We start from the raw sequence: 121703 nt of genomic DNA, 5'->3' as shown, positions 1-121703 counted from the left end.
CGATCAATATTTTCTGTGACTGAAGGTGTGATGTCGTTACGGTTAGTGATTTCCGGTTCAAATGAGTGGGATATATATGTATTCTTGGTATCATTTTCGAGGCTGCATGCAAAATTGCGTAGCTCACTGTCGGGCGATGAGTGGATTCCTAAACTAGAAATTGTCCTGCCTGGCTGACCCATCGTGTCGATGAATGATCTCCGGATCAATTGAGTACGGCTGCTATCTGCGTATAATCAAAACTCGGTTGTCTTGAATAATCTTTTATTATCAAGCGAATATTCTGAAGGTTATTGTATTCTTTGCTATAATTTTCTGCGTGTGACAATATAATCTTTCTAGATCTCCATGGTGTGTACCCCGACGATACGGAAAAGTTCCCCTGGCGTGACTCATTGTGTAATGGCGGGCTGATCGATTGATGTGTATATATGATGGCAACTTATGCTATGGTTCAAGCGTACGGTCAAGGTCACACGAATCGATGTGAAGCCCCGCTTGGTTGAATTGTCATCCTTCGATGGGGGTTGGGAACGTTGGACTGTCTTCAAAGGTTACGTCCAAAACTACTTCCGTAACCCACTGTCAGTCGGGCGTAGAGACGAGCGGATAACAAAATCGTGTTCTGAAACCACCATGTTTCCATATAAATTTAAAAACTCAACTGGCGAAGGATTTCTCTTGTATCTCACAATCAATGATTTTTTATTCAAACGGACAAATATAGCTGGACTATCAGACAGTTTAAGTCAGTGGTTCTTAACCTTGCCCCCAGCGCCCCCCAGGGGGCGCTGGCGATTTTTAAGGGGGGCGGAAACGCTCAGGGGGCGATATGGGGGGCGCTGGGCTCAGGGGGGCGGTATGGGGGGCGCTGGAGAAAAATGGCTTCACAGTGGATGATGTGGGGATAGGACATATCCTTAATGAGTATTCAGAGCAAATTAACCCCGAAAACTTCGTTACATATATATAGCCTTCAAAATACATATAGGTTTAATTGTCCATGGGCGCCTAAATGACTGACACCGAATGTTCCTGTCTTGGCAATCTGAACCCCGGAAGACGTATGTCAGTGAAGAAATACCAATCTGAAATCGTGTGCGTCTTTTAGTTTAGTACGATTGGGCGACAGGGATATTCCTGTTGGGCGATATCCCCGTTGAGCGATTCTATATTTTTTGATATTGCAGACAGGGGGTCACGAAATAACATCATGCAACGAAGTCATACCAACGGGTTCGCCCGCCCGAATATGTTTAATTATTAGTAACGGGCCCTACAGTTTCCAAGAAACCTCACAATGTTCGCTTCAAGTTTTGATGAGTCTGCGCACACTCAACAACTCACTGCGCTGACCCCTGGACAACAGCGTATCGACTAAAAAAAGGTAATAACTTCGGATTTGTTGTGCGCAACGTAGATTTTCTGTGCGCAGAGACCGTGTCAGCACTGCGCACGGGCGCAGCTTAGAGGGAACATTGCACCTCACTCAGCTCTACCGATAAATGTGTTTACGTGAGCAGAGAGAGGATAAAAATTAATCTCAATTTACATGCAATTCCCGATGATATTGACCAATTCAATCATTAATTAGTGAAATTTTTCGCGCTTCGCGCGACTAGGCGAGAATAGCTGCCTCAGTAAATGGACACCCAATGTAGATACCTAACAGGCTTTCAGCAAATGGAGGACAGCCTAATGGGGGTCTGGGAGTGAAGTCCCCCGGAAGCTTGGTTTATCACCCGATAGGGGCCCAGGACCAACGTTTTTTGTTTGGGGGGGGGGGGCTGACGAAGTGCTGTTACGGCCCTGGTAACGAATAATTGTACATGCGGGCACGCCCGAATATGTTCAATTATTAATTACGTGCCCATTATCGTCCTATACAACAGCTCACTCAGTTTATCGTGACTTATATATGTAATTACCACCTATTCATTCATGCATTATAGAAAATTTTGGTACTTATAGCGACCAGGCCACACAAACTTTGCTGACCATCGAAATCACGATAGGGGGTTCGTGGGGGCGAAGCCCTCAGAAGTTCGGTTTATCACGCTATGGGTGCGCAAGGCAATCGTTTTTAGGGGGTTGACGAAGTGCTGTTACGGCCCTCCCTCTTACTCATTGTCTTTATTACATTCCTTACATTATGAAGTTGGGGGGGGGGGGGGGCTGGAGCACGATAATTTTTGAAAGGGGGCGCTGGGGGAAAAAAGGTTAAGAACCACTGGTTTAAGTGCACTTCTTGCTCTACAGTCCAAAAGTCATGATAATCAGATTGTTTACGATAGTTATGCTTTGCCGGAGTCTTTCTGAGCGTTCAATACTAGTCACTAGGGATGGTATGAGTATGAGGTTTACGTTCGCGTTCTGTGTGTGAACCTCACAAATTTAGATGTTCACGTTCACAAACGAACCTTGGTAGGTTCTTACCTGTGAACCTTTTTCACATATTTAATTTCCTCGCGTCATTAGAACATCCTTGGTTGAAATTCTTTGCATTTCAACTGCGGACTATATGCATGGCGCTGGCAGCATAAAAAATCCACGCTAAACGAGCATGCACCTTATCAATCTCAAAATCTTTACTTGCGTTGTTACAAAAGTTTGCTCGAAATAATCAGCTTTCCGTGTGTGAATATTTAGTAGCGATGGTGTGAACGTGAGGTTTACGTTCACGCTCTGCGTCTGAACCTTACAAATTTTGATGTTCAGGTTCACAAACGGACCTTGCTAGGCTCTACACCAGTGATTCCCAACCGCGGCCCCCAGCTAGCCTTCTTGCGGCCCCACAAAATATTAAGAAATCGAGCAATGACAAAAAATTAAGTCTATATTTATGAAATACACCTGCTTGGCTTGGAGTCTGCAGTTTTTAATTAGGATTGCAGGAAAGTCGTGAGTAGACTGGTATCGTTACGTCACTGTTGTTTCAATGCAATGTGCCATAACTTTCCAGTTGAATGAGCAGTAGCTATAGATATAGGTAAAGACAGGACAGGACCATAACTGCCACACGCCAAACCCCCAATTTCAGCTCGAACGGGGCCCAAAATTATTTCGTGAATTAGCATAAATTATAGAGTATTTTTTGAAAATTTATGCATCTTTTTCAGTTTTTTCGGTCTCGGCGTGATTTCATGCTGCCAAATATCTTAATTTTTGGGTACTCATCCCCAAGAAAAAAGTGCGCAAGATTTATAGAAATGGGCATTGGGCATATGGGCATTGGCCATTTCCGCGCCACAACACACCAAGACATATTAAGTTTTCGGTCATGTATGCGACTCCAAGAAGTGTGTTTAACGATCGGCAGCGAGAAAACTTTGGCCGAACAGGACTGCCCTTATGCTGACCGAAAACTTTTCTATATATATACAAAATACTGTCTTGTCAATCTGAACCTCACGAGACAAAACCATTCCGCAGGAAAAAAAAATATTCTAGTGAAGAAATACCAATTTGAAATCGTGTGCGTCTTTTAGTTTAGAAGCCTACGTTTGGGCGATTCTATATATTTTTGATATAGCAAACAGGAGGTCACGAAATAAAATGTTACGGAATCATACTAATGGGCCCTACAGTTTCCAAGACACCTCACTCGGCTCTACCGGTAAATCTGATTACGTGACCAGCCAGGACAACAAATTTATAGCAACATATATGCGATTCCCGATCATATTGACCGATTTTATCATGAATTATCGAAAATTTTCGCGCTTCCCGCTGGCTCACTAAGCAGTACAAGTACAATTAGTTTCGTGGCAAAAGCGAACAAGGTGATAGGGAGTAGGTTTATCACCCTATGGGATCCCAAGACAAAAGTTTTTTTTTTTTTGGGGGGGGGGGGGGGGGGGGAGAACTGACGAAGTGCTGTTTTGCTCCTGCCAACGGGTATACGCCCGAAGACGTTTAATTATTATTCAGGGGCCTATCTTTTCAAACACATGCACCTGCATCGGCTCTACCTGTAAAACTGATAACGTGAACAGAGAGAGGCTGAAAAATTGATGGCAATATATATGCAATTCCCGATCATATTGAGCGATTCAATCATGAATTGCAGAAAATTTTCGCGCTTCGCACGTCTATAGGCGTTTAAAGCTAACTTACTAAACCGCCCCGAAAGCAGCATAATTGGTAGTCCTATAGCTCACGACCTAAGCGTCCGAATAATTTGATAGGTCCGGTGTTTATCGAAAGCTATTCCAAAAACTAATTGAAATCTCGCCAGGGCAATAACTATTCCGAAATAGCTACCAAAGGTCGATTGTTCTGAACAATTGGAGCGCAGCAACACATGATCATAACAATGGCCAATGGCGTCAAGCGATTGATCGGAACAATGCCAATTTTCATATTTTGATGACTATTTTGGGTCCGTTTCATTGCCCTGGTATTCGTGCGGCCCCAACTATACTCTGAAATTCTAAATTTGGCCCTGACACCGAAAAAGGTTGGGAACCACTGCTTTACACTGTGAACCTCTTTCATATTTTACAATTCTTCACGTCATAAAGCATCTTTTGTTGAATTTCATTGCATTTCAACTTCGGACCAATCTATGCATGGCGCTGGCAACTTTAAAGAAATCAACACCAAACGAGCATGCACCTTGTTGCAAAAGTCTGCTCGAAATAATCAGCTTTCCGTGTGCGCGTATTTAGTGACTCTCTTATGTAAGCTTACCCGCTATCAGACAACAGGAAGAACGAAATACACCACATGTAGGTAGGTATAGGCGTTTAATTTTAAATCCGAACATTTCATCAAGGCTCTGTGCACCAATGTGCCAATCAAACATTAGTTTACGGCGATTCGGGCTAAACGAATTCCAGCGTATATATTGTCCTGTAAACGTTGGCTTCCGGTAAACCGAAGTGACAAAGCTAATACCCCGTTTTTTCCACTAGAACAGTGGTTCCCAATCTTTTTGTATTCCTTCCCCACTTCAGATTTACTCCGAATCTTCATTCCCCACTACCCAAAACTATCGTCGTATTTCCTGTTAACTTTTGTCATTACGGAGCAGCTATTTACTTGTTTGAGTACACAAGACACACAACACACACCAGTACGCAAGACAATCGCCTAGAATGGCAACATGAAACGTAATGTGAACCGATACCGCTAACCCTTAAAATTTAGCGAAAGCAATATTTCACGTGGTACTGGTCGTGATGGATGCATGCGTTAGTGACTCCATCATTGGTTATCTGCAGTTAAAAATGAGTTTTTGTGAACAACACGCAATATAATTTTCGTTCCATAAATTAGAGAGCAGTTAACTGGTAACGGTAATCGCGCATGTGTAAATATGAAGACTATCCTGTTTAACAAATGCGTCTATTCCCCACCAGAAGCCATTGAATTCCCCACCAGTGGGAAATTTCCTACTATTTGGGAACCACTGCACTAGAACGTTTAAGAATGGTAACGAGTTAGCACGCTCTCTTTCAAATGTGAATTTTAGTGCTCTCTTTCAAATGTGAATTTTAAAGACGAGTGTAGAGAATTCAAGTTATCAAAAAAGCCATCGAACTCCGTCTCATTTTGACAGATAACAAAGGTGTCCTCGACATAGCGACGGTACATGAATGGAGGCTTGGTTTTATCTGCGGCGAAAAGTTTGTCTTCATGGAATCCCACAAATATAATAGCTAAAATCAGGCCAAGAGGGCTACCCATAGCTACACCGTCGGTTTGTATATACATGGTATCGTTAAAACTTAACTCAACAGAGCAAGTAGCCGTATTAAGAAGTTCTAAATGGTGCTAAATCACCACCACCATATAGCGCGTCCGTGCGGTGTTTGCTAACTTGTTCACAGCGCAATACCGGTAGCAAGTTCAGAAACCCGTTTTACACTCTCCTCGATGTAAATTGATGTATCAATAGTCAGATGCTGAATACATTGTGTGGTCGGGCCTAGACCGTTGAGGCGTCAGCTAAATTATATTCCCTTGCAAGTCCTCGTCGAAATTGTTGGCAAAGCGACGGAAAATATAGATTATTTGTGATTATTATAATATAGATATAGCTTTTGCTAGCTCTAGTTAATACGTGTTCTGACGTTTAAAAGTCAGCATGTATTTCAGCATTGTTGCATAATGTGGCATGAGTCGTCGCTAGGTATCTTGTACAATGAAATGTAGGGCTAGGTATTAGCAATATGACGTCACATTTTCACGCTCGCGTTCGCACAAAACCTTTCAAAAACGTTCGGGTTCGCACAAACCTGAACCTTTCAGGTGATCACACCATCGCTAAATTTAGTGTCTCTGTGCTGTGAGTAGTAGCAGTACAGGATCCATCTTGATTTTTTATGTTTATTGTATCATAAAAACCAAATCCGTGCGATTGGGGTGTTGGCTAGTGGCTACTGTATATCTTGTTTATGGGGTACTATCGGTAGCAAGTATAGAAACCCGTTTTACACTCTGCTCAATATCAATGTAGCAAGAGTCAGACGCCGAATACTGTACAATGTCAGGTATGGCCTAAACCGTTACGGTGTTATATTATATTCCCTTGCAAGTCCTCATCGAAATTGTTGGCAAAGCCAGGGAAGATATGAATTTTATGGGATTATTATAGTATTTGATTACACCGGTTGATACATCTAGTGACGTTAAAAAAGTCAGCATGTACGTCAGCATTGTGGCCTGAGTCGTCGCTATATGTATCTTGTATATTACTTCACTGAAATGTGAGGACTGGAATAAGCAATATGACGTCACGTAACGTCATCGGTTCACGTTCACGTTCACATAGAACCTTTCAAAAAGGTTCACGTTCAAACGAACCTGAACCTTTCAGGGGTTCTCACCATCCCTACTAGTCACGTTTACGTTAGTCACCTCTACCTGGTCGTAACGAAGAGGGCAGGCAGATTGGTTATCAATATTGTCCGAGACACTCAACAATCATCAAAGCTGCCAGGAACCATGGTGTTGATATTATGGTGTCGCACATTATTACTAGCCTGCACTTCACTGCAATGCCCATTTTAGAATTCACACTCCTGCCGAACACAAAGCACAAAGCCACAGTAGCCGAGCACCAATAAAATCTCTTACCTATTACCCACCAATCACCCTCCAGGTTCCCACTAAACGATTAGTAGGTAGTTGGCCGCTCTGATAACAAGAGGTAGCCTACTGTCAAACCATGTTAACAATTAGAGCCTGATCTTTCGGTCATATTTTATTGCACATGTACCCGAGTCGGATATTATGGAGTGTTTGCAATTTGGGCTTAAGAAAGTACAGAACTTCAATATTGGAACAAACACTATGTTGATGATGCCCAAAGTATATTTCCGCGCCCAAGGTTGTTAGGTTAGGAAGAGTTAGGTTTAGGAGGGCGCGGGAATATTTTTTTTTTTTATGTTTATTCAACTCAACGAATATACCCATCGCCCTGCTTACTACATTTTAGAGGCTCATACATTTTAGAGGCTCATGAGTTAATTAAACATACCGCAAATAAGTACAAATCAACATCACCAGGTATTTTTATGTTTATGATGAAACTACTTAGCTTATACTGTAAAAGAGTTTCGTTATTGAAAAACACTGTAACATGATAAGTATAATATAATTTATCTTATCAGCGCGGCATAGTACATTTGAGTAAATTCATTCAGTTAGCTTGTGTTTATTATAAAATTACTTGGTTTCCGAATCTTATCTAAAACTGAAACTGTCAAGTATCGGTAAAGTAGTCTTAAGGTACAGAACTTTAATACACGTTTTAATAATATATTCATTGCAAAATATATTAAAACCCGAAGCTTTTCGAGCTGACACTCTTCAAGGGCAATCGTCAGCAAATGGAGAATTTCAAAAACATGCGACTAGCTACATTGCATACAACCAATTATGACGTCATAGAAACAAACAACATGAAATACAAGCAAACCACGAGCGCAGCTCGTGGCCAAATTTTAGATTGACTAAAAATTCCTTCTGCTGACACAAGTGCGGTCGTTGGATTTTGTTATATAAGTCGATTCCAGTGCAGACAGATGGAAATGAGTGCGGCCTCTACCTAATATAGAGAATCTTTCATCGCGGTAGTTTTTAGCGCAAGTTGCATTCTCAGCCAAATGCTTGCCGATGGCAGAGCCATGGCTTGATTACGTTTTAGTAATTGCAGATCAGTTACGGCTGAATCTTCGCGAGAGTCCAATGTGCGCGATCTAATACGCTCGGGACATGTTGTTTGATGCGTTCCTGCAAGCGCTGAGTTCTTCTTCCCACGTACCGAAAATCACAGTGGCACTTGAAATCATAGACTATATTGCTTTGTTGAGAAGCAGGAAGAACATCTTTGCGCGTTGCAGGAAGCAATTATTATTATTATTATTATATTTAAAAGCGATTTTAGTGACGCATATAACAACTATGGTCTTTTGCGTCACGACGTAACGGTTGCTAATCGAATCGATATTGCGATAAGTAAATACAGTCAACTAAACATTTAGTATTGTCTTTTTGTCTTCGCAAGGAATTCCCACAGCAAAGGTAATATATAATCACTTGTTATTACATTTTCCATGGTGAAGAGTACTCTCAGGTCCATTACGGCAGCTCTAAACTGGCATCTTTCATTAACGTACTTTGCACACTCCATAATAACGTGCTCTGCAGTTTCTTCTACATGGCATGTGGTACAATCAGGGGTATCGGAGCATCCAATTTTGTTAAGATAGGAGTTGAGACGACAATGTCCGGTGCGTAATCTGAAAATGGTGGTTTCGGCACGGCGTGGCGTGGTAAAAGTAGGTAGTTTTGTGTATATGTCAGGGCAGAACTGTTTGAAATGTGCTCCAGAGGCGGTTTCAATGAAACGTTGGTTCCAGTCTTGCCTACAGCGACCTAAAATCAATGAGTTGGCCTCGCTAGAAGTAAGATCTACACTTTGGTCAGCTAAGTCATGGGCCGCAGCCTCTTTCGCAAGTCGGTCAGCGACTTCGTTCCCTTCAATACCACAGTGTCCTGGAATCCATACAAAAGAAATATCTCTATGGCTTTCATGTAAGAGATGGTGAGTTAGTTCTAATATTTGATATAATATTTGATTGGTAATATAGTTAGTTATTTTCACCAAGATAGGTTTTCAACGACAGCAATGCACTCAAAGAGTCACTCAGAATAGCAACACGTTCGATGGAATTTTCTGAAATCCATATCAGTGCATCGAATATTGCTTTCAGCTCAATCGAGAAGATTGATAGGAGTTTCGAACATACTTTTGATGTTCTTATATTGCGATCGGGGATGTAGAAGGAGTACCCAGCACCGTTGATGTTTTCAGATCCAACGGTGTAAACTAGCATTCTGTTTGGGTATTGCTCAAAAATATAATCTCTGAATATAGCATCGACAATGTGACTTGGTGGATCGCGTCCGAGGGCTGTTTGTAATGATGTATCAATCATAGCGCATTTCAATAACCAAGGGCATATGGTTAGAGGATGGTCACCTCTGACTTGCAAATCATCCAATATTTGAAGTCGGGATAAGAGATTGAAAGTCACAAATCGGTCGGAGAGTAGATTGTACATTTCCTCCCATGAACCCTCCAATAAACTGCGTGCTGGGTTTGATTGTTGTGTTCTGATCTTGGAACGGTACTTGAGACAAAGATATTGGTGCCTTAGAAAAAGGGGCATGTCGTTACACGAGGCCTCTAATACGCAGATAGGGGTGCTGGACATGGCACCGCAAGAAAGTCTCAGAGCTTGATTTCGGATTGATATTATTTTCGTGAGGTGTGATTTCGGTGCGAAGAAGTACGCTTCGCTTCCATGCCATACTCTATGATGGGTCTTATCAGGCTCCTATACAGGGTTAATAGCGTTCGAGTGGATGCACCCCAAGATGTGCCGGATACCATTTTGAGTAAATTCATGCGCTTTGCGCATTTGGATGCAACGTTAGATGTGTGTATCTTATAGTTGAGTCTTTTGTCAAAAGTGACACCTAAATATTTGAAGGATTCCACATACCTCAGTTGATGACTTCCAAGTTACCTCAGTTGATGACTTCCAAGTTTGAGTACAGGTTGTGCATAATTTCGCTTTTTCGTGAAAACCATTGCTACGGATTTCTCGACCGATACCATAAAACCCCACTTTACACACCATCGATGGATCTGATCAAGGGATGACTGAATGTTTTGAGCAAGTTGGTCAACAGCAAGACCGGCCTCCCAAATGGCACAATCGTCCGCATAGAGCCCCATGTCTGACTCGATAACTGTTGGAAGGTCATTTATCATAATGCTGAATAACAAAGGGCTAAGCACACTCCCCTGCGGAATACCATTTTCGGTGAGGAAAATGTCGGATAACGTTGTCCCGATTCGAACTTGAAAAGTACGGTCGTGTATGAAATTGTTGATCCAAGAAAGACAAGGCCCCGAAATACCCATTTCCCGTAATTTATGGATGACAGCAGCCCTCCACACCATGTCATATGCTCTCTCGATGTCTAAGAAGACAGCTAAGACCGATCTTCCAATATGGATAGCTTTGTAAGTGGCATCGTGTAATCGGAGAACATGATCCAGGGCCCGCCGTCCCCGACGAAAGCCACTTTGAGCTGAGTGGAGTAAGCCGTGCTTTTCTAGATACCAAGATAGTCGCTTCATAATCATCGTCTCCATCACTTTACAGAGGTGGCTGGTTAAGGCTATAGGACGATATGACTGTGGGTCTGATCGGTCCTTGTTTCCTTTGGGAATTGGAATAACAATCGAGTGCTTCCAGCTGCGAGGGGCAGTCCCATTGCACCATGAGTTATTTATCACCGAAAGCATACTGAGTAGGGCATCTGGCGGGAAGTTTTTGAACATGGAGTAGCAAAGAGTGTCATGTCCCGGGGACGTGTCTTTTTTCGACTTCAGTGCTTTCTCAAGCTCTGCAATCGTGAAAGGATTGTTCAGAAGAGTATCGTTCCTATGGTGTTCGACTTCTATGAGGAGTGAAGCTCTCAAGTCCAACCTATGACGGTAATTCAAAGAGCTGCTACAACGTTGGAATGTCTTCGCTAGTATTTGTGCTTTTCCTCTTTCATCAGTAATATAATTGCTCTCAACTTTCAAAGATGCCACCGAACTATTAGAAAGATTGCCCGAAATAGAACGGACGACACTCCACACTTTCTGGAGATTTCCCCTGGTGCCAAGTGTTTCACAAAAGGATCTCCATGATTCACGTTTCGCTGTTAGTATCACTCGTCTGCACTGTGCCCGACTACGTTTAAATTCAGCAATGTATTGCGCATCAAACGTTTGCCTCATTTTCAAAAACGCTGCCTTCTTCTTTTTCACAGCCCTGGCACAATCGTCGTTCCACGATGGTACTGATGAGCGACTGTGACTTCTCTTGATTGGAATGGACCGGCTGGCCGCACATAATACATCACTAGTGAATTTGTCGACCATGGCGTCAATGTTGTTCCCTAAATTTGGCACCTCGGGTAGATCAAGGATCTGGCGAAAGCTCGCCCAATCTGCCTTCGAGAGGGCCCAAGTAAGCGGACGTTTGTTAGAGCGGGGTAGTTTAGCCAATAAAGATGTCAGTATGACAAAATGATCACTGCCTAATAGGGAGTTTGTCACGTTGGTAGAGCACGAGTGTGCGATATCTGCCGACGCCAGTGACAAGTCGATGAGTGAGGCCCTGCTCACTGCGTTGTATGCAGTATTGATGCGAGTTGGACTCGTTGCGTTCAGAGTTACCAATCCATGCCGATTTATCGAATCATACAACAAGTGACCTCTGCGATTCGAGTTTCCAGCACTCCATGACCAGTGATGGGCATTGAAATCACCTAATATCAAAGACCTGTCGGACAGGTCACCCAAGAAGTCTAAGTCACCATCAACAACTCGGTACTCGGGAGAGCAGTATATGTTACAGATCCGCAAACCGTTCACTTCGATGCACAGCGTATCTATACCACCACCGGGTGACTGAATATCGAGTATTCGATAAGACAATTGCTTATTGATTAAAATGGCTAGCCCACCACTGCGAAGTGTTTTATCTTTTCTTTCCATGATGTACCCTTTAATCTTTGGAACATATTTACCAATAAGATGTGTCTCTTGAATTAACATAATATCAGGAGGCGTAGGGAGTTGTTCTATAAAGTTCTTCAGTTCAGGTAAGTTCCTGTATATTCCTCTGCAGTTCCATTGCAGTATAAGAACACCAGCGTTCTTATACATTTTGTGGAACTGCGCTCAAAAGGCTTTTCAGTGATTCAGGGTCGAAAGAAACGCTTAGCCACTTCTGTGCCGCGGAGGTAATCAATGACGGAAGATCGATATCATCGCTTGAACGACAAGTTTTAGCTGTGAGGTTCACAATTTCGCATATGAATGCGAAGAATAGTAACGGATGTGTAGAAGACATGATAGATAGAATTGACGAGTCGTGATCTGATTCGGACGGGGTACTGGCGGCCTCGGTGGCCTCGTTTACATGAGAAGAGGTCTCCAAAAAGGATAAGTTCGCATCATTTGGAAGGGGTTGTCGCGGTGGACTGATTTTCGCCGAAGTTGACTTAGCAGAGGCATTCTGACGTTGGTGTACAGCCTGCCGTCAGTAGTATATAGGATCGGTCGCGAGGTGGCAGGGGCTCTTATGGGCGGGGTGGCGAGCTAACGAGAAACCGGGGGTGGCGAACTAACGTTTTCGTCTTATGGCGGGGGTGGCGAACTAACGTTTCGTCTTATGGCGGGGGTGGCGAACTAACGTTTTCGTCTTATGGGCGGGGTGGCGAGCTAACGAGAAACCGGGGGTGGCGAACTAACGTTTTCGTCTTATGGCGGGGGTGGCGAACTAACGTTTTCGTCTTATGGGTGCGGCGGTGATGTGCCTGAAAACCGGGGGTGGTGACTCGTACTTTCAGACCCCCCCTCTCGGCCGTGAGTCGTAATGGCTTCTTATGGATGCGGTCGTGATTCGTACTTTCAGGTATAGGCTGCGGCGGTGACTCGTATTGAAAACTTGGGGTCGTGATTCGTACTTTTGGGTATAGGCTGCGGCGGTGACTCGTATTGAAAACTCGGGGTCGTGATTCGTACTTTCCCGCGATTCGTAATGGTTCTTATGGACGCGGTCGTGATTCGTACTTTCGGTATAGGCATCTCTCGCACGTCGTACTTTCGCGTATAGGCTGTGGCGGTGATTCGCCTGTCGTGTATTCTTACGGGATCTGTGGTGATTCGCCATGTGTTCTTATGGATGCGGTCGTGATTCGTACTTTCAGGCATCTCTCGCACGGTGTGGAATATGTATCAGGTATATTGATCACGTGTGTCTTATGGCGGAGGTGACCAGAGGCTCTTTTGTCTTATGGCGGCGGTGACATGCGGCTATTTTGTCTTGTGGTCGCACGGTAACCCTTTTCAGCATAGGGATCGGTCGCACGTCGTACTTTCGCGTATAAGCTGTGGCGGTGATTCGTCTGTCATGTATTCTTACGCGATCTCTGGTGATTCGCCATGTGTTCTTATGGGTGCGCTCGCACGTCGTACTTTCAAGTATAGGTATCTCTCGCATATCGTATCGAAAACTCGTGTTGACACATCGTACTTTTAGGTATTGACACGCATGCGGCTATTGTGTCTTATGGGTGCGGCCGTGAATCGCCCTTTCGGTATAGACATCTCTCGCATATCGTACTTTCGGGTATAGGCATCACTAAACAGGAAATTCACTAATCCGCAGTGCATTGGGCGATTTTGAAAACCAGATGTTGGCGGTTGTATTTTGACCTGTGTGACCCACTAAATACGTCCGTTTTGGAAATTCGGAGCGCACACTATCGTATCGATTATTCCACTAATCCAGTCGGTGCTATTACATTCAGCAGTATTCAGTATTCAGCAGCGACACGAAAAGCGAGCAACAAATAACCGCGCTCGTAAATTAACACTTCAAAAAGTGTAAAATAGATTGCAAATCCCGCGATCGCTAACAAGATGTCTCGAACATAACCATTTTTTAGTGACTTGGTGTTAAAGACATACCGATCGCTCACAAGGTAATATTTCCGCAATAAGTTTGTCACAGAGCCGGCGCAGACGGTGATTCCTAAACCAACAATTTGACACTTTCTGGTGGTCGCTATATGTTTTGACACTTCGAACAGTGGCTGACTTTAGTTGCGCGATAAGAATTATGAGAATATTCAATCAATGTATCAATTTGCCAACTCGAAATGAAACTTACTACACAGCTCAAGTTGATTCGTATCTGAATGTGTTAATTCGGTACAATTCTAATTATTTCGAGAAATCTTTTCGTGATCTTTTGATTCGACCATAACCCGAATATTACTGACACCGACTTTCAGCCACATTGAATTATTCACACACCCGCGCTGCTGTTTTCACAACTATAACTCTACAAGAATCAAGAATCACAAGTATGTGCATTACACAGTTATTGTCTTTATTACCTTGAAATCAAACTCTTAACAAAAACACGCATCGTATCACTCGTCAACTCTATCATGAAAATCCTCGAGTCCTTATCATCAAAAATGTTATAGCGCGGCGTCGGAATCCATTCGTGGGATGTACTAAAGGTAAATCCAGATAATCCAAAATGAAATAATTGGACTTTGACATAGTCTGAATTGAAATAGATTGACAAACACGACTAACAACTTTCAACCCAGTCATATTTAGAGATTATACGCACATTGATTCGAAACAAGTAATGAAACATTACAACTCTATTCGCGACCTGTCTTTACGTTTGTCAAAGAGAGTTTCAGAAATATTATCACTATGACATCTCAACATTTTAACATCTTGCCACCAACAAAAGAGTAAAATACAAAAACCTTGTCGAGTCAATCCGTTTGTAACTAACCGAACCAAAGCAAAAAGTGTCCATACGAAAAGTAGACAAGACTACGCAAGTAATCACTACAACCCACAAACAAATCAAGTTCGGTTTTAGACATATACCACCAACTCGTCTTTTTTGTTCAACTGTAAAAGTCGTTACTATGCCGCAAGACCAAGAAATTACTATGCGGTGTATTTTGTAAGACAAAAGTAATTACTTCTCGGTGTCAGCGACTTGAGATTAACATAATATATTCGAGTATTCGACATTTGAAAGTATGACCATCGTAGTTTCTTACAATCGAACGCAGGTGTTATATCGAAAATTATCGTGATGTGAACATAAGGATTGACACATCGATTTAACATAGGAGATTTGTAATGGTCTATCATGACTTGATTATTAAATTATTCGCGTTAATTAGACCCGGCGTTGTGGTAAAGGTTATTAGGACAGCAACAAACTTTTCAGTACCGTTATTATTAACATATTGAGTTGAAAAACTATATGCGTGTCTGAAATGTTCTTGAATGGAAAATTATTCCACCTTGGTACATATCACCCTGCGTATCGCGGATATCAGAAAATATTTTACAAATGTAATTGTCTCCACTAACCAAGACTAAAGATGAAACAACAATTTCCTTTGTTAAACAATAACCGGTACAATACTTTACCATCGTAATCAGCAGTGAGAATTGAAACACTTTCGCACATTATCCGGCGTCAAGATATCACACTAGGTGAATTGACATACCGCCGCTTGATTAATACCTAATCCATTCGCACCATTTCACATACTTTGATCATTACAAAAGTAAATTGGAATATGTTTGCTAGATGCATTCAATTCAGTTACAAATGTCTGGTACACAACAATCGTAATATCAAGGAAGTACTTGCTACGTTGTAATTCACTTAACGTGTTTTGTATTGTTGTTCATTTGTAGTATTGATTGTTTTTGAACCCCCAAATAATAATTCCCGACATGAAACCAAACCGCCGAAAGTCGTTACCATCACAACGAAACAATTTGTACGATGTTTGCCAAATGTATCCTATAGTTAGGTGTACTAGAATTATTTGTCTAACACATACACCGACAATGCAACCGAAAATTTTTCCGTTATCATTCGTTAAAGTAAATGTCATCACAATACTCATCAAGCTGTCATCTGTAAATCAAGATTACATCCAACTTGTAACTGTATCGTTTAACTACCGGGTTGCATCAGTTTGCTATTTTTGTCATTTAGTGACTGCCGAACATACCAAACGATACATATTCACTTACGAAATACTGTGTTGATCGTCATTTCCATCATCGTGATAATCAAAGTACATTTGTTTCGATTTCATAACAACCGACTACTTTTCTATGACATGATAAATTTTTGACAAGTTATGCTTAGAATATTGGTGCATACCGCGAAAAATAATATACCACTCATATTGATAGTGTTACTCCATTCATCGGTATATTTTCCGTTGTCGATTTTCAAACGAGTAAAATTTATTACTTGAGTTGTTCTGCTTACTATATTTAAATGTAAACTCGCCCGTCTTTCAACAAAAAACAATGATAAAAACGTATGCAATCAAACACAACAAGTTTTACTGTAGGACACTAATTATTACCCCACATAACTCATTTCTTACCGAAGACATATGAAATATATTCATGTTACACGAAAATACTCGATATACCCATGCTACGAACATACGCAATGATTGGTGACGCTTTCACACTATTTCGATTTAGTGTAACAAAAACAACAACAATTTCCACTCTCTTGACTCATGAAAACAAGAGACGAACCTTCATTCAATATTTTGTTTTTGTCAACTAGTTACTTTTTCATGAGACCCCCACAACTCTTACAAAAGTACGACACAAAGTAATCAACTTTACTCGATATTCTCACATTACGAAACTAAAGAATGGTTGGTTTGACTCCACAAACTGTTTCGATACCTCAAGAACTTTATTGTCTGAATGGTTGGTCATGTATCTTGATAATCAAGTAGTTCAACACACAACTAGTATTAACAGAAACACCAGAGTTGCTTACACAAAAGTTTGTATGTGTACAGTATGCGAATACCACGTGTAAGTCCAACCCAATTGTGGTATCCATCCGAGTTTAGTTAACACAATTTACGACACCGAGGTCGCCTCATCTTTCGTAAGACAACAAACCAACCAAGGCTTCAGGATATGTCAATGTCATAACAATAAATCAGCTACTCCAACAACAGAGTGCATATGTTTTCTAGTTACGGTGCTTACATCTTACACACAAATCAATCTACTTTGCTAACGAAAAGTGGTGAGTCATCACATGGTTGTCCTCACAACAATACAACTAAACATACTATCATACAAAATGGTTGTTATAGTTTGCACGCCAATGGTACATCGTACAAGTAACAAGTCTCGAGAATCCAGTTATTCAAAAAACGTGAAAGTATTTCTACGCCAAGTCGTTATGTTGACGAAAGTGTATATTGTAATATCATGATTGATTTGCATTCGTTGGTTACAAAATGTCACTACTCTAAATAATTATTTTTCACTCAAAAGCATATTTGTCACCATTCGTTTTCATCAAGCACGAGTTCAAGAAACTTACTTACTGCTACATGAATTGCTGTTTTTATGTTGTGTAAATAGGTAATAATTATTTTTAGTAACACTATATCAACATCATCGAGTTGTGCGAAAAGATTTACATGTGGTCTTGTGGTTTTAATCGAAGTACACAGCACGGTCTAATGTAGAGTCATCTCTATTGTACAGCAACTCGGTAATCGAAATGCATGCATTGACATTTAAACAGCGATCTTGTTTCGTCACGCGAAAAATATGTTCACTATCGCGATACTCTGCACAGGGCGTGCAAATCCTTTTCACACTCGTAATAGTATACCAACAGCTACCAGTCACAACGTTTAACAATACCAACGACACTAAACATACGATACCTACCCAAGTAAAATTACCATTTTCACCTAGAGGTCAGCCGCTACCTGAGTAAAAATACCATTATCCTTTGGAGATTTATCGTTTACCCTGTGTAACAATACATTTTCTCTTGGAGGTCTATCGTTTCCTAGAGTAACAAACCATTTTCACTTGCAAATATATTTTTTCCTGGGTAACAAACCTTTTTCACTTGGAAATATATTTTTTCCCCTGGGTAACAAACCTTGTTCACTTGGAAATATATTTTTTCTCTGGGGTAACAAACCTTTTTCACTTGGAAATATATTTTTTCTCTGGGGTAACAAACCTTTTTCACTTGGAAATATATTTTTTCTCTGGGTAACAAACCTTTTTCACTTGGAAATATATTTTTTCTTTGGGTAACAAACCTTTTTCACTTGGAAATATTTTTTTCTTCTTGGTAACAATCCTTTTTCACTTGGAAATATTTTTTTCTTCTTGGTAACAATCCTTTTTCACTTGGAAATATATTTTTTCTCTGGGTAACAAACCTTTTTCGTTTTGAAAACTGACAACCACTCCGGCCAATTTGATATTTTTGTATATTGTTACAACGGACAGTGACACAATATAAACAACGACTCCGATACATTTGTGTAATCGCATACTCACTTGTTCTGGTGCATCCCATCAAAATCGACGGTTAGCCACACACACACACACACACAATAACAATGCGCTATTTCGATATGACTGCGATGTCCGGGTTCGTGCTTCGAGGTTATATCTCGATACAATTATTGTGGCCAGGCCCCATATTTACCTGTGGATATATCACTCTAATGATATGCGTTGCAAACTGTACCGTTCGCTGTATCGAGAGCACCAATGGTAGTTGAGCGAATAACCAAGATGGACAAATATATCCGTTTGTTTGTCTGAATTTTACATTGGATCTCCAAGCCTTCTGTCGTCTATGCCACCGATTGATTTTATCGACCTCACGATGCAATAACGAAGTCCTGGAGGGTATGATGATGTTGTCTATGGGTCATACCGATGTGTGCATAAACACCCAACATTGATACACTGATACATTGTATGTAATGTCATAAACCACATTTACGTGAATACTTGGTAGGGTTGAACCATCGTAAAATATATATTCGATATGTATTGTCATTTTTCACGAAGAAAAATCAAGGGTTGTGAATCTACATGTTTAATTACATTTGGTCATTGGTTCTGCTTTATCGCTTTGCATTGAATATCCGGATCCGGTTATGAACTGACCTGTATTGGGTTTGTAATTCCATACTGAATGGGGCGATATGTATTGACCAAACCGATTACCGCTACATATCGCTGTACGTATAATCTGTATAGGGTGAGCAAGGAAATTAATCACAAGTACCCTGGAATCGTTAGCACGATGGGTAGTATGCGTTCCTACATTTTACGAAGATTGTTATCCGTGTATCAACCAGTGAACAAAGGCGGGGGGATTACAACTTTAGACGGATTGGTTCTGGAAAATCTAAAGCACGAACCCGGACATCGCAGTCATATCGAAATAGCGCATTGTTATTGTGTGTGTGTGTGTGTGTGGCTAACCGTCGATTTTGATGGGATGCACCAGAACAAGTGAGTATGCGATTACACAAATGTATCGGAGTCGTTGTTTATATTGTGTCACTGTCCGTTGTAACAATATACAAAAATATCAAATTGGCCGGAGTGGTTGTCAGTTTTCAAAACGAAAAAGGTTTGTTACCCAGAGAAAAAATATATTTCCAAGTGAAAAAGGATTGTTACCAAGAAGAAAAAAATATTTCCAAGTGAAAAAGGATTGTTACCAAGAAGAAAAAAATATTTCCAAGTGAAAAAGGTTTGTTACCCAAAGAAAAAATATATTTCCAAGTGAAAAAGGTTTGTTACCCAGAGAAAAAATATATTTCCAAGTGAAAAAGGTTTGTTACCCCAGAGAAAAAATATATTTCCAAGTGAAAAAGGTTTGTTACCCCAGAGAAAAAATATATTTCCAAGTGAACAAGGTTTGTTACCCAGGGGAAAAAATATATTTCCAAGTGAAAAAGGTTTGTTACCCAGGAAAAAATATATTTGCAAGTGAAAATGGTTTGTTACTCTAGGAAACGATAGACCTCCAAGAGAAAATGTATTGTTACACAGGGTAAACGATAAATCTCCAAAGGATAATGGTATTTTTACTCAGGTAGCGGCTGACCTCTAGGTGAAAATGGTAATTTTACTTGGGTAGGTATCGTATGTTTAGTGTCGTTGGTATTGTTAAACGTTGTGACTGGTAGCTGTTGGTATACTATTACGAGTGTGAAAAGGATTTGCACGCCCTGTGCAGAGTATCGCGATAGTGAACATATTTTTCGCGTGACGAAACAAGATCGCTGTTTAAATGTCAATGCATGCATTTCGATTACCGAGTTGCTGTACAATAGAGATGACTCTACATTAGACCGTGCTGTGTACTTCGATTAAAACCACAAGACCACATGTAAATCTTTTCGCACAACTCGATGATGTTGATATAGTGTTACTAAAAATAATTATTACCTATTTACACAACATAAAAACAGCAATTCATGTAGCAGTAAGTAAGTTTCTTGAACTCGTGCTTGATGAAAACGAATGGTGACAAATATGCTTTTGAGTGAAAAATAATTATTTAGAGTAGTGACATTTTGTAACCAACGAATGCAAATCAATCATGATATTACAATATACACTTTCGTCAACATAACGACTTGGCGTAGAAATACTTTCACGTTTTTTGAATAACTGGATTCTCGAGACTTGTTACTTGTACGATGTACCATTGGCGTGCAAACTATAACAACCATTTTGTATGATAGTATGTTTAGTTGTATTGTTGTGAGGACAACCATGTGATGACTCACCACTTTTCGTTAGCAAAGTAGATTGATTTGTGTGTAAGATGTAAGCACCGTAACTAGAAAACATATGCACTCTGTTGTTGGAGTAGCTGATTTATTGTTATGACATTGACATATCCTGAAGCCTTGGTTGGTTTGTTGTCTTACGAAAGATGAGGCGACCTCGGTGTCGTAAATTGTGTTAACTAAACTCGGATGGATACCACAATTGGGTTGGACTTACACGTGGTATTCGCATACTGTACACATACAAACTTTTGTGTAAGCAACTCTGGTGTTTCTGTTAATACTAGTTGTGTGTTGAACTACTTGATTATCAAGATACATGACCAACCATTCAGACAATAAAGTTCTTGAGGTATCGAAACAGTTTGTGGAGTCAAACCAACCATTCTTTAGTTTCGTAATGTGAGAATATCGAGTAAAGTTGATTACTTTGTGTCGTACTTTTGTAAGAGTTGTGGGGGTCTCATGAAAAAGTAACTAGTTGACAAAAACAAAATATTGAATGAAGGTTCGTCTCTTGTTTTCATGAGTCAAGAGAGTGGAAATTGTTGTTGTTTTTGTTACACTAAATCGAAATAGTGTGAAAGCGTCACCAATCATTGCGTATGTTCGTAGCATGGGTATATCGAGTATTTTCGTGTAACATGAATATATTTCATATGTCTTCGGTAAGAAATGAGTTATGTGGGGTAATAATTAGTGTCCTACAGTAAAACTTGTTGTGTTTGATTGCATACGTTTTTATCATTGTTTTTTGTTGAAAGACGGGCGAGTTTACATTTAAATATAGTAAGCAGAACAACTCAAGTAATAAATTTTACTCGTTTGAAAATCGACAACGGAAAATATACCGATGAATGGAGTAACACTATCAATATGAGTGGTATATTATTTTTCGCGGTATGCACCAATATTCTAAGCATAACTTGTCAAAAATTTATCATGTCATAGAAAAGTAGTCGGTTGTTATGAAATCGAAACAAATGTACTTTGATTATCACGATGATGGAAATTACGATCAACACAGTATTTCGTAAGTGAATATGTATCGTTTGGTATGTTCGGCAGTCACTAAATGACAAAAATAGCAAACTGATGCAACCCGGTAGTTAAACGATACAGTTACAAGTTGGATGTAATCTTGATTTACAGATGACAGCTTGATGAGTATTGTGATGACATTTACTTTAACGAATGATAACGGAAAAATTTTCGGTTGCATTGTCGGTGTATGTGTTAGACAAATAATTCTAGTACACCTAACTATAGGATACATTTGGCAAACATCGTACAAATTGTTTCGTTGTGATGGTAACGACTTTCGGCGGTTTGGTTTCATGTCGGGAATTATTATTTGGGGGTTCAAAAACAATCAATACTACAAATGAACAACAATACAAAACACGTTAAGTGAATTACAACGTAGCAAGTACTTCCTTGATATTACGATTGTTGTGTACCAGACATTTGTAACTGAATTGAATGCATCTAGCAAACATATTCCAATTTACTTTTGTAATGATCAAAGTATGTGAAATGGTGCGAATGGATTAGGTATTAATCAAGCGGCGGTATGTCAATTCACCTAGTGTGATATCTTGACGCCGGATAATGTGCGAAAGTGTTTCAATTCTCACTGCTGATTACGATGCTAAAGTATTGTACCGGTTATTGTTTAACAAAGGAAATTGTTGTTTCATCTTTAGTCTTGGTTAGTGGAGACAATTACATTTGTAAAATATTTTCTGATATCCGCGATACGCAGGGTGATATGTACCAAGGTGGAATAATTTTCCATTCAAGAACATTTCAGACACGCATATAGTTTTTCAACTCAATATGTTAATAATAACGGTACTGAAAAGTTTGTTGCTGTCCTAATAACCTTTACCACAACGCCGGGTCTAATTAACGCGAATAATTTAATAATCAAGTCATGATAGACCATTACAAATCTCCTATGTTAAATCGATGTGTCAATCCTTATGTTCACATCACGATAATTTTCGATATAACACCTGCGTTCGATTGTAAGAAACTACGATGGTCATACTTTCAAATGTCGAATACTCGAATATATTATGTTAATCTCAAGTCGCTGACACCGAGAAGTAATTACTTTTGTCTTACAAAATACACCGCATAGTAATTTCTTGGTCTTGCGGCATAGTAACGACTTTTACAGTTGAACAAAAAAGACGAGTTGGTGGTATATGTCTAAAACCGAACTTGATTTGTTTGTGGGTTGTAGTGATTACTTGCGTAGTCTTGTCTACTTTTCGTATGGACACTTTTTGCTTTGGTTCGGTTAGTTACAAACGGATTGACTCGACAAGGTTTTTGTATTTTACTCTTTTGTTGGTGGCAAGATGTTAAAATGTTGAGATGTCATAGTGATAATATTTCTGAAACTCTCTTTGACAAACGTAAAGACAGGTCGCGAATAGAGTTGTAATGTTTCATTACTTGTTTCGAATCAATGTGCGTATAATCTCTAAATATGACTGGGTTGAAAGTTGTTAGTCGTGTTTGTCAATCTATTTCAATTCAGACTATGTCAAAGTCCAATTATTTCATTTTGGATTATCTGGATTTACCTTTAGTACATCCCACGAATGGATTCCGACGCCGCGCTATAACATTTTTGATGATAAGGACTCGAGGATTTTCATGATAGAGTTGACGAGTGATACGATGCGTGTTTTTGTTAAGAGTTTGATTTCAAGGTAATAAAGACAATAACTGTGTAATGCACATACTTGTGATTCTTGATTCTTGTAGAGTTATAGTTGTGAAAACAGCAGCGCGGGTGTGTGAATAATTCAATGTGGCTGAAAGTCGGTGTCAGTAATATTCGGGTTATGGTCGAATCAAAAGATCACGAAAAGATTTCTCGAAATAATTAGAATTGTACCGAATTAACACATTCAGATACGAATCAACTTGAGCTGTGTAGTAAGTTTCATTTCGAGTTGGCAAATTGATACATTGATTGAATATTCTCATAATTCTTATCGCGCAACTAAAGTCAGCCACTGTTCGAAGTGTCAAAACATATAGCGACCACCAGAAAGTGTCAAATTGTTGGTTTAGGAATCACCGTCTGCGCCGGCTCTGTGACAAACTTATTGCGGAAATATTACCTTGTGAGCGATCGGTATGTCTTTAACACCAAGTCACTAAAAAATGGTTATGTTCGAGACATCTTGTTAGCGATCGCGGGATTTGCAATCTATTTTACACTTTTTGAAGTGTTAATTTACGAGCGCGGTTATTTGTTGCTCGCTTTTCGTGTCGCTGCTGAATACTGAATACTGCTGAATGTAATAGCACCGACTGGATTAGTGGAATAATCGATACGATAGTGTGCGCTCCGAATTTCCAAAACGGACGTATTTAGTGGGTCACACAGGTCAAAATACAACCGCCAACATCTGGTTTTCAAAATCGCCCAATGCACTGCGGATTAGTGAATTTCCTGTTTAGTGATGCCTATACCCGAAAGTACGATATGCGAGAGATGTCTATACCGAAAGGGCGATTCACGGCCGCACCCATAAGACACAATAGCCGCATGCGTGTCAATACCTAAAAGTACGATGTGTCAACACGAGTTTTCGATACGATATGCGAGAGATACCTATACTTGAAAGTACGACGTGCGAGCGCACCCATAAGAACACATGGCGAATCACCAGAGATCGCGTAAGAATACATGACAGACGAATCACCGCCACAGCTTATACGCGAAAGTACGACGTGCGACCGATCCCTATGCTGAAAAGGGTTACCGTGCGACCACAAGACAAAATAGCCGCATGTCACCGCCGCCATAAGACAAAAGAGCCTCTGGTCACCTCCGCCATAAGACACACGTGATCAATATACCTGATACATATTCCACACCGTGCGAGAGATGCCTGAAAGTACGAATCACGACCGCATCCATAAGAACACATGGCGAATCACCACAGATCCCGTAAGAATACACGACAGGCGAATCACCGCCACAGCCTATACGCGAAAGTACGACGTGCGAGAGATGCCTATACCGAAAGTACGAATCACGACCGCGTCCATAAGAACCATTACGAATCGCGGGAAAGTACGAATCACGACCCCGAGTTTTCAATACGAGTCACCGCCGCAGCCTATACCCAAAAGTACGAATCACGACCCCAAGTTTTCAATACGAGTCACCGCCGCAGCCTATACCTGAAAGTACGAATCACGACCGCATCCATAAGAAGCCATTACGACTCACGGCCGAGAGGGGGGTCTGAAAGTACGAGTCACCACCCCCGGTTTTCAGGCACATCACCGCCGCACCCATAAGACGAAAACGTTAGTTCGCCACCCCCGCCATAAGACGAAAACGTTAGTTCGCCACCCCCGGTTTCTCGTTAGCTCGCCACCCCGCCCATAAGACGAAAACGTTAGTTCGCCACCCCCGCCATAAGACGAAACGTTAGTTCGCCACCCCCGCCATAAGACGAAAACGTTAGTTCGCCACCCCCGGTTTCTCGTTAGCTCGCCACCCCGCCCATAAGAGCCCCTGCCACCTCGCGACCGATCCTATATACTACTGCCGTCTGTGTACAGCCTGACTATAAGTTTTACCGCTGGGAGTTGGCGACAATTGTGTATGTGAAGATGTTTCTGGTGCTTTTGATTTAGCATCGACATGCGATACTTTGGATTTAGCATCGACATACCATAGACTCTCTCGTTCTCGAATTATTTGTATTTTGGCTTCCCTTTTATACACTGGGCACCCACCGTAAGCTGCGCTATTGGGCATTTTACAATTGACACACCTCTTTTCCTGATCGCACTGATGATGTTCATGCTCATGACTCCCACATTTGGAGCACGTTTTTCTTCCGCCGCAATTAGCCTTCGTGTGACCAAATCGATTGCATCGGTGGCACCTCAATGGGGGAGGATTATAGGGATTGGTCTTGAATCGAAGATATCCAATATACAACTCATCTGGAGGTGTTGGAACATTAAACCCGAGCAGCATTGACAAACTAGCAACATAGCCATCAGTGGACTTGCGTTTTAGACGTTCAGCAAAGCACACGTGTGATTCGCTGAGGAATTCAACAACTTCGTATTCTGACATGTCAGCTGGCACACCTCGGATAATGTCAGCTGGCACACCTCGGATAACGGCCCTAGACGCATGCTGATGCAGTTTACTCTCATCGTAACATCCCGTATTAATTGGAATTGACACTACTCCGTCCGTAAACATATCTAGAGATATGAGCTTATCGGCCTGCATGCGATTGTGACAGGTGACGAGTAAGTCTCCCGACGGGAAGACACGGATCCCTTCATAATTACCAATCACTGCGTGTAAGCACTTGTTCACTGTGGTAGGATGATAGTGTTTCATCTTCCTATCTTTACCCTTAACAACTATTTTCAAATTTTCGGTGCGAGCTGGATCGGCTGAGCGGCCAGAATAGTCTGCATCAGACTTATTATTCATTGCTTTCAATGGCGGACTATCACAATCAGACTCGCTTTGTGAACCTCTTTTACTGCGTTTTGACGTGACAACAGTAAATTCCATGTCATCGTTACCAACATCCGCTGCCATCAGGCGGGATGGTGGCTTATACAGCAATTAACTTCTCACTGCACGTAATCCTATCCGAGTACCGCTATAGTATTACAACAAGTAAGCCTTTACACCAGAAGACCAAAACCTCGCAACAAGCTCTCGACGCTGATTGCAGGATGAGCTGCTCAATCTAGACACGTCCGCACACCTCGGCGGTCAGACGCGAATGCGCAGGAAGCAATTGTTTGGCGGCAAACACAACATTAGTTTTTACGTTATCGTAACAGCGATTTACAGCAGAAATCAATCGCTTTTCAAAACGGGAAGAGATGGGGCCCAGCCACGGTAAATGTATATATACATTCTCCTCAGACCGTGTGTTCGTGTTTTGTGATTTGTTGGGATTGAAATTACTAAGTTTTCCGTCCACAGAACTCTTGATGATGTGTTCGGGGTACCCGTTATCGAATAGAATTTTGCGGATATATTCTAGCTCCGCGTTTAATTTTACATCCGAACATTTCATCAAGGCTCTGTGCACCAATGTGCCAATCAAATTTAGTTTACGGCGATTCGGGCTAAACGAATTCCAGCGTATATATTGTCCTGTAAACGTTGGCTTCCGGTAAACCGAAGTGACAAAGCTAATACCCAGTTTTTTCCACTAGAACATTGGTTCCCAACCTTTTTGTCTTCCTTCCCCACTTCAGATTTACTCCGAGTCTTCATTCCCCGCTACCCAAAACTATCGTCGTATTTCCTGTTAACTTTTGTCATTACGGAGCAGCTATTTACTTGTTTGAGTACACAAGACACACAACACACGTCAGTACGCAAGACAATCGCCTAAAATGGCAACATGAAACGTAATGGGAACCGATACCGCTAACTCTTAAAATTTAGCGAAAGCAATATTTCACGTGGTACTGGTTGTGATGGATGCGTTAGTGACTCCATCCTTGGTTATCTGCAGTTAAAAATGAGTTTTTTGTGAACAACACGCAATATAATTTTCGTTACATAAATTAGAGAGCAGTTAACTGGTAACGGTAATCGCGCATGTGTAAATATGAAGACTATCCTGTTTAACAAATGCGTCTATTCCCCACCAGAAGCCATTGAATTCCCCACCAGTGGGGAATTCCCTACCATTTGGGAACCACTGTTATAGAACGTTTAAAAATGGTAACGAGTTAGCACGCTCTTTTTCAAATGTGAATTTTAAAGACGAGTGTAGAGAATTCAAGTTATCCAAAAAGCCATCGAACTCCGTCTCATTTTGACGGATAACAAAGGTGTCCTCGACATAGCGACGGTACATGAATGGAGGCTTGGTTTTATCTGCGGCGAAAAGTTTGTCTTCATGGAATCCCACAAATATATTAGCTAAAATCGGGCCAAGAGGGCTACCCATAGCTACACCGTCGGTTTGTATATACATATGGTATCGTTAAAACTTAACTCAACAGAGCAAGTAGCCGTATTAGGAAGTTCTAAATGGTGCTAAATCACCACCACCATATAGCGCGTCCGTGCGGTGTTTGCTAACTTGTTTACAGCGTAATACCGGTAGCAAGTTCAGATACCCGTTTTACACTCTCCTCGATGTAAATTGATGTATCAATAGTCAGATGCTGAATACATTGTGTGGTCGGGCCTAGACCGTTAAGGCGTTAGCTAAATTATATTCCCTTGCAAGTCCTCGTCGAAATTGTTGGCAAAGCGACGGAAAATATAGATTATTTGTGATTATTATAATATAGATATAGCTTTTGCTAGCTCTAGTTGATACATTTTCTGACGTTTAAAAGTCAGCATGTATTTCAGCATTGTTGCATAATGTGGCATGAGTCGTCGCTAGGTATCTTGTACAATGAAATGTAGGGCTAGGTATTAGCAATATGACGTCACATTTTCACGTTCGCGTTCGCACAAAACCTTTCAAAAACGTTCGCGTTCGCACAAACCTGAACCTTTCAGGTGATCGCACCATCCTTAAATTTATTGTCTATGTGCTGTGAGTAGTAGCATTACAGGATCCATCTTGATTTCATATGTTTATTGTATCATAAAAACCAAATCCGTGCGATTGGGGTGTTGGCTAGTGGCTATTGTATATCTTGTTTATGGGGTAATATCGGTAGCAAGTATAGAAACCCGTTTTACACTCTGCTCAATATCAATGTAGCAAGAGTCAGACGCCGAATACTGTACAATGTCAGGTATGGCCGAAACCATTACGGTGTTATATTATATTCCCTTGCAAGTCCTCATCGAAATTGTTGGCAAAGCCAGGGAAGATATGAATTTTATGGGATCATTATAGTATTTGATTACTCCGGTTGATACATCTGGTGACGTTAAAAAAGTCAGCATGTACGTCAGCATTGTGGCCTGAGTCGTCGCTATATGTATCTTGTATATTACTTCACTGAAATGTGAGGAGTGGAATAAGCAATATGACGTCACGTAACGTCATCGGTTCACGTTCACGTTCACATAGAACCTTTCAAAAAGGTTCACGTTCAAACGAACCTGAACCTTTCAGGGGTTCTCACCATCCCTACTAGTCACGTTTACGTTAGTCACCTTTACTTGGTCGTAACGAAGAGGGCAGGCAGATTGGTTATCAATATTGTCCGAGACACTCAACAATCATCAAAGCTGCCAGGAACCATGGTGTTGATATTATGGTGTCGGACATTATTACTAGCCTGCACTTCACTGCAATGCCCATTTTAAAATTCGCACTCCTGCCGAACACAAAGCACAAAGCCACAGTAGCCGAGCACCAATAAAATCCCTTACCTATTACCCACCAATCACCCTCCAGGTTCCCACTAAACGATTAGTAGGTAGTAGTAATTCCAGCGTATATAATGCCCTGTAAACGTTGGCTCCGGTAAACCGACGTGACAAAGCTAATACTCCGTTTTTCCGCTAGAACGAGTTAGCACGCTCTTTTTCAAATGTGAATTTTAAAGACGAGTGTAGAGAATTCAAGTTATCAATGAAGTCATCGAACTCCATCTTATTTTGACAGATAACGAAGGTGTCGTGGACATAGCGACGGTACGTGAATGGAGGCTTGGTTTCATCTGCGGCGAAAAGTCTGTTTTCATGGAATCCCACAGATATATTGGCTAAAATCGGGCCAAGAGGGCTACCCATAGCTACACTGTCGGTTTGCATGTAGATGGTATCGTTAAAACTAAACTCAACAGAGCAAGTAGCCGTATTAAGAAGTTCAACGAACACTTTACGCGAGAAGGAAGGTGGTGCTAAATCACCACCACCATTTAGCGCGTCCGCACAAACATCAACGGTCTCCTTCAGCGGCACGTTCGTGAAGAGGCTAACGATCCCTGACTCGGAATGTTCCCTTTCAAGGAAAACGTCCCAAAAAAATAAATCCCAACTCCGTAACGTGATTCAAGCGAGCAATTTTGGATAATTTTAAAAATACGATGACTCACAAGCACATTGTGACGTAACCTATTTTAACATTAGTTCACGACCGCAGCCATAAGAAAAATGATATATTGAAGTCGCAATCACCGTAAACGTTGGGATTAACACGAATCGGTCATATATAATAATCTGGTATACAAACATCATGTAAGGATCAATCACGTGATCAATATTCTTGATACACGTTCGACACCATACGAAGGACGACATGCCAACGCAACCTCTACCTGAAAATACGGCTTGCCACCGCAGCCATAAGACACCACACGAGAGACGCCTATACCCGAAAGTACGACATGCGAGCGATCCCTATACTACCCCACGCACCGGTTCGGCGATAGGAGGTCTAAAAGGGCGCCATCGCGAACACGAGTTTTCAACCATCCACGTCTCCGCGAGAGATCACCTCATCAGAGATCCCTATACTAGCCCACGCACCGCTTCAGCAAAAGGGTGCATGGGGTCACCGGTTGAGCGATCCCTACCGAAAAGGGTTACCGTGCGAGAGATGCCTATACTAGCCAACGCACGGTTGAGCGAGAGGGGGGTTAAAAGGGTCACCGGTCACCGTTGAGCGTGCCCATAAGAACCAATGGCACAACAAGACCGATCATATATACTACTCATGTTGGAATTTGATTCGTCAGTTTTAATTCGCGATTCGGGTTTATGTGGAGGACGGTGATCTTTCGAGTCAAAACTGATACAGAGCTGCGACAACATATATTTTAATCATAATTTTGTGACCATTTTATTATCAATATAGCCAGCATATAGCGGTTTAGCATTCACCTTTTCGCTTCTGAGAAGAACTACTTTTTGGACTTGGGTGCCAATGTCGGTGACTCGGATCCTAATGGTGACTGGAGTGAAAACCTACTACAGCTGTCGGATAGCTATAACGCGGCCTATAAACATAATTCAACATTTGTTCCCTCGTAGGAATATTTAATTGAAATATTTCTTACTAAAAACCTTACCATTCATTAGAACTGTGCTGGATAATACAACTATTTTCCACTATAGTCAGAATCGCTTCGCGGTCCGGATGAAATCGTTTGCCAGCCCGGATGCGGCTCGCGGGCCGTATGTTTGACACCTCTGGCTCATCGTTTTCACTACAATATATATGAATACGACAGCGAATATTGTCATTACGACATTGAATATTCGAATACGCAACGTGAAAATGCCGGTTTCTGGTGTTCCTTAGTGACTGTACTACCGCAACAAACAAACACAGACAACTGGATTGCAGGCGAATGATTGAGCCGATCTATAATGTCGATAGTTGTGTTTTCGGAGTATGCGTACTTTGCTTTCTGCACTGCAGAGTCTGTCGGGCCTTTCAGAGGCCTACGCCACAGAGATATATTTCTCAGTTACCCCGACACCCTTTTGCACGCCCGGGAGAGCATACTTTCTTGTTTGAAACGATGCGCGCTACATGGGTTACAAGCATGATTATGTACGCGTGACCAAGAATGTTGATTCCATTTACAGCAGTGGTTCTTAACCTTTTTTCTTCCAGCGCCCCCTTTCAGAAATTATCGTGCTCCAGCGCCCCCCCCCCCAACTTCATATTGTAAGGAATGTAATAAAGACAATGAGTAAGAGGGAGGGCCGTAACAGCACTTCGGTAACCCCCCTAAAAACGATTGCCTTGCGCACCCATAGCGTGATAAACCGAACTTCTGAGGGCTTCGCCCCCACGAACCCCATATCGTGATTTTGATTTTTGATGGTCAGCAAAGTTTGTGTGGCCTGGTCGCCCTAAGTACCAAAATTTTCCATAATGCATGAATGAATAGGTGGTAACTACACATATAAGTCGCTATATAAACTTTTTATCCTCTCAGCCCACGTAATCAGATTTACCAGTAGCACTGAGTGAGCTGTTGTATAGGAAAATAAAGGGCACGTAATTATTAATTAAACATATTCGGGCGTGCCTGCAAGTACAATTATTCGTTACCAGGGCCGTAACAGCACTTCGTCAGCCCCCCCCCAAACTAAAAACGTTGGTCCTGGGCCCCATCGGGTGATAAACCAAACTTCCGGGAGACTTCACTCCCAGACCCCCATTAGGCTGTCCGCTATTTGCTGATAGCCTATTAGGTATCTACATTGGGTGTCCATTTACTGAGGCAGCTATTCTCGCCTATTCGCGCGAAGTGCGAAAAAATTCACTAATTAATGATTGAATTGTTCAATATCACCGGGAATTGCATGTAAATTGAGATCAATTTTTATCCTCTCTCTGCTCACGTAAACACATTTACCGGTAGAGCTGAGTGAGGTGCAATGTTCCCTCTAAGCTGCGCACGTGCGCAGTACTGACACGGTCTCTGCACACAGAAAATCTACGTTGCGCACAACAAATCCGGAGTTATTACCTTTTTTAAGTCGTTACGCACTGTTGTCCAAGGGTCAGCGCAGTGAGTCGTTGAGTGTGCGCAGACTAATCAAAACTTGAAGCGAACATTGTGAGGTTTCTTGGAAACTGTAGGGCGCGTTACTAATAATTAAACATATTCGGGCGGGCGATCCCGTTGGTATGACTTCGTTGCATAATGTTATTTCCTGACCCCCTGTCTGCAATATCAAAAAATATAGAATCGCTCAACGGGGATATCGCCCAGCAGGAATATCCCTGTCGCCCAATCGTACTAAACTAAAAGACTCACACGATTTCAGGTTGATATTTCTTTACAGACATATAATTTTTCCCTGCCAGATGGAATTCGTCTTCTGGGGTTCTGATTGCCAAGACAGGAACATTCGGTGTCAGTCATTTAGGTGTCCATGGACAATTAAACCTATATGTATTTTGAAGGCTATATGTAACGACGTTTTCGGTGTTAATTTGCTCTGAATACTCATTAAGGATATGTCCTATCACCACATCATCTACTGCGAAGCCATTTTTCTCCAGCGCCCCCCATACCGCCCCCCTGAGCCCAGCGCCCCCCATATCGACCCCTGAGCGTTTCCGCCCCCCTTCAAGATCGCCAGCGCCCCCTGGGGGGCGCTGGTGGCAAGGTTAAGAACCACTGATTTACAGCATGGAGTCAGTCATAATAACGCATATGATATATCCGGCAGATACGAGAGATTTTATGTTGTTGGGTCGGAGAGTTTTCGAATTTATTCAAATACTCTGCCAAGCAATGTTTGTATTCAAGTCGGAGGTTAAGGCATCTAAAGTACATCATCTGAAGGGGAGAATGTTAGGTTCACTAAGCGGTACGCCAACAGTGCAATCCTCATTTCACCAGGTTACAGGTATATTACCATGAATACCGGTTGCAGATGCTGAAAGTAGGGACTGCAATACTGACTATAGTACGTAGCGTACAATGAGCTTGTTGCATTTGATTCGTGTTGAATCATTTGCGTCCATAGTCGTAATTCCATCTACCACTTCAGCGTATATGTTCAATCCGCCCTCTCGAAAATCGATTTAGGATTTTATCCATTGGCTCGCACTTTAAATTTCCCGTCTAAATTATATTCAGTACGAGCAATGAGCAAGCTTGTTAGGGGTGCAGTTCTTTACCTTTCAGACCTTTAAGAATGAAAGCTGTCAATTCTTCACCATCGATGTTTCTATCTCTTCGTTGAAGTAAATTCGCATCACCATTCTACTTTAGGTAGTGGTAACTATACCTCGTGGCCTGCCAGCTCATAGTCAACGCCCTTCGGCTGAATATTTTGGAAATAACATGCGATAATGTTCATTTAAATGCCGAGGGTAATTTCAGTTACACATAGGTGAACACAATTATATTATCTGATGCGCTCATCACAATCCGTATTCATAATATAAACTGGCCTCATAAATGGCCGCTCGATGGTGAACCACATGGATGATTGCAACAAATGACTCTTGACTCGATGTGACAACGACTCATACTCTATAGTCATACGCAAGCACTGACTGCGCCGCCGCTAACAACAACAACAAACGTCAGTAACTTTTCTAATTTGGTGCTTGGGGCTCAATATTATTGAATCTATGTACTGTACATTGCTCTGCGACACCTGTATCCTATATGCTGCGGCCGTTCATTAGGTCATCATCATCATCATCATCATCATTAGGTCTTGTTCGATTAATATAATATCAAAGAAAGGGGAGTTTAGAGACGAAAAGGAAAGGAAAGGACGTAGTTTATTTTTGTCCCTGATGTTTTTGCGGCATATACACCGACTCATGACATACATACACACGATCTGCGCATATGCATATCATGAGTGCATGATGTGCAGATGCCGCAGGACAGGGAAGGTGCAGATATAGCCTATTGCGGCTTTTTAAGTCTTGCAACACCCCTTCATGCTATCCCAGTATTGCATGAGCGCCAAGCAGGGAAGTCATGGATACCAGTGTTACCAATCAGGTCTTTGGTCTGACCCGGCCGGGGATCGAACCCACGACCTACCGATCGAGATGCCGGACGCTTTACCATTACGTTATCTCGTCGTACGCTATCTCGAAACTGTTATTTCAATGAACATAGAAGTACTGTTTGCTTTCCGAATAAATAAGCAAACCAAATGTCTCATCAGCCTTGGAACTATTGGTGTATGAAATAGAGTGCTTATTAGCACTACGCAATGAGATATTACACATCACAAGGAGATTAGAAGTTTCGTCATCGGATTAGCGTGAGTAGGCAACGCAACTTTTCCCGACGCTCGAGTAAGGCATATAATAATGTCAACAAGCCTGCCTTACACTCGGCTTGTCATAGGGACATTTGTAAATGATCTAAACATAATAGACGGAAAATTGAATTCCATATGGGCGGCGAGATAGCGTAGTGGTACCTTCCACAACTGCAACATAAATTGGTTGCGAGTTCAAATCTGACCGAGGTCAACTCCAGGATTCCTACCGAAGTGTTAGCTGTATATCTACCTCCAAGCCACATGATCCGAGTCAGCGGTGTCCGAGAAAAAGCCTGGAACAGTTGTTCGCAAACTTTTTTTGGGCACGCCCCCCTTTATGATAGTGAAAATTTTCGCGCTTATCTCATCGTCATATCACAAAATACAACCACAATGCTGGCAATCCCAACGGATAGTTTGGTGGCATGGAAGGATTTACTGTTGATGAGAGAATTCTCAAAGGACTATACACAGAGCAATACCTATGAAATGGAAGCAAATCGCGCCGCGCGCGAGAAAATTTCAGTCGACAGCAGCTTCGCGCCCTCTTTCAGATGCTCTCATGACTAGAGCCCGACCGATTATCGGCTGGCCGATAATATCGAGTCGATATCACGCTTGGAGAGAAATATCGGTATCGGCCGTTGAAGGTAAAAAAATATCGGCCATTTTCGTGACGTCACAACATGGTGGCAGGGAGTCAGAGAAATCGATAGAAGACGTGAGGACGGTAAGTTATAAAAAATAAATGGCCAAGCTGCACATAGTGCATACTCCATACAGGCAGTAGGCGTGCGTATGTGAAAAATATTAGGGAATACTAACCACCGTTATGCCCCACTGACTTTGTGGGAATCCCCTGCAGTAATCGCTCACCAAAGACAGAGAGCAGCTGGGTGGATAGTTGTCTGCAGAAGATTTCAATCAGTAAGAGAAATGAGAACATCAATCATGCTGGACTGACCCTCGTGATGATAGAGAAAAGCGTCTCGTCGAAACATTTCTCGGAAGATAGTGCTATTGGTTCGGTACCAACAGAGCTACCAGTAATGTATGAAGTCGTCTGACTGAGGCCTTCGCCCTTCGGGGCCACCATGATAGGAAATATGCGAGCATAGAGGGCAAGAAAATCAAGAAAACGTGAAGTAGAGCCAATAATTGATACGAAAATTTTTAATTCCATGATGACATATTCCAATTCTGACAAAGAGCGTAAAATATTGATCAATTGATTGTTTGAATGCTGGTGGTGGTCAAGGCCCAACGGGGATTGGTGGAACAGTTGCAGACGTGGACAATTTCAGTTGTTTTGCACATTCTCTTCAGTTATTTGTTAATGATGTGCTGAAGGCTCCAGGTGCACTGCCAGAAGAATATTGATATCAATATTTGGTGAAACCATTGAAGGAAAGATCCCTGCAAGGAAGCGGTGGAACCGAAATGAAGAAGGATTTCCAATTCTTGCTGTGCCACTAACTATGGTACCAAGTGAAAGACTGCTCACTATGTTTAGTACTATATACATCATTTATGGAAGACCACAGAAGTTCATTCCTTGGAGAAAGAGCCGAGAAATTGTGCTTCGTGAACTGTAATCTGCAACTGCTGGATTGGTGCTTTTGATATATTTTTATAGCCCCTAGATCATTTATTTCATGTTCAAGCATATAAATGGCTGTAAAGCTGTTGAAATAAATGCTCTTGAGTTGTTAAAATTGGGCCTTGAGCTAGATTCCATACCTTTTGAATATCGGCTGAATATATCGGGGTTATCGGTGGAGGTACTGGATATCGGTCTTATCGGTATCGGCTCAAAAATCCAATATCGGTCGGGCTCTACTCATGACCTCCAGTTTGAGAACCACTGGCCTAGAACGAAGGTGTGTCGTTCGTCGGCAGATCAGGTAGAATAATAAAGAATCTCGGCCTATACTGTTAATGGTTGTAGTAGTCGAAACACCGTGAAACCAAAACAACAACAGCATCTCTATATGAATTCCTACAGTCGTTGCTAAGGGTTGCCAAACATTGGGTGTGGTGGCTCATATTACAAATAAAAATCGTGAGCTAATCATACTACCTGTCGCTTTGGGGCACATGTTGGCCAAGAATTCCGAATCATAAACAGTGTGAAGACACGTTGTAGTTCGCAGGACCGAAGAATTGTTATTTTGTTGTTTTGATTTTCATAATGTTACAACTACATAGGCCATTCTACATCAGACCGATATTTTTGATTACATGATAGTGTATATTTCGACACTTTTAGCACGGCTCATTTTTGGACTTAATAAGACACACATAGCGGATAGAGAGGACGAATGAGTCTATACACCAGTGGTCGGGAACCTATGGCTCGCGAGCCGTATATAGCTCTTTTGAGTATAAGATATGGCTCTTTGTCAAATATTTATTTTTGTACTGAATTGATCAATATCTCAGAGACTTGTTGGTAAATTTTCATCACGGCCAAAATAATTATCCTCGTGGCGGTATAAACATGTCTCTGAGAGTTAAAGACAATGCCGTCTTGTCTTCAGGTTTAGGGGCTCGGACCCCCTGTCTTCAAAATCATCGGATTTAATTACTGTCACGCTGTCGGCCAATATCACTCGCGAATTCTATGCGCTAGTATTGTTTGTGTTATGGAACCGAAGCTCGGCTCTTGTTGATTGACAGGCTAATGATTAGTTCGCTGATTGCGCCCTTTATTTAGTTGCCTTATATAACGACTATATACTCGTGTCTCTCTTCTGTAATAAACCTTTATCATGTGACGACATCGTTTCGTGGTGCCACAGGGAGTACAGACTCTGTATCCTGGCGTGGTGGCAGCGATGGGATTCGAACCCACGCCATCGAAATGACTGGTGACTCAAACCTCCTGGCGATGTATGCGAATCGAAATCTTGCATTGCGCGATACGTTGAATCAAAGAGCATAGCAGACATGGCGACGCTCATTTCAAAACGCAGTTTTCAAATACACATGGTCTTCCAGGTCTACGGCGCGAACTGAACTGTTGTGGATGTGACATTCACAATTACTAACTCGCATTACGAACAGCGCCATATCTACGTTCTCTACGTTCTGTATAGCGGCGATAAAATGTATGCGTTTAGCGCAACGTTGTGTTACCGTGGAATACTCTGAGAATTGAGAAGTATTTAGATTTTCAGAATCAGTGTGACAGTCACATTCGATTAATATCAGTTATTATAAATTCTAAGCTACTTACGACCAATTTCGTTATCATTGGTGAGGCTTGGCCCGCCTGCGTCTTATACCTATCGTTTCGAGCTTTATTTTCGAACAATAAATACCAGTTTTTACAGAGAAAATGTTGCGCACACGAGGAATCCCATGTAGTGACTTCGAATTAGTCCTACCACGACGTCACAAATTTACAATTGTGACGTAACAATTGATTGGCATGCATGGCTCTTTGAGAGTTGAGATGGAAAAAATTGGGTCAATATAGCTCTTCGGACAAAAAAGGTTCCCGACCACTGCTAGACCGACCTCTAACAATTCGTTGGGAATGTACAGTCGACCTCGGTCGGATTCGAACTCGCAATCCACACATAGGTGTTTCAGATGAGTAACCTATCATTCCCGCTAATTTGCCACGACACAGACTAGCAGTGTGTTATCTATTGGAAGTCGGTAACATTGAACTACTGTACAGTCAAAGCTCGGTCTTCCAGGTGCATTACGGTGATCTCACTAGCCTCATATCTATGCTGTGCTGAATCTCTGCGTATATTACGAGAAAATTGCTGGAAAGTGTCCTGATGACGTCAGTGGCTGCCTTGCTTTTCTTTGTGGGAATTCATTGCTCCGTTCATGGGCAAGGTAAGAATAACATCATTAATATAAGTATTTTCGACTTTCAATGATGTAGGGTAGGCGTGGAATTTTCAAACTCGCTGACAGGCTTTATAGTAGTTGCGAGATCGACTACGTTATTGAGAATTCGTAACCCAAAATATTCTACATATAGGATTATACATACCGTCCAAACAATGATCCAGTGACTTGAAATGACATGCTTAAAATTACTCTCCTCGACGGGGAGCCAAACCTAGGTCTGCAGCGTGATTGGCGGAGTCGGAGTGCATAGTCCTGAAGTCGTCCGCAAGTGCGTCGTTTTTTTACCGTGGTATCATTGCTCAAATGCTCATCTTCAAGTGCGGCGATAGTTCGACTGGTTGCCAAGATAAGGTGGCATCGAAATGGGCAGATCTGGTGGTCGTAATGCAAGTGCGAGTAATGCATCACTGACACACCATGTTGTATTGGTTCCTTCTCAGAATTATGATATCAATCGGACAATAACGTGATCTTTTGGATCATGTCGAATCAAAAGTTAACCGGAATATGTTGGATATGTCTCATGAGTTTTATTATCAGTTGTGAAAATGATACAATGTGACGCTTATCACCGTATCGGTTTGGTGCTCAACGGTACAAAATTCCTATCACAAGTCACAAGTCATTTACCAATAAATGGCTCAAATTATCGCTCTGATGGCCAGGAAGAATTCAACGACACTTGATAGAAGTTCTGGCAGTAAAAGATGGCTGAGAAAAAACAAACTTTAGAGCTACTTCTTTGAGTAACTTCTTAGCAAGTATCTCTTCCAAATTTAGTTAACTTTTAAGCTAATTTAGTTACTTACTTTCTGCCCGTTTATAGGCCTACTTATATTAATTCGGGCTAGTTACATTAATTCTAGTCGAGCAATGAGAGACGATATTTTCCGATTGTTGAGATCATACACTGTTATGTCACTACGACTTTATTTAGTCAACGATTGTTGCAGTTACGGCGCTTTCTCCTTGCCATGGCGGAACACACTTTAATTTTGTGGAATTGTCTTAGACGCGTAGCATTGCCTTAAAAGGGGCTATTATGAAATAGGTATGGACAAAAATACAAAATTTGCTGCGATGTAGAGTACTCGGTAATAATTTATTTGGGGTCATAAATGTTGCAGTTCACGTCACGATAAAACTGTTGCAGATGAGTCAGTGCTCACAGATCTGATAGAAAGGATTTTTCCGTACTTTCGTCTCGCCGCCCACTTTGATCAACTACCGCCAAAACTGTTTATGGACTTCCAATTAAGTCGAAAACTATGCAATTCTCTTCTTAATTTAAATTGCATTTCGTGCAACCAACAGCGGCTTCATCGTATGATGACATCGGGGATGCTGAAAGTGAATGGATAAATGATCTTCTTGATTGGCGCCAAAACGTAGCGGATTGGAAAGATCAAGTTGAGCGTGGATGGTATGTGATTGTATTCAGAATGTTTAATCGATAACATTCGAATCGTTTTTACGTTCTAAACAACTGTTTGTGTACATTTTCGTGTAAACTAATTCTGACATATGATAGAGCCATGACATCACTTTTGATAAATGGTTTCTCCCGACTGCGGCGCCCTTGTGATCACAAAATTCAACTCGCATATGTTTGACGACGCCACATACCTAGGAGCTGAACGGGCCACAGGTGTCATAGGAAAAGTCTCGAGTTGTGATACTGAGCAGGGCATGTGTGTGCGTCCACCTACGTGTGTCCAATATTCCCTCGACAACCGATTTTTCTGTGTTGGGAGAAAGCCGTAACGACAGTGGTGGCAATGCTCAACTCACTGATCAAGTATAATTCAAAGTCATTGATGAAGCAATGGGTAATTGACTTATATTCGCTGAATATTACGTAGGCAGAATCGTCGCTCTTCTGTACAATATAATCGTTGACGTCACGTAGCGTTGATTTCAGCGCCACATCAAATTTCTTGACTGTAAAATGAACTAATCTGCGTTTCATAGAGCCAGTGGGAACGAGCATATTTTTACTCGTGCAGAATGTACTGAATTAAACAGAACTTGACTTATATTGGCGCATAGCAGTACGGAGAGCCTATTACTGACAATTTCGTACCATTAGACATTAGAGTCAGCGGGTCATGACCGTGAATTGTAATATGACTCCGTGCGATTGAATGGCGGCGTTTACGGCACGGTTGCTGGTATAATGATATCAAACTATAAGATAAATCTGTTTCATAATAAACACGTGATATTTATCTTTTTCCCCATCCTAATTGGTCATCCATTTTTGTGTGAAACGTTTTGGTTTCGACTGTGCAAGAGAGCAGAGTGAGTATCTGCATTTATTGCATGATCTTGATCACGCACGGGGAAGCAAGGAAACATCGCTAGCACATGAATCGTAAATTTTATACAATTTAGTTAAAGTAACATGGGCCTTGCTTGTGGTGATCAACAGATTCATTGTAGGCCCTTGCCAAGGTGTAGAAGTAGGATAATGCAGTTGATTTCCACTCATTTTCGGGTATACAGGGCATTTATCAACTCAAGTATAGAAATAGAGGAAAAACGTGATATTGTACCCAATCAAGTAGATGGGAACGGGACGCCACAGGCAATCACTGACAGTGACAGCATTCAAAATTGCAAATTGCACCATAGTGACTAACATATACAAAAACTTCCTAATGGTGATTTTGATTATTGATAAAAATAAGGGGAAGTTACGAAATGTCGACTCACCAATTCAATTAGAAACCTACATGAATACTTCAAATTACTTCACTACTTCGTTATTGATCGTTTTAACGTATTCATAAGCTTCAAAGTTATCATTTTCATGGTAGCGTATAGCCTACTGCAGGCTCGTATCGCAGAACACGAATATAATTTGTATAGTACTACTATGGCAGCTCTTATATACTCATTCACATTCTACTTGTGTTACAGCTTCGTCAATAAGAGCGATACGAATTGGACGTCGCTTTTTGAATGCTCGGACTTTTCCGGGATTCAATGCGTGAATCAAACCGCCTTGAATTCGACGCAGGACCCTTTCAACTGCACGGTCGAGTTCTGCGAAGATGGCAGTTATAGTAGTAAGCATTGTGTGTTTCGTGATAAAATGCTACCTAAATATCGAATCATGTACAGTATAATAGAAATAAAATAAGAATTAGGTCATCATAATTCAATTGTATCCAAGTCAATCATTAGCATTGTGGTCAATTACCGTGTTTGTGGACCAATCATGAAGGTGACATAGAGAAGGGAGCCCAATAGATCAACCATATTCCCCTTACATGACCTCAAGCAACAGATGATATTGGTAATTCCCCGATAACGCATTCGAAATGCGTAAGCCAATCCTGCTCTTTTGAAAGTTATTCGCCTCAAAAGAAAATGTCTATATTTTCTATTTCACCTAACTGAGGAACTAAAATACGCCAAGAGAGCGCTGTAACGGCCCATTTCAGGAATCATTGCTTCCAATCTTCAAATCACTCGCTGCACGAGAAAAAGATAACTCATCAAAACCAGAGGGCATTGATCGAATTTAGAAATCCATTTGAAATGGCGAGACAATCCGCCGATGATGCGCAGTTGCCCACACTTGTACCCTCGTTAATTTCGAATGAAAATGAGATCATAATCGGCGGATTTAGAATTATGTTGCGAGGCGTAGTTTGCCCAAACAGAAATCAGTATGATATAAACTATGTCGGGGGTTCTCAACTTTTGATGGGCGAGAGAATTTTCGGCCGTACGCGAGGAAAGTTCTTCATTTTCTGGCACTGTGACAATCTTCTGCTGCGGGGAATTTAACGTTTATGTGAGAAGAGATAAAAAACAATGATGCTATCGGCTTGAATCTCACGGCTATCGTTTCATTGCCAGCGTCATCTGGAACATCAATAGTTTACCAATGTCCCCACCCACCGGTATCAGATATAGCACTCTCCATGTCCAACCTTATTGTATTTCTTTACCAGACAACACAGTTCTTCGATTAATCAACCGCGAGCAATCTTACCTATACAAGAAACTGATTACGATTTACAAAGAAGATTTGATTCAATGCAGAGAAAGGTGAGAGTTCAGCATATTATTGTGAAACAATCCTACCATCGTTGAAGACAATGGTTTAGGCAACCATATCAACAAACGTTGCTATATCGTATTATCATGACAAAAAAAATCATTCACCGTGAAAACATTCTCAACTTTCACCTGATTAGGAATACGATTTGCGTTTGGGTAAGCAATATAATAGGTAGGCTTTATGACGAATCGAATGAGACGTCCGTGAGTCCATTACGTTTGTAAAGTTGACTGTCATCATGGGTAGCTGTCTCAGTAAATTCGGCGGGCATATATTAGAGTTGGTAAATTGTGTAGTGTAAATAGATTTATCGACGGTACCGCTTAAGTACGACAAAAGACTGGTCACTGTCGTTTGAATGCAAATTTAAACAAGATCTGTTGGTAAAAATTCTTTGAGAGCTTTGTATATCGGAAAATATTCTAATGACATTTGAGGAAATGATGATGCAATGTTGTCCACTCAGTCAAGAACCAAGTTTTGATGAAGAAATTGCATAATCAGACCAATGGCAACGCATTATCATGAGATATGAACAACCGATTATGAATCTGATGGCACCGTGCGTAAAAGATGAACCGACTGCTATTGTCTGTGGCATTTGTATCTAAAAAAAGACAGACGGTTGCGTTTTGCATCGAATTATAATATTTGTGTTTTCCGGTCGGTCGATTGGAAGGCATATAAGGCCTAACTCGACGGCATAACGATGGCGATGAGAAGGCCTCGCGAGATAACAATTGTCTTTTTAAATGCATCAAACTCAAATATGCTCGTGGGCCAATTTTCTAGTTTTAGATGACGCCGCGGGCCACAAATATGGTATTCAATGTCTTTTCAAGTAGGCCTTATATGACGTGATAAAACACAATAAGATGTTCAAATATTCGAATAAAATTTTTTCTGTACTTGATAGTGAGTAAGCATAATTTGTCAAAATCATGAGATATAGACACATTGCGAGAGCACAAATGCATCATGTCATCACAAAAGCTTTCGCGTTACTATTTTGCAGCTATAGCGGACATTTGAATTTTTAACATAAATTGATATGATATCTAAGCTGTGTATAGCCAAATCCTGGCTCCGCGTATACTGTTGATGTTAAGCTATTTATAATCGCATTGCCCAAGTAAAATTAAAACAGCATTAGACTGACCTTTGAATATTGGAACAAATATTTATCAACATAAATGTAATAATTATGATGGCATAGTATTAAAGATGCGCAATCGCCGAACAACTTATTGGTGTTACAGCGATAAAGCGTGCCACTAGGCTACTCGCTTCAGTTAAGTGACGTTAATAACATGCATAAAGGCCCTAAAATGTAACTAACAATTGGACCATTTAATGCCAATGGTTGCTACAATGACGTACACAGATAGTGGAATACAAAGCTTCGACTTTCTAAACCATTACTATTACGAACGGATAGTTTGTTGCATCCATGGTTGTATTCAAGTCACTGCGTTCCGAGTGATGAATCCTTCTCTGATTTTAACGTTTTGCTCGAGTCAAAGCGAGTCATTTTATTTGGTCACCGAGTACGAGAGATTATACGAAAGGTTACGTCCAAGTCCAAATCACAATTTTCAGTCACGAATCATCGATTTATTTATCATATTTACAGGCAATATGCCGAGAGTAAATGTTCTACCGCATTGGGTATTAGAATACCTGACAGAGTACCTGAATACATTAGATTTTTGATTCTCTCTCAGCCCACGTAATTAGAGTTACCGGTAGAGCTGATGGAGATGGTGCCTTCGAAAACTTGATTATATTATTTTTCACAAACCGTATATACTAACCGTGCCTTTATGATTTACCCGCTATTTATAATTTCAGTGTTTTAGTTTATTCTGGTATTTGATCGTTGTTGATTCATTCTGATTTCCGTTATTATTTCATACGACCTCCACGTATCGTTTACAATATATCACTGACCGTGGTGCAAACGACCGTCAGGCGATAAGCGCCACATCTGTTTGTTTAATAAAGAACAAGAACAACTAACCGTACCACGCCGTCAAGTCTATTCATATACTGTCTTCTCCCGTTAGATTCAAGTTGCTCACTTCTCATACCTACCGATTTGTTATTTCATAAAATCGGCTTCCTCGATTCTTGGGCTGCAGTGTACCACGGGGCTCAAATAGCACGGAAAAGACGACTCAGTGCCGTCATTTTGGCGCCAGACATAACAATACCCAAGATTTTGACCACCGATTTTTATCGCCACGGATCTTTGTGGTAGATCAAATTGTAGTCGCATTGCGACCAGTATTTAGCTTCCTTGGTGGAAATGGTCGACGCTGAATTGCGTCGATGGCTGAATGTCCCTCACACGCAGATTGCGCAAATCGCGAGGAAAATTTCAAGATGGATCAATCTAGCCAAGATAGATATTCCACTTGAGGATGATTAACCCATTCGAGCGTTGAGTTTTCTTTTTAATATAAGTTGCCTGAAGTTACTAATAGTCTGTATTACTTTTCTCGGAAAAATTGGTATGTTTCTGGAGGTGCATCGTGGTCCCTGAAAATTGATCCATGAACCCCAAGAGTGCAGTGGAACCTAGTTTGATAACCCCTGCTCGAAACGAAAAGTAAAGTGGATACTGGATGAATTGCAACGCAGCAATCGTAACAATTACCTGTATGTATTTTCAATCATAAACCTAATCTCCGACCCCAGCAAATGCAGCTTCGGTTCCGAACCAGCATTGTCCCTTCATAAGGTGACTTTACTGACATATTTTGATCGAGGACAGACAGTTGATGATGCCAATAGCCCAGCCTATTTGCTAATAGACGTCTTATTTTCAGGACTTGTCCAGAAGATACGTATACAACTGACCATGCAACCACGCCCGCATCGACCTCTTCTACGCCAACAGCAACACTTTATGAAACCACAACTGTTTCGTCTGCAACCACTACTGCACCCGCAGGTAGATTCAAGACGTTTAAGATGATTCGTGTTTTAAATTACTTTGTTTTAAGAATTTCGTGATATACATCTCACGCAAAGCCTCTACGACATGTTTTTTTCGAAAACGAAATGTGATCGATATGTTGACAATGAATCGAATCGGAGTCCAAGCCCTATATTGAAATCAAATCATCTTGCATTGCCATTAATAGAATGGTTGAGTTGTTCAGCTTTCCAACCGGGTACCGACCTATTAGCCCTGCTCAATTTTTAACGCCTACGTTTCACTCGATATATGACATCTTATCCTGTGTGCAATGCAGGGTTGTAACCAAGTCACATGGTTCCGAGTCACGAGTCAATCATACTTTTGTGGTTTTGACTCGAGTCGAGTCAAGTCATTTTCAATTCATCACCGAGTCAAGTCCGAGTCCAAGTCACCGTTTAAAGGGTCAAGTCCGAGTCATGGTGTTATGACTCGAGTCGAGTCCAAGTCACAGTATTGAAGTCATGTTCAACTCATGTTTTCAATCCTGCTTGGGTAATATCAAATTCCTTGTTTGCGAAACATGCTCATTTTGTCCCTATCAGAGTCTTGGCACGTGTTTATTTAGGCAGATAACGGACAGGTCCTGGCCTCATTTACCGATGCTAAAGATAACTTTACTAATCTTAGAACTTAAAATCAAATATCTCTCTTGTCAGTCTGATACATCACCAATACAAGCATTCAGTTTTTATTATGAACACATCGACGATAGTTCACGAATAGCTGATAGAGAACCAACGAATTCACGTCTACATACTATCTGATAGAGAACCAACAAATTCACGTCTACATACTATCTGATAGATAACCAACAAATTCACGTCAAGATACTAGTTGATAGAGAATCAATAGATGGATGTTTATGTAGGGGTATTTACAACAGGCCAGCATGCTGTAAAAGCGTGCATGCAACTATGTGCATTGTGCAGTGACAACAGAACAGATATCCTTTGATTATACTAAAGGTTTTCCCAATTGCATTACAGACTACATCGCAGATACAGCATTGGAGAAATAATTGTACAATGGGGCTGTTCAAAAACATTTTTTCAAATTTTCCGGCTACTTCTTAAAATTGCTAGATTGCCTAAAAAATCAAATTTGGCTCAATTCCAACCAGTAGAAAGCAATGCTATGAAAGAAAATTTTAGACTAATTACAAATAGAGATTTTCGAATTTTACCGGCTATCTCATGATATTGTTACATTGTGTAAAAATATGATTCCTAGCAAATTTGACTCAATTTCAACTAGAAAAAGTGAAGTTATTAGAGTAGAATGTTTTGGATGTGAAAAAATAGTCGGCTTACTACTATGTTATTATATATTATGAAAGAATTTCTCACTAAAATACTCCATTTATTTTCAAATCCAAAATATTCTCCTCTCACATCATTGATTCCACTTTTTTCAAATTAAGCCAGATTCAGTGTTCCTTTTATGCAACGTCACAATTTTATCAAGTAACCACCCAGTAAAATAAAAAAGAAGTTATTTTAAAACAGCCATATTGTACAAACATCACACAACATTAGCCATTCATTATTACTCACGTGCACAATGCACATACCTAACAAAACGTCAAATGGACGAAGGGCATTGTGTGTTTTCACAAACAGCAGATCAAATCAATGAGTTACACCTCAAAAATACTAATCTAAATATGTTAAAGCGGCATGGCCGTAGAATGAATCCACATTTACTAAATACACGCTCCACTAGTGCACTAGATGCAGGAATTGACAAGCATTTTTGAAACACACTGAGGAGCATTTAATACTCATTCTTTCTAGTCGCCCAAAAATGCAAAGAATCATCGCCTTCAAATCTACACATGAGCTTATCAGTCTCTTCACCATCTAAGTCATTTCATCGGCTCTAATTGAACTTTGATTCAATTGTTTGCTTGTATAATTGAAAAGTCTTGAGTACTTTAATTGCGGGGGATCTATTACCTCTTCATCACTGGACGATTTTGTACAATGCATTGCTACTATGTATCATTGTCTGTTGTTTTTACGGCGGCATATCTGATATCAGACAAGTGCAACGAAAGCAGTGGTGACAAATAGCGATGTCGGCAGAATTCGTCGGATGCGTTGATCTAGCCATTATGATTTGCAAATTTCTTCATCTTCAAGTCATATAAAATAAGCCGAGTCAATGACTTGGGTCGAGTCATGCGTAATGACTCGAGTACAAGTCGAGTCAATCCAAATATTGACTCGAGTCGAGTCGAGTCATTTTCCCATTTCAAGAAAATGACTCGAGTCAAGTCGAGTCATAAAAAAATCGTGACTCGAGTCTGACTCGAGTCGAGTCATGACTCGAGTCATTACAACCCTGGTGCAATGGTCGTAGACTGAGACATTTATTTTGTATAGATACCCATTATCAAAATCCGTACGTCGATATGGGCAACTTCTTAGGTCAGCGGTTCAGATATTGGAAGATTAATTACATGGCGGGCCATATTCCAGAATCGATAAATTGATCGCGTATTTATCCGCTTATGCAAGATAAAAGTCGTACTTAATGTGAACTTCAAGTTTAAACAATAGATATCAAAAACACTTTCAAATGACGATAATAACCTAATGTAAGCTACTTCTTAACTTCAAAAGCTGTGGAAGTCAATCAGATCAAATATGTCAACATGTTCTTCGAACTTTCGCTGAAGGTCGAATGTTAAAACCCTTAGTAAGGACTGCTCGTGAACATCAGTTATATTGAAACGCAGCCTTGTTTTGTTAATGTTCACGGTCGAAAATGTTCGCTCGCCAATATGACCCGAACACAACAAGTAGTTTCGTGACCACCTTTATCAGATTGGCAAACTTGACTCATTCTTTGACGCATAAAATTTGTCAATGCCTTCAGACTTGAATTTCACTTTCAGAGTAGAAACTCTCGGCGGGCCTTTCGAAGTTCCGTCGCGGGCCGTATGTTGCCCGCCCCTGATATATAGTGACATGGTATAACCTGTTCGAAATGAAGATTAAAGACTGAAAAACGCTACCAGAAAAATACTTTTTGCAACGACGTTCGCGTGAATGAATACCTATCAAATAAACTATTATATTTTCCGACCCAGGCGTCATAAGCTGTTGTCGTTGTCTATTCCGAATAGCCGCCGATCCCCCTAACCCCCACCCTTACCGTAACCCTAGCCCTAGGTTGGTGGGATTCTTTCCTCCGAACCATATTTATGTCGAAAATAGAAATATTTGACACACGAGTTGATATTTCGCACACTACATACAAAATTTTGCCGATCACTCCTGTATGAGGATTGAGCATGCAACCGCGATGTCGTGTACGAGTAGAGTATAATGGACCAATGACCCACCGAATTTAACCTATGCTATTTATTCGGTAATTTTCAGACTGGTATGATGGAACGGATAACTATCAGTGGGATCAGACCGCAGGCAGTGGGGCTACTACCGATGGGCATTAGAAGAAAGAGTCGTTATACTACAACTCGAGTTACAGTACGGAAAATGTATTTTTATGTTTCGAAATCTTATCGATTTATTAGCATAGGGGTTACTAAACTTTTCAGGCCGTGACGCAATCTGAGTTTAGTGGCATCTCGCGACCCAAAACCTCTATTAGTATGCTATATGTTTTTACGGAATTGTATGATATAGCGAACGCGCAGAAGACAGTTGTATGCAACGCAGCAATGAGAAACATTTTTTTCGCACACCTTTTCAAATTGAGGTGAATTATACTCCCCTGCGGGCTGCATTTCAACTTCTGTCTACTCATACTTTGAGGACGGACCTGTGCCGAATGCCACCCCTTTCGACGACCGGACATACAAATATTGAAGGCTTTGGTGAGCCAGCTACGGTAATTTTAGCCAAGGTTTTACCACCGCAGATCTTGTTGACACCGCACTTTTGTCATCCGTACGTTGCCGAAAACTTCACGTCGTCATGTGGTCCAGTCCGGAAAGCGGGTTGCTCTCTGAATAGCCTACCTGTGTATCGTAGTCCCGTACCTGATCATTGCACGGCCCTTCACTAAAGCATCTCAACGATCCCCAACGGTGTTTTCTAAAGAATACAATGACTGACAAATCTTTCAATGAATGCAAACCAATTTTTGTAATGCAAAGGTCGACGTATTTCCGCGATCAAGCCATATTGTAATAATGACTTTTCTGCAAATCTCACTTATTGGCTAGTACCTAATACAGCAAAACACCGTTTGCGGAACGGGTGTGTAAAGTGATGAAATTATAGGGTTACCATATTTCTGTGACCCAAATTCCGGACACCCTTTAGCGCCCACTAGTGGATTTCAAAATGAGTTATGACGTCACACTAGCAAAGCTTTGCTCATAGACCAGAGGTGTTCACGATCCGGTTCGGGAGTATGTGGCTGTGTGTTGTGTTACAGGGACCGAAAGCACATGTTTTTAGCCCCTTCCCACCCAAATCAACAATGATTTTGAGCCCACCATAGGGTATTCGATACAACTTCTGGGGAGGGTGGGGGGGCTTGCTATATGAATCTGGTTTCTATATGCATCTTGTTAAATTAATTGAGTGACTTCTGTCAATAGTATTGTTTGTTCGGTTGTTCCATATATAACTATAGATAGTTACTACTCTCCGCCCACATGATCAGAGTTAGCGGTAGAGCTGGTGGAGGATTATGAGTTCGATAATACAGGGAGCGTAATTTTACATCGTTAAGTCATGTTCATGCCCAACCGATAAGATCGTTTATCAGCCTTATGCCGGTGCGCACCACGGAGCTTTATAAACACCCCACATCCAGTGGCTTCCAACTTTTTATGGTCGCGACTCCATCTCCGAAAAGTGTTCCTTAGCCCAGATAAAAATTTGACGAGCTGATTACTAAAAGAAGTCAGCACCTTTGCCCGGACTTACTCACGAGTTATATTGGAGGCTGATTACGTTCAACATATTCACGAACCCCAGAATAAAGGCAAACGACCCCCACGTTGGAACCACTATCTTTGAATAAAGCATTTAAACGGCCTTAACGATCTCTAGGAATATTCCGTTCTCCTATAATTGAGATTACAATTAGGCTTATTCCAGTAAATGAAGGTTCTTTTATCAATATTTTATTGCAGTTTTTGCGAGGGTATGGTAGTCTTCATATTAAAATCAATAAATGTGATGGTAAATCGCGCGCAGCGCAAAGAAAATTATCATGCATCAGCATAAATATTCCCAAAAATAATGTTTTTTGTTGATTTACGAAAAAATTATGAGCCTACGTCGATAAATCTTCAAAATTTCGGACATTTGGCATATTTTAAAAATTCCTCCCGGACGCTAGTTTGAACAGTGAAATTCCGGACATGTCCGGGAAATTCCGGACGTATGGCAACCCTATGAAATTATCCATAGGGGTAAGAGGGATCTGAAGGACTCGTCCTCCAGATATTAGATCGATCCCCCACTGAGGGCCAAGATCAACGTTTTCGGGTGTTGAATGTGGATTTTAACCAGCTGAATGTCATTCATGATATTAGAGTTGCGTTCTCAGAAACGCAACCACACCCAGTCGAGCTGGTTGCAAAACACTTGTGGCATTGACACTATAAAATCAAACGCATCGTTTTGTATTGATTTTAAGGGACCGAAAGTCATTTTAAAAATTGCCAAGGGACAATTCATGATTTTTTTGGAACAGTTTGCGGAATACAGATGTAAGACCTGCGTTTGTCGGAGCTGAGGTTTTGATGAATATTTCTCGAGCAATGCATCGCGCTACATAATGTAGCCGTCATATGTGATGTTCATTCAGCTATTGTCCTAGTCATGCTTTATTTTGTATCAATGTATAATTAGTCGGATCATTTATTAGAATCTTAATCGATGTTATGTATTTTACGGAGTACTAATATGTAATAAACATTGTTTGAAATTATGGCGGTTATCCAAAGGTTACGATGGGGCAGGGATCGCGGTTTTATTCCCCCAAAGACAATCAGATTCGAACTTGGGTATTTCCCACTCGCTTCCTCGCTAACTAGTTTGCATCCCATGCAATGGAATATACGTCATGGCATGACATACCGTGATGTTATCATGCTGAATGTAGCACATTAAATACTATGTGATATAACAACGTTCATCTCAATTATTACATTATTATATTTGTGATGTCACAACTAAGTATTCCTCTTGAGAATTTAATCGTTGGTAATGTTTTTGGCTGTAGAACTGGGTAGAGTTACCTTGTGTTCGGTGTGCTGTTTGACTTCAATGATTGGCGAGGAACCGCTGCGATAGCTCAGTATGTATGGAACCTGCATTCGTTTGCGGTATTCCTTGGTTCGAGATCACGCCTTTCTTCGAATTCATAAATTAGTAACTCCTGCCTGGCAAATAGCGTATTATAAATATATGCTATTTAAATTACGAGTTACAGGTTTTGCGTAATTGTTTCCTTAACATAAATGTTAATGGACATGGAACACACGCAAGAAGTCCATTGCAGAAAGTTAAAATTCTATTGAATCACGCAAGGCCAAGGATGTCGATAAAACTTACTGTGTTTTGAAAGTATCAACAGCAACGTGGAGCAGCAGTTTTTATTACAAGGTTAGGTAATCCTAATTCTCTATTGTGAATCGTGCAGCCGTCACGAATGAAGAGTCTCACTTGGGCTCAGGGCTGCATTTAAAACAAAAATCAATTTAAATCAAACATGTTAAAATAATGGCATTTGTCTAAGACATTCTATTTATGATTTTGATTTTTTGCTTTTTAGACATGATGTCACGAATCTTGAATTATGACGTGAAAGTAAATTGATATTGATGATTGAAAAGATAGGCTTAACATGACTCCTTTAACTAAAAAGGATTCCGCCCTCTGTCATAAATGTACCAAAAATTCTTAAACCAAGACTACATCCTTATGCAGTGGATACAGTTAATATTTGCATAAGACAGATGACGGTTGCACGATAATGAAGCTAATCTTGAATGAAAACTTGAGGGGTCCGTGACGGTCCAAAGTGGTCCGCAAAGACAAAAAGGTTGAGAACCACTGACATGAAATATACAGAGGTGGTCAGTAACGAAGTACTTCTACTTTTTCGAAGTACTCAAGTAGTGTCCCTATACTTCTGGTACTTACTCAAGTAGATCTGATTTTCGCTACTTCTACTTCGTAATATTTTGTGATCTACTTACTTACTTTTCGCTATTTTCAGTTTGTCAAGTAGAAGTAGTTCAATTTTCTAATCAGGAAGATAGCCTGAGGAATTTCGGGGCTGTTTTCACGGAGTATCAACATTTAATCTTCATAAAAGTTCAGTAAAGCCCAGAATTTTCGTCGCGCTTCGCGCGCAGTGGATACGGCGTTACTAGTGCGGAGCGGATCGTCAAATACTCTGGTCCGGCTCCGCCCGTATCAGGGAAAAGTACTGATCCGGCTCCGGCCAAAAATGAATTAGTCCGGCCAAAAATCCGGCCCTACACGGTACGGGGGTTCCGTGAATTGATAAATATGCCTCGTTTATGTTCGCAATGGCTTGGCGGTTACTTGCGAGTGGTTGGTTGGTAGTTGTTTAGTTATAAAAGTCATGCTTATCCATAAAGATTCTGGCCGTATCAAAAAAGTACTGATCCGGCTCCGATTCGGTCCGGCCAAAATTGTCAAAATCCGGCTGGATGTCCAATCCGGCTCCGGTCCATGCTCCGCACTTGGAGTTACCAGTAGGATTTCACGAAAGTATCGATGAATTTAATTTAGGTAGCGGGTTGGCATGGTTCCGTTCAGACAGGGATATCTAGAACTAGATATCTAGATAATCCCGCGTTTACACCACATTGTCGCCCTTCGCCCATATGAAATAATTCATCACAGTATACATGGCTTATCATAACGTTTGAAACTGATGTTTCGCAATCTAGAATGTCCATGGCGCGTTCCAACGTGGAAAAGTGGACTCGGACTTTTTTCAGCTTTACACCTGTTTTAGCATACCACCTTTGAAACTTTCTGGACTAAAGGCATGAAAAACGTGTTCCCCTTTTAGAAGTAGTATTTATGGTTCATTTTCAATCGCCAGTATCACATACTTTGAGTTATAATTAATCTCAGTTGTTTTGTCTGGATAACATACATGTTGAAGTATAAAAGCAAGTGTAGTAATGCCTTCGATTTCCGAAAATAAAGCTACACAATATGGCATTTTTACGGCCCACCATATTTTTTTGTTAACGTTTACTAATCGCGCAAAGTGTTTACACCGTATCCTATACAACTTCTGCGTATTGCTGTTCGACTAAACTACGGACCTTATAATATTGGGGATGGCGCCATACCATGCTTTTTTTCTAAAACATGCAGTTCGAGAAAACAAAGGATAAGCATCGCATTTCCATAACAATCCTATCATTTTCATCCCATGATGTGGACGAATGCTTATGCCATCGACAATTGAATACCTGCTGGTATGCATCAATATGAATCAAGCTCGCCACCTTTCGCATAGCTTAATTTGCACCTTTGTACAATCCATGTGAACGAATTAGGATCGTTTTCACAACTACTTACTTGAGTACTTTTAAAGTCAGGCAATTCTAATTCTACTTCAAGTAGTTTTAGGGTGCTTATGGAAGAAGTACTTCTACTCGTACTTGAGTAGATTTTTTCGTCGCTACTTCTACTTCTACTTGAGTAGCTTTCTTGACTACTTTGACCACCTCTGGAAATGGACCAGAAAGGCTATATCTGTACGCCTGTAACCAGAGGTGGTTAGTAAGGGACTACTTCTAATTTTGATAGTACTCGAATAGATTTGGTAAAGACTTTTTTTATGCTAAGAATTTTATAAAATAAATACTGATTTTATTAAGCCACCGACCACTTTTATACAGAATTTTGTAAAGAAGATAGAAACTACCTTTTCCGATGTAGTAAATACCTTTACACAATGGTTTTTGTAAAATAAATACGTATTATATACTTGAGTATAGGCCCAGTAAATCTGATTTTGCAATACTGACGACCCAATATTTTGTGTGCTCTGTCTGCACGATATCATCTAACAATGTGGCAAGTGATTATCACTGGGATCGCACGCAAAATTAAGCACTGGAATCCGATTGCCGTTCATGTGGGATTGTATCTATAGTAAGCGATTATGCGAACGTTATGGTTTTGCCATCGGAAGATAATATGAGAAGGTATGCCACAACGAAAAGCAGGTAAACACCCTTCTTGGTACTGAGCAGATAATTGCTAAAGAGTCGAAAACCCGCATCCCTGTGAAAGTTATGCGCTACCTAAATTGGACACATGCTTCCAGAGCCGTCTTTAATGGTGGTCCAACTGATCTGTGTGAATATGAAATCGTAATATCATATTATGGAGTGACATTCGCAAAACGTCTTGAGCGCAAAACAGATGATGGATACGTAGAGAGTCTCACCGTACTGCTTGGCTTTAATGTAGAATCTCCACATGTGCTGTCGCAATCGGCTATTTCAAATTCAAGACAAGACCATGGAACCCCCATTATTGAGATGCCACTAGTGTAACCGATTCGGACACATATGAAAGAATTGCGGTTCTAAAGCCACCGGTTCGACATGTGGCGGGTGAGATCACGAATATTCAAATTGCACGTGTGATATGAAATGCGTTAACTGTTCAGGTAATAATAGTTCTGCATTGTGGAGCATACGAAAGTGAACGACAAATACAGAAACTGAAAGAAAGCGAGAAAATTTATCACGAAACAGCGAGAGCAAAAGTGCAAGTCGAGAGTAGACCCACTACTACCCTTGAAATTCCTTCGTACAGTGATATAACTAGAGTGCCAAATAGCCTACAATCCAAGATCCATCTCCAGAACCAAATGCTCGGACACCCAAAACACCCACCTATCCAATTCCATACGTATGAAATTTGACGCAAGCCAAAAAAAGTACTGTTCCGCCTAGCAACGGATCGCAGATCCCAGAAGACTTGATATTATCACTGATGACATCTCTCTACCCGTAATGCTTGCATTCATATCTGAAATAATCAGAGTCACCATCATATCTTGTCAATCCAAAGAAGCGATAGACATTTCCCATGTAATTTCATGTGCGACGCGAAAACGGCTCCGCTTACCAATTGACAGTGAATCGCTGACATCTTTCATGAGCGTTGTGAGCGATGGCTATCAATAAAGGATTGTGTAATGTGTATACTACAATGGAATTGTCGCGGTATTTATCGGAAAATCCAAGAGTTCAAGCGATATCTATCCGAACTTTGAAAGCGATCAGATATTATGCTACTCCCAAGAGACGCATCTAATTCCCGACTACGTACCAAAATTCATTAGCTACCGTGGAATCAGACGAGACAAGACAGTTCGCAGTGGAGGACTTGCAGTGATAATTAGTGACAAACTATCGTACATAGAAATGGGGCTTGATAGTCCAACGGGTGTCTACATTAGGCATACCATACGTCCTCTTTTAAGAGGATTTTTTGACTTTTTTGAAAGTGTTCTCGGAGGACGCCCTTTTGTCCTCTTTTTTGAGATTTTGTCCTCTTTTTTGAAATATTAGGTCAGATTTAAAGGAAATCGCGAGTGATATGCCGTAAATTAGCGCAGAAGTGAAGCTCCGGCGGGTATTTCGGAGGGAAAAGTGGTGATTTAAGCTCTGAGCGAAAAGAAGACCTTTTTTTTTTTAGTCAACCGATCACGAAGTTGGAGAAATTTTCTCCAGTTTTGCATGTCTGAAATCTCTGAAAAAGTGTCCTCTTTTTACATTTCCAAAATATGGTAAGCCTAGTCTACATCATCAGATATCTTCTGTAAATCAGTACTTGAACATATGAAGTTCTGATTACTGTCGAGGGTAAACCATAAACTAGTATGTTTACTAACGTTTATTGATTCAATAAGATTTGATCAGTATACCATCATACAGGTTCCTTTTGGAGCGAGACAAGAATTATGTTCACATTCACTGATTCCGTGCTCTATATCCATGGTAGCCATCGTCATGGACTCAAAAGTAAGGACAACCAAAAACTACATTAGCAGCAGAAATGATTTTCCAGGGTACGGGAGGAAAACGAATTTACACCAGCTCATTCTAACTTAGATTTAGCCTTATGAAATAAATGATGTAATTCAAATATATTTAATAATTATTTATTGTTTAGAGGCCTGTTTTCAGTTCGAGTGTGTTTATTGCACCGTCATAACGTAAACCGAGTTAATCAAAACATAGGCCTTGCCTACTATATTTTCAGCACCCAAAAACATTCGTGCTGCATTTTTGAAGCACACGTCTGAAATCAACAGACCCCGAATTTGAACTAACTCAACATGCGCCCATGTTAAGCCACGAAATTTTCAGACAACTAGCGGTACTTTTGTGATGGTCTGTTGAGTTCGAACTTGTGCCAAATCCTGGCATGAAAAACGTTCCAGATGTGACGGATAACGCCGAGCAATGTTTGCCGAAAATCAGGACAAGAGTCGAAATCAGTACAAATCTGACAAATCAATACGTTATGGTACATCTATGCTCATTGTTCACACAATACCAGGTTCAACTCACCTCATAAAGCCTAATCGCCCTCACATCTTGCTGTGCCCTTATTCTCTTTTCAGTTACTGCTTTTTGTACCTCCATCAGGAGCATAACCTCATCGGCTTCTTCTCCCTACGAAGAAATATAATTATAATAGCCATGTAGAAGATTTGGTTGAGGGACATTCCAGTTATTGCATTCCGGTTGATATGAAGGCAAGAGTTGTGCCACAACAATATTTAAGATATAGGCTACAATATAAAATTGCAACAAAAATAAACAGGACTATCACAACCGATATTCATTCTAGAATAGTTAACTATCACTAACTTCTGCATCTGTCTCTACTCCAAATATTTTTTCATGAGTAGTAAGCATTTCGCAAGACTTATTACTCATCGCTGAATCACTGAATGAAATTACAGCAGTAATACAAAAATGAATATTATAAATTAATGGAAATGGACATACCAGATGTTTGTAGTACATCAGCAATTGATGTTGATGTAGGGCAGGTGCGGGCAACTTCTCCAATCGGCGGGCCGGATATAGGAAAATTAAGTACTTGGCGGGCCGGATTGCTGAATCGATACATTATTGGCCATTTATCCACGTATACACGGAATAAATCGTATTTACTGAATGTATTTTAACCACAGCAATTGCAACGTCAAAGCCATTTCTCGCCGATAATGACGAAGACAATGTGGATTTGAGAACAGCATTGTCATACAGCAGGGGTGGCCACCCTTTTTGCCAGTCACGGCCGCATTTCGACTACTCATGTAGCCTACGGCCGCATTCCAAGGCATAATCGTAATGAACTAGCAGGACGCCAAATGCTCAAGTTAAAGTGTCTATGTCCATTTCCGGTGAACTCCGTACTAATTTATTGAATAATGTAGGCTGCTCATAGTCGCGCCAAGCGCGAAAACTTTTTCAGATTCATTCATGAATTTCGTCATTAAAATTAGTAGTTTTACATATTATTTCTCATCCCATTTGATCAGAGTCACCGGTAGAGTTGATGCAGGGCAGTTTTCAAAAATTAAGGGCAGGTTATGAATGATGATGCATCTTCCGGCAGGCCAATTATTATTAGTCACTTTGTTTCATGCTGTTCTTTGCATGTCTTGACCTCCCGTCAGGATTGTCGGTATAGTGAAGTACACGCGATTCCGAGTTGGTATTTCTATATGAGGCGCATCTGTTCGCAACTGTACTGCAAAGTGCGCAACTATATTAAAATCCAAAAATGAAGTCGCATTGAATCGCGCCCTGCGCGAAGAAAATTTCAAGAATAATTAAAATCTTTCAAGAAATCGGGAGTCAATTCGTAAATTCAAATTCCATGTCGACGGCCTCGAACACCTACTAATTGAATTACGTGTCCACGGCCGCACAAATTTGCTTCTACGGCCGCAGGTTGGGCATTCCTGTCATACAGGTACCACCATGTCTGCTTGTCTCTGATCAATCAACACACGTTGCAATCCTTAATTATGATTTCAAGGCGTTCAATAAGCCCGGTACCCCAGATTTACTAAGATATCAATGCATTAAGGTTTAGTAGGTGACGAGATAGCGTGGTTGTTAAACTGTGTCGCCTGTCTATCTTGATATTGAATTCATGCGAGCCGCGACCTCCAAATTTGAAATTGGCCCGCGACCCGTTTTCAGTTGGCGACACCTGGCATAAGCGGTGTCTTACAAAAGCCTAGCAGTGTGCGCCGCGCTACAAGTCGACGGTTGCGGAATCAAAAATATAAGAAATATCGGGCTGGTGTAAATGACCATTGTCGTCGACAAACACCATGATTACCACAAATTACATTAGCGTTCAGTACCGTGTAAATGCCGATAATGCAAGTCTTCTCGCTTCGACGAACTTACGCGTGAGCTCTACCCTAGCTAGCTGCGCATACACGTATATAATAACATACAGTCACTAAAATTTGATGTATTTAAGCAAGTCGTCGCATTGGAATCAAAGTGACTTATGTCAAGTTTTCAAATTTTGAAGGTCCAATTTTAAAACTGGAAAAAAATCAAGTTTTTGAAAACTTTTCAATTTATTTCGGCGATATCTTGGCCATGGTTATGTCTGTGTCATTAATTCAAAGTTAATCTGGGCCAATATATGGCTGAAAAGGGATGAAAACTTTACGTAAAGTCAATTTTCTCAAAATGTGTAAAATGGACATAAATCACTTTGATTCCACTGCGACGAAGTAGTGGGGAATCTCGGAAGACTGGGGCCGGCGGCCCACATTATCATGTAAGACGAAAAACTGTCCGCGGGCCGGACAAAATCCCTTCGCAGGCCGGATCCAGTTCAATGAACAAGCATTCTCTTTTCTTTTTTAGTTTGATGATCATATCCAGGCGGTTGCTTCTGATTTCGCGGTCAGTTATAACTAGAACATCCCACAGAATTTTCACCTGGTCGTTTTCTGTCACTGGTGCTGGGCTGTAATCGTACCATTTTTTTGTCGAAGTGGTGATGTTAAAATGTTTGCATAATTCAAGATGAATGTAGTGACCAATCCTATTGTGCCTCCATGTGCATTCGGTAACTGCAAGTGCACCACAGCCGGACATGAGATGGGCCACAGTTTCATTTTGGTTGTGGCACATTCTGCATTTGCCGTCTGTGTTTTGCTTCAGAATTCTTTTGCGATAGTATTTTGTAGGAAGCGATTGGTCTTGTGCTGCGAAAATAAATCCTTCGCTTGCCGGTTTCAGACCAGAGCTGGATAACCAGGTCCATGAAAGCTCGTCTACATGGGACTGTGAAGTTAACTTTTTGTACTGTCCATGAAGAGGCATTGACTCCCATATCGTTTCTCTTATTTTGAGCGTTGCATTTTTGTATCGAACTCGTGCTGCTTTTGCTATTGTTGTGGGTTTGGCAATAGTGTTTTCAGCAGCGTACAGGTTAGCTGTTTCCATGTTGACTTCTCTGACGTGCTTGTCGTGACGATAGCTCAGAGACTTTGTTTTGCGCTGTTTGTCTTCCTGTGCAATGAGTTTGCAATAAATGTTATCGCTGTTGTTGACGTACTGTGACAAGCCAATGATTTCTGTTTTGAAAGTTTGTTCAATTTATTGTAGTCCTCGACCACCTTTTTTCTGGGGATGTACACTGTACAGTCTTTGTGTATCAGATTTTGGGTGATGCATGTGGTGCATTGGTGCATTATTATATTCTTTATTCACAGTAAAACTGGTAAATACACACATAATCCGGGAAGCAACCTGCCCCCACAGGAAAATGGCGAGATTGGAGTAAATTTTTAAAATTTCAGTAATACATTCAAATTGTTATTCCTATGGAATACATGGAGAAGTCAGATTACAGAATTGCAGCAGATGAAGAATTGGCAAGGGTTACAGAGCAGAGGTAGAGATGATTGAAGATGAAGAATCGAAATTACAGAAATTATGCTGTGATTCACAATGTAATTTTAGTCCAGTGGTGCATTCAAGGCCTTCCGAAGAATGTGCACAGTGCCCAATAATGTGTGCAGTGGTGCTTATAGCCTGTTTATGACTTTGTGCTCCACGGCATTACAATTTGTACAGTACAATGAATTTATTTCTTCGTGTCGTTAATGTTCTTGCACTCTCTCAGGCACTCTGTCACGCGCGCTTCATAATCGTCTCTTTTGCTGCCGACTTAGGCTACAGCTCGGCCCTCTGCGACTGGGCTTTTTAAGTTGCAGTGAGGTCGGCGATGAGGAGCCCATATAACATCCGCATAGTAATATAGAATGACCACAACAGGCGAGCATACATAACAAAACGACTGATTACTACTGCATAGCAGTACCATCATACCGGCATGCATGATAATTATTCAATACATTCATCTCGACAAGCTGCTAAATCCATAGGAGCACACTTTCGACTGAGCTCACGGCGGCAACGACAGCCACGGAAAGTTTGTTTGATCCAACTTTCCGTACGGCAGCAAAATAACGGAGAAATTGACCGTACGATAGCCGTAGCCACGACCGCCGTGAACGAATCGTGCATGTGTGAACGAACATTCCCATGGCAAGACGGCCTGTTAACCGTACGATAGAAAACCGCACGGCAAAAATCGTGGCCGGGAACCGTGCATGTGCGAATGGGCCTTAAGAGAGGGGCCTGTCGGAGAGAATATCCCCGAAAACCACCCGAGTCGAAAGACTAACAGGGAACCGTGAAGAGGACCGGCTATAAATGACAATTGCAGTAAGAATTACAAAATGTCTTACCGTACATGGACTAAATGTAGTCTAGACCGGTGGTTCTCAACCGCCGGTCCGCGACGCCTTTCCAGCCGGTCCGCGAGGTATTTAGCAATTTAATAACAAAATTTCAAGATGCATTATGTTGAAGGCTTGTCCATTGATAAAATAAAATAAATATCAAATTTTGAACTCATTCAGATCGTCGTGAAGTAAGATTTTAGGCCCGGGAGCATGTTCGATTTGACTTGAAGTTCAACCCGTGCCATTTCACGAAATATGAGCGGCAAGGACTAATACGAGCTTACTCACTAATCCGCGCAGTTTGCGCGATCATTCGTTTTCGATTATTTCCTTCTGTGAAGGGACGCACCATTGCATAATGAAGTTCAGGCTAACATAGGAATCCGGAAAATGTGCGATAAACTCGCCGGTGGGATAACCTTGACCGAAAAATACTGCCCTGTATTGACCGATAGCCTCGATATATATATATATATACAATTAAATAGTATATTCATATTGAAATGAACCCGAATATTTTCGGCTGACACTCGTCAGGGGTAGTCGTCAGCAACTAGTAGAGAATTGGAAAGAACATTGTATATCAACAATCGTATCACAAAATATGACGTCACCAGCATGAAATTTCGAATGAGAGAGCGTTCAATGTACTATTTTTAGGTGATACACGAACTCCTTTTGTTGACAGAGTTTTGGTTGGTGTATTTTGATAAAAGTTGATTTCAAGGCACACAAATGGAATTGTGAACGGCCTCGACCTACGATTCGAAATCGGTCGTCTCGATAATTATTCGCACAAATCGGATTATCCAACAGATGTTTGCCGATGGCAGAATTAATGGCCTTTGATCGATCAGCATCAATCTTAAGTGGATGAGTTAAGGGTGAGCTTTTCACATCGCGTGGCGCACGTGTTCTGATAAATCTGGGGACATGTTGGTTTATGCGGTCCTGCAGACGTCTTGACGTTCTTCCCACGTAGCCACAATCACAGTGGAACCTATATTCGTACACTACATTACTTTGTTGAAGTGCAGGAAGCACGTCTTTGCGTGTTGAAGGGAGCAATTGTGTTGTTGTAAAAATCACATTGGTTTTGACTGTATCGTAACATTTACCGACAGCAGAAATCAATTGTTTTTCAAAGCGGGTGGAAATGGGCCCAATCCAAGGTAGATGGATATAAACATCTTTTATTGTTCGTGCGGTGGGCTCTGTTCGTTTTTCTGCGTTGAATTGCGTTAATTTCCTCTCCATGCCGTGGCTGATGACGTGTTCGGGGTAACCGTTATCAAGTAAGATTTTTCGGATGTAGTCAAGTTCTAAACTCAGTTTGTTACCCGAACATATCATCAACGCTCTATGCACGAGGCATAGGCATAGGCATAGGCACAGGCATAGGCACACTCACACTTCAACAAAGTAATGTAGTGTACGAATATAGGTGCCACTGTGATTGTGGCTACGTGGGAAGAACGTCAAGACGTCTGCAGGACCGCATCAACCAACATGTCCCCAGATTTATCAGAACACGTGCGTCACGCGATGTGAAAAGCTCACCCTTAACTCATCCACTTAAGATTGATGCTGATCGATCAAAAGTCATTAATTCTGCCATCGGCAAATATCTGTTGGGTAATCCGATTTGTGCGAATAATTATCGAGACGACCGATTTCGAATCGTAGGTTGAGGCCGTTCACAATTCCATTTGTGTGCCTTGGAATCAACTTTTATCAAAATACACCAACCAAAACTCTGTCAACAAAAGGAGTTCGTGTATCACCTAAAAATAGTACATTGAACGCTCTCTCATTCGAAATTTCATGCTGGTGACGTCATATTTTGTGATACGATTGTTGATATACAATGTTCTTTCCAATTCTCTACTAGTTGCTGACGATTACCCCAGACGAGTGTCAGCCGAAAATATTCGGGTTCATTTCAATATGAATATACTATTTAATTGTATATTGAAGTTCTGTACCTCCAAGAAGCTCTTCAAATATATATATATGTATAATTGTCCATAGGCCCCATAATGGTTGGCACCTACTCTCACTGTCCTGGCAATCTGTGCCCTGCAGCACAAATGACAAAGGCCAGAGTAAAATTATTTGCCGGTGAAGAAATACCAATTTGGAATAGTGTGCGTTCTTTAGGTTACTACGCTTGGGTGATTTCAATATCTAGTCACAATATAACAGACAGTAGGTGACGAAATATTGACATGCAATGAAGTTATTATTCCAACAGGCCTACCCGAATATGTTTAATTATTATTTCTTGCGTGCCCTAAATTGTCCAATCAACCCAATCAACTCTAGCGGAAAATCTGATATCTGATAGTATACAAATTTACATCAATATATATGCAATTAACAATTTTATTGACCGATTCAGTCATGAATTACCTATAGAAAACGATCTGCCTATACTCAGTAGATTGAATGTGTTCGCAAGTTCTGGCGGAAACAACCAACTGTGGGGTCTTGGGGCGATGCTCCCCTGCTAAAAGTTTGGTATATCGCTTTGTGGGGCGCAAGACTACCGTTTTTGAGCAATTAGGCTGACGATCGGCCCCGATTTTGTGGATGGCCAGGCATAGGCGCCGACTTTTATTTTTGCATGGGGTGGCGGCAGGCGCGTAGCCAGGGGGTGTCGAAACCCCACCTTTTGAAACGCAAAACCCCTTCCTTATGAAATGACCATTCTGACGCTAATATTCAGTTGCAATTCAACAAGCCGTGTTATCAGTGTCACGCGGGGCCAATTAGCGAGATTATTCTGTGCATGTGCAATTGTGCATTGTGCAATGTGCATGCATATCGCATCGCGCAGTGTAACGCGACGCGATCTCCCGCTGAGATGATTGCGAAAGTAGGTCATGGATTGCCGCGCACTCGGCATTCGTCGCTGGACTGAGCAGTAATACGGCACAACAATTCTGGAACACGAAAGACAAGCAAGAATGATGATTACAAACGCGCGCGGCCAATCAGTAATTATCCCTTACCGTCAACGCAGTGGGTTTATACTTAGTATTGAGTATAGCTCACATCACGACAATCGGTTGCTGATTAAAACATCGATTTTGACTGCATTGCTGCATTTCCCGATTTACGTTCACAAAGCATAATTGGATTAATATTTTGGGCACTGGAATAAATTCCAACTAGCAGGCATACACAATAAAACACTGTTCAAGTGTTTAACTTTGCGCTACGAGAATATTTATTACAAAAATGGTACACAAAATATTTTAAACGCGGCTTGCGGCCCTCATCGATGCAAATAATGCACTTTACTTTGTAGAAGGTGAACGAATATTTGGTCGTCAAATCACGATAGGAGATGGTGTTTCTCAGAGCGCGCGATGAAATCTACGGTTCTAGCGATGAGGTTGAATTTGTACATCTAATAAGGATCGTTAGTTTGCTGAAATCAGTATCGGTACGCTGTGCGAAATACATAGTAGTGATCAATTTTATCCGACTGTACAATCGGCCGGCACGGTTGCGCTGATAACGAAATTGCCGACATGCCGCAAACCTGCAATAATTACAATTACAGGGTGCGCTAGTCATACCTAAATACCCAGATTCGGAAATGGCAACGAGCACAATTTGTTCTGACACGGGCATAAGTTTAAATCAAAAAGATACATAAACACAAACAATATTGCACTCAGAGATTGTTACTGTTTGGCGAAATTGATTCTGCAGACGGTAGTAGGACTGCATGCGGAGGCGCTAAATCATACCACCGCCGATGGTGCCAATGAGACATCGATGACCCATTTCGCATACAAATGATTCTCGCTAATTTTCAGTACGCAGTATCGATAATACGAATTAGCGAATTGGCATTTCAAAAGGACTGAATTTCTAGTTTTAAATGAGAAAATCACAGGCTACGCACCTAGGGTTTTAATACCGACAACGTTCTGGTTAATATCAGCCCGGAACCTACAGGCTACGCAAGTCCCGATCAGCCAATCGATTTTGATCGTGAAATGGTGCGATTTTAATTATCCGGGTGTTATTGCAGGTTGCAGCAAGAGCATTATGGGCGCATGCCGCAACCTTATCAATAGAAATACAAATCCCGATGGTTTGAAATTCGATCCGCGACACGGTTGTGCCCGATAGAGTCCGTCCAGCAATGAAGTTTATTGGAACTTAGAAGGTTCCCGCTCAAACTAATCGAATAAATTCAGAATATCCGCCACCGAGAATCTCTTGTTGCATCAATATTTGACAACATAATTCAATGTCGTGCACTGCACAATGCGCAGTATTAATAACAATCAAACACTGATAAGTGTCTTCGAGGGAATACGAGTGTATAGAGTAGACAACAATTAGTAGCCTAGAGATGATAGCAAACGAGAAAGCGCGCATCTAATCAGTAATTCCTCAACTTGCGTATGGCACAACGGAGTGCTGAGTCTGACATCGCGACAATTGTTTGCAATTGAATATGGGAACTTGGCGCAGGAATGACTTTCAATTCGGAGGAATACACAAACACACTGTCCTATTTCGCGATCCAATTAAAAAGACTATCACGAAACTAACTCAAGAATTATTTTGTAAACGAATATGCGTGCAAATACAATTTAATTGAGAGAAGTAGAACGTGAACTCGCTCGTCCGGTAGAGAAAGCTGTTGTTTCTCAGAGCACGCGTGTCGAAATCGACGTCGTAAACGAGGTCGCTTCGATTGTATGATTACTAATCACCGATTACAATTTATTGGGGCGCTTTAGGGACTAGTTTAAGCTGCGTATACAATTAGTCGCGCGCGTATCGGTTAATAGTAAATAGTTGGCAGTTACGCGATAATCACAGACTCGATAATTAACAGCACAGACGGCGGGCGTTTTTGTATGGGGTGGCCGCCACCCCATAATTATGTCATGGGGTGGCTGCGCCACCCCGCCACCCCGTAACTCGGCGCCTATGTGGCCAGGTATAGCTGTAGTCAGTTTTTTCGTGCGGCGCATTGTATTCATGGTAGGGATCGTATGAACCTCTAATAGGTTCAGGTTCGTGTGAACGTGTATCTTTTTTAAAAGTTTTGTGTGAACGCGATCGTGTACCTATGGCGTTACGGGACGTCAAATGGCAAATTCCAACCTTACAAATATTTCAGTGAAGTGATAGATTAATGTACAGCGATGACTGAGGCCACATTATGCCACAATGCTGAAGTACATGCTAACATTTTAAAAGTCACCGAATGTATCATCTGGAGCAATCAACTGATATAAATCCCATAAAATCAATATCTTCCGTCGCTTTGTCAACAATTTCGACGAGGTCTTGCAAGGGAATACAATCTTACGCCTAAACGATCTGTGCCAGACCGGACAATGTCTGGCACGTCTGACTATTGATATATTGATATTGAGCTAAGTGTAAAACGGGAATGTATACTTGCATCCGATATTACTCCGTTAACACGTTATACCAGGGGCGGGCAACTTCTCCAGTCGGCGGGCCGGATATAGGAAAATTGAGTGCTTGGCGGGCCGGATTGCTGAATCGATACATTATTCGCCCATTTATCCACAAATACAAGGAATAAATCGTATTTAATGAATGTATTTTAACGACAGCAATGTCACTTCAAAGCCATTTCTCGCCGATAATGGCGAATTTGAGAATAACATTGTCATACAGACGCCGCCATGTCTGCTTCTTCCTGATCAATCAACACACGGTGCAATCCCTAATTAAGATTTTAAGGCGTTCCATAAGCCCGGTAAGCCTACTTTACCAAAGATATCAATTCATTAGGATTGACTAGGTAACGAGATAGCGCCGTTGTTCAACTGTGTGGCCTCATTAATCTCGATATTGAATTCATGTACCCGGCGTCCTCTACGAAATTTGAAAAGTGACCTGCGACCCATTTTGAGTTGGCGACCGCTGGCATAAAGGGGGCCTTACAAAAGCATAGAAGTGTGCCGTGCTACAAGTCGGCGGTTACGGAATCAAAAATAAGACATATCAGCCTGGTGTAATTGACCATTGTAGTCGACAAAAATCATGATTACCACAGACGACATTAGGGTTGAGTGCATCGCAAATGCCGATAATGCAAGTCTTCTCGCTTAGACGAACTTACGCGTAAGCTCCACTATCGCAACGCTGCGCAATGTGCGCATACACGTATATATTAACATACAGTCACTAAAATTTGACGTAGAAACCAAGTACTGGGGGATCTCGGCAGACTGAAGCCGCGGGGCATAATATCATGTAAGACGAAAAACTGTCCGCCGGCCGGATCCGGCCCGCGGGCCGTATGTTGCCCGCCCCTGCGTTATACAGTAGCCAACACCCCGGTCACACGGATTTGGTTTTTATGATACAATAAACATGTAAAATAATGATCGATCCCATACGCCTGTTAGATTTTTTACAGTAGACAGAGATGTATTCTTCATATCACCTTCATTGATTGGTGGAATAAGAAGGATGATTCGCTGACCACCTACATGCATAGTGGCCCGAAGTTGAAAAGCAAAGAATTTCAACCAATGATGTTATGATATGAAAAATTGTAATATATGAAAAAGGTTCACAGCCCAGAACCTACGAAGATTCGTTTGTGAACGTCGCCCACAGAACGCGAACGTGAACCTCGCGTTCTCACCATTCCCAATTCATAGTATAGCCAGTAACGTACGGCTGGTGGTAGTGGGCAATGAGCAAGGTAGCACGACAAGGTGTTTGGTTCGACTCCGAAGCGCTTGTTCTCTCGATATTGTCGAAAAGAATATTAATTTTCGAGTTAACGCGGTCGGTTAAATCTATGACCTTTGAAGCGAAAGACTATATACGACTCCCGGCACTAGGTCATTTAGTTTGGCTGCATGGGCAATTTTACCTCGACTCAGCAGACCAACTACGGTATATTGAGATGGTTGCCATCATGATCATCTTTATTCACGATCAAACCCCTAAAATGTCACTCTCTAGCATCATATACTTGCATAAAACAGTTGTATACTTCACGTTCTGAGTTGATTTCGATTTTTGAAAGTTCACCAGTCCGCTGAATATTTTTTGAAATTTCACCGAAAAAGGTTGAGAACCACTGGTCTGGACTACGAACTCAAAATAAATAATAGAGGACGACAAGAACTCCTTCTCAACGATGACTGTAAGCTTCTCGGACTCATACTCCGTAGGCAGGACATGGCCAATACACTCACAAGGACCGAGCGAGGTCACTTGACGCAAACACACAAGAAGAGACAAATATAGGAGTAATATACAATGCCATCTGGAACTTTGAAGGGATAAAAGAATTAAAAGACAACATTGAATCAATATACCAAATCGGCGCAACAACTTACAACATAACAATTTACGAATCACCAGTGACTCAACAAATAGGCTAAAAGAAGGAATTATACAACAAACAAGAAATGGAATACCAACAGAAAACGGACGAATACTCATTGGAAATGCGCAAGAGCCGTTAAAAATTATAAATATCCGTGCGGTGCCAACTGAGACAACTGATGCAGAAATCAAGCAGGAGCTGGAGAAACTTGGATGCTGAAAAATGTTAAAAATAATTCGTATATTGCACAGAGGAACTAGAGTTCAAAATGGCTACAGACGAGTTCTTATCAATAACTATCAACAAGGAAAACTCCCTCCCTTTCTACACCTTCGTGGCCTCTCCTTTAAGGTCTCCCCGGAGTGAAATCACTGTCTGAAAAGGGACATAGCACGAAACTGCCTTAGTGTCACAGTATGCATAGAATTTAGAGAACCTGGACACCGATGCGTCGACTGTTCAACTCTGAAAAACGAATTTCCAACCCCCAAATAGGAACGGAAAGCGGCAACATCATAATAGCAGGAGATATGCACTGTAAAAAATAAAAACCTCGATTTACCGCGAAATGTTTGGAAGCACGGTAGCCAGACATTTCGTGGTAATCTAACATTACCGTTAGTCAATGTAAATTGAAGTTACACTCGTCCGGTAATCTCACTTTACACGGCAGACTGTAATGTTACAGTCACCTCCGGTATATCTAATCTACATGTTCTCCTGTACATTTGCGATCGAGACTGTCATTTTACCGCCTACCTACCTACATGCTGTCCCTGTAAATCAGGATTACATACCGCTTGTAAATTCACGTACATCCATACCTATCGCAAAGCAACCCGATGCAAAAATATCGCAACATTTTCTTCACATCCCCAAAACGACATTGGAACAAACTGTATATTCATTCATGATATCACGATGAAGTGGTTATCGATGGAAAAATATTGCTGCTGGAGGTCTAATTCTTCTTTAGGAGACATGCAGTAACACGAGTGGTCTCAAGAAAACGTGAATTAATTCCACCACCGGCCAAACTTCCAATTGTTTCTTTTTCTCGTTCTCATTCCTTCTGTGTAAGTAGTATCTTGCAGTTCCACTAAAAAGAATTCATGCGTAAGTCGCTATATAAAGCAAAGTTCCTAACCTGGACAGTGGACATGACATTATAAAGACTAAGACAAATAGGCTAACAAAAATATAACATGTTTTGAAGTACCGGTACTGGCACATTGTGTGATGACGGCTCCGCCTTATACATGGCATAGCAGAGATTCATGACTTTATCTCTGTATTGAAGCAAAAGGTTCCTAATTTAAGGTGGCATATGTGGCAAACAATTCCAGCAGTGGATGAAAACATATCTATGCTATGGCCCGAATATGACATTACCAAGCCAACAGTTACAACTCCTCCGCAGCCGAGTATGTGGTCACTATATAAGTCGACAAATATCCCAAAATAGAACAGAGAATGCGGCGAATGAAATATATCAATCATGAAATCCAAGTCATCGAGGGCTGGTGTGCAGAGTCAGATATTCACGGTAACAAATACTATGTAGTACTGTATTACCTTTTAAGATGCGTATTCCATTCAGCATTCCTAGGAATCTTCAACGATCGTGTCCACTTTCTTCAAGCACAACAAGCTTCGCTCCACCCTTTGCTCAAATCTCACTAATGGCCACTGGCCAGACGACACTCGAACGATTTCGAAATAAATGGTATTCATCCGCTGACACATGACACCAATAATATTTACTGGCCACGTTACAATGTTTGATCTGGGTCGTTTTTTCCATACAGAAACATTTATCATTGCATATAGTCCCTTTTTTCATCTAATTTCGCATAAATTGATATATATTCCACGTGTTGTTCACTATTACTGTACTTACCTAACCAGACGCTGCTTGTGATGTCACAGTTGTGCGTTGGTTGTTTACTACGAATCTCAGAAAAAGCAGTCACCTAATGTAACCTATTACAGTCGCCTTGTCCGCCATTAACAAATGGTCAGCTGAGCATGCGGTGCTGATATTTCTAGTTTCCCCGAGCAATATTATACTATACATCCTGAACTAATTTTCTAACTTATCAGCCTTATCCGTGACAACGAATGTAACCAGCGAGACTGGCCGTACAGCCATTGCCTTATAATATAATATGGCTACGGTGTACCACATTAGCTACGATTGTCAGTTATTTCTTGTACCCTACTAAGCTTAAATTGATACTAGGGCCAACAATTTCGGTGTGACAGACCCCAGTCTCGCAAACGAGGTTCAATCAGGTCAAATCACCTCTAGAATGATATATCAGTAACATTCAGTTCTACGTATACATTGGCTGCAGCGATTTTGAAGCTAATCAATATTGCCAATAGCCCGGTAAACTGCAGTAACGAGTAACTGTCAGTAATTTTGCGAAGAAAATCTGGTAACTTACTTTACAGCTATATTAAGGTAATATTACATATCAAAATGTAAAATGACAAGCTACGCACAGTAATTGGCTGCGACCGGTTATTCGTGGTAAAATTTACAGAGATTTCCCAGTAAATCTACCAGATTTTTTACAGTGTGGTCACCGACAAAATTGACAGTGAGAAACAAACTCTTTTCCGGATGAAGAAGGCAGCGGAAAGATTTGGAAGAGCTTCGTGAAAAACAAATCTCAGTCTTGGACATCCATAGATGGCAGAGACCATACACAATGACTTTCTCCAACACAAATAACTTCAACTCACGACGCATAGATGGAATCTATGTATCGAAAAGCCTTGCTTGCAACGATGGCGACGCTGGCGGAATACAAGATTAATTGCATATCAAACCCCAACCTATAGACCTATGCGAAAATCAAAATAAACCCAAACCGTCGCAGAGCTGGGGAAGAGGAACTTGGAGAAACAATGTATCTCATCATGAAAACTGCAAATACAGAATATTAATAGAAAACGCATACAACGAATTTGACATGGAGAAAACAAACTACGCAACCGTTGCCAAGTGGTGGGACGAGCTTAACAATAAAATGAAATAAAAAAAACAATCTATTTCCTATGGTATCGAAAAAAAACGAAAGCGAAACCAATTACAAAAAATTCTTGACAGCAAACTACAAGCACCTTTTATAACTCCTGAATAAAGATACAAAACTATTCAAGAGCTCAAGGAAATAGAGAAAAAACGGCTCGATGCAACCATGAAATTCCAATATAGAGAGCAACTTGAGAAGGTAGAAAAACCTACCCATCAGTTCTACGAACAACTGAAAGCAAAGAAGCCAAGGAAAACGATCACACGCTTGAAAGGTAGATCCGGAGATATAACGGAAGACAGGGAAGAAATCATAAACATAATACACGACTTTTATAAAAACCTTTGAAGTGATGAACAAACCGGAGATCAAGACTTACAACGGAATTTAATTGAACACACGACAAAAAGCGTAACATTTGAAAACAACATACTTCAAGACACCCCAATAACTGGATTAGAACTACAAACCGCCTTAAAAACACAGGAAAATAACCGATCACCTGGCCCGGACGGAATCTCGATCGAATTCTATAAGACCTTCATCCAAATGCTCAAGCACAACCTTCTCCAAGTATACAACAACGCTCTTCTCTTTAGAAGCACCGCAACATCATGGAACGAGTCGAAAGTTACTATGATTTTCAAGAAGGTGGATGCTGAAGACCTTAAAAACTGGCGGCCAATATCCCTAGCCCACTCTGACTACAAACTACAAACAAAAATACTGGCAAATAGAATTCGAAAAGACTATGTGATTTTATCTCCACCACACAAAAATGCGCGATAGAGTTCAGACAAATTATGGACGTATTACGTAACATTGAAGCAGCGATCAGCTATAGCAGTGGTCGGGAACCTATGGCTCGCGAGCCATATATGACTCTTTTGGGTATAAGATATGGCTCTTTGCCAAATATTTATTTTTGCACAAAATTGATCAATATTGCAGCGACTTGTTGGTAAATTTTCATCAAGGCCTAAATAATTATTCTCGTGGCAGTATTAAGTATTAACATGTATTTGAGAAGTAAAGACAATGTCTTCTTCAGGTTTAGGGGCTCGGACCCCCTCTCTTCAAAATAATCAAATTTAAGTTACTTTCTCGCCGGCGACCAATATCACTCACGAATTCTATGCGCCAGTATTGTTTGTGTTATATTGGAGCCGAACCTAGGCTCCTAGTAATTGGCAGGCTATTGAATAGGTCTCTGATTGCGCCGTTTATTTAGTTGCCTTATATAACGACTGCTCGTGCTGTTAGGATGTCTCTTCAGTACTAAACGTTTATCGTGTGTCGACATCGTTTCGTGGTGCAGCAGGGAGTACAGGCTCTGTATCCTGGTGTGACGGCAGCGATGGGCTCGAACCCACGCCATTGAAATGACTGGTGCCTCAAACCTCCTGGCTATGTATCTGAATCGAAATCTTGAATTGTGCGATACGTTGAATCAAAGAACATGGCAGCAGACATGGGGTAATCGTGATTAGTAATCGATTACGACGATTACAGCATTTCCAAGTAATCGTAATCGCAATCGATGACATTCGAAAAAAATCCGAAGTAATCGTAATCGTAATCGATTATTTCACATAACTAATCGATTTCTTGGTGAAAGAACGATTACTTTTTATTTGTAGAATGACTATTGACTGAAACTGAACAGTGAACAAGGAAGAGTGCGATATTATACCATGTTATTGGTAGGAGATGTCGGCTTCTCAAGTGCCGCTGCTCATTATCACGTCACAAGCATTAGCTTTGCTCGTCGATGATTACGTAACGAATTATCCACACATAGCAAATCAATGTTCGATGTATATGTATGTAGTCATCAGTGGCGGCTCGTCCTATTGGGCAACTGGGGCATTGCCCCACCTAAAATTCTGTTCAATAACAATTTAACCATTTATAGACGCACAGCGCTCAATATATACCGAGATCACAGCGAAACCCGCGTTCTTCTGGTGCTTTCGCTTGCAAATGCCCATACATAGCGAAGTCTCTGCGAAAATCGAATTCTCTTCTGTGTTTTCGCTTTGTGAATGCCTAGCCGGGGCTTGCCCCGGTAGCGCTCATAACAAGCTTTCACTATCTATTCTCTCAAAGCCGCGCACAATTAAGAAACGGTGATATACTCTCTCCTATTCGTAAAATGGCCGAGCAACCGGGGCATATATGCCTGTCGCCCCTAAGGTGTGATGTAACAATCGTATCTATATCTGAACTCGGATACCGTGATATGCGTTGAGTCGACCTTTGCTGGTATAGGTCGATTTTGATGGTGTTTCACACCATGATAATTCTTGAAACTTGGTATGTCATGTCGTGATGGTGGTATTTAACACTGTCCTAAGTTTCAGGGTTTCTACTCAAAGTTTAGGGTAGTAATTCCGTTTCCAAAGTCGAGTGTGTGCTGATCCGTCATGTATCGCAAACATATTTCACGCAAAGCCGGTATTGGTCTCCATTAATTTTAACGATGCTCCTTAGCTAGATCCGTCATGAGCTTTTACATGGTATGTCTTGATTTTAGTATCGAACGCTGTGCCAAGTCTCAAGGTTGGCACTCAATGATTAGGGCAGCAATTTCGTTATCAAGTTCGAGTATGGTAGAGATGTGCGCTGATCTGACACTTAGCCTACGTAACGCATTGCGGATTTCACGCAAAAGCCGGTGTATCTGTGTTCCATACTGAGATAGGTGATGAGATGATGATATCATGAAACAGTTTACTAACATCCTCGGTTTGCATTCAAATATTTAGTTTTATTTTATATTCTCCAATGTCAATTTCACCGTGGAATGGTGGCCTTCGAGCCATTTGCTCACAATTACAACCCCTGTCAAGCGCGATAGCTGTTTCGTTTTCGATGGCGGCTAACAGCTTATCGCTTGATCAGCCTATTCCTCAGTAAATTTTACGCAAAATTCGGCGTTGATCAATTCGTATTAATTTTGACAGTGTACCATACCGAAAACGGTCATGAGGCTACTTCTCGATGATTTCATGTAACAGTGTACCAAGTTTTCGGCTTTCATCCACGTATTTATTCGGTAATATATTTTCCGAAGGCGATTTTGCAGCAGACATATAGACAGTAGACACTATAGACCGTAAGCCGTATGTGTCGTGTGACAATCTCCAGCCTCAAGGTCAAAATCTCCCAAGCTGTACCGGGACCGAATTTCCGAGGATGCTATCCGTAGTTCTTCAGAATGATGTTTTGGATTCAATATGACATTTCCTTGTCCAATCTATGAGATAACAATTGCGTATGTGTCCGAACTCGTTGACCTTTCCAGTAAGGTATACGCAATCTCTCGATTTATAGTCATTTCCATTTCTGCAGATAAGTAGTCAGGTCAAGTGCGAACATGAATCCTGTTGAATCTTTGCTCCGTACGCCGTTTAGCCAGCTGCCTTTAGAGCAAAAATTAGAGGTAAAGCGACTAGGTCCGTATCAGCCTAGAAATTGCCCATTGGTCCAATCGTACGCCGGAGGAAAACGCACTCGTGCCTTTTCTTCAGCGCATTTCGATAAAAATGAATGGCTTACTTATAGCGAGGATAAAAACGCCTTGTTTTGCTTTTACTGTCTTTTATTCGACAGTGCCGGTACCGGAAGCAGTGGCTCTTGTTGGAACAAAATTGGTTATCGCGATCTGAAGCATTTGTCAGAGCGTGTGAAAGCGCACCAAAAATCCCAAGTGCACATGGCTAGTGCAGTTAAATATAAATTGCTTGGCAGAGTAAATGTAATGTCGCAGCTCAATGAAAGTTATCGCGTATCAGTCTGCAAGAACGATGAGCTTGTAGATAAGAATAGGCATGTTCTCTCTCGGGTGATTGATGCCATTAAATTTATTGGAGTTCATGAATTGCCCCTTCGAGGCCACGATGAGAAGGAATGCTCTCTCAATAGGGGGGTATTTTTGGATCTAATTAAATACACGGCTTCCATGGATAGCATTTTGCGCGAACATCTCGACACCGCGACAGTAGCTAAGGGTACCTCAAAGACTATTCAAAATGACGTGCTTGATTCGATATATCACATCTATCTACAGCATTTGTTTACCGAGATTGTTGACGCTGAATTTCTATCTATTCAGTTTGACGAAACAACTGACATTACGTGTTTGTCACAACTAGTCGTGATTTTTCGGTTCACGAAATTTGGTATGCCAGTCGAACGATTCCACAGCTTTGTGGCTGTTGACGATCGCACTGCTGTCGGAATTTCTTACGTATTAAAAAAAACATTACAGCCCTATTCAGTTGAGTCGAAACTTATTGCGCAAACCTACGACGGCGCAGCAGTCATGAGCGGATCGCGACATAGCGTACAAGTTTTAATGAAAGAAGTTTACCCGCATGCGCATTTTTTGCATTGCTACGCGCATCAGCTCAATCTTGTAGTGAAAAAAATGTGCTTAGGAATATCTTCTGTCAAGATATTCTTTGCAAATCTTTCTGGGTTCTCCTCCTTTTTCTCTGTTTCGCCAAAGCGATCTGATTTATTGCGCGACATATGCAAGCACCGGTTACCTAGATGCGTATCAACACGGTGGAACTTCCAATCCAGAGTTGTGCAACGAGTGTCAGATAGTAGGGTGGAGCTTCTGGAATGCTTCTCAGTGATTGAGAGCTCTCCTGTCTGGGATGATACTTCCATACGTGAAGCGGCGGGGCTTAAACGACTCCTGGAAGACGAAGAATTTTTGTTCTTTTTGAAGCTTTTTTGTGACATCTTCATGCACGTCGATACACTGTACAGCACTTTTCAGTCGCGTATGGCCGATGGTACTACTGCGCAAATGTGTATTGCACACTTTTGTGAGGCAATTTTGCATATTCGGGAGAGTACACTTCGCTGGTGACACAGCACTTTTACGTCGTGGGATAAGTGTGCAAAACCTGCTTGTTGCGGCTTACGAATGTTGCGATATACTGATGTCCCAAATCCAACATCGTCTGAATAGTGACCAGTTGGTTACTTTCGCCCTGTTAAATCCGAGAAATTTCCCTGCCTACAAAATTCATTTTCCTTCTGGACCACTGCGCAGCGTGCCTCTTTATTACCCGATGATCGACATTGCTCGGTTGGAGAGCGAGTTGACTTGTTTGTATTCTAATACATCCTTTTCGGAAGTTAAAACCACTAGTGAACTTTCAAAATTCCTAGTTGAAAATTCGCTTTCGATCAACTTTGCTACAGTAACTAGCTTTCTGAATATCATTTTGACCACCCCGATTTCATCCGCGGAATCCGAGCGCAGTTTCAGCACATTGAAACGTATCAAGACCTTTCTCAGAAACAGGATGGGCCAAGATAGGCTTAATGCGTTGGCTGTTCTCTCGATTCACAACGACGTGGTTCTGGGAATTCCAGATTTCAATAAACTCGTTATTGAACATTTTGCTAATAAGAAATCACGTCGCGCACAATACTTATACAAGACATAAATTAATGCTGGTGGGCGGACGACTGTACACATCATGTTCTTTCCGAATAATTTCAATCAAGTGAGCCCAGCTAACTCAACCATGTCTATGGCTAAGGAAAAGTGAGCGGTTTTCATCCTTATTACTCGAGGCACACTGACAGTTAATTTACCGATATATTTTTTTATGGCTATGGAAAAAAAGTAAAAAATTCATCAAGATGAAATAATTTATTCATGAAATTGTTTAATGCGATATGTGCTCGCATTTCAATTTAACACAATGCTTGGATTCCTGCTTGAATGATGGCAGGCAGACTCGTAATTAATCTTCCATGGATAACAGCTGGCTTTTTATAATGTTTTACGTTTATGGGTGCCACCGCTTTGATTGCCTATCCCCTGGTCGTAACGCATCAGGATCGTGTACCAAACACTTTCGGACGGGCTTAGAAAAACGAGGGCAAATCGATTTGACTCGCTTTCGGGACGAGAATCCTACCATATACAAATCGGGTCGGTGGCGCTGCAGCACTTTACAGAATTGCTGAGCATGGAACGATTAAAACACCACAAGGTGTCATGCGAATGCTCTTTGTAGGTAGTTGGTCTGTGTATTTTTTGGTATAGTCTTACTCGGCGCTTGCGTAATCTCTACCACGAAATCATAACGCATGCAACTAAGGATACCCTGATGATTGATTCGTGGCATGGGAACGATTCTTAGTTCGCGTACATTTTGTAAAATAATCATTTGAATAAAAAACAATGAATAAAACATTTGTTACCGCACTTCAAGTCACGCCACCGGCAAACCTCTCGCGGCACCTACGTTAAAAATCATTATTTACGGGAAATTCATGTGACCATCATGAACGTTGAAAAACGCTACTGTGACGTCATATTGATAACAAGTCGCTTGCGGCCCTTGCGCCACCACCCGATATTGTCACGAGCCGCCACTGGTAGTCATGTGATTCTAAGAATCGTCGGCATGCCGTATATCAGGTTAATAATAAACTCCAGACATCACCATCTAACAGCATAATAATAACCGCCACTCTGCCTAGTTTTAAAAAGTAACGTTTCTATGTTTGATTATGCAGTTTTACCGTTGAGTATAGGCCTATGACTGCGTTCACTCGACAAAGATATGAAATTTTGTACTCTTCAAATATTACGATTTCTACATCAAATCGTTACAAATCAACGACTGCTGATATAAATCATGACCGAGTTGTTCTTTGCTGTTGCGAGTAAAAAGGCAGTTCGCAATATATGTGTTAAATGGATTGTAGGCAATTCATCGTTCAACTGCGAGAAATATTATGCAATATTGCCGAATTTTATGTTCACTTTATCTTATTTATTCTAATATGCCCCTACTTGAAACAGGCACCAATCGGTATTTCGCAATTCTTTAGCGGGGTTACGATAAGTTATCGTATGCCCTGTCTTTACTCAACATTTGAATCTGCCGTCATAGTAATTCGCTTATACACCATATTAGCGTGCGTGGTAGCTAGAATCAGGACCGAAACAGCAGCCCCCGTAGGGTGATCGATCAAACGTCTGGGGATGATCAATCAAATGTCTGGGGGCGATCCCCCCCCCATACCTCTCTTTTACGATCGACCTTGTCACAACAACTGAAAGACACGATTGAGTCAATATGCATTCGGTGTGTAATCAACAATTATGACATCTTCGGACGGGCCCGTTGATATTATTACTTTGTTGCATGTACGGTTGCATTTAAAACAAAAATCAATTTAAACAAACGTTTAAAACAAGACCCATGTTTTAAACATGTTTTTATTGTTTTTTTGTTTTTGTTTTTGCCATGACGTTACTAATATTTAATTGTGACGTCGCGGTGGATTGACGTTGGCAATTGAAAATATAGGATGAACATGGCTCTTTCGACAAAAACGGCTTCTGACCACTGTCATAAACAAACTAAAAATATATTTAACCAGGTCTTCACCGTTATGCTGCATTTTTACGATCGGCGGTCATCATCATCATAACACCCATTCCGTACCAATGATCAATATCTACATGCTAAAACTGTTGCACCGACGACGATTTTGAGGGTTCCAGCCATCCCACATCGTATACATAGACTATTATGGGTGCAAATCGTCCGTGGGCTCATACTACATAGTCTTTCCGACGTAGGCCGATTTACACACTTACGGTATAATTAGACAACGTTTAAAAAAACAGTTTTTTTTAAAAGGCATTTGTTTAAAATATTGTTTAAAACATGTTTTAAACAAACTGTTTTAAAACACCGTTTGTTTTAAATGTAACCCTAGTCGCATGTTGTTAACTGGCGATCTACCGCCAAGTCAAAAGATATTGGAGTCGAACAAACGTTGCAGACTAAACTGAACGAAAAACATTTCGTGAGACGCATGCACAAATTGTCTTTTATTCACGGGATGTATCATTTTCCTCTATGGGTACACCGGGTGGCATTGTACTACGGGGCTTATGTTAGGATAGGACTATTCGTCACGCCCATTCAGCGCAGCTATGGACAATGGACAGTCGACACTGGACAGTGGACACATATACATGGACGTTTCGGCCAAGATCTTTCTTTGGTAGCACATGTTCGTCATACGTCTGTGTATGTCTTGGTGTCGTGGCGCGGTAGTGGTCGGTACCGAAATGTCGATTTCTACAAATTATGCATATTATTTTCTTGATGGGGAGGGGTATGCACATTAAAATCAATATATCTAGCGACATGAAATCGCGAAGGGTGAGGAAAATTTTCAAGTTAAATTAATCATTCAAAAACACTCTATAACTTATTTTAATTTACGAAATAATTTGGCCCTTTTTGAGCTCGCCCCCTACCGAATAAGGGGGTTTGGTGTGCGGCAGTTATGGCCCTTTTCAGAGTGCAAATCGTTGGGTCTGAGAAATCGTCATCTATAAAGTTATGTAATGGTATATCGTGACGTAACAAGCGAATGATGTCACATTTAAGAACGAAGTTGTTCTCTCATGAGGCCTTTTCATCGCCAGTAATATTGTCGTCCAATATGTCTTCAAAAATAAATAGAAAAAGTAAATGTAATCGTGAGTAATCGTGATTACTTTTCAAATGTAATCGTAATCGTAATCGACTACCTCCAGATTTTGCTGTAATCGTAATCGTAATCGTAATCGCGTGATACCGAAGTAATCGTCATCGCAATCGATTACATTCATAAAGTAATCACCCCATGTTTGCATGGCAGACATGGCGACGCTCATTTCAAAACGAATTTTTCAAATTCACACTGTCTTCCTGATCTACGGCGTGAAATGAACTGTTGTGGATGTGACATTCACAATTACAAACTCAAATTACAGACAAAGCCACGTTCCACGTTCTTCCTGTTCTGTGTAGTACCGGGGATAAAATATATGCGTGTAGCGCAACGATATGTTACCGCCGAATATACTTTGAGAATTGAGAAGTCATTAAGTATTTAGATTTTCGGATAAGTGTGACAGTCACATTAATATTAGTTTTAATAAATTCTAAGCTACTTACGATGAATTGCGTTATCATTGGTGAGGCCTGGCCCATCTGCGTCTTACCTCTCGTTTCGAGCTTTATTTTCGAACAATGAATGCCAGTTTTTACAGAAAAAAATGTGGCGCACACGAGGAATCCCATGTAGTGAGTTCGAGTTAGTGCTACCATGACGTCATGAATTTCCTATTGTGACGTAACAGTTGATTTAAAGGTATGGCTCTTTCGGAGTTGAGATGGAAAAAATAGGGTCAATATGGCTCTTCGGACAAAAAAGGTTCCCGACCACTGAGCTATAGCAACGACAAACTATAGATAACTAACCTACGGATAGATGCGCAACACGTGATTCACGGTCCGCAGATTTGTTGTCGCTTCATAGCACGAAACGGCAACGAAATTGCTAATCCCATAGATGACGATCCGAGTGCTCAAATTGAATAAAGTTGATCTTATTTGAAAGCTACAGTCGCGCTGATTCTGATAATATACATTAAACTCTCGTCAAGGCAATGCAACCAACCCGAAATAGCCTTCAAAGCACGAAAATCGGCATTGCTCTAAACAATCGTAACCACGCAAGTACCGTTGGTATGGTCATTGTGCTGCGCCGTTGCGATTGTTTAGAACAGAGGTCTCAAACACGCGGCCAGCGAGACCGTTTTGTGCGGCCCGCGATGGCATTTTGAAGTTCAAAGTATTCGTCAATATTCAACCGCCAAATATATTTTTTTATTTGAGAACCGGAAATTCACTCCAAAACTACTCCATAAGCCTGAAACCATAGTGTCCTATATGGTGTCGACACTGGAAAATCTCACGCCTCAGTGAAATTGTATCACGTCACAATTTCCATTTGGCTACAGGCAATTTGACGGTCATTTTTGACCGGCTTGCCGAGCATTAAATTTGGTAAAACAGCAGGGCTTTGGAGCCGGAGCCGGAGCGCGGAGCCGGAGCCCCGGAGCCGTGCATTTTCACCGGAGCTGGAGCCGGAGCCGGAGCTCCAAATAAAATTCAGCCGGAGCCACAGCCGGAGCTGGAGCCCGTTATTTGAGGAGTAGCTCCGGCTCCGACCTATTTCATAAGATGCTATTATATATGCAACAACCACATCTGCTGATTTATCATAATTGAACAGCAGGCCTGAATTTTAATGCTGTGCACAGCAATGGCATAGAGTAAAGTGCGTTCTAGTGCAACTACTGTATGATGTTGTCGACGATTGACAAGTATTCAGTATGACGTCACAAGCCAGCACGGCAGTACCCATATGTCTTCGTTGCTACATCGGATGTTACTGACGGCTGACAGACTATAGATCACTATAGATAACTAACCTATGGGTAGATTAGTAATCTATATAGACCAGGAATGGCCAAGCTTTTCGGCTTAAGGGGCACATGCAATTGACGAACGAGTGCACGGTCCACTAGTCACGCCAAGCGGGTAAAAAGTTTATAAATAAACCAGGTCAATAATATTATGACTTGTATGAGTATGGCGGGTCTATTGTATACCGCCCGATAGGCTCAGTTTGCAAGGACACGACTATTCGGCGTCTGGCCACATCGATATCGAAGGTCTCCGATAATATGCGACAATAATTTTTGCCTACATTTCACCGTCGACGATCTTTATGCGAGCGCAAACGCGAAAAGACTTTCTCCCGTAATTGCGAATACAGTTAGACTCAATCGGGTATTGATGCGTTATTTTCACTTTCAGTAGGGGGTAGGCTACCAAGCAAGAAATCGTGTGACAATTAAACACGCGAAGCGTGAAGAAAAATTTCGCTACTATTTTAGTTTATTGTAATGTACGACGATTTACTGAAAATGTGACTCGACCCTGGATCTGCCAATGCGTCGGAACTGATATTTTAGTCATCAACATCCCAAGTGTCGCAGCCAGAATTGTAATTTTTGGTTGGCATTGCAAGTTCACAAACTGAGCAATTCATTTTCGATAATATAATATGAAATTAGCTCGCGGGTCACGCAAAACCCTCTCGCTGGCCATATTTGGCCCACGGGTTGGCCACCCCTGATATAGACAGGCCCATTCGATAATTTCAGAGCCGGAGCCGGAGCTGGAGCTGGAGCAGTGGTAATAATGCTGTTCCGGAGCTGGAGCCGGAGGTAATGTATGATAGAAGAGAGCTCCGGAGCCGGAGCCGGAGCAGTTTAAATTTACGGCTGCTCCAAAGCCCTGAAAACGGGTATCAATCGAAAGCTGGCTCTGCACTGATTACGAAAATATAAATTTTATTCCGCTCGTGGCCCTGGAACTCCCACAATCAGCCTCGAATTTTTCATTGTTATCGAGATTGGCATTGGGACGCAACAATGCTGAACAATGCTGTCTGGCTCTTTTCTCTTGAGCTACTCTCTCGTTTCGTCAGACAGTATTGTTGCGTCCCAATGACAATCTCCATAACAATGAAAAATTCGAGGCTGATTGTGGGAGTTCCAGGGCCACGAGCGGAATAAAATTTATATTTTCGTAATCAGTGCAGAGCCAGCTTTCGATTGATACCCGTTTTACCTAATTTAATGCTCGGCAAGCCGGTCAAAAATGACACTATGCTGAAACTACTCATCTAACTTCACTATTACATGACTTTCAAAAGTTACTACGCAGTGGAAGAGCAACTATTACGTCACACTACTTGTTTATGATGGTAAAACATGACCCGTTGATGATTCGTGACTGAAAATTGTGACGCCAATGACAATGAATTCATCGGCGATTTGACATTTCTAATGCTATGCCACAGTAGTCATCATATTCAAGTTGTTATAGATATGTTCCAATTTTCCAAGGTAAATATAACGCTGATTTAATATGACTTTTGTAATGAATTGATCAATACCCTATCTATAGTTATCAGGAGTATGCATGCCCGAAATTCGGATTGTATAGGTTGTACTGCTCCAATGCTCTGATATCAGATCAATCTTTGTAATATTATCAAATAGTCTACCTATAATTGTGACACGTCAAATGTCCGCTAGCTGCAAAATTTTAATGCGACAGCTTGTACGATGTCCTCATGAATTCGTACTGTGTTTTGGTGTAACTAAATATACAGCAACTATGCCAAGTACAGCAACAATTTTATTCGAATATATTAAAATGTGATTTTTTCGTGCCAGGCGTGAATCCACAATAGTAAATCACATTTTCACGATGTGTGTGGAATTCCAGTCTGCAAAGTCCCGTCAAATAATGCCTACTTGGAAATACACTGAATTCCCTTATTATCTGTGATGCGGCCCGCGGCGCCATCAAAAAGTAGGAAATTGGCCCGCGAGCACATTGAGTTTCAGACCTTTGGTATAGAACAATGCCGATTTTCAGACTTTGAAGTCTATTTCGGGGTGGTTCCATTGCCTTGATGAAAGTTTAAGGTATATATTCTGAATCAGCTCGAATGTAGCTTTCAAATAAGATCAACTTTATTTAATTTGAGCGCTCGGGTCGTCATCTTGGGAGTAGCAATTACGTTGCTGTTTCATGCTATGAAGCGACAACAAATCTGCCGTTGTCGCATCACTCGACCGTGAATCACGTGTTGCGCATCTATCCGTAGGTTAGTTATCTATAGACAAAGAATCGGCACTTGTCATCGCGAGCTTTGACCAACAAAAGGCATTCGACCTCGTCCCACATAAATATCTCTGAAGAGCTTCTTTGAGGTACAGAACTTCAGTAGATATACAATTGATAGTATATTCATATTGAAATGAACCCGAATATTTTCGGCTGATACTCGTCAGGGGTAATCGTCAGCAACTAGTAGAGAATAAGAAAGAACATTGTATATCAACAATCGTATCACAAGATATGTCGTCACCAGTATGAAACTTCAAATGAGAGAGCGTTCAGTGCACTATTCCTAGGAGGTGATTCCTAGGAATTTCATTGCACGACCCACCATCAGAAGCTTTTTCGCGACTAACGTTTGAAACACTTCTCGTTTGCGCTGTTTTTATGTTTTCAGTGCGTTACAGTTGTCCGTTACAGTCGCGCCCAGCGTGAATATTTTCCCGAATTCATGATAGCATACAGTGAATGATATTGGCGATTGGACATACTACCAGGGCTTTGGAGCCGGAGCCGGAGCCCCGGAGCCGTGCCTTTTTACCGGATCTGGAGCAGGAGCCGGATCCGGAGCTCTACATAAAATTCAGCCGGAGCCGGAGCTGGAGCCAGTTATTCGAGGGGTAGCTCCGGCTCCGACGTATTTCATAAGATGCTATTACATATGCAGCAACCATATCTGCTGATTTCACGTAATTCAACAGCAGGTCTTCCCGAAATTAAGAATTTTTTCTTCTTTGGCGCTAACTTTTCCGTCTAACCATGTTTCTGGGGATTTAACAGCAGAGCAGTTATATGATAGGGTTACCATAATTTTGTGAAGCAAATTCCGGACACTCTTTAGCACCCACTAGCGGATTTCAAAATGAGGTGTAACATATTGTCCGTCAATATGACGTCACACTAGCAAAGCATTGCCCATCGACTGTGATACACTATACAGGAATGGAGTGGAACATAGGTTATGAATTGGGCCATCTGGAATGTGAGCTCTGGTGATCGCTACTTGCTAGGGTCTGCAATAGATTCCTCCACTGGCCGGATGAAATCGTCTGGCGGGCCGTGTCTGGCCTGTCAGGATTGTGTTTGACAGCCCTGCTATACTGTTAGTTCGGTGCGGCTATCTGGTTATGTATTTTAATCAGGTCCGAAACAACATTTTTTCTGCCCCCTTCCGACCAAAAGAGCACTGATCTTGGGCCCAACATAGGGTAGTCGATGTAACTTGTTTTGCACTTACTATATGCTTTTGGCTGTTAAATTTTATGTAAGAATTCTGTCAATAATATTGATTTTTCCATATATTAGGCTACTGTAAAATGCACCAGGAGGTTTCATATCCGGTGATTTCCAACCTTTCATGGTCGCGACCTCATTTCCAACTTGAAAATATTCAGTGCTCAAAACTTGATTAGCTGATTACTAAAAAAAATATCATCCTGCACAAACTTACTTACGGCCCAGGAAGCTGATTACGTCCAAAGTCATCGCGATCGCGATCATATAAAAGGCAAACGACCCCAAGATTTGGAACCACTGTCTGTGACTGAAGCATCCAATCGGCCGAAACCGTTACCTTATAATTGCGATAACAGTCAGATTTATTTCAGTAAAGGATGGTTATATGTATTTATTTTGATTGGATTTTTTGACGAGGGTGGTGCCTGGTGCCCATACTAATATCATTATACGTTGCATTAACTCGCGCGCGGCGCGAAGAAGAGTTTTGAATAGCATAAATCTGCTTAAAAATAATATTGTTTATGTTCATTTACGGAAAACTTTTGAGCCTGTTTCAAGCCTTCAAAATTCCGGACATTTTGGCATATTTTAGAAATTCCTCCCGGACGCGGATTTTTCAATGAAATTCCGGACATGTCCGGGAAATTCCGGACGTATGGCAACCCTATCATATGATCAATGTTCAATTATCATGCATGAGTGCCAAACCTCGCGGTATGCGAATATTGGGGGTATTCGGCATACCCGTAATTTCATCATCAACATAACCTCGTTGGCCAATTGTACGGTTCGAAAATAATGATCACGATGTATTACGCGAAATGGGAGAGAGGATAAAAACATAATTTCGTTGCACATGTCGATATGACGAGCACGAGCCGAGAAATGCCATCTCATCGTTGCTACACTGTAAACGAAAATGGTGTGTTTTCGCAATTCACACCCTAGCGTAGGGTGTGTTTTGGGTCATCACACCTATTGGGTACTGAATTTGTCATTTACACCTAAGCTATTGGTGGAAATGAGCCGAACACACCCCTACACACATATACCATAAGATATACACCCAAAGCATTGGCATTTGGGGTGAATTGTTAAAGATTACACCTTTTGTCAGACAAATATGAAGTTTGGGATTCAATCCGCGCTAGCCGCTTCCACAAAACTTGACTGTTGAAGTTTTAAGTCTGTGTCGGTCAGATGCCTGGCTAAGCAGGCAGGGGTGCGGCAAGTCTGCATTCTTGTTAAAAATTCAGTCGAATCACTGTATACTGATCATTGTATGGGCACTTGAGAACTTCTCTGCTGTGTCTAACTGTAGGTCGTGTCGGACATATTCTCTTTGGGGTTGAATTATCCACCGATAATGCGTGTTTTCGCCCACTTTATTGTTGTCCATGTCTTTAAGGCTTCTTGGGTAGGCTTCGGCAATGTTCCATTGTTCAGTTTTTATGGATTTAACCCGGTTCGATCAAGTAAATTCGCCTACGCATATAGTTTCAGCTTCAGTGACAAATAAGAATTCGTTGTATAACATTCGTGTGCTACATTGACATGAATGAATAATAGCTAAGTCTGCAATATCATATTGTAATTCACATTTATCGTGCACTGCGGTACTCTTACTTTGGCTGAAATTTCACCCTGTCTACTATAGTGTGACCGATGTATCTCAAGTGTGTCGCAAAAATACGACACATTATGAAGTTGTCACGATACTGGTTTATAATTTCTTTCATGTCACGTCAAATGCACAATTGTACTTTGTACGTAGCCTTTATGTACAAAATATATCGGGCCTATTCCGCACAGCATTAGTGTATAACCACAATATAATGCAGGTTAAGGGTATTTAGAGCTGGGAATACTAGAAGGAGTTAAATTTCAGCCACAAACGTATATGAGCAGTACGCAATATGGGCGTAGCAAGAATTCAAATTAGAATGGAACACCAGGTTACGTCACGGAACAATCATTGAATTGGGCGAAAGAGGGACTAAATTGGGCAAAGTTTCCTGGTTATTTTCATATCTATATTGATGTGTTATTCACTATTTGGTAGCTTTATGAATTGCACACTAAGCCTAACCGACAATTAGCATACAGCTTTCGCATCGTATCAATGGTTCGATCTATGAAGATAAATCTAGTACTGCAAGACTTTTTGAAGCTTATTATGATGCAATCTGCAGCTTCACAGCTATCAAATCCATATTTCCGATAAATCAATTATAGTATACATACAAATATTCCGGAGATCCTTAACTTCAATATAGTTATTACATCAGTGAGTCAATTGTCACATCATAATGGAATATACAAACCGTCGTCACCAGAACAGCTGCTGCTATGTTTGGCTACAGCTATGTAAAATGTTTCGTTATATACCGTATTTCCGCGCTTAAGAGACCAGACTGGCTATCGACTGACCGTATTAGTCGTCGTGAATCTGTGAAGAAAGCCTCTTTCGAGATTGAAAATATCTGGATGGTGAGTTACATTTCGTATCTGTACTATTGTAGTATAGAACAATTGTTCCGTTGCGTTTCCAGTACAGATCCGATTCCTGTTACTCAGTGTCGCAGCTGTACTGAACAGAATTATATGTAGCAAGTTGGAATTTTAAACGTACCGGTAGTGACGATACATTGAATTCACATAAATTGTTGTATCACCAGTACCGATACCAATCTCCAAGACACAGTAGCTCAATGTCTCTAATGGAGATACTGTTGACAGGTCCAGCATTAGCTATCATTATAAACTACGGTAATTTGGGTTTGTGCGACATCGTTTGTAAGTGCATTGAGAAAAAAATCGACTCGATTGTCGTTATATTGATTACCAAAGCACATCACGACCTGTTTAAGTGTAAAGGGTAGCCTACCACTGACTATGCAGAGCTAAGTTTATAGGCCTATCACCCTGTCATTATCACTGAGCTATATACACATTATATATTATGTTATGTTATGGTAGGAAGGTAAACATATTATCTATTCTACTTCAGACTTGCATGGGCAAAGATCGCAAATTTGGGCTCTTGAAGAATGAAATTATCGATTTCTCCTCATGAGAAAACAAGTGTAACATACAAACAGCAAAGGGCTGAAGCATATGAAGCAATGGTATCTGAGGTGAGCAATGGACATTTGATGAAAGCTTTCGATCCCCGTAAATAGGGGCCAGTAAATGTTAATGATATTATGACATGGGTGAAAATATGACGATGCTATATTGCTATCACTATGAATATGAGAGACTTGACTAGGAACAGGCTTACCTCATTGAACATATTTTGCAGTGGCCAACTCAGACTATCTGTTAAGAGTATGTGACCCATCAACCAGACTACTTCTTTTGAAACTACTTCTCTGAGTTCTGTTCATATATTTATTTTAATTTGAAGCAGCTTGACATGGATTTGACATAGCCAGTTCTATATGCTTGTCATTGAGTAGAAATTGACATCTATTGCTTGAGTAGCAATGCGCACTGCTGCGGTTAACTCGGTGGGCAACAATGCACGGATTAGCTGGGTCTTCAATGTTTTGACCAATATGAAGAGGCAAACATAGCCTTGCCAAAGTTTATCAAACTATCCTTTCGATCAATATAAACAAATCATAATATATGCACTTCTTGACTCATGATATGACATACACACGATCTGTGCATATGCACAAATCTGCTTTTTGTTAGATTCAAGGACTGATTGCTATTAGTAGCAGACTCTTACTCTGTGAATGTGAAATCAAATATGTTGTTGGTGAGTTTGAGTAATATACTATGCGTAGGATAGTTACAAAATTGTACTTTAACTCGCTTATTTACAAGCATAAAGCAAGTCAAGGCTACAACATCAGTACACATTTCGGATGTCGTGGGCCTTTCGAATCCAATCCAAATTGTCAACTAAACGTTTACCGTATGCCTCATGGTTATTTTTTCAATTTTAGGATGCTGCTATACAAGCTAATATCATGGAATTTCAACCAAATCCTAAAGGATCGTTATCAAACAGCTTATATTCCAAGGTAATCATTATCATTCAGCTAATTTGCAAATTTCCATGTATAGGCTAAGGCAGTGGTTCCCAACGTGGGCGATATCGCCCCCCAGGGGGCGATTTGGCGGTCTAGGGGAGCGAAAATGACGAAGGGGGCGAAAATGGACAGAGGGGGCGACGGGGGGCGAAAATAGGAAGGGGCGATAGGGGGGCGATGACGCGTCAAAACGGCTGACCTTTTTTTTTTAGTCAACCCACGGAAATTTAGTTAAATTAGACATCGAGCCGAAAATTTGACCTTTTTATTTTAGTCAACCCGCCGGTGATTACAGTTTGTATGCCCAATTTTCGGTACACAAAATTTTGGGGGCGATGATCGGTGTTGACCTTGAAAAGGGGGCGATGGGTCGAAAAAGGTTGGGAACCACTGGGCTAAGGCAAGTCAAGGTTTCCTAATCAGACCTGTATCTGCGGTCGCTTTGAATCCATTCTGAAAGTCAATATTGCCCAACTAGAAAACGTTTCGTGTTTTGGATTAATACCAAGTAGTCAAATTTAAATCAAGTCCATGCATCTCTTTCTCTAATTATTTTTTAAATTTTAGGATGCTGCTTAAAGACTGCATGCTCCAAGAGCAAGATTATATCACTGGAACTAACCGAGTTTAGGAGTATGCTGCGACAACTGAAAGACTCGTTATCAAGCCAGCAGGTATGACAACTTTGTTAACGACACCTGATGTCAACTTTCGTAGTCGCATATATGAAGTAAACCAAAGCAGAGATGGTCAAAGTTACTAGCGTTGCTACTCAAGTCTATGTAGAAATACCCCGTCAATTTATACTCGATTACAAGTAGATGCAACAGTTCCCAATACAATTCAAAACTACGCCAAGTGGAAGTAGAATACGAAATGTTGGAAAAATAGTCAAGTATGGTACGCAGATTTTCAGAGGATTCTACCTTGAAAATTGCGATATGAATCTTCGCGACTAATATAAAATTACTAATGGCATATGACACTACTAACAGCAAGAATCTTCAAAAAAATATTCAGTTATTTCTGATATAGGCGGTGTTGCTAGTATTCTAGTTGTCTAATTAACCTAATTGAAGCTATTCTAATTTGTGAAACGTTTCTATGCTCTAATTCCAATTCTAATCGAATATATGAAATCTTTCTATGGTCTATTTTTAAGTCTAATCTAATGCCCGGATTTCCTGGGTACGTTGCAGAAGAACTGTCTAGTGCGAAACAAGCCAAGCTTGCTGTGCAGCAGGGGTGTTAAAAATGAATCTTTATTCTCAAATTCTTCTGGCTACTTGGTAAAATTGTTGGATTACGGAATTGAAGCCTAAACACCAAATTTGGTTCAATTCCAACCAGTAGCCACATTGCTACAGGAGAAGAAAGTTATTTTATTTATTATTTAAAAATTAGTAAAAAAATTCAAAATTTTCTGTTCACCCATGAAATTGTAAGGTTGTCTATAGAAACGATTCCCACCAAATTTGCCTCAAATCAAACCAACCGAAGCGGAGTTATTGATTTCAAAAAATTTGGATTTGAATAAAATAGTATTTACGGTGGGCACAACAGTCATAAATGATTAAAGAATCGTTCACCGTAAATACTATTTTATTCAAATCCAAAATTTTGTGACGGCAATAACTCTGCTTCCACTGGTTGGAATTGAGCCAAATCGGTTGAGGATTGTTGCTATAGACAACCTAACAATTTAATGCGGTGAACAGAAAATTTTAAATCTTTTTTCGTTCATTTTCATATAATAAATAAAAAACTTTCTTCTCCTGTAGCAATGCGGCTACTGGTTGGATTCAAACCAAATTTGGTGTGCAGGCTTCAATTAGGTAACCTAACAATTTTATCGAGTAGCCGGTAGATTTGAAAGAAAAAGTCATTTTTGAACACCCCTACTGTACAGTAGAAATTTGCTGTTCTCATGCTCATAAGATGAACTATGATTTGATGATAACGGAATTTGATTCAACTTTTGGCGATTTCAGTAATTCTAATCTAATTTGAAAAAAACTGTTAGGTAGAATTATAATTTTAATCTAATTTCCAACTGTGTAGCTCAAATTTTAATTCTACTCTAATTCGAAAAAAAAACTTGTAGTTGTAATATAATTCCAATCCAATTTGGAAAAAGGGAACGTTTTCTAGTTGTCCAAGTCTGCCTGTTACATGCGGTTTGCATGAAAACTATCCATCAATTTCCATTTTGTCGATGCCTAATTGCCCACACATACAGTGATCGTGTGTGAACATGTTTCCTATAGCGGTAAGTTCACCCTATCGGACCACAGTCTGTGCTGCAATTCCTTAGCAAGTGTAACATCTGATTTTTTGTAAGTACTTCGTGAAAATATATATACTTTGTAATGGCTTCTATTTTTGTGGTCTTTCATTAAGTTATGCATGTTAGCATATCTGCCTGTTATTTGGGTTGTGAATATGCATTTCGATTTCAGGATGATGCCACAAGATCTTGCTGAAGATAATGACTCAGCCTTCGCCGTACAAGAGTGTTTTTCGGAAACCTGGAGGAGGCGACATCCCAATACTACATGGGCAATGTTCTTCGAGCAGTATTTTCAGTGAATTTTTTTCTCCGTCGCTGGGATCTCTGTTTTTGTTATTTCACGAAATATGTTTCCATTTTATGTTATTATGGTTCAATTGATATCGAATATATGCAATCAAGAAAGTTTATTTGCAATAGCGTGCCATTTGGAAGAAGATGCAGGATTTCAAGTGGGGTGTATATATTGAAATTCCGCCCCAATCAATTCTAATGGCTAGGGTGAGATATCCGATATACACCGCAAGGAATGGGGTGGATTCTGGTCATTCACACCGGCAGGGTTACGTAAGTTCTGTTTTCGTGTACCACCTTTTGGGGTGTGTATAACCACTCTTTTCGTTAAGAGTGTATGAATCGGATGAGCAAATACTCGTTCTTTCGTGTTAATTCTTTAATCGGGCCGCGAAATTGGACAGTGTTATTGAGTATGCAATCATTCATGCTGATTGGAATTCATTACTGCGCATGATCGTCATTCACTCCAGTAAGGATTTCCTAGCGTAAATTGGGGATGGCGGAAGAGTAGCCCAAAACGACGTTACACTCAGCAAACAATTGTCGCGGTGCGAGTTACTCAATACGATGTCAGGAGTCACGACCCCATGTATTTTATGTTGGAGACAAATTACTGATTCGATACGCGATTACCAATTTGTCATCATCTGTTTCGTTCATTCTTAATGTCTGCTTGATACTCTAGGATTCCCGGATTGTCGCGCACTGTGACTTGTAAATGTGCAATGTGCATACTGCATAGTTTAATTCGTTATGGGCATGGCGGAATGTGCATGGCACAGTGTTTAATTAAATTCGTTTCAACGGGAAAATAGCATATTCCGATAAACTTGATCGACACCGGATTCACTGGTAACGAGTGCTCCAATATCGAACGTCAAACAATTGGCCATTTGGTACAAATCGAATTTCTATTGATCACGTCGTGTTATCCGCCAATATTGCTCTTACTACAGTTACAGTTGAATCATAATCGCACATTTAAAGATTGAATTGAGCTGTATGGATCAATGTTAACGATCACAGTGCCATTATTAAAACGCCGCATCAGAATTTTAATGCTGTACACTACACAGCAATGCACCGAGTAAAGTGCGTTCTAGTGCAACTATGATGTTATCGACAATTGACAAGTATTCCATATGACGTCACAAGCCGGCACGGCGGCACCTATGTCTTCGTTGCTGCATCCGATGTTACTGACGGCTGACAGACTATAGATTACTATAGATAACTAACCTACGGGTAACTTAGTAATCTATATAGACCAGGGGTGACCAACCTTTTCGGCTAAAGGGCCACATGAAATTGATGAACGAGTGCGCTGCCCACTAGCCGCGCCAAGCGCGTAAAATTTTCAAAGTTAATATTAATATTACTTGGGTATATTGCGGGTCGACTGTATACCGTCCGCTGGGCTCAGTTTGCAAGGACAGAACAAACGACATCTGGACATATCGATATCGAAGATTTCCGCTAATATACGACAATAATTTTGAGCCTCCATTTCATCGTCGACGATCTTTCTGCGAGCGCAAACGCGAAAAGATTATCTCTCGTAATTGCGAATATAGTTAGACTCAATCGGCTAAATCAGGCGTTTTTCCATTTTTAGGTGGGGTTAGGCTACAAAGGAAGAAATCGTGTGACAATCAAATACGCGAAGCGTGAAGAAAAACTTTACTACTTTTTTAGTTTATTGTAATGTACCACGATTTACTAAAATGTGACTAGACCCCGGATCTGCTAATGCGTCGGAACTTATATTTTAGTCATCAACATCCCAAGTGTCGCGGCCAGACTAATCAAATTTTTGGTTTACCTTGCAAGTTCACAATCTGAGCAATTTAACTTCGATAAACAGAATTTCGATAATATAATTGGAAATTAGCTCGCGGGCTACTCACAACCTTATCGCGGGCCACATATGGCACGCAGGCCGCGGGTTTCCAACCCCTGATATAGACAGTAGCCTTCGATAGTTTTCAGAGCCGGAGCCGGAGCTGGAGACGGAGCAGTGGTAATAATACGGCTCCGGAGCTGGAGTCGGATCTAATGTATGATAGAAGAAAGCTCCGGAGTCGGAGCTGGAGCAATACAAATTTACGACTGCTCCAAAGCCCTGCATACTACTATGAAGTTTTGGTGACATCAATATTTGGAGACAGCCATAGATGCGCCTGTATAGTCAATGAAAAGTGGCAGTACATTTCGCGGAGTCGCATGTCGGCAGAAACTTTATATTATGTCTTCGTATGTCGTGGTGCGGTAATGGCCGACACCGAAAGGCTTATTGGAGTGATTGGTACCCCTTAAAACCAAAACATTGATCGATACTACATAATTTATGTTGATTCATGAGATAACATGGGCTCCTCTTCGAGCACGATGCACCAATTGGGGGGTTGGGGCACGGCAGTTAAGGTTCTGCATCTAACAGGTGATCACACTTATCTAGGCTCTTCGCCATCCAATCTGTTTAGGCGGTGTTTTAAAAAAGTCTGAAAGTGGACCGTGCTCCAAGTCGGCATTGCAGTAGTAAATCCCCATGAATACCACAAACAACAACAGACAAGAAAGCGCGCGTATCCAATCAGCAATTCGACAGCCAGTCATCAGCGAGATGTCACCTCATCAGAGATCCCTATACCTACCAGACATCTCATCAGAGATCGGCGAGTGGGGTCTAAAAAGGTGCCATCACCAACACAAGTTTCGCGGCACCTCATCAGAGATCCCATAAGATCCCCAGCGACGACGATGATGATTTTTTTGTTGATTAGAAAAATCAATAAACACTACACTCTAAATCCGCAAGGTCGTAATGAACACTTCATAACACTTTATTCTGCGTACAGACACACTTTCTGGGCATATAAACGCATTGGGCCGTTATCGTCGCAACGATTCGGCGTATTTCTCCGTTTATATCAGGGACGGGCAACATACGGCCCGCGGGCCGGATCCGGCCCGCGACGGGATTTTGTCCGGCCCGCGGACAGTTTCCCGTCTTACATGATGATGTGGCCGGTGGCCCCAGTCTGCCGAGATTCTCCACTTCTTGCTTGAACGTCAAATTTTAGTGACTGTATGCAAGACCGTAACTGACGCACCCCAAACCCCCGAATTGGAGGGAGCCGAGCTCGAAGCGGGCCAAAAATATTTCGCTAATTTAAACGAATTATGAAGTATTTCTTTAAAAATTTTTCGCGCTGCGCACGATTTAATGTTGGCAATTACCTTCATTATTGGGTACCCTTCGCCGAAAAAAATTCGCATGATTTATAGAAATGGAGACTTTGGCGCTGGCCATTACACGACGCACCAAGACATATGAAGTTATAGGCCATGCTGGCGCTGCGACATGCGACTCCGAAAAGTGTGCCAGACCGAGCAGAAGCGAGAAGACCTTGGCCGAAAAGGTCTGCCCTTACGCTGACCGTAAACTTCGATATATATATACAACTATAAAATATATGTTTAAATGTCCATATCAATATCAACGTTTTCGGGAGAGTGGCTGACGAAGTGCTGTTACGTTCCTGACTGTATGTAATTTGTAATTATATACGTGTGTGCGCAGCGTACGAGAGTAGAGCCACGCGTAAGTTTCGCGAAGCGAGAAGTCTTGCATTATCGGCATTTGCGCTGTACTCAACCGGTAAATTTGGGGTAGCGGGCTTATCGAGCGCATGGAAATCTTGATTAAGGATTGCACTGTGTGTTAATTGATCAGCGATAAGCAGACATGGAGGCGCCTGTATGACAATGCTGTTCTCAAATACACATAGCCTTCGTCATTATCAGCGAGAAATGGCTTTGAAGTGACATTGCTGTCGTTTATATACATTGATTAAATACGATTTATTCATTGTATATGTGGATAATGAATGTATCGATTCAGCAATCCGGCCCGCCGACTGGAGAAGTTGCCCGCCCCTGGTTTATATGTAACACTTCGCCACTGCGGCTTACTTTCAAGAAAATTTATACTTGGTAACTTATCATCAATTTCGCATTCATAAACTATCAGAACGTTCTGGGATCGCATAAAATCATGGTATATGTTAAATAATATTATTCAACTGACCAAGCCACTAAGTTTAAGGGTCATATTTCAATGAAATATACATATTTTCCTGTGACGCAGAGGGGTCGCCACCTTGGTTACGGTAGAGCGCGCTCGATTTCATTTTTAAATTTGAATTGGTGGTTCGTCATGCTCAGAGATGCCACTCATGGGTTTTTCCACCCAGATCTGGGGTTTTTGAGCATCACCTGGGTTTCTGGGTCTTTATCCTTGAAATCTGGGATTTTTTCAACATCCAGTTCGCCAGGTCAGTTTTACGCTCGAAAATTAATTTTTGATTAGTATGGTCGCAATATCGTAAAATGCACGCACTTCAGTTCGCCATTGTCGATGGATTTTGCTGTTATTGTAACGACAGAGTGTTGAGAATCTATTTCACTACTAAAATGAGAGTCTTCGGCTTGATGCGATGGAGCTTCATTGAATGGTTACTCCCAGATCGCAGTAAGTCATCTTCATATAGGACGATAGCCAGTAGCGAACTCGGCACTTGGTGAACTTGGTGAACAATTCGGCATGTATCGATAAATATCATGTAAATGTATGGTATGCACAAGCACATGAACCGACCAGGTGATGATCCGACTAATATAATCCTATTGTTATTAGGTATATTTATAGTTCCAACAGGGACACTCAGAGAGAGAGAGAGAGAGAGAGAGAGAGAGAGAGAGAGAGAGAGAGAGAGAGAGAGAGAGAGAGAGAGAGAGAGAGAGAGAGAGAGAGAGAGAGAGAGAGAGAGAGAGAGAGTTAGTTAGTTGGACACCCCTAGCAAGTTAATCAGAGGCATTGGTTATCAGCACATTCGAACCCTAACCCTAAGTCCCTTACCCTAGCCCCTGAATTTCAAGATTTGGCAGTTATTTATTTCCACTATACATTGGTCTGTGATCATTCCAAATAAAAGTGATTGTCGTAGGATTAATCAATCGAAAGCTACTTTTAATCTGTTCAGATCGCTGAAAATATATGAAATCATCCTTAGAAATAGGGAATGGATGGCATTACATTGAACTTTCGCAGTGCGATGATATAATTAGTACCGGCACACTATCAACTATTAACGCTGCGCCTCAATTGTATCATTGCGATGTGTCGAGAGGAAAACAACATGTTTTTTGTGCGATTTGCAGTGTTAACCAAGCAAAATGTGTATTATGAACGGTTGTAAATTCAATATTAAAGGCTTCAATGACTGTATGAATGCATTCTACGGCTATCAGGCTCCACTTTCACAGCTATCTCGTAACTTTTGCGTGAAATATAGGATCTTGGTTTTTCTGGGTTTATTTCACCTCCACATCTGGGTTTTTCCGAAATATCCCAGTGGCATCTCTGGTCACGCTTCAGGAAGAGGGTAGGGTACACGAAAAGACTTGGCGGAATGGATATATTGAAGCAGTTTCTGCTACCTGATGGCGTAAAGGATCATAACATCCATGTACTGTAAGGTATGGAAATGCGGTAAATGTTATTCAATATATGTAATGTGAGAATAGTCATAATATGAGCTCGTTTTGCCATTGCAGTAAGGTCGTTTGTTTTAGATGTTTTAGTAGGCTACTGATATCCCTTATTCATATGAATGTTATTTAGATGTTTTGTAGCATATGATTCGTCTGATCTGATAATATAGCCTACCAGGCTGCCACCAGGTCCAGTACTACGGTACTGATGGGAAGCTTCTATCGACCTAACTTTTTTAATGGATAATGGGATGTTCTCTCTATCCACATTAGGGGTGGATTATCCGGATAACGGTTAACCGGTTAACCAGTTAACCGCAGGTATTTTTAATATCTGATATTCGGATATTAGTCTGCCGGTTAACCGGATAAATGAGTATCGTTGCTAATGCGTTTACACTTTTTAGTAAGCTTCAATAAGCCGTATTCAGTGTTGCGCGCGGCCAGTTAGCCAGAAGCGTGTTGCCAATTGTTGCACAATGTAACGCGACGCGATCTGCTGAGAAGATGGTTAAACTAGGTCATTCATTGCCGCGCGCTCGGCTATCGTCTCTAGACTGATTTATCGCGTCTTCAACTAGCCTATAGTTTCGCTGGATTGAAGAATCGCATCTAGTCCTGTAGAATTTTCGGCCAACCTAGAAAAAATTCTTATAAAGACGTATTATATACCGTTGGAAAGATAATTTTATCAGCTTTTCAATGATGGGTTTTGTCATTTTTTTTACCTTGGGGAAAAAAAGTTATGACCAAAAACGTGCCAGGGGGTAAAGCATTATTTTGCCTGACATTAAAATACAATTATAAGCTAAAACACGATACCTTCGTAACAGAATACAACACCATAAATTGGAATATCACTCTCAGTAAAGCAAACTAACAATCGAACAGCAAAAATAATGAAACATAACATTATTAAGATGTATTTATCATAAGTTTAGGGGGCAAAAGTTGACCGAGACGGAGATAAAACTGGTTTACGAATTTCGAAAAAAATTAGCATTTAAAATTTTAATGATTGATTTAGGCTAATTTATGGTTGCTGAATCCGATTCTGTGCTAATAATTTCTCCGTCACGTCAGAATTTTTCCGTATAATTTTTTCTCATTTTCATAAATTAATCAAATTTCAGCTTTCGTTAGTGACATCACGGTTAGCATAAAATAGCAACAGATCAAATATTGTTATTGAAATCATCTATCATGAAACCTGGGTTGTTGTAGCCTAATACATAATGAGTGAGTTTTTCGGTGAACTTGAATAAAGTGATGCTCTATCATCGTCCAATCAGAAGCTCTTTTCGACCCGTACATTTACACTGGTCCACAAATACCAATTACCATACTTGAACAGAGGCAGAAATGTTTTTAAATGGTATCGAGGCTTTTTGTTTGTGTTTTGCAATATTAAACGCCAGTTCTATCTAAAAAAAGCTTTACATTTTTGGTGGTTTCTGATTTGCCGTAATAGTTTTACTATGAACTTGAGCAGTGGTTCTCAACCTTTTTGTATTCGCGGACCCCTTTTGGACCCCCGGAGTTGTAGTTCAAATTTAGCTCAAATATCGTACAATCGTCATCTGTCTTGTGCAAATGATAACTGTAAGCTAGTGATAAACAGTAACAAAATTACTTTACTTGAAAATAGCAGCATTAAATTTATGTAGAAATTGGGTTGACTTTTACTATTTCAAAACTAATTATTCAACTGCATTTTTTGAAATACGTGGTCGTGTCTTTAAAATCTGCGCCTTCGATTTCATATCAACGAGTGCTGAAAATCCATTTGAACAAAGAAAGGTGGTGGTGAATGTAATAAGGCATAACGCTTCCGACGACACATTTGGGTATGATCGGAACAATGATGACACCAAAATTGACAAACAATTTTTTTTATTGAACATATAACGTCAAGCCTGTTAATTCATATCTAGCAGCTCATCTTGATGTTATTAGGGAAATAGTTATGTAGGCCTATATCACAGGACGAAGTCTCCGTGATTGACTTTACGTATCAAACCATTTATTTTTTACACAATGCCCAGCAAAACACCTCTATACAGCCAAATATTTGTATCAGTGGGCTATTGGCAATTTAGCAACTAAAACGAGTCCACACAGCAGGATATTCAATCTCAGACTGCCATCTTGTTGATGTGAGTTCTACTGCAATGAAGCAAAACTGCCTCGGGATTTTCCTAATTTGAAAAATATAAATTAGGTTATCAACTATTTTGTAAATTCGCTTCGCTTCGTGGACCCCCTAAAAATGCTTCACGGATCTCTGGGGTCCGCGGACCAGCGGTTGAGAACCACTGAACTATAGTTTGTAGATGTGATTGGTGTTGCTACTCAAGTAGCACAAGTAACTCCCTATATTTCCTACTCGATTAATAGTATAAGTAGTAATTTTTAAGACACGTGAAAACTACTTCAAGTGGCAGAAATATCTAAGTATATTTGGTCGGGGGAGGGTGGTTGCATACTTTCGACAGTTAGTCGGAGGTGGCTACATACGACATCACAACATGTATCTTCTCGGGTAACGTAAAATGTTTATAATGACACAATACCCATTGGTAGAGTATTCGAAAATATGTTCAGTTACCGCGCTTTAGGGGCTGTTAAGGCTACTACATTTATGAAATCATATGCAGCCAACATCGTCGCGGAGTGGAGCTTTGTTTGGAATACATTCGTGTTAAAATCAATAACTGGGTGCAGTACCAAATTCAATGTGGGCAGATATCTCCATGACATTCCCAGTTGATTTACCAGTCACACAAAGCACTAAAACAAAACCCAATGCAATTAATTTCCCGTATTGCCAATCACAGATGGGAATTCGGATTGCGTACATCTGGTTCGAAGCACATGGTATGAACCCTTCCCCGATGGCTGTTATAACAACATTGATTTGACCCCGGATATACCACATACAATTAATATATATATATGCGGTTGAAGCGCAAAATATTTCCAATAGTAAAATCTAAACCAGAAAACAGCGACCGGACTTCGACCTCTTACCAGGACCGTAATTGCCGCGCCCCAAATCGTCCAATTGGAGGTCCCGAAATTATGTCGGTGAATGAACATAAATTATTTATACATCACTCATCGACAATTTATGCAACTCTTTGCATTTTTTTTTCGCGCTGGGCACGATTTCATGTTGTCAAATTTTTGATTATGAGTACCCTTCCCCCACGAAAAAAGCATGATTTATAGAAAATAAAAATAGGCATTTCGGCGTCGACCATTACCACGCCGCGATGCTCGAAAACCTATGAAGTATTTGCCAATATGGTACTCTGAAAAGTGTGCCAATAGATCGCCTGCGAGAAAACATTAGCCGAAAAGGATTGCCCTTATGTCGACCGGGAACTTCGAAATAAATATAAGCCTATTTAATTGTCCATAGCTGCCAAGATTGCTCGTGTCTAATTATTCTATCGTGGCAATCTGAACCCCACAGGTTAAATAACATTTCTCAGAAAAAATTTATTTGCCAGTGAAGAAATACGAATTTTCGATAAAGCCTCCACAAATGTTTCTTTGATCTCGCATGATTTCTCAATAAATTACGGCATGATGTGTGGATGTACGTCTTATGGCCATTTTCTTAATTTTTCTGAAAAGTTGTGATCAGCGTTTCACAATTCAGTTTCAAAGCAAGACCAATTATAATGTCCAAAGTAGGGTTGCATTTAAAGCGAACGGTGTTTTGAAACACTTTTTAAAACATATTTTAAACGAAAGCCTTATTAAAAAACAAAATTGTATTGTTTTCAAGTTATAAAATTATGCCATAATTGTGTAAATACTTTCCAAAAACATGTTGTATGATCACACGGACAATTACCACCCAATTTAGCCGACGTATATCGTTATGGGATGGTTGGAACCCTCAAAAATAGTCGGTTCAACAGTTGTAGTACAGATATTTTGTCAAAGGGGCTATATTTACCCTATATTTTCAATGGTCAATTTCAATCAATTATGACGTCACAATTGAATATTCGTGACGCCATGACTTGAAAACAATGAAAAGGAAAGGAAAGGACGTAGTTTATTTTTGTCCTTGATGTTTTTTGCGGCATATACACCGACTCATGATATACATACACACGATCTGCGCATATGCATACCATGAGTGCATGATGTGCATATGCCGCTGGACAAGGAAGTGCAGATATAGCCTTTACGACTTTCTAGGTCATGCACCACCCCTCCATGCTATCCCAGTAATGCATGAGCGCCAAGCAGGGAAGCCATGGATACCAGTGTTACTAATCAGGTCTTTGGTCTGACCCGGCCGGGAATCGAACCCACGACCTACCGATCAAGAAGCCGGACGCTTAACCATTACGCTATCTTGAAAAACATGTCTTAAATTAGGGCCTTGTTTTAAACGTGTTTGTTTTTAGTTGATTTTTGTTCTAAATGTAACCCTAGTCTAAAGGGTGTGTGGTACTATCACTCTCGCAGAAATGAGCTCCTGAATGACAGAGTGAATCTACAGTACGATAGCCTTTTCTACACTTAACACAAACTGCTGTTTCTTTTTTGACTAAGCACTATCTAAAAAAACAAGCAAGGTAAATGAAACAGACCATACTAAGTAAACAATAACATAATGAAGTTATAACGGACAACAGCTCTACTTGCGCCCCCCTCCTCCACATCCCCCTGTCTTGCTCACTCTTACTCCCTGAAACACATTTATAATTCTATTTTATTTTCATATATTCCTTTTACATCTATATCCTGCTTTTCTGTTGAAAATTCATTAGTTTCTAGCAGTTTGTTCATATTTTTATAATAATTTTTCCCTAATTTCAATTTTTACCCCTTGGCACGTTTTTGGTCATAACTTTTTCTCCCCAAAGTAGAAAAAGTGACAAAACCTATCATTGAAAAGCTAGTAAAATTATCTTTCCAACAGTATATAATACGTCTTTATAATAATTTTTTCTAGGTTAAGCCATTTTTAGACCAAATTCTACAGGACCAATCTACAATAGGCCCTGTGCACTGTGCAGTGTGCACACTATTCCATCGCTGGCCTGCACAGTGCACAATCGCATCTGAATTGGCTTGATACTCACGATATTATCGCTGACCTACACAATCGCATCTGCAATAGGCCTACGGAAGATATCATCGCTGGCCCTGCCATCGCGTCTCGGGCCTAGCATGCGTTGGCTCCTATCCCTCGATGGCTTTGGGACAATATGCCGTTAAGTGTATTCTGATTAGCGATTGTGAGAATGACATCGCGAAACTGAATGACATCGAATGTTCGCAAACATGTGCGGTGCGTGCGTGCAAGCGTAATTGATTTCCGATGATACTTTTTTCGAAAAAAAATCGAAACCCCCTCATTTAATTTCAAACACCTCCTCCCTTAATTTTCGGCTGGCTGCGTGCCTGATCACGTGACTTTCTCACGGAGGAATTAGAGCGAGGTATCAGGTCGGCATCAATTTCAGTATCAGCTACTCGTCCTACTAGTACTCCAAACCTAAACAGAAGAATGGTCAAAAGGAATATAAAGTTTTAAAGTTTCCGGGAAACGACCTGCCAACCTTTAGACTCTCTACGAAGCGCTGCTTTACTATTCATCCCACTTCTGTGGTAGCTGAATAAGCATTCAATGTATGTGGACTCTCTGTTAGAAAATTCCGGTCCCGGCTACAGGATGCCACAATTGATACACTGTGCTTTATAAGGATGGCGTTGCAAAAGCAGTGAACACTAAATTTGCGTGGTTTTTCTCGTATTCGCTCGTACTGCGCGTGTAGGGGAGATGTGGTACCGATGGATCAAAAATTGCAAAATCATCTCTGGCCCTCAAATCTTCAGCCTCGAATAGCAGATCTTTTGCTGTTTCAACACTTCGATACATGCTCTACCTATCGCGGACATTTACATGAATATCCGCCTTTTCAAAAAATATTTATAAACGTTTAAAATTTGTTGCTCGAACGTGTCATCGGTCCCCACCCGGTGGGTCCAAAGGCACACGACCATGGGACCTAGGAGACATACGCTCAAAAACTCAAATTTGTTAACTTGTTTTGTTGTGTACTATAAGCTAAGCCACAGCAAGCCAATGAAGAATGTTTCGTCGCCACCTTCAAGAATAAAATAGATTATATCAACTCAAAATGTTGGCAGAAAATCACGCTTTGATTTACGCCCATACTCACAAAATCAATGCCACATACATATTACCCGCAAATCGACATTTTGACTTTCAATACCTCGTAATAGCGATAAAACACCGCAGGTAACTATGATTTACAGCCTATATATATGTAGGCGAGTTTCTGTTGTTAAGTCATTAGTTGGGCCATCTATTTTGCTTGATTTGGTTATGGTGCCATAGGACCCCCACCCCATAAATATTGTAATTGAATTGAAAATAGTCCACTCGAGGATGGTATTGATTCAAAACATATGTGCCATTATATACCCTGATACAAGCCCTATACTTCACATCAAAAATTATGGCGGGTTTGTTAGTCTGAAAGGTGATATAGAAAAATGCAAATGTCGATCCAAATTTACTTTACACCCCCTAAAACGTAAATCATTAGTCACAGACTCCATAACTCACGCAGGTCAATTTTTTTTGCATGTGAGGAAAGATTCTGCCAGCATGTAATTGTACACAAATTCACGGAGTGTAATCATGGAATTATCATGGAGAATTTTTCAAGTATTTTCGGTCCCAGTGATCCATCGGTACCACATCTCCCCTACGTATAGGTCTACTCTACAATAACAGTAATGATTTTGCGAACAGTTTTTCATGCACACCTCGGGAAATCGATTGTCTCACTTAGCAGTTATTATCCGGTTAACCAGTTAGATAAATTTCAAATATACGGATATATCTGTTATCCGGATAGTGAAAATTATTGATATCTGAACCAACCCTAATCCACACTGAAATATCCCTATGTAGGCGATATTGTGGTCCGTTGTGGACAAGTACTGCAATGTCAGCAATTGAATACCGGTATGACAGTCATGCAACGATTTTGATGGTTTTTCAACTGCAACACATTTTACACTGTACTGTTTATTCCAAGTGGTAAGGTGTTAACTAAGGCGATTTTTTTGACATGTCAAAATAGAAAATTTTGTCAAAATTGTACCGTTAGGTCAAAAATTGCCAAAATTGTTACAAAGTCAAATTTTTTTTGACAACTTGCATTTTGTTTGTATCATAGATGATTGCACTGTCGGTGAACTTATCATTTAACAATTTACATCTTGTAGCTTACTTTATAGTCCTACCGTTGTAGACGGACCATCGTCTGCTCATTGTGAATCATAAACTGTCAAATGAAACAAATGCTCAACGTAGCCTACTGCAGTATCCTAACTGAAGCAAGACTGCGTGGGCATTGGCTCTTCTATTAGAAACCGTATGATGAGAAATTGCGATGTAGACAACTTTGTCATAATGAAGCAACACGGTGTGTCACCTGCAGTGTACGCACGACTTCAGTGTTGCCGACCAACAACTGCTGCTGGTGAACGTTCTTTCTCCATCCTACTTAGTAAGGACAGACACTTTATACCCGCAAATGTAGGAAAGTATCTTTCGTTGTACTACAACTAAGTTTTAATTATTTCTACCATAATACGAGATGTAACTAAAACTGGAATTCTTCACGGGTCCAGATTTCGATAAAATAAGGTTTGTCATGTAAAAATTTGTCAGTTTTCATACCAAAAGATTTTTTTCAGGTCAAACTACTTCGGAAGAACAGACAGCTCCAGCCAGAAATAAAGATAAGTACCGGTAGTACAAGTCTAACATTATGTGAGAAACATCTAATTGAAGTACATGCGGTCAAAATTAAGTTTATCGTCAAAATACGTGTGAATTTGGATATTTTGGTCAAAATCTTTCCTTTTTATGTCCAAAAAATCGCCCTAATAATAGCACAATCTTTTCAACAAACCATGGATCACAAGGGGTAGTATTTGTTTTGCCCAGTCCCCAAATTTGACTTTCCTGAGTTTATTATGATACGGTAACTGAACTAAACTCTATTTTGCAGGTAGTATGTATTGCAATTGGCACCTTTTTGAAATGCATTTGCTGTATAAAATACTGGTAAGCATCAGGGTGTTTTGTAAGTGAACTGGTGTATCCTTAGATAATTAATTTGATTCTTTAGCATTCGGTTATCTTCGTGATGAAGATTTTTATGAATGTTTGCTGATAAAATTTCACTAAAATTGTTAACAATCCAGGAAGTATACTACCGGTGCCAGAGTAAAATTGGTGGTAACGTCATGTGCAACTTTCCATTCCATTACCTAATTATTCTATTGAAGACTCCCTTCTGTCACGCACAACTTATTGCAGAAAACAACAACTGTATCCAGTATGATATCTGTGTGATTACTGAGTAGTTCATTTGTATTGCAAATTTTTGAAACAAATATATTTTCTTCAATAGTCTTGGATTGATCCTCAAATTCGTCCAGCTGATGTCGACTACTTGAAAAGAGCCCCCTGGGTCTGCCATGCCTGCGCTATCAGACAATGTTGACAGTGACGTCAGGAGTCGTTAGTAACGGGTTTTGTGCCGGCACAGTCATCTTATGCGATATAGACCTTTGTCTCAAGAACCCATGGGTGGATACATGTGATTATGTAAGCCTATTTATTCATTTTATATATCACCATTGATTATGTAGTTTGCTGGTTTTTGCAGTCCTACTTTTCTCACGAACTATCTCGCAGAGTAGCCTACGGACTATTCGATATGAGCTGGAAGAGGCTTCATCTGTGTACACTGTACAGTGTACACTGAACATTGAACAGAAATGTAGTTGAACGTAATGAGCTCGTGTAACTTGTACTTCAACTATTGCTTACTGAAATATAATGGGCTAGGTCAGTGGTTCTCAACCTGGGGGCTGAGCACCTCTTCCGCGCTTCTGTAACCTACCTGTGTGAAATATTTATATTTACTTCTGCATAAAATGTACAATTTTCCTTTGGTATTTATCGTATTTTCTAGGAGCAGCATTTGGATTTGACCAGTAAAAAGATGGAGCCGCCATGGCACGCCACGAATCAGGGACTCGTCAAGCCTGGGTTGCGGCTGATGGAAAGAATATGAAAAATGCCTTAATGTGCAGGTAGTATGTATTGCAATTGGCACCTTTTTGAAATGCATTTGGTGTTTTAAATACTGGTAAGCATCGAAGTGTTTCGTAGGTAAACTGGTGTATCCTTAGATAATGAATTTGATTCTACTGCATTCGGTTATTTTTATGAATGTTTGCTGATAAAATTTCACTAAAATGATTACCAATCTAGGAAAGTATGCTACCCGTGCTGGAGTAAAATTGGTGATAAGGTCACATGCAACTTTCCATTACATTAATTAATTGTTCTTGAAAGACACTCTTTTGTCACATACAATTGTATCCAGTCTGATATCTGCGTGAATACTGAATGCTGGTGACGTCATATTTTGTGATACGATTGTTGATATACAACGTTCTTTTGAATTCTCTACTAGTTGCTGACAATTACCCCTGACGAGTCTCAGCCGCAAATATTCGGGCTCATTTCAATATACATATAGGCCTACTATTCAATTTTATATTCAAGTTTTGTACCTCAAAGAAGCTGTTCGAATATTGAATACCTCCCTTGTATTACAAATTGTTGAACAAGTATTTTCTTTTCAACAGTCTTGAATTGATCCTCAAATTCATCCAACTGATGTCGACTCTTCGAAAAGAGACCCTGGATCTACCGTGCCTGCGCTAACAGACAATGTTGATAGTGACGTGAGGAGTCATCTGAACGGATTTTGTGCCGGTGCAGTCATCTTTTGCTATACATACTTTTGACTCAAGAACCCATGGAAACATGTGATTATGTAAGTATATTTATTCATTTCACAAATCACCATTGATTATGTAATGTGCTGGTTTTTGCAGTCCTAATTTTCTCAAAAACTATCTATATATGCGATATGGGCTGAAGAAAGGCTTGATCTCTGTACATTGAACAGAGGTGTAGTTGAATATAAAGAGCTGGTGTAACTTGTATTCAAACTATTGCTTACTGAACTATACTAGGACTAGGTGAACATCAAATTGAGATAATTTCCCATAACCTGCTTATTTCAATCAATTGCGTTAATTAAATTTAATCAGGAAGGAAGGATTTTGAAAGATTGACAACAGTTACAATTACTGCAATGAAGGAGAAGTATTCAATACCTTCGATAAGATGTCACAAAGTTTTTGTACTAAAGACAATCAATGTGTCCTCTGTCTGATATATTTTCTCGTCTCAATTCAAAGCAGCTATAAAATCTTAGAATCAAAGTTACATGTTAAGCCTATCGTATGTCAATTATTATAATGAAAATCTGAACCCATAGGAACAACGAGTCTACTATATTTATTGTCGGATCTTGTTTGCAATCAATTATATTTTCAGCAAAACGAGGTTGATGAAGTCAACTGTCTTCTTCTCCAAGCCAAATTAAGAGACAAACGAATATAATCCAAGACCCAAGCGCATGTCTTGTTTGTTTGTTTGCTTTGGGGTATTCATCGTGTTTTTCGACTACTGTGGTCATTTACACCAGGCCGATATTCTTCTGATTTTCCGTAACTGCCGACTTATAGCACGGCCCACCTCTAGACTTTTGTAAGACACCCGCTGATGCGGATGAGGTGGCGAGGAGGAGCCTAGGTAAACCTCCAACACTTAGGTATCGAAATTCGGAAGTCGACCTCGGTCGGACTCGAACCCGCACCCATTGGTGTTGCAGCCGCATATTATACCACTGCGCTATCTCGCCAGCGCATGTCTTATTGAGACAGGTACCGTAATCTTTCTGTTTTGTGGACCATACAAATTTACAAAAACCTGCAACGTTCTGCTATAAATTTAATTCCGAGTTACAGTTCTGCATTCTCACTGCTGCCTGTGCGTCTGAATGTCAATGTAAATGTCAAAATGGCCGAATTGAAAAAAACGCTGACCTGATAGAAGATATTTTTATTAGTCGTTTTGCTAATTTTAGTCCTGCTCAGTGATAGCGCCTTTCCTGCGCTTCTGTAACCTACATGTCTAAAATATTTATATTTATTTCTGCATAAAATTTAGAATTTTCATTGACATATTCAAAACTTCGGAATTTCATCACATTTTCAACGAGCGCAACTTGGAGTCGACCAGTAAAAAGAAGCAAACACCATCGCACGCCACGAATCAGAGATTCACCGAGCCTGCATTGGAGCTGATGGCAAGAATATAAAAATGCTTCAGTGGAAATGGAGTATTCAAAAACATTGTTGACGTTTTGAGCTGCTATGCATTGGATTGTCATACCCTAAAGGAGTGGTTCTCAAACAGGAGAAAGCATTTGAAGGGGCGTGAAGCCGCAGTCAACTAAAATCCTTTTTGCACATGGCAGCTTGTAGTTATTTCTCTGTGTATGGTCAGAATTTAGTATTTGAATACTATCTCATCAACAACCATTACCGTAACTGCCATCCAACTATCCGTTGGATTTCTAGCGGTCTGGTTGCTTTTTTTAATTTTATGATACGGCGATAAAGGGTGTGTGGAATTGTTTGCTATCGTGAGGGGGGCATGTCCAAAAATGTTTGAGAACCACTGCCCTAACGACTTCCAGATTTAATATTTTGCAGCTGACTGGTAAATAATAACAAAATATTTTCTATAAATCTTCAAAATTTGTATGGACTCAAAGAAGCGATTCCTTTGTTGTTTAAACAAAAGTGATTGGCATTAACCTGATATAAATACTTGTAATGCAAGCACTAGAATATTTTTGATGCCTGGTTAGCAGGCCTAATTTCATTAGAAGTAAAAAAAATACTTATGGTTGGTTATCGTGGTAGTGATACTGATACATTCAGTGTTTGTTTGTTTATAATAAAATTAGAAATTTACAAACCAGAATTTGATCAGTTTTATATAGGTTGTAAAGATTTGTGTTGATCATGTTTTCCGCTACCGAACTTAACCAATTAATTTGATTCCATGCCCCTGTCACGAAAGTTTAAGATACTAAATCAGGGGCGGGCAACTTCTCCAGTCGGCGAGCCAGATATAGGAAAATTGAATGCTTGGCGGGCCGGATTGCTGAATCGATACATTATTCGCCCATTTATCCACATATACAAGGAATAAATCGTATTTATTGAATGTATTTTAACGACAGAAATGTCACTTCAAAGCCATTTCTCGCCGATAATGGCGAATTTGAGAATAACATTGTCATACAGACGCCGCCATGTCTGCTTCTTCCTGATCAATCAACACACGGTGCAATCCCTAATTAAGATTTTAAGGCGTTCCATAAGCCCGGTAACCCTAATTTACCAAAGATATCGATTCATTAGGATTGAATAGGTAACGAGATAGCGCCGTTGTTCAACTGTGTGGCCTCATTAATCTCGATATTGAATTCATGTACCCGGCGTCCTCTACGAAATTTGAAAAGTGGCCTGCCACCCGTTTTGAGTTGGCGACCCCTGGCATAAAGGGGGCCTTACAAAAGCCTAGAAGTGTGCCGTGCTACAAGTCGGCGGTTACGGAATCAAAAATAAGACATATCAGCCTGGTGTAATTGACCATTGTAGTCGACCAAAATCATGATTACCACAGACGACATTAGGGTTGAGTGCATCGCAAATGCCGATAATGCAAGTCTTCTCGCTTAGACGAACTTACGCGTAAGCTCCACTCTCACAACGCTGCGCAATGTGCGCATGCACGTATATAATAACACACAGTCACTAAAATTTGACGTAGTAACCAAGTCGTGGAGGATCTCGGCAGACTGAAGCCGCGGGGCACAATATCATGTAAGACGAAAAACTGTCCGCGGGCCGTATGTTGCCCGCCGCTGTACTAAATGATATTTTGTTATCACTATCCCAATGTATTCATTTTCCAGATTGAGCGAGTTGCATGCATGATATTTGTAGTGAGTTTGCTCTTAATCATTTGTGATGTTCGTGATTTCATGGACTATTCCGGAAACGATTTCAACTGCTGATTTGAATTTATGAAACCCTGTCACAGCAGCTATCGTAAATTTGAATGTTTGTACGTATTTGATCACCCAGTTTGGGTATTATAGGCGTCATTTATTAATGAATAAATAAAATCTGAGTTTATTTTGAGCCCTGGGTTCCGATGACTAGTCAACCAGCCAATTTGAGACTGAACACTTTTTAGGTAAAAAGTTTTAATTTAAGCACTTCTAGGCGTTCAATCTTTGGATCACGTTTCGTGTTCAATTTTCCGGGTTGAGCAACACTTCCAAACTTAGAGTGTATCATAATTGAATGTTTACGTTCTGACGTCTAGTACGGTAATTGGTCGGCATTGATATTCTCAAAACAGCCAAGTACGCCAAATCTTTTCGATAGTATAGTGGTAAGCGTCGTGAAATTTCTGATATACATACTGCGCTATTTGAATGATGCGGCATATATCGCAAATCTCTTATGATCTCAATTATTGGGTACATTCGCGGAATTTAAAAGTGGCAGTCGGTCGGCATTGATATTCTCAACAAAAGTGTGTTTATTTAATGCTGAACTAGCCGCAAACAGTGAAGGAGAGAGGGGGCCGCAGCCGTGTCCTCACTATAGTGAGGCGGCACCTCTGATGTACAAAGCCTGCTTGCTCTCGAATTCGAAAGATCGATTGCGACCGGACAGATTGGTGATGGCTTTATCAAGCAAACAAATTTCGTCAAATATCACGTGACTTCACCTTGTTTTCTCTAAGGTCTCACTTTGTCAGGTTTGTTGGCACTTGATCGCGGAGTAATTGTGATGTCATTGCCCATCGGATATTGTTTACTGTTTCAAACGTAAGTCTGATTTGATTCAAGCGGCAGACTTGGACAACTAGAAAATGATCAGCTTTACCAAATTAGATTAGAATTAGATTACCGGCATTTCGATCTAATTTATTGAAATTAGCCAACTAGAATTATCTAGTTGTCCAAGTCTGATTCAAGCCATACCGGTGAAGTAGCCTATCTTGCGATTGTATGATGATCGAATATGAATTACGTTCATCGTTGAACATTTTTCGGCTCAAGACCTACTCAAGAGGAAGAAGAGTCTGTTAGCGAAATGTTTTCCAAGCTTGGTAATCAAATGTTATTGTCGATAACAGCAGTCATCGTTGGCAATAATTAGTTTGTTTACGGTTTGCACGACGATTCGGATTTCAGCTGCTCAGCCGCAAACTGTAACTTATTACTTCGCCTCGGAATATTCAGAATAATTGAGCGAGAATGCTTAACAGATCTGACGTATGAAGGATCCGATAACTTGCGATTTTTGGCAGTGCGAAAATTATTTTTCAGGAGATTTAGTAGTAGCCCTATTCATATCATTATTTTATCTTGGTGCGTGTAGTTTAGTGGTGGTGGGTAACCGATATGTATGATGAATTGGATAATAATAAAGGAGAGCAATATGCGGAAGATTTCGTTAAAGCAAACACTGCACACGAGTGGGATATATCATTAAAGAAGCAGGTGACAATAACAACTATTCAGTTTATACACAACTGAGCTAATCATCTTTTTGATGTATGTCAGATCCCGTCTATGGTCTCTATCCACGTGGCCAAACCGAATCTCTGAGTTACAATGCCTGGACTTCTCAAGTAGCCTATTCTATTACATGGATATATGCCTGTTAAGACTCGTGGACAGGCGCTTCTTCTTGAGTTTGTTCCAGTGGCCCTCCAGCATGCGGATTTCACACTCGTCATTCGTCACAAAATTTTAGAGCAGATCAAAGTAGTTCTACATTAGGGTTACCATATTTCTGTGACCCGAATTCCGGACACTATTTAGCACCCACTAGTGGATTTTAAAATGAGTTATGAGCCCACTGTCTGTCAATATGACGTCACACTAGCAAAGCTTTGCTTATAGACCAGAGGTGGCGACGATCCGGTTCTTTTTCTCTTGAGTTACTCTCTCGTTTCGCCAGATAGCATTGTTGCGTTCCAATGCCAATCTCCATAACAATGAAAAATTCAAGGCTGATTTTGGGAGTTTCAGGGCCACGAGCGGAATAAAATATATCTTTTCGTAATCAGTGCAGAGCCAGCTTTCGATTGATACCTGTTTTACCAAATTTAATGCTCGGCAAGCTGGTCAAAAATGGCCGTCAAATTGCCTGTAGCCAATCGGAAATTGTGACGTTATACAATTTCACTGAGGCGTGAGATTTGCCTGTGTCGACACCATATAGGACACTATGGTGAAACCGTAGAGTGCAAAACTTTCACATGTGCATTGAAGCTAGAGCTGCTTTCCAGGTGACGAAGTCACATATACACTCGTAAGTGTCTCATGCTCAAATGTCAGCTGACTGTGTGGTGTATGGTTAATTTCCACGCACCAAATCTTAAGGTATGCCTGTATATAGTTGAACTTGGCATGAATGTTATATTATCAGATGTTTAATTTTAGGTATAATTGTTTAACTTGTGTAACTTATCAACTGATTATAAGCTGGTATTAGATCAATGTCCGAAGTATGTTTTTGCGCTCTGTGCGACTTTTTCAACTGGTTCGGAGCTTACATTAAATCAATTTATCGTGTTATGTACTCCATTAGAGTCGAATTAGTTATTCGAACTGTTTTTACTATGGTCCGTGATCATGTGCAACGTACAGCTGATTAGGAGTTGATATTAAATCAATTTTGAGTGTTCTGTACTGTCTCTATTCGCACTATTGTGCGATATTTTCGACTGATTAGAGAAGCTTGTATTAAGTCAATGTTTCATTTTTTGGAACTCATAAGACAGGAAGTCTTTATTTGAACTGTGTTATATATATACACGATGAATTCTTTTGCAACTTTTCAACTGATTAGGAACTGGTATGGAATTTATGTTTCGTTTTCGGTATTTCCTATAGCTGGCTTTCTCAATTTTTACTGTACTTTGTATGCTTTGTTGCTCGTGATGAATTTCAACAAGACTAACATTGGCAATGAAAAAGTATTGTCCAAATTGTGATGACTTGATGGAAGGTTAGTATATCTGCCAGACATCAACAATGCTTCAAGTGACGACAGGGTTAATAGCGGTTGTAAGCTGCAGTAAGGAAAGGCAGTGGCGGCTCGTGACAATATCGGGTGGTGGGGCAAGGGCTGCAAGCGACTTTTTATCAAGATGACGTCACAATGGCGTTTTCCAACGTAAACAAGTAACTTAATGATGGTACGGTAACATGAATTTCCCGGCAACAGTGATTTTAACGTATGTGCCACGAGAGGTCCGCTGGTGAGCTCTGACTTGAAGTGTGGTAACTGCGTAAACGGCGTACGGAACAAAGATTCAACACGGCTCATGTTCGCATTAGACCTGACTAATTATCTGCAGAAATGGAAATGACTATAACTCGAGAGATAGCGTAAGCCTAGTTGGAAAGGTCAACGAATTCGGACAGATACGCGATTGTTATCTCATAGATTGGGCCTGTCCTATTGAATCCAAAACATCATTCTAAAGAACTAAGAATAGCAGCCTCGGAAATTTGGTCTCGGTAGTCGGTACAGCATAAGAGATTTTGGCCTTGAAACTGGAGACTGTAACACGACACATACGTTTTTATTACTGTCTTATAGGTCTGCTGCGAAATCGCCTTTGGAAAATATATTACCGAATAAATACGTGGATGAAAGCCTTGAACTTGGTACACTGTTACATGACATTATCGAGAAGTGGCCTCATGGCCCTTTTCGGTACGGTACACTGTCAAAATTAATGCGAACAGACCAACACCGAATTTTGCGTAAATTTTACTGAGGAATAGGCTGATCAAGTGATCAGCTGTTAGCCGCCATCGAAAACGAAATACGGTACCTATTGCGCTTGACAGGGGGTTGTAAGCAAATGGCTTGAAGGCCACAATTTCACGGTGAAATTGACATTGGAGAATATAATATCAAAGTAAATATTTGAATGCAAACTGAGAAAGATATCATCATCTCAGTTAACGTTACCGCAGATACACCGGCTTTTGCGTGAAATCCGCAATGTGTTGTAGGCTAAAGTGTCAGATCGGAGCACATCTTTACCATACTCGACCTTGATAACGAAATTACTGCCCTAATCATTGAGTGTCAACCTTGAGACTTGGCACAGCGTTCGATACTAAAATCAAGACATACCTTACAAAAGCTTATGACGGATCTAGGTAAGGAGCATCGTTAAAATCAATAGAGACCAATACCGGCTTTGCGTATAATCTGTTAGCGATAAATGACGAGTCAGCTCTCACTCGAATTACGAAACGAAATTACCACTAACACAGTTCAGTGACAAACTTAAAACTTGGTACAGCGTTCGATACTAACATTAAGACTTACCGTGCCAAATGTCATAACCGATCTCAGTATTGAACATCGTCAAAACCAACGGATACCAATACCGGCTTTTGAGTAAAATCTGTTTGCGATACATGACGGATCAGCACACACTCAACTTCAGAAACGGAATTACTACCCTAAACTTTAAGTAGAAACCCTGAAACTTGGGGCAGTGTTAAATAACACCATCACGACATGACATAACAAGTTTCAAGAGTTTTCATGGTGTGAAACCCCATTAAAATCGACCTATACCAGCAAAGGTCGACTAAACGCATATGACGGTAACAGAGTTCAGCTATAGATACGATTGTTACATCACACCTTAACGGCACAGAGCTATCGTGCCCCGGTTGCTCGGCAATTTTATGAATAGGAGAGAGTAAATCACCGTTTCTTTATTGTGCGCGGCTTTGAGAGAATAGACAGTTAAAGCTTGTTATGAGCGCTACCGGGGCAAGCCCCGGCTAGGCATTCGCAAAGCGAAAACGCAGAAGAGAATTCGATTTTTGTAGAGACTTCGCTATATATGGGCATTTACAAGCGAAAGGACAAGAAGTATACGATTTTCGCTGTGATTTCGGTTTATATAGATAGGTGTGCGTCTATAAATGGTGAAGAATTGTTATTGAACAGAATTTTAGGTGGGGCAATGCCCCAGTTGCCCTATAGGACGAGCCGCCACTGAGGAAAGGGTTAATGAATATGCGACATCGAATGCGTATAACACGCAGGGTGATCACATCCAATTTTGTTGACTGGGTGGTAAGCATCGTGAAATTTGAGTCATACAACTAAAGTTGAAATCCGGCATAGGTTGTTTTTAATACGATACACGAAAATGTAGATGGGGCAATGGGCGCGGAAATGGGCATAGCAATTAGGATGACGTGGCATTATTTTATTGGGTGCCATAAACGTTTCAAACCACACTACTTGAGATTAAAAAATAATATTTTTTTAGAAGGATGCATAGAACATATATTTTCTCGGTATATTCGGGAGATAACAGATGAGATTGTTTACTCAGCGCGCCGTTTGTCGAAACCAACATCTCTAATTGAGTTGATTCTCCTGTTTAAATTTGTGAAGTCCATCTTAGCAGAGGTGGTCAGTAACGAAGTACTTCTACTTTTTCGAAGTACTCAAGTAGTTTTTCTCTACTTCTGCTACGTTCTCAAGTAGATATGATTTTCGCTACTTCTTCTACTTTGTAATATTTTATGGACTACTTACTTAATTTTCGCTATTTTCAGCTTGTCAAGTAGTAGTAGTTTAATCTCCCAATAAGAAAGGTAGCCTAACGAATTTCGGGACTGTTTTCACGTGGCACCAACATTTAATGTTCATAAATGTCATGTAATACCCAGAATTTTCGTTGCTCTTCGCGTGCAGTAGATATGGTGTGACAGATACGTTTTTACGAAAGTATTGCTGAATATAATTTAGATACGGGGTTGCGTGGTTCCGTTCACGCCTCATTGTCACCTGTACCAAATATTTCAACACAGTAAGTATGGCCCCCCATAACGTTTGAAACTATCGTCTCGCAATCTGGCAATAACCTTTTATACCTAACAGCCCATGACGTGTCCAAATCTGGACAAGTTCACTTTGACTTTTTTTACCTTAGACCAGTTTTAGCAGATCACAGTTGAAACTTTCTGTACAAAATACATGGATCATATTTCTGCTTTTTAGAAGTAGTATTTATATTGTTCTTTCAACTTCGACCATTATACGTTGAGTTCTAATCATAGTGTCAGATCTTTTATCTGGAAAACATACATGCTGATGTATTAAAGCAAGTGCAGTTTTCCGAATATGAAGCTATACACTATATGGCATTTTTACGATCCGCCATATTTTTAATTAACGTATACTAATGGTGCAAAGTGTTAAAGCCGTATCCGACACAACTTCTCCGTATTGCTCTTCGACTAAACTAGGGGCTTTATAATATTGGGGAGGGCGCCATGCCATAATATTCTCTAAAACGGGGTGTTTGAGTAAACAAAGAATTAATACCGCATTCCACATCAATGCTATCATTGACATCCCATGATATTGACGACTGCTTATTCTGTTAAAAATTGACACCTCCTGTGATGCATCAATATGAATCAAGCTCTTTACACTGCACCTTCCGCATATCAATTTGCAGCTTTTGACAGTCCATGCGAACGAATTACGATCGTTCACAAAACTACTTACTTACTTGAGTAGATTTAAAGTCAGTCAATTCTACTTCTACTTCAAGCAGTTTTAGGTTGCTTATGAAAGAATTACTTCTACTCTTACTTGAGTAGATTTCTTCGTCGCTACTTCTACTTGAGTAGATTTCTTGACTACTTTGACCACCTCTGCATCTTAGAGGTCGTAAACTTTCTGAGATAAAAACCAGCACGTTTTGCAAAATATATATTACATAGTAATATTTTTTCAAACCAAAGTATTGCCGTGCCAGTGTGTATTATTGACGAAAATAGATGTATACCGCATACCCGCAATTAATAAACGGTACGCGCGGAATGTCTAGCCAAGGTAAGCGCCTGTTGGTGAAACTGCTTTGCCGTTGTAAACTGCGGCACCCATGTCTGTGCACAACAGGCGCTTACTATATAATATTCAATCGAATCAATAGGTTTGATTTTAACTCCTTCAAGCTCGACCCCGCAACGGCGAATATTGCCATTACGATTTCGAATATTCGAATACGCAACGTGAAAGCACTGGTTTCTGGTTTGATCGCTGCAACAGCAACAGGATTGCAAGCGACTGACTGAGCCCATATACATAATGACAGTAGTGTTTTTCGGATTAGGTATACTTGGATTTTTGCACATCAGAGCATTCTGGGCCGTCCACAGCATTTCGTTGCAGAGATATTGTTTTCATTTACCCCGATACACTTTTGCACGCCTGGGAGAGCATACTTTCGTGCTTTAAATGATGCACACTGTATACATTACAACCATGTTTATGTACCCGTGACCAATAACTTTAATTCTATTTACGGCATGGAGTCAATTACAATAACGCATATGATACAATCGACCAATGTGAGAGATTTTATGTTGATAGGTTGGTTGAATGCGTCGGAGACTTTTCGAATTTACTCAAATACTCCACCAAGCATTGTTCGTCTTCAATTTGGAGGTTAAGGCATCTAAAGTAAATCATCCAAGTGGGAGAAAGTTAGTTTCAATTTAAGATTAGCGGTGCACCGACAGTGCAATCCTCATTCTACCAGGGTAGAGGTACATTACCATGAATACAGGTTGCAGATGCTAAAGGGTAATGGACTGCAATACTGGCGTGCAATCAGTTTGGTGCATTTGTTTCGTGTTAAATCACTTGCATTTATAGTTGTAATTTCATCTGCCGTTGCAGCAAATTTGTTGAATCCGACCTCTGGAAATTCGATTTAGGATTTTATCCATTAGCTCGTAATTCTAATTTCACGTCTAAACTACTTAGTACGACACAATGATTACTTTACCTGAAGTGCCAGGTTACTGCGGTGGTGACTCTATGAGCGATATCCAAAGATGTATTCGAAAGAGTCCAAACCACAATTACTAGAGTATTTTCGCTAATCGTGCTGTCGATGGATTCTCCCCCTTTTTGTAAGCGGTGTGATTGGCATTAAAGTCTTTGACAACCAGTGTTTTTCTTTTGTACTCTTTATGGGTGGCATTAAAGTCTTTGACAACCAGTATTTTTGTTTTGTACTCGTTACGGGTAGAAATGATATTTAGTGATCGCTAAGCGGATCATATAGATGAGGGTTCGCCGGCAACCGTGCAATGTCATAATTCACCTTGCCTATGGTTGCATTTTTTCGGGGTATTCATCGGTCGAATCTATAATCAGTCGATCGCGATAAGTTTTAAAGTTTGTATAATTTGTAAAGTTGCAAAATCAAAGTTGCTATCGCGCAGGCAACCATGCAACGTCATAGTTCGCTGTACCTAGGGTTGCATTTAAAACGAACAGTGTTTAAAAAAATTTAGTGGGCCGATAACACTTGAAAAGAGGCACCCGAAAAGTCTTCCAGTTCTAATAAATGATCTATTGCAGTACGATGTTGTATTGAAAGACGAAAAAATATTTTTTAAAGTGGTATATAATTATGCCATAATTCTGTCAATACGCGTTAATGAATATGCAGCCAGCACGATGATGAACGTCGACCGTAAAAATGCTACATCATGACGTAGATATGGTCAAACATATTTCTGGTCCGTTTACGACAGGGATCGGCAGCCCTATTCGTCAAAGGAGTCATATTAACCCTATATTCTCAATTGGCAATTTTCCACTTATGTGACGTCACAAAGCTGTAAATTCTTCAGCATCAATGTTGACGTAAATAGGCCTACATATCCCCGTTAAGCTGATATCTTCGTATAAGACAGCGGTCACTAACTCGCGGCTCGTCAGCGTCCGCCGGCTTGAGAATTCGGAAATAACATGCGATAATGTCCATGCTGAGGGTATAATTTTAGTTACACAACAGTGAACAAGATCACAATTATATTATCTTATGCGGACATCATTATCAGTTTCCATACCATAATATGGCCTCACGAATGACCTCTCGGTGGCTAACTACGTGGATGATCGCAACAAATGGCTATTGGCTTGATGCAATAACGAGTCAGACGCAAACACTGTCGAGTCGCCAACAACAACGTCTTGTGACGTTTTTTAATTGGGTGGCTAGTAACCAGTATTAGTAAATCTATAGGCCTACTGTACATTGCTCTGCAACAGCAACACGCATATATCCTCCGACACTTCATTAAGTTTCGATTGGTTATTATAATATCCATGAAAAGCGAGATAGAGACAAACCTGCAGCAGGTTACTTTAATAAAAAATATGAGTACTGTTTGCTTCCGAGTTCAAAAAGAGAACCAAATGTGTCATCTGCCTTGGAACTATTGGTGTCTGAAATACAGTGCTTATTAGTGCTACACAAGGAGAGTTACATATCACATGGAAGTCTCATAATAAAAGTAATAAGTCTGCCTTACGCTTGCCTTGGCGTTTCAGATAAGGACCGTTCAACTCCCGCTACCTCACCACGAAAAACGATGGCAATGTATTACACTGGGCAACAATTTTGAACAAAAAATTGTTGATTTCGATTTTGCACTTGATTTGGGCTAATTTGGGCGTGCTAATTTCAGAAATGCCACTGTTTCTCTTCTATCACGTCAAGTTTTTGCTCAACGACATATGCTTAAAATATGCAAATTTTCACGAATTTAGCTTTATTACTTTTCCATCCTTATAAAATCCACACTTTTACCATATAATAAGTTATCTAGCCAAGGGTTCAATTGATTAATTAAGAATAAAGGTAGTGGTATCGATCTAGGCCGATGCTTTCTCCCATTTTTGATTAGAGGATGCAACCATCCGAGAATATTTTACACATATATTTGATGCAAATTGCAGGATATGGCAAGAAAAATAAACATTACATTTACTATCAGCTATAGGTCCAATGCCCTATTCAGCTTATCCAGTGTGATTGCTATATGCTCGATAATTTGGATCAAGATGAAGATCTTAGGGATAGTGGGCCCAATGATGTAGAGATTTTAAAATTGTTCCGACGCGGCACTAAAGTCAATGAGTGGCGCTTTATCAGGTGTCGGGATCCTGTCTGCTGCACACTAAATCTGGCAACGAATACTAAGCAAGCGTTGCGTATCTCAAATCTCTTCTGTTCCCAAATACAAGCAGTCCAAAACGCAGAATGCGGAATAGCTTGTTCAGAATATAGATACGTTAAATGGCGAGATTCGCAAGATTGCTTGCTCGTCCGATAGCAGTCGAAATAGAGAATGAAACAACAGCAACAGTGAAATATAAAGGTAAACGAGAACGGACGGCGCAACAATTAAATTAACCAACCATCAAATCAAACAAGAGCAATTAAGAGTTGTCGTGGAGAATAACGGATTGCAAATAAGGACGGTAACTAAAAACATGACTCGTCAAAACAGATGATTCAGAATGTAGAGTAGTCCATCAACACAAGTTATTGATCTGACATAGGCTTTGGGACTTGGAATAGAAATTTTCGGAACTTTTAACATCCTGACAGAGTGAGAAAAGAATACTTGGCAAGGTAGGGAAGGTATCTCACTTTCGATCAGGAGAATCAGCCTTTTCTTCGTCGGCCTACTTTCGGTAGCTTTTTGTATTGCGGTGATACTGCTATTGGCATGATACTGTCACCATGGATTACTAGAGGAGTTTGGAATTCCCACTAAGAACTCAAGTGAATGACAAATGTTTATAGGTAGCTCAAAAAGGATCCTAAAGTGTGGCATTCTCCAAAATGGCAACGTCTTAGGTGCAGTAACAATTGCACACTCAGTTAGTCTTCGTGAATAATACAGAAACATTGAGAACAATACAGAAACATAGAGTTGTTGCAATATCACGAGCACTATTGGATCGTATGTGTCAGCTTTGAAATATTGTGTTTTCTTGGATTTTCAGACAATAAGGATGCACAGCACATGCAACCCTGATACACGTGTGCATCTGCCATATGTTTAT

The 121703-nt window shown here is 40.7% G+C and overlaps 1 protein-coding gene and 3 long non-coding RNA genes across 9 annotated transcripts; 3 read left to right on the top strand and 1 right to left on the bottom strand.

Annotated features, from left to right (window-relative positions):
* The first annotated feature begins 9558 nt into the window (after nt 1-9558).
* Nucleotides 9559-10437, top strand: LOC145434344 (uncharacterized). The gene is made up of 2 exons (XR_013913350.1): nt 9559-10023; nt 10064-10437. It is a non-coding gene; the product is annotated as an uncharacterized LOC145434344 (long non-coding RNA).
* A 27655-nt stretch (nt 10438-38092) lies between these two features.
* LOC145457355 (uncharacterized) lies at nt 38093-49168 on the top strand. The gene is made up of 6 exons (XM_080335553.1): nt 38093-38344; nt 39677-39785; nt 41285-41433; nt 42328-42424; nt 45269-45393; nt 48810-49168. Exons 1-6 carry the CDS (start codon nt 38284-38286, stop codon nt 48881-48883), a joined length of 615 nt encoding a protein of 204 aa, XP_080191679.1. The 5' UTR covers nt 38093-38283; the 3' UTR covers nt 48884-49168.
* Nucleotides 49169-69444: 20276 nt separating this feature from the next.
* Nucleotides 69445-71175, bottom strand: LOC145434343 (uncharacterized). The gene is made up of 2 exons (XR_013913349.1): nt 70169-71175; nt 69445-69692 (listed from the first exon to the last, which is right to left on the bottom strand). It is a non-coding gene; the product is annotated as an uncharacterized LOC145434343 (long non-coding RNA).
* A 15202-nt stretch (nt 71176-86377) lies between these two features.
* Nucleotides 86378-92213, top strand: LOC145434342 (uncharacterized). 6 transcript variants are annotated; one of them, XR_013913346.1, is made up of 5 exons: nt 86378-87962; nt 88483-88609; nt 89432-89509; nt 90086-90192; nt 91978-92213. It is a non-coding gene; the product is annotated as an uncharacterized LOC145434342 (long non-coding RNA). The 6 variants fall into 6 exon arrangements; XR_013913347.1 differs by having other exon boundaries at nt 86379-87962; nt 89793-90192; XR_013913343.1 differs by lacking the exon at nt 90086-90192.
* Nucleotides 92214-121703: the final 29490 nt, after the last annotated feature.

Source organism: Botryllus schlosseri, chromosome 2, assembly GCF_051294905.1.
Source record: "Botryllus schlosseri isolate E-star chromosome 2, Bs_hap1, whole genome shotgun sequence".
In the NCBI taxonomy this organism is placed as follows: Eukaryota; Metazoa; Chordata; class Ascidiacea; order Stolidobranchia; family Styelidae; genus Botryllus; species Botryllus schlosseri.
The sequence above is the reverse complement of the archived record's forward strand: the minus strand, read 5'-3'. Positions and strand labels throughout refer to the sequence as shown.

What these genes read in the sequence shown, in the direction of transcription:
- LOC145457355 (XM_080335553.1), top strand. Translation starts at nt 38,284, where the DNA reads ATGACGTCAGTGGCTGCCTTGCTTTTCTTTGTGGGAATTCATTGCTCC. An exon ending in GATCAAGTTGAGCGTGGATG is followed by an intron (nt 39,786 to 41,284) that starts GTATGTGATTGT and finishes CTTGTGTTACAG; the next exon opens with CTTCGTCAATAAGAGCGATA. An exon ending in TTGATTCAATGCAGAGAAAG is followed by an intron (nt 42,425 to 45,268) that starts GTGAGAGTTCAG and finishes TCTTATTTTCAG; the next exon opens with GACTTGTCCAGAAGATACGT.